The sequence below is a fragment of the Orcinus orca genome, chromosome 12 (genome assembly GCF_937001465.1).
Source record: "Orcinus orca chromosome 12, mOrcOrc1.1, whole genome shotgun sequence".
NCBI lineage: Eukaryota > Metazoa > Chordata > Mammalia > Artiodactyla > Delphinidae > Orcinus > Orcinus orca.
In genome coordinates this window covers 65536710-65680888 of record NC_064570.1, presented here as the reverse complement: position 1 = coordinate 65680888, position 144179 = coordinate 65536710, and the positions used below count along the sequence as shown (strand labels likewise).

The window sequence follows — 144179 nt, the reverse complement described above, 5'->3', positions numbered from 1 at the left end:
AGTGGAATCAAATGAAAAACAATTTCAGGTTGAATTATGAAAAAAGCAATGCTGAAGTCTGAATTCAGCAAAAGCTTGTTTTGAATGGTAAGATGATTTTGTAGACATTTTTGTGTCTATGGCCGGGAGGTTCCAGCCTCCAATCATGGCAATGGGGTTTCTAATATGTCCTTACTCTGAAACAGCACGAGAGATTCTCGGTGCTCTCTAGGCCATTTGAAGTTTCTTTCCTGACGTACCTCGGACAAGGTTCTTTCAGAGCACAGCTGCGGACTTTCCCAGCCCTCTAGCTTCAGCTTGATTTTGAAAGGTGGAGCTCCTTGAGCCCAGTCTTTGAGAACCAGGCATAGGATGTTTTGAGGTTATGCATGACATTCTGAATGCTTAGAACCCTTCAAGTGGAAAAGTCAGATCAGTCTCAAAGAACCAGCCATGTGATGATAGTCAACTTCTCCATGCAATTTCTCTCTGCCAAACCAACATTAAATCAGTGCTGGAAAAAAAAAAAAAAAAGCTTCATGTCTTTGCTGCTTTTTCAGTTTCTGTCTGAAGCCTTGGTTCTGTGTTAATCAAAGGCTCGTGGGAAACATAACCGTCTGGTGCTGGTACTCAGAGTGGAAGAGCTGCAATTGATTAGAACATGGAGGGCTCCTTGTAAATGCTATAAATTTCATTGTTGGGTTAGTGTAAAGTTACAAAAATAAAATACAGTAGCCCCCCCTTATCTGAGAGAAATAAGTTCCAAGACCCCCAGTGCATGCCTGAAACCTCGGATTGTACTCAACCCTATATATGTCATGGTTTTTTTTCTATACATACATACCTATGATACAATTTAATGTATAAAGTAAGGACAGTAAGAGATTAACAGCAATAACTAATAGTAAAATAGAACAACTATAACAATATACTAACTGTAATAAAAGTTATAAGGGTCACTTGAGCACAAGCATTGCAATACCATGACAGTTGATCTGACAACCCAGATGGTTACTAAATGACTAATGGGTGGGTAGAGAATACAGTGTGGGTATGGGCTGGACAGAGAGATGATGCACCACTGCCGGGCAGGGCAGAGGGGGACAGCATCACATTTCTTCAGGCTCCTCAGGATGGAGTGCAATTTACAACCGAAACTAACACAGCATGGTTAATCAACCATACTCCAGTATAAAAAGAAATTTAAAAAAAAAAGGAAATCTGAAAAAAACCTTATTGTTTATTTCTGGAATTTTCCATTTAATATTTCGGACCTCGGTTGACCCTGAGTAACTGAAACCACAGAAAGCAAAACTGTGGATAAAGGGAAACTGCTGTACCTAAGTCTGTATCCTCAAACATTCAGAGTTAGTATCCATCCTGTGGAGATGGAAAATTTGTGGAAGAAGAGGAGGGAATGCAATGAATGTTTAGCTGAAACAGATTAGACTCTGACTAAGCTGGTGTTTTTTTCCCCCACAGACCTCGTTTGGGTTAATCTTATATTTAATGCTTTTAATGTTAAATTATAGATAAACGGCCATTTGAAAACATTTATTGGATAGGATTTTCATACAAGATGGCAGAATGAAACAATTTGAACACATTCTTATTGCTCTTTATTAACATAACAAATTTGAGATGTTGGGTCAACTCCTTTGAAAGAGAGCATAGAAAAAAAGGGAAAGAGACAAAGGCCACGCTGGGTGAGGCAACATTAAAACAGAGAACTCCCTTCACCTGGTCAATTATTTCAGGGCAAGAGATAAGGCTCCTCATTAAGAACTAGCGTCATAAAAAGTACTTTGTGAAAGGAAATTACACAGAAAGAAGAAAGGGAAAGCAGGAAGCAAGGGCTATGGAAAACGTTTCTCCATTTTTCTAATTATTCACTTCATTTCCTGGAAAGGAATGGCTGCCCACTGGTGGGTTGGTCTAGTTTAATATTTACCTCAAAGTACAATTCTATTGCCTAAGCTTTATTAACAAAGACAAAATTACCGAGAAAAAAAGTGAATGACCATTAGAACGATGTGGACTTTCTGAAGACATTGTCTAATTTTTCTCATCACATTTTCTGAGTGATAGGTTAACTTGGATGGGTAATGCAAACAATGAGAACAAAGGGCCAGAGAGTCAGTTCAAGCAAGCCCCCTTTTAATTTTTTTTCTATTTTAGAAAATTGACTTTGAGGTTTATATAGGAAATAAATTACATCCTCTACACTTGACCTCAGATGGTGGAAAATCACCTTACTCCCACCTCCCTGAATCCTTGCACTTATTTTCATGTTTCTTCTTAAAACCGTTTCTACAGATCAGAGGAGTGCTGATTCTTGCCCACAGCTACCTCCTTGAAGATACTCGCCCCAATAGCGGGCTATATATTTATTCACTCTTTGAGCACTTGGGGGTGGGAAGGGGAAATTTCCATCTGACCTTTCAGTGCATTCCTTTTGTGAAAGTGACATTTTTAGTGTGAATTCTCTGATGTGGTTGCATTTGACTGAAGTTATTCTTATTTTTAGCCCATCTGGCAGTGAACCCAAATTTAATATCAGTGTGTGTGTGTGTGTGTGTGTGTGTGTGTGTGTGTGTGTGTGTGTGTGTTGGGCGGCTTGACAGGTTGAGCTCTTGCTGAGGTTTCAATCATGGTCACCATATCAGTGGCCAGATCTTAGTTCTCTGGGAGGTAAAAATGGAAATAGTATCTGGCTCTTAATATCTGGCAATAATATTTGTGAAGAAATGGTGACCTCAATCCTGGTAATTGCTATCTACAGTTGTTATTACTACTAATACAACTTCTAGACAATGTACTGGTTCCGGATTTAAGAAACTTGTGAACTTTAATTGCAGTCTCAAACAATACATTTAACCTTTCTGGAAATGTCTTTATGCAACAAATACAAGTCATTTTAAACTTTATTTTAAAATCTTTTACTGGCCATTGAACCTCAAGGGCAGGACAATTTAAGCATCATTAGCAAGAAAACAGCGGAACTAGGCAGGAGAATCTTATGATCTAACTCCTGGCTTTCCTTGTCTACTTCCTAAATGGAGATCACCATACTCCCTATCCTAGGACAGTGCACTGAATTCCTACCTACCTATGACATTATTCAACAGTGACAATGACATGCTGTGACAGACTCAGATCAGTTGACATGTGAATAAGACTCCCAAGTGTTACAAAGGATGGTCTCTCATCTTTGTTTTGCTTTTGTTCATAAAATCCAATGAACTGCCTCTGGGTTGAAAGATTGGGCTTATGGAGGAAGCAGCAGCTTATGGAAGAGCCGCTAAAAATGCTGACTTGGGATTTTGGAGGCAGATGCTCAGACTGGGCAGGGGCTGAGAAGTCAGGGTGACAGATACCATGTGGCTGACTTATTACCTTTGGAACTGGTGGAGGCTTTGTCCAGAAATGGGCAAGTTCAGTGCTGCTCAAGCCTTAGGGTTTTTATATATCCTGACCTTTACACCTCACATTAACCCTATGAGGTGGATACTATTATTACCCCCATTTTATAGATAAGTAGGTTGAGACTTAGGAAGTTAATTAAAATGCCCAAGGTCACCATCTGGCAATTAATAGGAAGCAAGATTACCACCACACTGTACCCGTCTAAATCCACTTCAGCCTATCTCCATCCATTGTTTCATCGTGGGTTTGTATAATTTGTAATGATTACTACTGGTCATGACACCTGGCCCGTCACACTGGCTCCCATGCAGCGTGGGTCTGGACGTAAACCGGACGCAAGCGGAGCTCTCTGGCCGTCCTCAGAGGAGCACGAGCATCTTGTTACCTGGCCCGTCCTGTCATTTATTCCCCATCTGCACATCTCTGCATGCACACGTGTCCAAGTGCCTGTATCTTCTTTATGACTCTAACCTTCCTTCCCTCAGGCTGCTGCGAGTCGCTGCTTTTTAGTAGGTGGGGTAATGAAGCCATCTGCCCAGCGGTGCCTCTGAGCAGCACCCTCTCACCACGTACATCTGTTCCTGCGAATCTGCAGCAACACCAACCTCTCTGAGAGCGCAGGCACCGAGGAAGACTTGTTTTAGGTCAGCACACATTCCCCGCATCCTCGTTTTCTGTGGCTTAACAAGGAGACACACTATTCCTGAGCATTTGGGGACATTTTTGAAGGGCAGTCCTATGGACAGGCCTCCTGGAGTGGATGAAAGATGACGACAGGTATGAATTTTCTGGATCAGATCAAGTGTCTATGTTACATGGCATTGTCCTGAGAGTTTCTGTTGTTCACGAATGTGACTAATACAGGAAACTGTGAAGACTGGTTAGCAGCGGGAAGGAGGCCCATGTTTCTGATTCTGTTGGACCCATGCTTCATTCACAAAGTTGAAAGAGCCGCTTTCTAAATTCAAAGGGAGGCAGCTGCCAGAGAGAAGTCAAATGGCAAATCTGAGACCCCACTCGGAGTTGGCAGAAGACAGCAGGATCAAACTTCTCTCCCGGTCCCAACTTAGGACAACTATGGCTATTGTATGGCTCTTAGGAATTGGCATGTGAAGGTATTTCATCAGCTGTGTCAAAACAGTGAGGATAAAAATAATCACTGCATACTGAGGCCCTGCCGTTTCTGAGATGCAGGCATCGTTTCTGGGAAGTGTAGGAGACATAATACCCATTGTCCTCCTAATTGGTCCCCAAGCGTCTTAATGGGGAAGGGGCTTAATGAGTTTTGGCTTCCTAGAAAATAGGAAATGAAACAAAATATCTATTGCTCTCAGTGTAACCACAGAATGATCCTCAGGACAGAAAACCCTGGGGTTATATGGGAAAGGGTACTCATGACTGATGAGAAGGAGATTCTCTCTACTAGTAGGAGACTTATTTCAATGTGGGAGTAACATACGGCATTATCAAAATACATGAGACACACCCAGGTTCACTCAGCAACTATTTATTGAGCCAGCACTATTCTGGGCACAAGGGATGTAGCTGTGAATGTGACAAAATACCAGCTCTGGTGGGTTGACGGTTCAGTAGGGGCATAAGATAACACACAAACAAATAAGAAACACATGGAATGGTAAGTGCTTTGCAGAGACTTAAATATTGGGTGGGGTGAGAGAGAGAGAGAGAGAGACAGGGGTTGTCCAGGGAAGGCCTCTTCGAGCAGATGACCTGGAAGCCCATTTCTGACTGTCAAGGAAGAACCAAGTAAAATGCAAAGTTGAGGGGAAGAGTGCTCCAGGTAGAGAAACAGCTTCCAGGCTCTAAGATGAGAATGAGCTTGGAATATTTCAAAGACAAAGACACCTGACCTGGCCGAGCAAGGTAAGTGAGAAAGAATGGTAGGGCGTGAAATCTGAGAGGCAGGCAGGGGCCAGGTCACGCAGGGCTGTGTGAGCCAGGGGAAGGATTTGAATTTTATTATAACTTTGCTGGGAAGCTATTGGAGGGGCAATAAACAGGAAGATGACATGGTCAGATATGTATAGTGTTTTGAAAACTGTTTATTTTGCTATGATTTCAAACTTACAGAAAAGTTGCAAAATTAGTAAGAGCTCCTATGAACTGTTACCCAGATTTACCAGTTGATTACATTTTTGGGCTTATTTATTTACCATTATCTCTCTCTGTACAGTTGCCCCTCTGTATCTGTGGGGGATTGGTTCCAGGAGCCCCTATGGATACCAAAATCTGTAGACGCTCAAGTCCCTTATAGAAAATGGTGTAGTATTTGCGTGTGACCTATGCACATCCTCCCATGTACTTTAAATCATCTCTAGATTACTTATAATACCTAACACAATGTAAATGCTGTGTAAATAGTTGTAAATACAATGTAAATGTTATATAAATAGTTGCCAGATCATGGTAACTTCAAATTTTCCTTTTGGGAATTTTCTGGAATTTTTTTTCTGAATATTTTCGATCTGCGGTTGGTTGAATCTGAGGGTGTGGAACTGGTGGATACAGCAGGCTAGCTGTATATTCTTATAAATATATGTGTGTTTCCCCAAACCACTTGAACATAAAGCAGAGATATCACACTCTTGTAACATTAAACACTTCGAAAATATATTTCCCGAACCACAAAAACATCCTCTTATGTAACTGCCGTACTCATCGAAAATTAGGACATTTAATACTTATACAGTATTATTATTCTAATCTGTAGTCCACATTGAAATTTCATTAATTGTCCTAATAATGTACCTTATAAGCTACTTCTTTTTCCAGGTCCTGTATTCAATCTAGGATCAAGTGTTGCAGGTACTTTGTCTTGTGTCTTTAGTTTCCTTCAATCTGGAACAGCCCTCAGGCTTTCTTTGTCTTTCTTGACCTTTGACGTTTTTAAAGAACACAGAACAAATATTTTGTATTGTACAGTGTCCCTCAATTTGGGCTTGTCTGATTTTTTTCTCATGATTAGATTCAAGTTGTGCATTTTTGGCAGGATATCCAGGAAACATTGTGATGTCCACCTCAGTGCATGATATCAAGAGGCACATGATGGGTTTGTCCCTATACTAGTGATGTTAGCTTTGATCACTTGGTTAAGGTGATGTTCCCCAGATCTCACCTCTATAAAGATACTATTTCTCCCTTTGTAATTAGTAACTGATTTGCAGGGAGTTTCTTTGAGACTCTGTGTAAATATCTTGTTGCTCATCAAACTTGACAAGTTTTAGTATCCATTGTTGAATTTCTGAATCCATCACATTTTATTATTTGGAATTCAGCTGTAGGGGAGGACTTTCCTTTCTCTCTCTCTCTCTCTCTCTCTCTCTGTGTGTGTGTATGTGTGTGTGTGTGTGTGTGTGTGTGTGTGTGTATTAAAAAAGAGAAAGTAGGGAAATAAGTGCAAAGCAAGGAGAACAGTTAGGAGGCTATTGCAGCATTCCTCGTAAGAAGTGTAAATGGCTTATCTCAAGATGTGTTAGCAGAGGGATGGGGAGAAATGGATAGATTCGGGCTCTGTTTTAGAGGTGAACTTGAGAGATTTTGCTAATGGTTTCCATGTGGGGGGTGATGCACAAAAAAATTATCAAGGGTGATTTCTAGATTTTTGTCATGAGCACGTGGTACCATTTAATGGTACCAGTTGGTGGCATCGCTATGGCGCTCCTTGAGATAGAGAAGACTGGCGGAGACACTTTGGGAAGGAAAATCAAGAATGTTCATTGGCCGCAAGTCTGAGGTGCTTGCCTAAAATCCACATGGCAATGCCTGATAGTCCAAATAGTTAGTGCAAGAGAGTGGGAGTGGCTGATATACAGGTGCTATATAAAGCCAAAACGCTGGACGAGACTCCTTAGAGGATGCATGAGGACGCGGAAGAGAAGGGGTCATTGCATAAACCCTAGGCCACTCTAACACTCAGAGGTCAGAAAAATGAAGCAAATTTGGCGAAAGAGCTGGACAAGAGGTAACCAGCAAATGGGCAGCGGAACCGGGAGAGTGTGTTCACAGTGAGGAGAAGAGAGTGGTCTACGAGGAGGGAGTGGTACACTCGGTGTGAGAGGAGGGGTAGATGAAGGCAGGGCATGCGTGTTGATTCCACAGCTTGATGCTCAATGGAGCAGGCACCAGGCAGAAGGAGCCAAGGGGAGAAACGGAGAAGAGGAGGTAGAGGCAGAGACAGTGAGCAACCTTCGTGAAATTTCTCCGTGAAGGACAGCAGAGAAATAGGGCAGTGGCTGTGTGAAAATGTGGGGTAGAGGAAGTTTTGTTTTGTGTTTTTCCTTTCTACTTTTTCATATGGGAAGCACAGGGTCGCACTCTGATAGAGGGAGTAAAATGGATGGTGCTGAAGAGAAGGAATAATTGGAGGAACAAAGTCCCTGAGACGGATGAGGAAAGATGGGAGCTGGTCTCTGGAGAGAAGGACACCTGACCCTTGGTGACCATGGGAAGGAAGCCCTGAGGACATAGGGTGTTCGTCTTGGTGGTGATGTGACAAGGGAGGCCCTTCTAGTTGCTTCTGTTTTCTGGAGGAAGTGTGAAGAGGCAAGGTCCTCAACTAAAACTTAGGTGGGTATGATGTGAAGAGAGAAGATGTGGAACAGTCACTTTGGTGAGTGGGAAAGCTCACAGATGTGGAGTGGGGTAGGGTTACCAGGCAGGGCTGAAGGCCAGTTGGAGATTTTGTGGCTGTGAATTGGAGGGAAACTAGTCAGGAACGTTGTATTGAAAAGAAAGTTCTATAAAATAATGATGTGAATATCTTGTAATAAGTCATAATGGGACATAATTTGCCAAAAGAAACCTGAATCACTATGCCGTACACCTGAAACTAATAAAATATGGTAAGTAAAGTGCACTTCAATTAAATAATAATGTGTGTACCACCCCATCGTTCTCAAAGCACCTCTCACACCCACTAACTTGTTTGGTCATCACATAATCCTGGGGAGTGAGGAGGTAGCATGAATACTTCGCCTTTAGAGATGTTCCAAACTGTAACTTAAAGGGAATGAATGTCCAGCATGGGTCACGTAAGCAAAGCATCTGACTACAAAACTCGTGTTCTTCTACCACACCAGCACCCATGGAAGTGACTCAGAACAAGTGCAGTCGCGGAAACAAGTAAAACTCAGACCCGTGACCATATCTGTTTTGAAAAGATTTTAAAGATGATGCTGTAGCAGAATATGGCTGACAGATTTGATGACGGTGATTCATGACAGAATAACCGTTAAAAGATTCTTACAGCATGACCCAAGAAAAAGAAGGTTGATAAGCATGGATGATAAATGGTGCTAACATAGCATGGTGGTTAAGAGGGTGGACTTTGGGATAAAGAATTACCTAGATTCAAAGCTTGGCTCTATGAGCTCCAGGCTTTGTGAGAGGACAAGTAATTTGACTTCCCCAAGTCAGTTTACTCATCTGTAAAATGGTCATGACAATAGTACCCTCCTTCATTGGGTTGTAGTAAGGATTAAATAAAATATTGATGTAAAGAGTGTAGTACAGTGTCTGGTATACAGTTAGGGCTCATTAAAGTTATACAATTTTTATTAGTAGTAAAAACTAAAACTGCAGTGTGAGGATGGGCTGCTGTTAATTGTATCAACAGGTATGAAAATGTGAAGCCCAGCAATTATTTCTCAGAAGTGGGTTGACAAAGGAATATACACAGTACTCTATGTACAAACGTAAGATGATTTAGCAATAACTGTCACCAAGTATATAGAATAGAAGTTTAATCGACAAGGCGATAGATTTGGCCCATAAAAAAAAAAAACTGCTGCTGGGTAAAAAAAAAAACAAAACCCCAAACAGAAAACAACCTTCGAGACCTTATGCATATTTATTTATACATATAAAGATCTCATTTAAAAATCTATTCAGGAAATATAAGCAAATATGTAACTCTGACAGAGAAACCATAGAAAATATGAAAAATAACAAATTCAAAGTAAACATGTTGTGTCAGCAATGTCAGTGAATCTGATCTTACCATATGGGCACTTTATATCGCATTACAGTAACATTCCAAAGACAAGGAGTTAGCTGGCTGTCTTCCCATCAGAAGGGCCCTAGTCTGTCCATATGTGAATATGTCAGGCTTAGCTGGTGAGCTCCATCCTATCTTATGGAGTTTCTATCATGGTCATTCGAGTTGCTAAAATAAGGTCATAAGGCGGCAGTTCTGTTATTTCTGATCCCTGTACAGGTTGAATGCTGGTTTATCCACACCAGGTGCTATGAAAAATTAAAGAGGAACCCTGTGTAACTGGCAATAGAGGACTGCATATAAATCCTGTGTTTTATGAAACCTGATAACTCTTCGTAATTGTGAGGAATTATTCTGTTGAGTTAAAATAGCAAAGCTGTGTCACACTGCCTGTAAGGTTATTTTACCCTTCCACTCTGACTCTTGAAGGCTTTAGCACCTAGGATTTGCTGAGTTTAGATCCCTGCTAAGGAAGGCTCTAGCATAGTTCTCCCTAAGCCCTGTGCCTCACAGCTACCTGTTCAGCTTTAAAATTTTGTGATGCCCTGAACTCATCCCGGGAATATGAAGCCAGAAGCTCCAGGGTTGGAGCCCAGGTATTGGGATGTTTCACTGTGATTATGCACACTAAAGGTTGAGAATTGCATCTAAAGCAAACCTCCCAGGTTTCATAAGCTACTATATAAATAAATGTGTGTGTATCCTACATTCCTAGATATATATTTATTTTCATTAAAATATTTAGGATTATTTAATGCCTACAGAGCTCATGCTTTTGAGAGTTTGAGAGTCAAAGTGACTGTCGATTTTTCTGCTAGGTCAGCAAGGTATTTCAGTAGCTTATCACAAAGCTCTTCATCAGCTAAGAGTGTTTTCAGCAGTAAGCAACAGAAAACCCATCTGAGTCACTTAAACAAATAGAAGGGTATTTTTCTTACAAGACTAAGAAGTCTGAAAGTAGGTAGCTCAGGGCTGGTGCAGCAGTTCAATGATGTCAACAAGAACCTAGGACCTTTTTCTTGTTCTCTCCTGACATCCCTACCATGTGGCTTATTACACCATGACTACAATATGGCTGCCTCTGCTCCAGGCATCACATCCACATTCAAGGCAGGAGGAAAGAAAGGAAGAGTATCACTTGCCATGTCTCTATCAGGGAAGAAGATCATTGTTCACATCTCTTGGACCAGAACTGTGTCTTATGGCAATCTTTTGCTGCCAGGGAGGTTGGAAAAGTGACTATTTAGCTTTTCTTGCCTGCAGGGTGAAGGGACAAGGAGGAAAGAAGGTTAAGAATGGCCAGTCAGCACATTTTGTATATCCATATGCCTAATCCATTAACTTCCCTGGCATCAGGGAAAGTGTCTTACTGCACCTCTCTGAATCATTCAGTTTTTTTTTTATTACCTTTAATGTCATCAATTTTATTAAAAATGGCAATAGCAGCAGCAACTATCATTTACTGACTACTTACTGTGTGCCAGGCATTGTGTTAGCTGATTCTTCTACCTTGCCTCTAATCCAACTACAATAATACGCCCTGCAAGGTGAAAATCACTGTCCCTATTTTACAGGTAAGTAAACAGCCTCTCTGAGGCTCAGAGAGGGTAAACGGTTTGCCCAAGGCTACATCCTAAGAAGTGAATGAGCTGGGATTTGAACTTCTGTCTTTATGGCTCCAAAGTGCATGCTCTTTCCCAGTGCAGGCAGGGCCTCTATACCTGGATCAAAAATAGTCTTGAGGGCTTCCCTGGTGGCGTAGTGGTTGGGGGTCCGCCTGCCGATGCAGGGTATACGGGTTCGTGACCCGGTCCCGGAGGATCCCACATGCCGCGGAGTGGCTGGGCCCGTGAGCCATGGCCGCTGAGCCTGTGCGTCCGGAGCCTGTGCTCCGCAACGGGAGAGGCCACAACAGTGAGAGGCCCGCGTACCGCTAGTCTTGAGTGATCCACACACATGAAGAAATATAGATTTTTCATAATCACTACAACATTCTTTTTATAAGCAGGCTCCGTCTCGTAACCACCTGCTGCCCCCTTACAACTCCTTTAAGTTATTCAAGAGAAGAAAGTCATCCTGATGTTGAAGACATCTCCCGAGTACTGTGGTCACACGCCGGGGCAGCCAGCTCCGCCTGGGACGTGGCCCCGGCCCCGCATGCGCACTCTCTCCCACCCCTGGAAGCGCAGCTCGACAGCTTCGTGTTGCCAATCTTTCCAAGAATTCAGCAAGGTCTCTGGGAAATACTGGGACGCGCAGTTTGAAAAGACAAAGAGGTATGGTCGTGTTACTTCTGGCATAGAAATAGATTTTACACTGGCAAGGTCAAGCCTTGATTCCTGGGGCGGACTCGACCCGGCGGCCGTGGTGCTCGGTGATGATGAGCTGGGCGCTCCGCACGGCCATTCTGCAACCCTTGGATCCCAGCCTCCGGGAGGCTGGCCCGGGCAGTGGACCCACCTTAGGCAGAGGGGCCTTTCTTATCCAAGTCTGATTTACAGGAGACGTGACAAGATGCAGCAGAGAAACTGACCTCCGGGCAACGCCTTAGATGGAACTTTCGGTAAAAAGAGGAGCCAGCTGGATTTGCGAGGCTTTCCTTCTGCTGCAGAAAACCCCCGGAGATATTTCCTTACTGGGTTAATAAAGCTAAGATTCTCAAGCTTTAGAGACCAGCCTGTGATCACAGTAGCATTCTCCAGAAACACTTTTGAGGTCCCTGTTCTGTGGTCTCTTGAACAGTCAGAGGTGGGGATGGATGGTGGTCCCTGAGGGATCTATTGCAAACCATGGAAGCCCAGGTAAGTATAATAGCAGCCTGTATTTGCAAGCTACTCAGTGCTTAACATTCTCTTGAGACTCAAAAGCAAATCGGAAAACATTTTCCTGATGCTGACTCTTGTAAATACTCCATTTTGCTTGTGATGCTGCATTTGCTGCCTACTCTGAAGAGGCAGGTGATCAAAGGTGACCCAGGGACAGTGGCTCTTCTGTCTCCCAAGGAGCTGCTGGTAGCCTCTGGCTCTTGGATTGATGCAAGCCAGATTTGGCACTGGCGTATTCTCCAGGCTTGGATGTCTTAGGCGCTGAGCCCCCATAAGGGGCCCCCAGGGGCTGAGAGCCCACATACACACTTTCTTCTTTTGGCCATGGCACACAGGACATTTCTGTGGTTCTGCCATCTCTCTACCTTACCTGTGGCATCTTCATCCACATATGAGGGCCTCAGTCTCTACTGCCTATAAGCACCGGCGGAGTGGGAGTGTGGTGGGCGAATCTCTGTACTCAAAAGTCAGCCAAGAGCTCTGCCATGACCCCACAGCCAGAGAGGAACTACACGCTGTGTTTAAATTTCACAAGAGTCCTACATTCCTTGGTTCTAATAACGGGGTCTGAGGCCTCTACATTCATAAATTTATAAGTACTAATTGTCTCCTTTTCAAAGGCTAACAGTTCAGATGAGGCTGGGAACATCCAAGGAGGGTCTTCTGAGCTAGTCCTCTAGGCTCAGAATTCTCTTAGAAAAGCCTTCTCATCTAATGTGCTGTAGCATGTGCTCATTGATTCTGTTTGCAGGCTCTCTCTCCCACTAGAATGTAAACTCCATGAAGGCAGGCCTCCGCTCTGCTCACTGAGGCAGCCTGAGCACCTAGGTCAGCGCCTGGCAAGTCCTATACCCAACAAATCATTGTTGCCTTGATGCATGGAAGCTGCAGGGTGGCCATATTCTGTTCTATGGTCTAGAGAAGCAGGAGAGTCAGGATGTACAGAGAAGAAGGAAGCAGACTTACAAAGAGGGGAGTGAGAGCTTTCTCTGTGGGTCCCAATCCCTTCTTGAGTCCAGACTTCCCTTTGGCCCTTGGGTTTCATGACTCCTTGGGATAAATGGCCTCCCTTCCCCCTTAAGCTGCAGTTGGTTCCCATGACTTGCAACAAAAGACCTTCACTAATTATGTGAGCAGACAAAACCCCTAGAGCTTGCATTCAAGTGGAGGGAGATGGGCAAGGAAAAGTAAGTGGAGTATGTGGTATGTCCCATAGTGATGAGGGCCAGGGAAAATCAAATCAGGGAAGAGGGAAGGAAAGCATCTAAAATCCTGAGTAGGGACCCCAACTTAAAATGCTCAGGGAAATCCCCACTGAGAATGTGATGTCTGAGCCGAAACCCAAAGCAGATGAGAATGCAAACCAGGACGGTATGTGGGGAAGAGCATTCCAGGCAGAAGGACCGGCAAGTGCAATGGCTCCGAGGCAAGTGTGAGAAAGACCGAGGAGGAGGTGAGTGCGGCAGGAGCCCAGTAAGGCAGGGAGGAAAGTAGGAGGACAGAGGGGCTGATGGGTGGGGACATTGTAAGAACTTTGGCCGTTAGCCAGAGTAAGGTAGAACGCAGGTTTTGAGCAGTTTTTCATTTTAAAAGAAGCCCACTGGGGGGCTTCCCTGGTGGCGCAGTGGTTGAGAGTCCGCCTGCCGATGCAGGGGACACGGGTTCGTGCCCCGGTCCGGGAAGATCCCACATGCCGGGGAGCGGCTGGGCTCGTGAGCCATGGCCGCTGAGCCTGCGCGTCCGGAGCCTGTGCTCCTCAATGAGAGAGGCCACAACAGTGAGAGGCCCGCGTACCGCAAAAAAAAAAAAAAAAAAAAGAAGCCCACTGGCTGTGGTAGGAGGTCAGTGTGGTGGCTGAGGCGGGCAGGATGGAAGCAGGAATCCCAGAAAGGAGCTCCTGCCATAACCCAAGAGAGGGAAGGCGCCGCTGAATGGGGCGTCAGTGGAGGAGGTGGTGAGAAGTGGCCCAGTTCTTCATCTAGAAGGCAGAGCTGTGCCTTCAGCCGGCGAGGCCCCCTTCCCTGGACCAGCAGGATGTCTCCTCTGGGCTCGGTGAGAGCAGCTGGGCTGTTGACTCACTGTATCCCGCCCAGTCCCCAGCCTGCCCTCCGTGCTCCCCAGCCTTGGTGCTACGGGGGGAGGCTGAGCCTGCTCCACTGGTGCCGGCAAGGCTGCACCCCTTTCCCACCTCGACGCTTCTCGTCGTGGGCTGCTTGCTGAAAGAGAAGCTTTTTCACGCTTGTGGCCGTGGTGTGGTGGAAACAGATCAGGAGCGGTCGACAGGGATCCGGTCCTGTTTTTGGCTGCGGCTCAGGCCTCAGTTTTCTCATCTGTGAAACGAGGGGTTCGATTTGCAGGATCGCAGGCTGTCGTTCTGTGGGTCTGAAGATGGAATGATTCTGTCACTGAACCCAGGTCAAAACCAAACGCTCCATCATAAGTCAGAAAATAAATAACAAATCCCTCGGGTGGTTTCAGGAGTGATGTAAAGTTAGCAAGAGTTCTCTCTGGGAAGCAAAGTTGTAGACTTTATTTTATTTTTCCTGGAACTATTCTACATTTTCCAACTCTTTCCAAATCTTCTAATATAATTTAATATATGCATGTGTACATAAATGTATATGCATTCATAAGTGTGGTCTTCATATTGCTTTTCCTATTTTGATTGCCCCTGCCTCCCCCCTTTCCTGTTCCCGTCACCGTCTTGTTACACCCCCCAAACCCAGAAACCCATTTCTCCAATGAACATCCGTATGACCTCAGTGGTCACACAGCAATCAATCATCCATTCATTCCCTTAAAAAACGACTCCAAGGCACAGCCTTCAAGACCCCACCTGCCGTGGGAATCACCTTGGCACTGACCTGTTTTTGATGGGCCAGAGAAAGGGGTGGGTGACCAAAAAAAGGACAGGGAGACAAGAGCATGGAGAGACTTTTGTTCCTTGGTTCCTGAATGAGTGTCCAGAACCTTAGGACTAATAGCATCATTTGTAGGCTGATCGGCCTGCCTTGAGAGCAGAATGGCTTTAGACTCTGCCACTACAGTTGAACTCGGGGTGACTTTCCACTGGGAGGACAGGTTGTCAGCATGTGGCTCTTGTAACAGGACTGGGGAGGCTGCATACGTGGACTGGTGGCGTGCCAGGTCCTGAGCTAAACTGCGCTATAACTTAATGCAGAAATTGCCATTAAGAGCTCCCCAGTTGGCCTTCCAGCCTAGAAAGCAAGACTGTGGCAGGCAAGCCTCCTCAGCCAGGAACAGGATGTGTGATAGGCACTCTCACCGCCCCGAGACAGAGCAGGATGTGACGGGTCATTTCCTGCCGAGGACAGTCACCTCGTGAGGCTCAGAGCACTAAGCTCTGGGCTACCCCGGGCCTTGGACTTGCCTAGAACACATAGTTTTACAGATACATATACTTACGTGACTGTATATTTTTTTCCTTCTTCCCTTTCACACCTCTGACTCGGACTTGGGTGGTGGTGAGAAGAAAGGCTTGTGTGAACCAGAATGTATGAACAATGCACGTGAGAGCTGCCTGGTTCCCAGAGGAAGAAAGGGCTCCAGAGAGGGTCCAGGCAGCTGGGACAGACACACGGAACATCATGGAATTCCACAGTCCAGGCCCAGAGGAAGTTGATAGAAACACAGATTATAGCCATGGAAGGGCCTGGAGGATACTCATATCCCGCCCCACTGTTTCAGCAGGCGGGAAAACTGGTGCCCAGAGATGGTAGAGAGGGAAAACCTTGCTCTTCAGCAGCTCAGCTACAGCAGATCAGACTCAAACTCATTTACCTACCTAAGTCTCAAAGTGACAGGCTTCGGAGAATACGGAGGAATTAGGAAGACATTTATTCTTGTTTCGTCAGAATAAAACAGAATGTTATTATTGACTCCTCCAAGGCAGACTCCAATTGTTAGGACTCCCTTTACCACTTCTGAGCCGAAAGGGAGCCGCCTCTTTTTCTTTCTGCGGGTGGGAAAAGGTTGGCGGTGTTTGCCTTCAGCCTATTTGTGATAAATCACCTGTGGATTTTATCCTTGAGGCTTTGGGAGAGGACTTAGAACCTTAACTTGTGGTTCTGAGTGTTTCATTCTTGGTGACTTTGTATTATTTTGGGAAACCCTAAGAGAGTGGATTGGCCTTAAATACAACCTCTTAAAACGGCTTGGAGGACTAGTTTGGGGACATCCAGGCCGCAGAGCTGGGACCTGCAGGAACACGTTTACAGCTGTGAGTCTCTATCCTCGAGGGTTATAAAACATGCCAGAGGATTTCCTCCTGTTTTATAAGCCCACTGGGTCAATAGGTCCTGTGTTAATAGTTGAAAAATATGTATATATACAGGGAAATCTCCTTAATTTGGGCTAATATCAAGGAAAACGACCTAAATTAGGAACGGAACTGATTGAAAGGAAAAGTTGAAATAGAAGGAACTAAAAACAGGGAAACGCCCACTGCTCTGTCCTCTGTGGTTTTTTCACATTGTGGTGTGTGCAGAAGTAGATGTTGTACGCATGAAACTTAATGTCATGTGTTACCTCAATAAAACATAAATTTAAAAAACTTTGTAAGCGTGGTATCTGCACAGTGCAATAAAGCAAAGGGCGATAAAATGAAAAAAAAAACCCACCCCAAGTATGTACATATATTAAAGTAAGGTAGGTACCAAAATTTTGTCAGTAATATATTCAACCCTAGTGCACTTCATATTTAGCAGAGGTTCAGCAAGGTCTCTGGTATCAATTGTTTGAAGTACAGGTGTTCTGAAATGCTGAAAAGCCAGTGTTCTTTTTTTATTTTATTTTATTTTTTGCGGTACGCGGGCCTCTCACTGTTGTGGCCTCTCCCGTTGCGGAGCACAGGCTCCGGACGCGCAGGCTCAGCGGCCAGGGCTCACGGGCCCAGCCGCTCCGCGGCATGTGGGATCCTCCCGGACCGGGGCACGAACGCGTGTCCCCTGCATCGGCAGGCGGACTCTCAACCACTGCGCCACCAGGGAAGCCCCCAGTGTTCTTAAATAGTGATAAAATACCTCTTCACTCTTGGTAATTAAAGAAGAAACTACCACTGTTACCATTATTATTGAGTGATTTTTATTCCTATAGGTGGACCTATGAAATAGAATATTGTAAATTCCAAATCCTTCTCACGGTGTTTGGGAATTTTCTTGAGAGACTATTCACATGATATCCAACGTCTGAGACACCCTTGTTTCTCACTCAGCAGCTGACATAGGAAATGTGTCTTTTTAAAATTAATTAATTAATTAATTAACTAATTTATTTATGGCCACGCTGGGTCTTCGTTGCTGCGTGAGGGCTTTCTCTAGCTGCGGCGAGCAGGGGCTACTCAGTTGCAGTGCTCTGGTGGCTTCTCTGGTTGCAGACCATGGGCTCTGGGCACGCAGGCTCAGTAGCTGTGGCTCACGGGCTCTAGAGCACAGGCTCAGGAGTTGTGGCACACGGGCTTAGTGGCTCCGTTGCATGAGGGATCTTCCCGGGCCAGGGCTTGAACCGCTGCACCACCAGGGAAGTCCCAATGTGTCTTTTTTTTTAAAAAGGGAAAAAAATTACAGATTCTCTTGGAAAATAAATAGTGGATGGAATAATAAAGGGAACCACACTTCTGAACTATCCCTTGGTCTTAGTCTTCACCTGGATGTAGGAATCCTTTGAAGGCGGTATGCTCCCATAAGTAGTCAGATTGAAAAATGGAAAATCTGGAAAACGTCTGATGCAAAAATAATGCCTCGATTGTTGCATCAGCAAAGGAAAGTCACGGGATTGCTCCCACCCGGTGTGATCCTCCCTCCTCCGCTTCTGAGTTCCCCTGTGACCCACGACATCTACCGACCAGGAGGGGAGCAGGGAGCTAGGGCTTCTCACCCTCCCTTATCTCAGCCAAATGTTCCTAAGAGGCATCATCTCCTCAGTGCTATCCCCATTATCACCTTTGTCTAAAACCGGTATGTTTTATTTGAATATTGTTTTAAAAATAACTGGCTCTAGAAGAGATATTGGCCTTTTTAGAAAACTGCTTCTGGCATGAACCAGATCATCTGTGAGCCTGAGCTCTTTGAGAAAGCAGCGTGTATCAGAAAGCCGGCGGTAAAAGCTATGGTTGCTAAGGGAACAATTGAATTGCTGACACGGAGACATATGATGGGACTGAAAACTCTTTTTTCTTCTCCTGCCACACGGAAAAGAAAGCAGATGAGTCAGAGGGACTGGTAGACGGTCTTTTCTGCCTGTTAAGAAAGCTAAACTGACAGAATTGCCTGTTAGCCTAAAGGGAGAGACTAGTGGTGGTTAAGGTTGAGAAAAGCTGAGAGCAGCTGGAAAGTTGGGGATAAGTTGGTGAACGCTGAGGCTGAAACTGTGACTCAAAGCGTGCTGAAAAGAAAAAAGCCACCTACTAATGAGACTCCCATTAGGCTGTAACAATGTGCGGAAGGCTTAATCATATGTAGATACATTTCTTTGAACACCGTCTCCTAAATACTTTGAAATGTTTTTTGATTGATTCATTCACTCCTGTACCATTCAATTGCCATTTTTGAGAGCCTGTTGTTTGTTTAAACACCTTTTATGGAGATAAAAATTATATACTTTAAAATTCAACCGTGGTAACTTTGTAGTTTAATGATTTTTTAGTAACTTTTTAGAGTTCTGAGTCATTCCTCCCATCCAGTTTTAGAACTTTTCCACATGGACAGAAAGTTCCCTTTTGTCTCTTCATAGGCAATCCTTCTCCCAGCCCCAGGCAACTACTGATCTGTTTTATATCTCTATAGATTTGCCTTTTCTAGAAATTTTATCTAAATGGAATTATGTGATCTGTTGTCTTTTGTGTCTGGCTTATTTCATTTCATGTGATGTTTTTGAGATTCATCCATGTTGTACCAGATATAAGTAGCTCGTTCTTTTTTTAAAATACTGAATAATGTTCCATTGTATAGCTATAACACATTTTGTTTATCCATTCACCAGTAGGTGGACATTTGGGTTGTTTCTAATTTAGGGCGATTATGAATAACGCTACCATGAACATTCATGTACAAGCCTTTGTGTGGACATCTGTTTTCATTTCTCTTGGGCACATACCTAGGAGCAGAATTACTAGATCATACGATAAGTATATGTTTAACTTCTTCAGAAACTGCCAGACTGTTTCCCAAGTGGCTTTACCATTTTATACTCTCATCAGCAGTACATCAGGGTTCCAGTTTCTCCACATCCTCTCTCTGTATTTGGTATTATAAGCCTTTTTGATTATAGCCATTCTAATGGGTGTGCTGTAGTATCTCACTGGAATTTTCAATTGCATTTCCCCAGTGACAGTGATGTTGAGTGTCTTTTCTTGTCCTAAATGTTTGCGTATTGGGAAAAAATATTTTAAATAATAGAATTTTGAGTGGAAAATACGAAAACCAAAAGACGATGAAGGAAGGCACATGTCCAGATAGTCTCCCTCAGAGTTTATAGGACAGTGTTTCTTGTTGCATCAGAATCACGCAGAGTATTTTTTAAAAATGCACGTGTCCCCATCCTGCAGAGTCTATACCTGAGTAGGGGTTCCAGAGCCTACATTTTTAACCATTCCCCACCCCCAACATTGGGGGATTCTTATGCACACTGGAGTCTGAGAGCCACCACCCTAAACCCAAGGCATATTTGCTCACCTGGTGACCATTACACTGACTGCAGGTTCAGGCATCAGTACTACCTGAGGTCCCTAAGAAACAGGTAGCCTTGGTAAAGACCTTGGCCCCAAGCATCATGAACTCAGTGTGTAAGCCTTCAGGAAAACCGCCTTTCTGACCCTAGATTTCTTGTGCTGGAAATGGAAAAATTGGAATTCATCACACACAATATATACGTAATCCTTGTGTGCTATTGCTAGGCAAGGAATTGCAAGGATCTGGTTTCCACCTCCTTTATAGGGACTGAAGAACACAAGAATGCATGTGGGTTAAGTGCACAGAGTTCAAATACGAAAACAGTCTCCACCAAAATCACGAATACACTGGCCATTTTTGACAAGGATAACTCTGTTTTAATGTCATTTCCAAAAGGAAGGCTTTATCATCATTTCAGCTGAAAACTCAGTAGATGGCTTCCATCCTTCCTCTCAGGAGTGTGAGTCTGGTGGTCCAGGATGGATGCAAGTGTCTTAATCAGTGTCACCAGTTCCTCAGATACTCACCTGTTAAGTTTGACTGAACAAAAAGGGCTTAAATACTGCCCTTGGACTCAGGGTTCGTTATCATTGCTAGGTCATGCTTTAATGCATAAATTTGTAAGCACGATTGCTATTACCCCCCAAATAAGAACAAAAATCCAAAAGGCCATGGCCAGGCTTTGGGAGGATATTTCCCTTGAAAAGGAAGGTTTAGGACTCAAAGGGATGCATTCTTTCTACACCATGAGGATGTTGTAAAGCAGAAAACGTTAATAAAACCGTCAGAAATGAGGTCAAAGAGCTTAACGTGGAGGTGGGGCTGACGGTCTGGAATCTTACCAAGAATCTGCTTTTCTTTCCATAAAGGAAAGGCTAAAAAGGGACTCTTCCCATCTGAACTTCAAACTAGTTTTAAATACATTCGGGAAAAGAATGTATACACACTGCAAACCTCCCACTCAGACACCCTCCCACTGGCTGGTAATTCTCTCTGAATGGTCTGTGGTGGCATCCTGGGCACCATGGCACTACTCTCCGTGGCTCTGGGGAAGTTGAGCGTACGCACGGATGACGTCAGGACGGGTCTTTGTGGGATCCTTTCCCTCCAAAAGGTGACTTAGAGGCACTGTGAAGAGGAATTGCTTTGTAGGAACCCAGAAATGCAAACATTTATGGAATTACTAGGCACAAATTACTTGGCACTGCAAATTGGAACAATTAGTAAACCTTTGTAAGGAAGGAATGTTGAGCGTGCAACAACTTGAGAATGGAATAAAAATGGACCTATTATTCTTTGACTCAATTAGGCGCACATGATGTATTCAATATGCTTTTGCCGAACCGTATATTTATCTGTGCTGTTTGAGGGCGAGGGTGGGGCTACTTCTAAGCGAGACCCATTCATACCAGCCCTGCCCCTCACCCACCATGGAATGGAAGCAACTAGTGGTTTCTGCAAACAGATGAGAACTATAGCCTGGCCACACAATATCTTGTACACAAGTAAAATGATGCCAACACTGAGTTATTTTTCATAATGGTCACAGATTTTTATACGAACTAGTGATAGAGAAAGGGACCATCTGAAATAAAGCCATTTAGCAATGTGACTTTCTTCCCTTCTAGCTAAGTCCACATTATGGACGTGCTCTTCCCTGTATTCGCCAACATGGTAAACTAGACCCGCCCGTTGGAAGTGAGCTTTAAAGTTGGCACACAATTAGAATTTCTGTTCTACGAAAATAAAAATATCAAGCGGCCTGTCAATAATTTTACATTCCCAAAGGGCCAGGAAATCCTTTTCTAGTTTGTCCATCCATATTTTTTAAAAAATCTAACCCGTATATGTATTACTAACAAACGACCACCCTCTGGGGAACGAGTAACCAGTGACTGAAAGCCACCATCAGAACTTGAAGGGACGGTAAAGATGATCTAGACCACACTCCTCCCCTACAGGTTGGGCAGACCCTCATCTTCTGACTCCTTGTTCAGGCCTGGCCCGAAATCACTGGTCTTGAGTATGTGCCAGAAATGGCATTGGAGGGCTGGAGTGGGCTGCCCAGCTGTCCTAGCCTCACAGCAATAGTTCAACAGGGACTTTTTTCTGGTATTACTTTCTTCCATCACCTCTTACTCTGTCTCTTTCTATGTCTGCATTTTTTTTTTTCCTTTGAGACTCATCTTTGCTGTAATGCAAATACTTGCTTTTATTCCAAAATAAATTTTTCTGATTCTTGGAATACACTAGTTGGCCGTGTCTTGGCATTATGTTTATAAAGTTGTTTCTGTTTCAATTTTGAATATCTTCCATGTTAGGGCTCTTTTTTGGGGAGGGGGGTAACTTTTAAATTTTGAAATAATTTCAGAATTTCTGAAAAGCTGCAAGAATAGTACAAAGGATTCCTATATACCTTTTACCCAGATTCTCCAATGGTTGACATTTTCCCACATTTGCCTGATCATTTTCTCTCTGCATAGATACATATTTATTAGTTTTTTGCCTGAACCATTTGAGCGTAAGTTGTAGCACGATGCCCCTTCACTCCTACATCATTCAGTGTGTATCTTACTATGAAAAGTATTGCACTTCAATGCTGAAAAAGGAAAAAGCAGATAAGCAAAAAGAAGAAAATTAAAATCCATCTGGAGTCTTGCTACCCAGAAATAAACATTTTGCTGTATATTCTTCCAGTTCTTTTCTATGCATATATTCAAACTTTTTACCCAAATGTGACATTAAACATACAATGTTAAGCCTGTTGGAGTCTACGTAGCACAGTGGGCGAGCTCTGGTTCTGGAGTCAGCCTGGGTTCAAATCCTGTGTGTACTACTCACTATCTGTATTCATTTCCTGTGGCTGCCATAACAAATTACCACAAACTGGGTGGCGTAAAACAACAGACATTTATTCTCTCATAGTTCAGGAGGTGAGAAGTCTGAAATCAAAGTGTTAGCAGGGCTGGTTCCTTCTGGAACTCTGAGGGAGAATCTGTTCCATGCCTCTCTCTGTGAGCTACGGGTGGCTGCCAGCAGCCCTTGACGTCCCCCGGCTTGTAGACACATTGCTCCAGTCTCTGCCCTCCCTCCTCTCTACCCTCCCATAGACTTCTGTCCTGTGTCTCTGTGGGTCTCAAATCGCTCTCTCTCTTCTCATGTAAGGATACCAGTCATAGGTGAATCCAGGGTGACTTTGTCTTTAGATCCTTAATTACCTTTGCAAAGATGCTATTTCTAAATAAGGGCACATTCTGAGGTTCCAGGTGGAAATGAATTTTGGGAGGATACTGTTTATCTCACTATATTGGCACTGTGTTCATGGATAAGGAATCTTACCTCTCTAAGTGTAAGTTCCTGGGGTTATTTTAAGGACTAAATGCGATAACACACGTAAAGCTAATATCCAGGACGTGGTAAGCATGCAACAATTGCTAATTATTGATTGTGACAAAAATACGCGTATAACATAATATATTCAATCAATAACCTATTGGCTATTTAGATTTTTTCCCATTTTTTTGTTATTATAGGTAAGCTCCTAATAAATATCCTTGTGACTTTATTTTTGAAAAATTTTTTACATATTCATGGTTATTTACTGAGCATAAATTAGGCGTGGTTCACAAAATTCTAAGACTTTTGAGGTCCCGAGTCATTTCTTGGGCTGCATGGTGTTATGATTGATCTCCACTGTCCATTTGGGGAAATCATCTTTGGTACAGCAGTCTGGGGACCTAGTTTTCCCCAAATTACCATTCCTGGAAATACACACTGAAGATCTGACAATGTGGGTGCCTGTTCACTAATGATTCTCCTCCTGATGGAAACACAGCAGGGCGTGGGAGGAGACGCACGGTGGAACGTGTGGCCCAGGGGCCACAGCTGGGCGGGGAAGGAGTGGTACCAAATCTGAAGCTCAGTCACCGGGTTCTGCAAAGCAGTTTTGAACACTCAGGTAGACAGTAAACCACAGCAACCGTGGCAGGAAAACAGCCCACCACAGATAAAAGCCTAAAGCTCCAGCTGACACTCTGGTGCTCACGTCTTACTAAGAAATTGCTGAGCAGTTCAAAGTCCTGGCTCAAAGCCCTCACTGCACGTCGAGGAACAAAGGGGCCTTCTTTCGGGGGCGACCCTCGGGCCCCAGGTGATTCCAGCCCCTCTCTCCACCTCCTCCTGGGCACAGAGGTGAGGCCGGAGGAGCAGGAAAAGGAAAGGCCCTACGCACTGTCCCTGCTGTAGCCAGAGTACTTTGGTTTCCAATGTGAACTGTTTTCTTTATGATGTCAGAACGCAGAGAGGGTCCCACAGATGCACCAGCGAACCAGGTGAGAAATAAAGTGGCTGAGGGCCATCCACTAAGGCCCTGGCATTTGACAGTCTCCCCCTGGAACAAACACACAAACCTTTAGTCAGCTTCTTTTGACCACAATTAGAACATATTGCCAGAGCAGGTGACCACAAATGGTATTTAAAACCAGCTTGACGGTTTTGGGGGGGAGCTAAGTCAGAGAAATGCTCCCCCATCACACACACACACACACACACACAAGCCCAGCCTTACCCTACCTCCCACGAGAAACTATTTTTCTTTTGATTGACATTCTTTTTTAACATAATGTTTGAAATAGTTCTCAGAAGCCATGAATTTGAAGCTGAGCGGGTCTACCTGAAAATCCTATATTGAGCTTTGCAGTGGGCTTGTGAAAACTTGTTTTTATTTTGATTGTTGTGGGAGTGCACCCCTGGAGTTTCGTTTTGACTTTTCGGGTTAAATGAGTTTCAAAATGAAACTCATCCGATTGTCAAATTTTCCCCCTCTTTTTAATTGAAAAACTGGAGGCTCTCTTATTCCAGAGGTTCTGATTATTAGTGTTTCTCCAGAATTCCTCTCCTTTCCCTGTAGCAAGCTGACTATTGCCCCTCGCCTGCGTGTTTAACACCTCTTTCCCCCCTTCTTGATGCCTTTAAAACAAAGAGCTGAGGCCAAGGGAACGCCCTTGGTTGACGTGTCAAAAGAGCTGAGCTCATATTCTTGCTTGTGGGTGGCGAAGCAAACTTGATCAGATCTGTGCTTGTTTCCCCATTGGAGAAATGGGATGCTGATAAGATCTTCTCTCTCTTTTTTAGGGTGCTGTAACCAAAAATCCAAGTTGAACTTCACTGTCAATTAAGGAACACTATCCCTCCTAAGTAAAAGCTGTTATCATAGGGAGGGATTTTATATCAAAATGTTTTTCATAAGCATTTGGAGCCTCAGGACCTGATGTTGGAAGCTGCAAAGTGAATTCCTACGCACCCCCCCCCCACCCAGAGGGGTACAGGTACTCTGACTGGCGAAGAGAAGAATGAATTATTAAGCCAACCTGTGAAGAGAGAATCGACATTCTATACTCTCTCTATTATCATAATTTATTGGGATTACTTTTTAAATGTCTGTTATACTTTATACAAAACAGTTAATAAGCTACAACTCTATTCAGCTTATATTCATGTCCTATTGCTGCTGTAACACATTACCATAAACTGAGTGGTTTTAAACACAACATAAGGCTTCCCTGGTGGCACAGTGGTTAAGAATCCACCTGCCAATGTAGGGGACACGGGTTCGAGCCCTGGTCCAGGAAGATCCCACATGCAGCAGAGCAACTAAGCCCGTGGGCCACCACTACTGAGCCCACGCTCCACAACTACTGAGCCCACGCTCCACAACTACTGAAGCCCACGCACCTAGAGCCCGTGCTCCGCAACAAGAGAAGCCACCGCAATAAGAAGCCCTCACACTGCAACGAAGAGTAGCCCCTCCTCACCACAACTAGAGAAAGCCTGTGCACAACAAAGACCCAACACAGCCAAAAATAAATAAATAAATAAACAAACACAACACAAACTTATTATCTTCCAGATCTGGAGGTCAGAAGTCTGAAAGCAGTTTTCCAGAGTAAAATCAAGTTGTCAGCAGGGCAGTGATCTTTCTCAAGGATCCAGGGGAGAATCTGTTTCCTGCCTTTTCCAGCTTCTTATGGCCGCCTGTATTCCTTGGCTTGTGGGCCTGCATCACTGTGACCTCTCATAAGAACCTCGGTGAGTACATTCGGCCCACCTGGATAATGCAGGATGATCTCCCCATCTAAGATCCTTAACTTCATGATGTCTGAAAAGTCCCTTTTGCCATGTCAGGTAACAACATACTCAAGGTTCCAGGGATTAGGATGTTGGCACTTTGGTGGGCCAGGATTCAGTCTGCCACAAGGTACAAAAGCAGGGACCCAACCTCCCAGCCCTCTGTTGATCCAGTACTTAGCACACACCCACATGGCAGCAGACACTTGATTACTACGTGTAGAATGAATGCAAGAGATTATGCCTGCTCTTGGCAGTTCTACTCATTAGATGCTTATTGAGCACCTACTATGAGCCAGACCTAAGGGCTGCAGAGCTGTCCGGGATCACAGACAGCTGAGGAGAAGACTGAAAGGGGCACAGGTGAGCCCTGGGTGTCCAGAGCCCGGGGATCAAGGGCACCGTAGCAAGTCCGTTTGTATCCTTGCAATTTCTTCCTTTAATTATTGGCTGCTGTCTTATCTAAGCATTCTTTGAATACATCCCCTTGGCAAACGTGATTAATTATATTCAGATTTATTTCTTTATTTCTAGTTTTCCCCCCCTGGGTCCTCTTCTGATGTGTTAAGGAGTTTCTACTGAGAATTATTAAAAGAATCAGTGATTAAGTTTCTGCAGAACCTCTCCATCCCCACCATGTGCCCCACCCAGCGAAAGCTCAGGTGGCTCAAAGGAGGTCCAACGTGCAGCTCAGAAACACAGAAGAGGTTACATGGGTTTTCCGAGCCAGCCTGAGAACCTCAGCACTGTAGCTCGTTGGTTTTATGTGTAAACGTATTTCAAATTTCAAGTAGAGCTAATATACATGTAACCTTTCAGAATGCAACCCGTTAGCAAGTTATAGCCTGTCAGCTCGTGCACCAGCGTCCAGAACCTGAATCCCCTGACTCAATTCAGGACAACTCAGGTGAGTTACAGAGCACCATGTAGTTTAAGGCCCTTCTACACAAGGTCTTCTTTGGGTTTGTGCAGGCCTTCCAAGGGAGCAACCCCGTCTCCTGTCTACCCTAGACGTGACTTTTGCATCTCTCCCTTTTCCCCTTTCTCTCCCTCTAGCAGTCTGAAACGAGCTAGGGGATGAGCAGCCAGCTTGGAGGAGGTCAGCAGGAGGCTGCAGATAGAGAACTCCAGAGGCTGCGGCAGCCGTGAAGGACAGAGGTGGGATATACCAGCTGCTAGTGGCAGCCACCTCTACACATAGGTCACTCCAAAGGTCAGGCCTGTCTGATATTTGCAAACCCACATTTCCTGCCACGCTCCCAAGTACATCAGGCGCCTGCAGAAATCTACACTCACCCGTTTCTGAAAGGTTGATGGGTCCTCCCAGAGTTGGAAGGGATGCCTCAGTGGTTCAAAAGGTATGAGCTAAATTGGGAACACATTTGGTTCAAGTTTAGTCTTGAAAGCTTCTCCTCTTCAACTTCTCACGTCCTATTAGCTGAGTGCACTCCTGAGCACGAACGGCTCTGTGCTGCTGTCCTTTTGAGGGTGGATGTTGGAAAAAAAATAGAGTGCTAATCCCACACAACTGCTTTCAATTCTGCCCACGTGGGTTTGGAGTAGGAGGGCTGTTCACTCCGAATCTTTCTACACAGCTTTCAAAACCTGCATTTTTCCATGCTAACATATCTCTGCTTGTCGGCATCTAATTGAGTTCACACACACACACACCCCTTGTGTTCATACACACTATTTTCTCAAAGGGAGGAATCAGCAAGTGTGAGCCGGGATGACCACTAGATGGCAGTATATGAAACACTCCTAAGGTGCTCAGGGGAGCAAAGTTTGAGGACCACCCAGAGCTGGGGTTCCCAGATATTAATCTGTAAAATTTTTTAATGAAGAATAAGAAAAGGGGAGCGCTCTGTAGGTTTGTCAAGTTTTTATTTTTCTGGGGAACATTATTAAGATATAAATCAACTTCCACTGCTTCCTAAGAGAGACATTTTAACCATAGAGAAATAGGAAGGGCAGAATCTCAAAATTAGGGATTGTCTTCTCAATGTAATAAATGTCGTTTTATGAAAAACTCACCACATTGTCCTTGTGTTCTCATTTTCATGCAGACCCGTGGAAGAGTCATCATGATCAAGCCTTTGGGAAATAAACCTAGAGGAAAATGTGCCATTCCAAAGTGAAATCAAGATCCTTGCATTATCCTACTTCCAAACTGATCCTAAGACTTAAGTAGGGTTTCCATCTGGAGGCACAAAGGAGAAGCAGGGATTGCCATTCGGTCAAGCTGGGTTTGATAGAAGGCACTAGGGAAGCACGTGTCTAGACAATTACATGGGATACCTGCCCCCATGTTGGCTGCATTGCTGTTGAACCACCTGCCTCATTGTCTGGACTACCTCTGTCTTTGCCTGTGTCAGGCCAGCCTCGCCTTCGGGATGGGCCCTGTGTAGCTGAACGTCGGCTGAGCCAGGCCTCTGGGGACTTCCCGCCTGTCCCAGCTGGGTGGGCATCTTTGCATCTTGTTCTACCTCGCCAAAGAATTTGCACTAGAACCCGGGGGCCCTGTGAGTCCCCTTCTGTGGCAGAGCTGGGGTGAGACACTATACACGGTTAAAGAATGTGCTCACCACTTACAGAGCGACACAAATGGTAGGCTTTCAATCAGAGAGACCCTCATGCAAATTCCATGGCTTGGGTAAATCACTTCCCCTCTCTAATCCTCAGTCTCTTCATCTGAAGGTCGAGATCATGATGACATATATCTCTGTTAGCCATTGTCAGAGTAAAGGAGGTCATCTGTAGTAAGTGTATAACACAGTGCTTTCTGTGTGCTCAATATGCATTAATATTAATAATATAATTAATTTGGGTTCAGGGTGCTCGTTTCTAGAGTTAGGCAGGCTGGGTCACACCCCAAAGATGCCCTTCTTTGCAATGAGACTGTTACACACTGCATTTTGGGAGAAATTAGCTCACCACCTCTGAGTCTCTGATTTCCTATTAACAGCACTTACTCTGTAACTGGTCGCAACTGAAAGTGACCGAGATGTTACATAGCCTGAGGATTTGGTTTTGAGGCACAGAGCAGGAGCCCTGGAATTTTCCTTCTAGGATCCCGGGCAGCCCTGCTTACTCAGAAGGATGGCAACTACTTAGTATTCAAATGGTGGGCAGCCCCGTTAAGCATCTCCGTCATTCACTAATTCTACTTAATTCAGTAGAAGGTCCCACAGCAGGTATGTCTATGCAGATAGAGCAGCCTCTGGTGAGGTTGGAGAGCACAGAGAAAACTCCAGATAATCAGACACACTGAAACTGATACCACGACACAGGAGACACAGGAGTTGTGGGATGACTCATCCCGGCCTGGTGTAGGAAACTCCGCTTGTCACCGCCCTGGATCGTCATTGGTAAGGGGACCCTGGAAGGCTGTGCTTGCACTGCCACCTAGTGGTTACAAAAAGCAAGACAGTCTGGGAAGGATTCTGGACCCACAGACAGACCCACCTGGGCAATGATCACCGAGAACCAACATCCTCCTCACAGAAATTTTATAAGTTGAACATTTTATTCACAGATTTACAACCCAATTTCCTAATTTAATTTGATTTAATTTTATCACCCCGACCAAAGCACTGAAACGCTGTGAGATTCAAGGTAGGGGCAAAAGCACCAGCCTGGGAGTCTAAAGGCTCATTTGAGTCACTAGCTCACTGTTCAGCATTGGGGAAGTGGCTTAAATCTTCCATTTTCTCTTAGAAAAATGGAATCTAACAATACCCAGGGTTTAGGCGGCTGTGAGGTCTGAGTGTGAAGCCCCTTTGTAAACCATATGGTGTTCTTCCCTTTCTAGCATCCTGCTTCTGCTTCCCTGGGATTCTGCCTCTCTGCACTCCAATGCCCACATCCCCATTTCAGTAAAACCGATCAGCCAACCCCTCTTCTCCCCCAGGAAGTGGAGGACCCCTCTCCCTTAGTAGTGCTGAAAATAGAAAGCACAGAAAAGCCAAAGAAAAACAAAAAATGGGAAAGATCCAGCCCCGGATGTGCTTATGGGACAGTTAACAATGAAAAGAGTCAAGGGAGACCCCTGCCATTCACAGCCTGCATTTACCAGGAGAAAACTTCATTCAGAGGACAACACACACCCTGAGGTGGGCTGACACCCGACAGGTCATGCTGTGTTTACACCGAGTGATGGCTCCCCAAGCAGATACAAGCAGAGGGTTCTGCTTGTTCCCCAGCCCCAGCCCTGGCCCTGGGCCTGGGCCTTCCTGCCTGACCTGGGTGGAGGCCTCCTCAGAACCACTTCCTGCCCTGCTCAGCCCTTCTCTGATCTCTGAAATTCTCCAGGGATCTGAGATTCTGCACACCTGAATGGGCTCCCCTAGCTCAGCCCCCTACCCCTCATCTTCTGAGTGTCCTGCATCCCCAGCTGACCTCTAGGGCAGAGGTCTCCAAACTTGATGATGAGGCGCCCTATCTGTAAAATCATTTTAAGCACACACCTCACTATGAATATTGATTTCAGTATAGATATGCACTACTGTATTAATACATCATGTATATTATAGGACTTTCACAAAGACAGATATTTTAAAAGGATGAGAAATTTAAATATAATGTATATATCATCACGCCTATGCCCTGGAGTGGGTGCAGCCCCACAGGCTTAGGTTTTTTAAAATATATTTTTAAAATATTCCCTATGAGCACAAAACACTTGAAAAGTTTAAAAAATTAGCTACAAGTATGTTTACAGACTCAACTCTCAGGAAAGATTTTGAAACATCACTTAAATACATATCCCAAAGTTTGAAATAGAAATAAGACATATGAGGTGGACCCTCTCCTGAAGCCCCGTCATGAACGCAGAGCTGGAGGAGACCTCTGCCAGGAGGGGAGTCAGGCATGAGGAGGAGCCATGATTCTCTTCGCAAATTACACCTTCCTCATCAGGCATCTCAGAAGACTGCGGCCATGCACAGTGAGAACCTTGGACACAAAGGCCAGTAGCTTTCTTGCTTTGTGTTACAGCATCTTGACTCTCCTGAGAGGACTCTTGTCATGATTTGCTGAAGTAAAGAGGAGCAGCTCTCCAGCAGCTACTAGACACAAGTGCTACTGGTTCATGTACATACATTGTGCCATTTACTCCCCAAAGCCATCCTGAGAGACAGGTGCGTGCCCCGCACTGCAGAGGGAAGCTGAGCTAGGAGACGTTAGGTCATGCCCTCAAGGCCCCAGAAGTAGAGTCTGCCTGCTTCTAAAGCCCCAGACTAATCGTACAAATTCACAATAGTTAACTTTTGATAGTAATAGTAATATAAAATAAGTTGACATTTATGGAGTGCTTAATCTTTATAAAGGCTTTACTGCTGCCATTTGTTCCTCACAAAAGCATTATGAGTTGATTGTATTATTTAAAAAGGAAACAAAAGCTTAGTGGATTTAAGTAATTTGCTCAGAGTTACCAGTTCTAGAAACTTGTGGAAATGTGATGTTTGACCTCAAAGTTGGAAACTGTAACCTCTATCTCCTTGTCCAAGTCAGTCCGGCTCTGCTGACTGGGAAGTGGGAAAGCAGGACCCAAACAGCAGCATTCGGGGTTCGCTGAAGGGTTTCTCCCACAGCTGAAGATTTCCTGGACCTGGAGGGGTTACATCAAGCAGGATTAGTTTGTCAGGTTGGCCGAAGGCCGGACAGAGCTGGGAATACGGGCTCAGAGCCTATGCGAACCTCTGTTTTCTTGCTGTGAAATGGAGGGGCTGGACAAAACACTCCCCAGGATCTCCTGACCTCTGACTTCTATGCTTCTATGATGGAATATGGACTTTTTTTTTTTTTTTTGCGGTATGCAGGTCTCTCACTGTTGTGGCCTCTCCCGCTGCAGAGCACAGGCTCCGGACGCGCAGGCTCAGCGGCCATGGCTCACGGGCCCAGCCGCTCCGCGGCATGTGGGATCTTCCCGGACCGGGGCACGAACCCGTGTCCCCTGCATCGCCAGGCGGACTCTCAACCACTGCGCCACCAGGGAAGCCCAAATATGGACATTTTTGTGTGGGGAAGGGAAAGGTTTGAGAACAAAGATATTCCCTCCATTTAACAGGGATCCACCCGGCCTCCAGCATGGAGGACGCCCACCTCCCCCCGACCCCAACTGTGTTCTCCAACTTCTAAGCACAGGCTGTTTGTTTTTTTAATTGAACTATCATGTAAAACATCAATCATTTAATTCCTGAATTTCAGGGAAATATCCTTTGTTTCTGGAGACTCCTTGGTTTCAGCATGTGGGGTTGTTCCCTTGAATCAGCTTCCTTAAGAATATCAAGTGGGCTTCCCTGGTGGCGCAGTGGTTGCGAGTCCGCCTGCCGAGGCAGGGAACACGGGTTCGTGCCCCGATCCGGGAATGATCCCACATGCCGCGGAGCGGCTGGGCCTGTGAGCCATGGCCGCTGAGCTTGCGCGTCCGGAGCCTGTGCTCCACAGCGGGAGAGGCCACAACAGTGACAGGCCCGCGTACCGCAAAAAAAAAAAAAAAAAAAGAGAATATCAAGCAATGCTCACCTGGCCTTGTCCTCTGTGCGGGTTTTCTCCTTGACTCAGCAGCAGTTAGTTAACCCAGAATTTTACCCCCCAATGCACCAATTTCCTGAGACACAAAATTTGGGAGATGTATTTAAGTGATAGTTTCAGAATTCCTCCTGAGAGTTAACAGTTTGTAAACACACTTTTAGCTAATTTTTTAAATTATTCTTTTATTTATTTTTTCGGCTACACCATGCGGCACGTGGGATCTTAGGTCCCCCCGACCAGGCATCGAACCCGACCCCCCTGCAGTGGAAGCACGGAGTCTTAACCACTGGACCGCCAGGAAGTTGCATTAGCTAATTTTAGAAACGTATCAAGTGTTTTGTGCTCATAGGGAATATTCACAAATATATATATATAAAAAATCTAAGCCTGTTTGTAAACTTCCCATAATAATTTGTTGCCTCTAACCAGTAGCACAGGGCCGTGAATTCTCACTCATCCCCTAGATAGTTCCTGCCTGAAGGTCAGGGGCCAGGTCTCATACATGTCTCATGTTTTGTATTTCTACAGCCTTGGTTCAGTGCTGTCCCTGTTTGTTGAATTGAATGGATTTTAGTAAAGGAGTTCACAGGTTTGTTTAGTCTATTTGTTGCTCGACAGCTCTAATAGAATGTCATTCCCCAGCAGAACTAAGACATGTTTCCGGGTAATGCGTTCCTCATAGCTGGGTAGAAGGGAGAGGAGCTCACCAGATCCTTACTGATAGGCAGCAGGAGGAAAGAACAAGAGTACTGGGAGCCTCTGTAAGCAAACCATTCTGAAGACTCATCCCTGCTCACTTGTTGATATTTTAGCAGATACACCACACCAGATGTATATAGTAGGAACTACCTACGTATGAACGTTGAACTGGGCTTCCTTGGCCCAAACTCAACTGGCAATACAGAAAAAGTCTTCTTACACCATCCTCCACCCTAAAAGCAAAGATTGGGGCTTCCCTGGTGGCGCAGTGGTTGAGAGTCTGCCTGCCGATGCAGGGAACACAGGTTCGTGGCCCGGTCCGGGAAGATCCCACATGCCGTGGAGTGGCTGGGCCCGTGAGCCATGGCCACTGAGCCTGGGCGTCCGGAGCCTGTGCTTCGCAACGGGAGAGGCCACAACAGTGAGAGGCCCGCGTACTGCCAAAAAAAAAAAAAAAAGCAAAGATTTATTTTGTGTCTAATCTCCGGGAGCTTGTAGTTTTCCATGCGGCTGGATATAAGGGTCATTACTAGGTCTACCTCCACTCCCCCATCTTTCCCACTATCTACTATCATATGAGCTAGAGATTCTCACCTTTAGATTTTGTTTTATATAGAGCTCTAGTGATGAAGGAGGCTGAAGAGGTCATTGACTTTCTTTGTCCAACACTGCAGCCACTAGCCACATGTGGCTATCTAAATTGAAACTAATTAAAGTTAAATAAGAAATTTTAAAAGATGGTTTCTCACTGGCACTAGCCATATTTCAAGGGCTTAATGGCCACTTGTGGCTAGTGGCTACCATATTTAAAGCACAGAAGTAGAACATTTCCATTATCACAGAATTTCTATCAGATAGTGCTGGTAGACAAAAGCACTGATTTTAAAAACAGAGGAGAGATTAAATGCTTCACTGAAGGGCCTTGGCAGAACTATGAATGAAACCCATTTTTCCATACTTGAAAGCTATTCTTCTCTTCACTACACTGGAGGAGGTGTCATTTAAACTACCCAGGGAAGGAGTTTCTCAGTGGCATGTTAATACACATCATCGCAAGTTAACAGATAGGACCATCTAGTCCTCCCTGGAAGAAGCCAGGTCAGGCAGTGCAGAGAGCCAGGAAGAATGAATCACAGGAGATGAGGGTCCATCATGACTCAGGGCATGGGTCAGGCAAAGCCAGAGGCAGGGCGTGTGTCATCACATCTGTATTTCCCCGCCTGGACCAGAGTTGGGACTCCATTGTGCCAAAGGAAACAAGAGGAGCCAGGGGTGGCATGAGTGGTTGGGTATTAAGCAAAAGGACAGTTAGGGAAGACTGGAGAACTCTAACCAAGATCTTCAATAAGAAGAGAGTGTCACTGTGCCAGCTTTTCACTCTGTCTTGTCTTGGCCCTCCAGATTTATGCTCTGCTTGCTGGGATGTACAACACCATTCCGGAGTTGTTAAACTTTGCCTTAGTTCATACCCTAGGAAACTTGGTAATGAATTTCAACCCATTGTGAAAACATAGACAAGGTATAGGTTAAAAGTTTAGTTTAGTTTTGTTTTCAGTAGCTGTAGAGCTGAGCCATAGAAGGAGTGCAGGATGGGAATTCAGAAGACCTGGGTCTGTTCTCCAGCACTCTTTGATCCTGGGTACCTCACTTAACCTCAGTACCTTCATCTGTGAAATGGGACAACAGTAAGGATTTCTTGTCAGGATTGTTGAGGAGATCTAGTGAGGTAATATTCAAGACAATTCTGTGCAAAGCAGAGGGCTCTGTACAACTGTGGATTAGTTATTATCTTTATTATTGTTCCCTCATTTGGCACCTCTTTCACGCAATTATGGCGCTCAATTCTAGGTGGCCACATTACCTTAGGTTTACCAGATGTATGTGTTTTTCCCCCAAGATGTATTGTGTTTAAACAATCGATGGATCTACCTAATATCCTTATTTGAAGATGAGGTAGTCAGCCTATGTGGTTTTGTGAGCCAGCAAAGAATAGTTTAATGGTTCAATCAGCTCCTTGAGGAGCTACACGGTGCTTGAGATATGCCAAATAAGCAGCATGCAACCTCTGTGGGGAGAAGAGAAGTCAGCCTACTTCGTGTGAAGACACAGCTTCCTGCAGAGCCAGATGTAGTTCGCATTTTCCTCTTGCTTTTTCCCAATAGCAGTGCTCAGGGGGGATAAACTTTACTTAACCTAATTAATTTTAATCACAGCTTTCAAATCTCATACTGTGAAAAGAATTACAAATTGGAATACATTAATAGAAGCCATAGTTTATGCTGTAAGCTAATCATGAAATGTGCATTTACATTTTCTGCATGAGTTTGCAATTACCATTAAAATAAAATTCCGTTATGTCCTTTTAAATTACCAAAATGTGAAGAACAGATTGAGTCAGGCCCATTTTTGTGCTAAATTACTAGAATAATGTCTAAATTTCCAAGAATTAGACAGCTTCCTCCATTTGAGTTGCAGCGAGGAATGATTTCCAGTCATCTGCTCCAAGCTATTTCCATTTTTAAATAATAATCTTTTAAACTAATGGTGCAGATGTCTCACCTGCTTTAACAAGCAGTCCTTTGAGTTTAGTACAGAAGAAAAAAATATATATATATATATTTATATGTGTGTGTGTATTTATAGCTGTATATATACACATATATATGTCTGTATACATACATACATATGTCTATATACATATTAGGTGTATTTAGATCTATACATAAGATCTATCTATAAGTTTGTTTTTAGGTTCCATGTAGACTTTTATGGATATATGTATGTTAGTAAATGCTATCTTGCTCCTCAAAGGATCGAGGCAGTTTAGAAGAAACAGAGAGGCTATTAGAACAATAATAACATTAATAAACAATTCATTCCCAAATTAGAATAGAATGGCAAGACATCGTCAGGGTAATATCACGGGTTCTCTGTGTGTAGGGCTCGGCAGTCTTTACCTCCTTCTACTCACTGCATCTACTTTGGTCCTGAGGCAGGTAGCACAGGTGCAGTCGTCTCCATTTCGAGGGCAAAGAGAAAGAGAGCGTGTCAATGAGGAGGACAGTGGGTCCTTCAGCTCCAGTCTGAGGCTCTTTCTATAGGAAGGCTCCTGGCATTTAGAAATACAATTTTTGAACTGTGATAGTCCAACGAGGAGGAAGCAGTGGGCATAAGCAGTGACCACGTGCAAACTGCATCCTGATATCTGAATATTAGTGACTACAAAACGTTGGGGGATGAATGGCCCTCCCTCATACAGCATGAAGCTTCAGCTGGTTTGTTTAGTTACCTGGCTGGACTCCTTTAGACTTTGGTTTGCTGGGAATATTTCATATCTAATTATGCCTGAGAATGTCCCTAGTATATCGCTGGCTGGCTCTGCAGCAATGCACAGAAACAGCGCCCCATAACAGCAATAATAATAATAACAGCAGCTCCCATTACTGATCACTATGCTCAGGACAATTTGTCGGATGACAGTCCTTCCCATTTAGTGGTCTGTCTTCCTTCTTCTCAGGTACATATTCCATTTCTGCCAAGATTTCTATCCAAGACGGCTTTAAGATGCCCACTAACCAGTTTGTCTACCTCTGCACATGCCAAGACCATGAGGGCCGTGTTGGACCCCTGGCTGGAGGCAGATCTGCTTCAGGACAAGGAGGGCTGGGCCTTTGTCCAAGGGTGGTCCAGCTCCAGATACCAGGTCTTCTTCAGATGCCGACTTCTCCTGACCTGCTTCCTCCTGGCCTGACACTCATGGCTGACATCACTTGCTTTTGGATTCAGACATCGAAAGACCCTAGCCTAGGGCCCCTTAGGCCCAGGCACAGCGCCTGGATCTCGTCCATTGTTAAAGCAGGCAGTGTGTGGTCCCTGGAAGACCTGGGCTTTCAGATCCTGCAGAGCTGGGTGTGAGCTGTGGCTCCACTGTGTGCCTGCTGGGGGGTCGGGTGATTCACTGAACTGCTCTGCACTTCAAGTGCTTCATCTGTGAGCAGGGATTTACGGCCTGCTTTGCAAGGGCTTTGGGTGAAGATGAATGTGACATCTGTGTAAAACATGAAGACAGTCCCTGGCACATGGTCAGTGTTCATTGCCCTGACACTGAGGCTCTGCCAGGGCCCTCGTCTGAGCTCCTGCTTCCTTTTCTTGTGGCCCTGGTGTCTCACTTAATTCCTGTCACAGGCGCACTCTGGGCCTATTTTCTGAGCAAGTGCCAGCCCCATCCCACCATTTCTGCCTCCTTCCTCCCCACTTCCGCACTTCAATTCTAGGTCTGTGGTCTCTCAGACCAGAGGGCCTGGACTCCTGCTGGATGGGGCCCTGTGCCCGGTTGCAGAGAGGATCTGAGCACGGTCCTCTGGAGGTCTCTGCGCCGAGCTGAGGGCAGTGAATCCCCTGTGGCAGGTCTAGATTGGTAGGCCATCGGGCAACAAGTGCATTTGATCTCGCTACTCAAAGTGTGCTCCGTGGGCCAGCAGCACTTGCATCACCTGGGAGCTGGATGGAAATGCAGAATCCAGGCCACTGAGTCAGAAACTGCATCTTGACAAGAACTCCAGTGATTCACGTGGACATCAGGGCTTGAGCAGCCCTGGATCGTGCCTCCGCGTCACCTCTACAGGAGAACTCGGGTCCTTTTTCCAGGGTCAGCACTGGTGTCTGCAGAGCCTCCAAAAGGTGTGTGTTCAAAACATGCATTAAAGTCAAATTTAATTTAATATTCCATGTAGGAGTGTCTTATTCTTCTTTCTAGGTTGTCTAAAGCAAATTTTTGAATCTCTTTCCTGGAGACCCACAGCAAATATAGGCTGTTGCCAGCTTGTTTAAGGTTAACTTGCCTGTCCCCCGCCATGCAGTAGAGTCTTCTGATGATACCTACTCCAGCCCTTTCCTATTCTGGAAACACAATCACACACACACAAACACAGGGATGCACACATACATGGATGCACACATATACACATGCATGGACATGCATCAGATACGTACGTGCACATACACCAGAGGCCATGCCATTTCCCACCGCCGGACCTGTGGTCTCTTCTGCCTGGGATGTCCTTCATGCCCTCTTTTGATTAAGTTTTAGTCACTTTAAGTTTCATTTAAAGTGTCAGCTCAGCCAGGGCCACCACTTTGCTCCCACAAGACCCTACAGAAGATGGCTGTGCGGTGGTGTTTCTACTGTCATCCCATGGCATTACAATGTTTTGTTTGTGGCTTGATGAGGTCCTGGAAACACTGAACCCAGCGAGGGCAAGGGCTGAGTTGTATTTATTCATCTTTGTATCTGCAACACTCAGCACAATGTCAGGCACGTTGCAGATGCCCCGAGAATGCTTATTGAATAAATGAAGTGGAAAAAAGCTGAGCTTGTTCTGGTGGCTTGGTGTTTTCTCCTTTGAAGTTTAATCAGAATGAAATAAAATTACTGCGGACTCCAAGCGTTTGGGGAAAGTTCTGTAAAACCTTGCAACCCAAGTGGAACAAACAGATCAAAGGGAAATTAGATGGCAATTTGTTTAAAAAAAATTTCTGCGGCGCCGTTTTAATTAGAGAACATTCTTCTCATTAAAATTAGGAACTCCCAGGGAAATACTTGGGATGTCCCTCCTCACGTATTTCACCAGCTATTACAGGACCCACTGAGCAGCTTTGTGAGGGAAAGCTCCGAGGATGCAGCAATAAGACACTCAGCGCTTACACAGCTCTCTACACTTTCCACAATTAAGCCTTTCACCCCCGCTTGCTCTGTGGAGGAGAAGGCCAGCGTTGTGGACTGGATTTGATGGCTGAAGAGGCTCTGAGCATAAATGACGTGCTCAAGGCCACACAACTGGACCATCACAAGCAGAGCCCAGACTTTTGCATTCTCTTCCCATGCCAAGCAGTTTTTTCCTCCAGCCTCAGAGTATAATCCCTTTTGACAAATAATGTACATCAAACCCAAAGGCTCTTCATAAGGAGACTGGATCAGTGTTTCTCAGAATTTGGGATGTCACAGATCAGTCAGATGATTGAAACTAAGTTTAGATTTGCCAACTTTTTACTTTGCTAATTAGGAATGCTAAGAAAATCTATGTTCAGAATTATGTTATAAAATATTGACATTTTTATTTTTATTTTATTTATTTATTCCTTTATTTTGGCTGTGTGGCTTGTGAGATCTTAGTTCCCTGATCAGGGATTGAACCTGGGCCACGGCAGTGAAAATGCCAAGTCCTAACCACTGGACCACCAGGGAATTCCCATATTGACATTTTTAAAAGAGGAATGATCTCTGAATAAAGCCCAGCTTTTAAAAATTGAATCCATTTAGCTTCATGAAAAACTCACCCCACTGTTGTTATTTTTCTCATTTCACAGCAGGCCAATGAAAACCAGCGATAGTTTGGAGTTGAGTTTGGGAGACACAGGCTCTGCCCAACTTTACTTGCTAGATCCACGTATTTTGTTGAAACCCCAAAGCCAAGCCTTTGTAGCAGAAAACAGTGAAAGGTCACCAGCTGGTATTCCACACCGAGGTCAGTCACCTGCTCCTTACACAAGCGTGGCGGAAGGCACAGCTCACTCATGACATGACTTTTCCGGAGTTAGTGTGTTATGTCCCTGCTTTATGCTCCTTAGAAAGAAGATGGAAGACTTGAAGCCTTGATGTGATTTTCCCTAGTAGTTGTCAGTAGGATTAGGCTAAGCAAGTTCCTGCCTGAAGACCTTATCCCGTGGTGTACCCTACTCTTATTTTTGCTTTGTCCGCACACGAAAAATAAAGAAGATAACTTAATGTTGAGATGTGAATTTGGGTGCTTATGTGCTAAGGGGAAATTTTAAAAAACAAACATAAACTCTATGAACATTATGAGGAAATCATGGAATAAAAAGTCTAAAAGTGATTACCATGATTGGTTGAAGGGGGGGAATTGTGAATAGATTTTTATGTTTTCCAAGTTTTGTTCCTATACTTATATTACTTTTAGAATTCAAAGTAATTTTGTCATTATAAAGAAATGAGAAAAATTGAAAAATTACATCTTTCCTGACTTTTAGGGATTGTCAATGAGATATTGTAAAAGCAGGTAGAAGACGAATCAGTGTGCTATGGCAGGTTGTATTTTCCAAAGAGGGCACAATGGCATCTCCCTTCCATCAACCAACTGAGTATATCGAACGATGCAATGTGACTTTTGGGGCTACCCTGTAAAAAGCCATGTACTCTGCTCTGCTCTCTTGGAATGCTGCCCTTGGAATTCAGCTGCCATGCTATGAGGAAGCTCAACGGAGCAGCCCAGGTGGAGAGCCCACATGTGGACGTTCTGGTCAACAGCCCAAGTGAGGATCCAACGGCAACTGCAGGACAGTCAAGTGAAGAAGCCTCCAGATGATTCTTGCTCCAGCCTTTGAGTCTTCCTGGAGGAGGCCTCAGACACCACGGAGAAGAGACAGCTGTCCCTTCTCTGCCCAAGTCAAATCCCTGATCCACAGAATCCTTAATTTGAAGCATAATTAAATGGTCGCTCTATACCATTGAGGTTTGGTGTTTGTTACATAAGGAATATGTGTGTAGCATAATTCTTCTAGCAAAAGTAAGCGATCAAGAGCAAAAACAAAATCCCTGTACATCTACATATACAAAACATCTGTGTATACAAAAGAACTCCTGTACATATATATATATATAAATATATATTTATCTGAAAGTTTTTATTGTGTTAAGACACATAAAATTTACCTCTTTAACATGTACAGTTTTATGGCATTAAGTATATTCACATTGCTGTACAACCATCACCACTATCTGTCTCTTGATCTTCTTCCTCTTCCCAGATTGAAACTCTGTACCCATTTAACACTAGCTTCCCACTCTCACCTCCCCTCAGCCCCAGGCAACCACCCTTCTACCCTCTTTCTCTGTGACTTTGACTACCCTAGGTACCTCATATAAGTGGAATCATACAGTATTATGGCTGCCTTAGATCACTTAGCATAATGTCTTATAGGTTCAACCATACTGTAGCATGGGTCAGAATTTTCTTCCTTTTCAAGGCTGAATAATATTCCATTGTATGTATATACCACATTTTGTTTATCCATTCACCCATCAATGGACATTTGGGTTGCTTCCTCTCCTTAGCTATTGTAAATAGTGTTGCTATGAACATGGGTATGCAAACAGCTGTTCAAGTCTCTGTTTCCAATTCTTTGGGGTATATACTCAGAAATGGAATTGTTGGATCATGTGGTAATTCTGTTTAATTTTTTGAGGAAGTATCACACTATTTTCCATAGTGGCTAAACCATCAGTGTATAAAGTTTCCAGTTTCTCTACATCTTCAACAATACTTTTCTATTTTTTTTCTTTTTCTTTTTTTAAAAATAGCTCTCCTAGTGGGTGTGAAGTGGCATCTCATTGTGATATCTTTGATTTGCATTTCCCTAATGGTTAGTGATGTTAAGCATCGTTTAATGTGCTTATTGGTCATTTGTATATCTTTTTTGGAGAAATAGCTATTTAAGTCCTTTGTCCAATTTTTAAATTAGGTTTTTTGTATATATTCTTTTAAATGTATGTATACACACACACACACACACACACACACACACATATATAAACAGGGAGGAGGCAGAGAAAAGCAGCCAATGGCGTGTTACCTCAGACGGTATGTGTTGGTGATAGAAGACCAGGAAAAGCGAGTCCTCTTTGCCTTTTATGTCAGGTACTGGAAGGTTTCACTTGTCACCAGCATGTGCCACTAATTGAATAAAGAAAAAAAATTAAAGAAACTACCAATAAAATGTCATTTTGCTTAAGTGTCTCAAAATATCTGACGAGGTTTTTTCAATAGCACAGCCAAGAAAAAAAAATTGTCTTGTGCTGACCCTCCAAGCTTATTTCATTGGTAAGATTTTAATGAGAAGAAAACTTCCCTTCATTGTTCTAGTCGCAGATGCTTGGCCTGCGTTTTCCCACCTCCCTCCACCCTCCTCCCTTCTGGAACAAGCTCAGACCAGGAGAGGAGCCTGTCTCTCTTTAAAGAGACTGTTTGTTTCCATGGTAACTTGCCTTCTTCATCTTCAGAGGTGTAAACTGGGAAATTCTATTAAAGGCTTTATCCAGGCAGTTGCTTTTGAAATGGTGTCTGATATTAGCTGTTTGCTTCATTCACCTTTGCTGCCCAGTAATCTTTTGAATTTGGTGATTCTAGCAAATGGAGGAAGTAAAATGAAACAATATGAAGCTGATTATAATCGGTCTGACTGGCCCCGCTGTGCACACTCGTCAGGTACTGTCATGGGCTGTCTTATGGAGCACCCTGGGAGTCTGTGATTTTTGTGGCCCAGGCCCACCTCTGCACTGGTCTCTGGCAGCGGAGACCAGCATGCAAGCAGATCTGCGTGGAGAGGCCGGTGAGGTCAGCTGGAGAAGAGAGAGAAACTAGCTCTGTTGTCAAAAATGACTTTGATTGTTAATGGATTTCAAGTCTTATCTCTGAGATTCTGCTATGTGCACGTGGAGTTCATTATACCCCTGCTGTGAAAGCAACTGTAGTTCAAACAGGTGCAAATAAAGCAAGTAACCAAATTACCCGAGGCTGATGATTTAAGATTTTCCAGAACTTATACTTGTAAAGCTTCATGTATTGACTGGGAATAGAAGGTGTTGGGGGTTTTATTGACCAGTGTGATTGACAGGCATGAAATCTATGTGGTTTTTAATCTCTGGATACTCAAATAAGTGACATTTAAATCAGTTTATAAACATAGAAAATACCTTGAAAGCTCTTTTCCTACTCAGGAAATTCAGCTATTTTATTCCTTTTGAAAGCAACTTCATTTGATTAGAGCAAAAAATAACATTCTATTGGTTTTCCTGTTTTTTGTTTTTTTAAAGCTAATTGCTGATTAATAGCTTACCTCCAACTTTTGAACACATTTGCTAGATAAAATATTAATATTTAAAAATATTTAGATTGGGATGATGAAAAAGTTTTGGAGATGGATAGTGGTGAGGTTGTATAATACTGTGAATGGACTTAATGCTACTGAACTGTACACTTAAAAATGGTTACAATGGTAAACTTTATGTATGTTTTACCACAATGAAAATAATATTTAAAATTTTCCAATTGGAAAATATGAAAGTTTCTGCAGTTGCTAAAGAAAAGCCCATTAAGCAAAACATAATTATATGGGAGTCTCAGGTTCCTAGCTTCCCCACACACACTTTTTTGAAGTATAATTTAAAAATTAGGGACTTCCCTGGTGGTGCAGTGATTGAGAGTCCGCCTGCCGATGCAGGTGACACGGGTTTGTGCCCCAGTCCGGGAAGATCCCACATGCCGTGGAGCGGCTGGGCCCGTGAGCCATGGCGGCTGAGCCTGCGTGTCTGGAGCCTGTGCTCCGTAACAGGAGAGGCCACAACAGTGAGAGGCCCGTGTACCGAAAAAAAAAAAAATTAAAATCATATAAAAGTTGTAAGGTATACAACTTGATGTTCTGCTATATGTATATATTGTGAAAAGATCATTACAATAAAGCCAGTTAACATATTCATCTCCTTGCACAGTTACTATTTTCTTTCTCTCCTTCACTATTTTTTTTTTTGTGGTGAGAACCCTTAAGATCTACCCTCTTAGTGAATTTCAAGTATGAAATACAATATTATTTTTAGTCACCATGCTATACATTACGTCCCCATAACTTAAACATCTTACACCTGAAAGTTTGTATCCTTTGACCAACATCTCCCCATTCCCCTCCCAGCCCACCCCAAGGCCCTGGCAACCACCATCCTACTCTCTGCTCCTATGAGTTTGACTATTTTAGATCCCATATATAAGAAAATATTTGTATTGTAGTATTTGTCTGTGTCTCACTTATTTTGCTTAGCATAATGTCCTTCGGGTTCATCCATGTTGTTGCAATTGGCAGAATTTCCTTCTTTATTCAAGGCTGAATAATATTCCATCTCTCTCTCACACACACACACACACACACACACACACACACACACACACACATTTATCCATTCATCTATGGGTGGACACTTAGGGTGATTCCATGTTTTGAGTCCTGTGAATAATGCTGCCATGAACATGGGTGTGCAAATATCTTTTTGAGATTCAGGCTGCTAGCTTTCTGTGAAGCTTTCCTTTATCTTTAAACTTAGATTCCTGAGAAAATCCCAAATTTCACTCTCTTTCATCATATTCAGTTTTGAGTCATTTTGAATGTTTTTCTTTTCCCACAAGAGATAATAAAAGTACTATGTTTGGTAGCCCTTATCTCTAGAGACACTGTTTTCTTCGTTCCCAATTCTTGCCCTGGAGGAATTTGCTGTCTCACAAGGGTCATCAAAGAACACAAACCATCCCAGAGTTGTAAGGGATCTCTGAGGTCAATGCGTCTGTGGTCCTACCAGGGCAGGCTTCCCTCTCCTGTGTCTTGGGCAGGTGGACATTCAATGTTGGCTTGATTACTTCCAGTGATGAGTGACTCTCGACCTCACAGGCTGCCCATTCCACCCTTGTCAGTCTCACTACACATTCAGTCAACAGTGTGTCCTCACCCTGTGGTGGGTACTGGGAATACCAAAGGGAACAACATGGATGTGGCCCTGCTCTCACAGAGCTTACATTAGAGCATTGTTCTGTCTTTTAGGCTGAAATCTTGTCCCCTTACCTTGGACCCATTTGTTCTGATTACGTCTGCAGCGTCCTAAAGAGTGCACGGCATCATTTAGTGAGTGATTGCCATCGGCAGCCTAGAGGAGGTGAGGATTTGTAGGCATGTGAAGTGTCTCAGATCTTAATGAAGTGAGTTAAGCCAGGGGCAGTCACAATACAATCTTACTCTTGCTGCTTCCTGGGAATGGACTGCAGGGGAACGGGAGCGGAGGAGGGATGCAGGAAGGATGCAACCACAGCAGCTCAAGTGAGGGATGACAGTGACTTGGACTAAGGCTCCCTGGGGCTGTCAATTTGGTCCACATCCCTCCAGGGACACACGGGCGCATCATGACCTGGTCACTTCCTGGTTCCTCAGGCTCGCCTCTCACCCTGCCTCTGCTCCAGCCATAAGGAAGGGCCCTCAGTACTTCTGAGTCCAAAAGGTACCACAATCTCTTCCGCTTCAGGCCTTTGAACATCTTACTCCTACTTCTGGACCATTTCTGTTATATTTGCCTGGCAACCATCAGCATTCAGCTAAGGCATCACTTCTTCCCAGATGCTGTCCAGTTCCCAGGTTACCCACAGGGCCCCCCTTTGGAGCTCCCTCTAGCACCCTGACCTCATACCATGATGGCTCACATCACAATAGGTGGTCCTTGCCCGTTGTACCACTTTTTTTCCCATTAACTTGTGATCCCCTTGAGGCAGGCACGCCTTTGTCCTGGTGTCCCCAGTGCCATGCCTGGGGGTGGATGCAGGAATGCTCTCAAGAGCCACGAGTCAGGACTCTAGGTGGCTCTCCTCGAGCTTTCCCTAGAGTTCTCAGTTAACATTTCTCTTTTTCCTGAAGACGTTCATTCCCACCCGCCCACAGATACTGTCCCTTGTCTTCACTTTTCAGAATCTCCATCCTTATCAAATACTAATCACATTTCAGTGCTCCAGACTTCTCGATGGTGAACAAGCCTCTCACCATTGCTTTTGTTCAGAAAGAGCACAAAATGGAAAATGTTGACATACTTTTCTAGGATAGTTTCCTTCTTCTTTTTTTTTTGCGGTACGCGGGCCTCTCACTGCTGTGGCCTCTCCCGTTGCGGAGTACAGGCTCCGGACGTGCAGGCTCAGCGGCCATGGCTCACGGGCCCAGCCGCTCCGCGGCATGTGGGATCTTCCCGGACCGGGGCACGAACCCGTGTCCCCTGCATCGGCAGGCGGACTCTCAACCACTGCGCCACCAGGGAAGCCCTCCTTCCTTTTTAAATAACATTTCTAGTTCTTTAATCAGAAATTATCAGTTTAGAACTGATTTTAATAACGACATCATAGTTCTAATGGGCATCTAATGCTCACATTGCAAGTGCTTGTCTAGTTTTTACTCTCTTGAGGATCTGATTTTTAAAATATATTCATTTCATTGTTACTCGGGACCTTATATCTTTTTTCAAAACATTGGCCTTTGTCTCCCTGAGTGATGTTCAGACTTCAGCATTATGTTAAGAGCCCAAGCCGCCTGCCACTGAACCCCACCTTGGCCACGCCCTAGCTGGGTCACCTCAGGCAAAAGATTCCACCTCTCCGGGCCTTCTGTCCTCCTCGGGTGTGAACTGGGGATAACAGTGCCTACCTCAGAAAGTTCGTGAACACTGAGCAGGTTACTACTGTAACACACTCAGGACAGTGGCTGGCATTTGCAGTGGCAACAAATACCTTCCGAAGAAGGGGAAAGAACAGGAGGAGCTGTGTGTGCTGGGGCAGCCGGGACCTCCCCTCCGCACAGGGCCACGGGCAGAATAAGGACAGGCCAGCCGACGTCCGACACAGGAAAACGGTGCTCCACATGGGGAGTGGGCTCTGGCAACACACCTGAGAGCGGAACTTATCTTTCTGAGCCACAGTAGCTTCAGGAACTCTGATCTGATTGTCCTGGTGCTTTCCCATTGATCGAACAGATAAAAATAGTTTCTTGAAGGCCTAGGCTGTTTTGAAAATATCATCACCCACTGAATAAAAAAAGAACATTCCCTGACATTATAGCTTTAACTTAATTTTCATAGCAGTTAAAAACTTAACTTAAAAGTTAATTAAAAACAATTGCTATGAAAAAGCTAAAATTTGGGACAGTCTGGGACAGTATCAGGAATACTTAGAAATGGAAAATACTTCTTGTGGATGATTTTTTCTTCAGCTAAGAAAAACTGACATGATTGAGCCATTGCTACTTTTTGCCTCTATTAACTTTCTAATTAACCTTTATTGGTATTTATATTGGTATTTTTATATACTTTATATACATTGGTATAATATATTATAAAGCGCATTTATGCCCTGCTTGCCTCAAAATGTAGAAGCAGTCCATAATCTCACTATAGTGGGTAATAGGATGAGGGACTAAATGTAGACTAGCAACCATATCAGGGATGCAGATGGCTCAGACACCACCATCTACTCGACACCTGTGATTCTACTCAGGGGGCAGGACATGGGGCTAGACACCTTGTTGGGGTTTGGGAGAGGAAAGGTCAGCAAATTCAGCTGAAGGTCAGGAAGGCAGTTCAGCCAGGCAGGTGGAGCCTGGTGTACAGAGAGCAGGGTGCCCAATAGAAGGTAAGGCAAGTAGCTGACCTTGGAAAGTTCCAGCAAGAGGTGACAGGGTGTCATGAGCTCCAGAACAGGGCATCTGGGAACAGACCACATTTGGATGTCAGATAAGCAGGAACCGGTCAGCCCAAGAAGCTTGGGTCAGCTGCTAACAGGGTCCAGATTCCACGGTGTGAGTTGGTGGGATTAGCGTCTGCAATGGCCAAGATCAAGGCAGGAATCCAGTGCTAAGGGGAAGCTGTCCTCCTACTAGGGCACAAGCTCAGAGCCCTATAAGCAGTAAGGGGGCCCTGATGTTGAGTCCCTGAATGGCCCACACTCCCCATCTGTGGACAGGACTGAGCCGAGCCACATGGAGGAGCATGGCTGAACGTGGTGGTACGAAAAGCTATGTAGGCATCGTTTAGGCAAGCTTTCAACTGCAAGCGGCTGAAAATTCGAGCTGCTGTGGCTTATTGCATGGGGACATTTATTGCTTCTGTCTGGAGAGTGTGCTCTCAGGGTTGGTGGGGCAACCCATCAAGGTCATTCCCATCCTCAGCTCCATCATCCTGACATGTGGGCTCTCTGTCACCACTGTCATATGACAGTGTCTATGTATTAGGTCCTCACACTGGGTCCTATGCAGGAAGGAGACATGGGAGCAAAAGGCTTCTTTCTTCCAAGCCTCTGCTGTCTGGAAAGAGAAGGCCTTTTCAGAAGCCTCTTAGCAGTCTTCCCTTCAACTGCCCATTGGCCTTATATAGGTCACTCAGCCACTCCAAGCAGTAACAAGAGCTTGAAATGCAAATCTTATGTTTCCCGCTTCTATAGAAGGAAGCAGGCAAGGGAGAAGCATGGTGGAGACAGTGGTTGCTGGAAATCTTTTTTACATAATTTTTTTTACATAAATCTTTTCCCCCCCTTTCCCCTTAATTTGAGCAGCACCCTAGAAAACCTTTCCCTCTTCCTTGTCAGAAGTACCTTAATTGCTTTGGCTCCTTTAGGAAAAAATGGTATGGATGTTCTCATAGGTTTACAGCTCACTCCTCTCTCTGAGACTGGCCAATCCTGGCTCTTCAGGGTCAGATGTTTTGTGTATGAGCCCCCAGAATGCGTGGCCCACGGTGAGGTGGGGTACCAACGTCTGGACAAGGGGCAGCCCGAGAGAATACTACCTTACACTCTCTGTCTTTGAAAACTGCCAAGCCTTCCTAGGCCAAGGAGAGTCAATTTCAGGCAGTTGAGTTCTTAGGCCTCCTCCCTCCCTTTATCCCAATCCACGTCCTTAGACAGAAAAAGCCCAAGGATATAATGAAAAAAGTACGTAACATAAGGCAGGAAGAATTTCCTTACACGCTAAGAGTGGGGACCCTTGAATGCTGAAAAGATTAGTTCTTCTAGCTTAAAATGGTCCAGAAAACAGTTGAGCAAGAGGGACATTTTAGGGTCCTTTGATCTGGAGGTACCCGGTCTTCTGGGGATGCAGAGATTATAGAACAGGGTGCACCCTGGGGAGAAATATATGGGTCACTGGGCGCTTTCAAACACATAATGGATCAAAAAGTTTACCTCGCTGTGTTCTTTCTTTCTGAAGGTGTTGGATGATATACTTCAGCAAAATGAGGGAGTAAATCATGAAACAGACAGACATGAAGTCCAGGAAACAGGGATCCAGCCCAAGAAAGCAGCGAAGGGGGTGCTCACAGGATGACAGCTCAGCACTGGCCTGGAAAGCACCACGCCTCTGTAGCAGCTGGAGGAGCTGAACTGCGCAGGGAGAATGCTGGCTCCACAGGGGAACCGGATCTGCAACTGTGTTAGAGAATATGAAAAATTATTGATGGGTGTGGGTGATACATCTGTTTGAAGCATTTATTTGAAAAGGTGATAAATCTATAGGCAAATGAAAAAAGTACTAGGAGAAACATGTTTTTTAGAGACAGGCAATATAAGTACAGTCATACTTTACTTGGCTCAGCAGTGAACACTAGTTACATAGTCATGATAATGTAATTTTGGCTGATTTAATCCAAAATTGTGATCTGCTGTGTTGGGATAAAAGAGTAGGGGAAACCGAGAGCTGTGTGTGTAACACAGCTAAATCCTCTGCAACCATAATACAAAGTCAGAATTTTGGTATGCAAATTTGATAAATCAAGAAATAGCAGTTATTATAACATTATTTACAAATATGGGACAAATATTTAGGATGGGTTGAGAGCAGGGGGTGGGGCAGCAGCTGTTCATTTTGTAGAAGATAAATTTGATTTAGGGCTATGTGCACGTTTTACCTTAAAAACTTAAAACTCATCTTTAAAAATGCATTTTAAAAGTCAGGCAAATTGTTGATTTACTTGCTGAGGTGTGTTCTGCTTCTTTGCTCTGAGAATTCCTGCCTCTGACCTATGGCCAGGCCGCTGTGGAGGTGCTCTCCAATCATGACCCTTAATGAGCCCACCCAGCAGGCAGAAGTAGAGGAGGTGTCAGCATTTCACGGTTGGTTTTGCCCTCTTGTTAAGCAGAGCTAAGTTCTGAGGAGTATTTTTTTTTAAGAGTGTTAATTAAGCTCAAATTGGGAGTGAAGGGGGAAGGGTTGGGAGAAGAGATGAAAACCCTGTTCCTGGTTACAGCATCCTTGTCATACATTACTGCTTACATAGCAGTGAGCCGCCCCACTCAGCTACCACGGGGGAAATTACCATATGTAAATACGATACTTGGATTACAAAAGGTCCTTGAATACTCCAAGTGATTAGTGTTCAACTTAATCTTTAGGGATTAGTATTTATGCCAAGTTAATAACTGAAAGGATATTCCGTAAATGACTCATTTAGTCATAGTGTACATTTATGGTTTTACACAAATAATCACTACAATTTATGGTGATTAAAGTATTAAGTTCAATTTCCACTTATGTTTGGAGGCAGCTTTTTCTGTCAGCGTCCCTCAGGTTTAATACAGCAAGACTTAAAATGGGTCACGTGTTGTATCTGGGAATGCTACCGTGCCATTTTACTGAGAGAGACTCTTCGCATTGTGCTGAGCTTGCAAACGCGTCTCTGGAGCAGAGCAGCGGCAATTTGCCCCCAATCCAGGGCTCTCCCTACAGTCCTAGGGGTCTTCCATGGGGAGCTTGACTTTCACTTTTGTTCCCAGAACGTTCACTGATTCCTAAATCCAGGTAACATTTTCTAAAGGACTATGAAGAATTTATGGTAACACTGGTGTTATTGTAAACCAGAGGATTTAGAATCTTTTCTGAAAGAAGGAATCCACAAATAAACATTCAATTCTATTTTCCCCAACATTTTGAATCATTCTTCTCTCATCAACACCTGAGGTATAATGTGACAGAAGATATGAATCAGCCCTAGCAGAGAATGGGGAAGGTAATATTAAATACTGAGATTACAGGCATTTAGAATTGGATTTAGGCCATTCCCGTGTTTACCAGTGATGAAACTTGGGGCCCAGCCTCCCAGTTCTCCCAACAGCAAGGTGGCGTCCAGCCAGGACCAGAGCCAGTCTGCCTCCCAGGTCTTTGCCAGCTCTCACACAGCCAGCTACAACCCTCCCGTTTTCAGGCTCCAAGGCAAAGCTCATTTGATGACTGCGGCGTCTTCCCTGCATCGAGGAGCGATTTGATGAATGCTGATGTAAGACAAAGCAGAAATGTACCTATTACCACTACATCTATAGCTGGCATGCCTACCTTGGAATTACGAATAATACAAACTGGAGACGGTTATGTCAGTAAATAGTCTGACCTTGTCCCAATTACTTCAGCTCTTTTCTTTTTCCTCCTTTTCTTTACACTAAAAAAAAAAAAAAAAATCACTTAAAATATAGATGGCTATTCACCAAGGAAAAGTTAAAGCAGCATATCCATGTGTTCTTGAAGTCAGTTTGTAGAGGACAGTCCTGTGGGATGAAATATCATGTTTTAATGGATAATAAAATGTCTCATTCCTAACAGCCAGCAGAATAAGAGCTCTTGGGACAAAGGTGGTACAGGAAATCTTTAAGTAACAAATATTTAAGTCCCATTTGGCTATTTTTAAGTGTAAAATAAGATCTTTTTTCCCCACAGAGCCAAAGCACTGTGTCTGGGGCACACGTGTCTGTCCCATGTTAGTGGATGTGCCTCATGCTCTTGCATGGAACCGTCTGCTGAGACCTGATCACATCGTCGACCAACCACCTCCACATGTGTCACTGTGACAGGCTCTTATTTAAGGGGAATGGCAGGTTGTTCGGATCCTAAACGAAGTTGCAAGGAACAATGCTTAAACATTTCAGGCAGCAAAAAAACTGGCTTGGGTCCTCCCTTGTTTGGGCAAGGAAGGAAATTAAATGCAGATTTCCTGTACTTTTTGATTTACAGACCTGCCCAAAGACGACCAGCATTCCCCACTTGCCCACGGTTTTGCTTTCTGTGGTTTTAGTTACCAGAAGTCAACCACAGTCCCAAATATTAAATAGGAAATTTCAGAAACGAGCAATTCCTAAGTTTTAAACTTCGAGCCATTCTGAGTAGTGTGATGAAATTTTGTGCTGTCCTGCCGGGGACTTGAGTCACCTATCCTTCCAGTGTACCCTCTGTGACGTTAGTCACTTAATAGCCATTTCCTTTGTAGGACTGACTGCTGCAGTGTCTCAGTACTTGTGCCCAAGTGACCCTTATTTTACTTAACGATGGCCCCAAAGTGCAAGAGTAGCGATGCTGGCAATTCGGATATGCCAAAGAAAAGCCATAAATTGCTTCCTCTAAGTGATTAGGGTGAAAGTTTCTGACTTAATAAGGAAAAAAAAAATCATACGCTAAGGTTGCTAAGATCTATGGTAGGAACAAATCTTCTATCTGTGAAATTATAAAGAAAGAAAAAGAAATTTGTGCTAGCATGATAAGTGCATAGTTAAGATGGAAAAATATTAAATTTATAAAATAAGGTATTTTGAGAGAGAGCCCACGTTCACTTAACTTTTATTACAGTATGTTGTTATAATTGTTCTATGTTATTATTATTGTTAATATCCTACTGTACATAATTTATAAGTTAAATTTTGTGACAGGTATGTATGTATAAGAAAAAAAGGGTTCAGTAGTATCTGCAGTTTCAGGCATCCACTGGGCGTCTTGGAACGCATCCCCTGCGGATAAGGGGGGACTGCTGCACATGATTTCTGTTGATTTTAAGAAAGTCACTTAAGTTAGTATCATGTAGTTTTAACTGTGATAGTTGGCATGGCTAATACTGGAAAAAAACAGACTCATCTGATGCCTTGTAAATGTGAGAATAAGCTGAAGTAGCTTCAAAACTGAGGTATCGCTCTAGTTTTTTCTCTGTTCTTTTGTCATGTATATTTACATGACATTAGATGTATATTTAGTTAAGTATCTTTGTAGGAAACTGATTAAAAGTCAGAAGGGTTCTAGAGTGTCTGACGAAGAAGTATCACCATTTTTCCTTCAACCACAGAAAAAGTTGCACACATTTTCAGGTTTCTTTAGTCTCTAATTTGAATTTAGTAAATGTATCAATCAATGACTAATATCGTCATTCCTGTAATAACTAAAGAAGAGGCAGGTATCCACAAAGAGACACAAGCAATAAGGCTGAAAGGTAATTTCATTTTGTGAATTACTTTTGCTTTTCAGAAGATAAATATTCAGCATTTGCTCAATAATTTCTGGTGCTTTCAAAGCAATTATCCTGCTGCCATATGGCATTTGTAAGATATCACTAACCATTAAATTACAGAATAAAGAATGCATTTCACTACCTGGAAATGTAAAAGTACCATGAAACTCAGATAAAGTTAAATAACCATTTGTTTCTCAGAACAGTTTCACTGAAACAACTGACATGACGGGCAGGTCATTTAAACAGTAGTTTTAAGTTTTAGTGGGACCTTGTGGCAGGGGCCTAAGATACACTGAGAGCAGTGATTAGTCACTGATGGAAAAGGAGTACAGGTCCTGGTGGTAAGCAGTACACACTCTGCCAATGCACTCTTACTTACTACTATGGGCACCACTATACCAGGTAGGACCACTGGTAGAAAACTGAATGAGATACCATGTCAAATACTTTTTAAAGAAGATTGTTTTCATTGGTATTTAAAATATTTTTCTGCGTATTGTTTTGTGGTATAATCAACCTAATCTTTCCTTTTTTTAGCAAGCAAAAAGCAGCTACAACCTAAAAAAAAAAAAGGAGAAAACTTTAAAAAAATTACATTTATGAAGCATATTTGCTGAAAACCACCAAGTACTTATTAATGTTGCCATGTCCATTCACATTTCTAACACCTGAAGCAATACATATACAAATATACTTACTTTAAAAAACAAATGCAAGGGATTTTGTGAGTGAAGTATTAAGGTTCTGTAAGAACATAAAAATAAAGTGATCTTAAATGTTTCAGAAGATGGTAACACTGCACAATCAAGCAGGTCATACTGGACATACCTACAGCCCTCTAAAACCTACATTTGCCCTCAAAAACTGATACTGAAAGGTTTTCAAGCATCACTAAAAATGGTCTAATTAAAAATTCCTGGGACTTCCCTAGCGGTCCCGTGGTTAAAACTTCACCTTCCAATGCAGGGGGTGTGGGTTCGATCCCCGCTCAGGGAGCTAAGACCCTTCATGCCTCGTGGCCAAGAAACCAAGAACATAAAACAGAATCAATATTATAACAAATTCAATGAAGACTTTAAAAATGGTCCACATCAAAAAATTCTTAAAAAAAAATCCTCTCAAAGGAGTTAACTCTTCGAGAGGAGAAAAAAGCTTAAAAAAAGTACATATTGTATCATTTATGTAAAATTCTAGAAAATGAGAACTATTTTATACAGTTAGGGAACAGACCAGTGTCTGGCGCTTGGAGTGAAGGGAGGGATAGACAGCAAGAGATGAGAGAACTTCTGGAGGTGATGGAGATGATCAGGATGTTGGCTGCTGCGTGGTTTTTTTTTTTACAAGTGTATATACAATATGTCTAACTCAATAAATTGCACGCTTTAGATGAATGCAGTTTACCGTATAAAAATTACACCCCAATTATTCTTTAATAAGACCCCCACACCCACAAAAGGGGCAAAAAACAAACCAAAAACAAACCAAAAACAAAAAAACCTGGGCTAAGTCTCACTTTCCTATAGAGTGGAGAACGAGTCTAAAGACCAAGCCTCACAGCCCCACGACCTGTATTTCCATTTGCAGCGCATCCTTCAGGTGTGTGGGTGCAGGGTGGGGCGGAAGACTGGAGATAATCCCACCCATCCAATAAGTGAGTGAAAGAGCTGAAGCACCTTGGGACTTAATGAGCATTTTAAGTTACAGCACAGCCAAGTGGCTTAAAACACAGACTTGGCTTTAAAAGACAAATATGGGTCTCAATGTTGGGTTTAAAAGTGGTCACAAAGTCCCTGTGCTTGCAAGTTTAAAGTTACCTCACGTTCCCCTTCCTTTGTTTGCCATTCCATTTTCCTTCATGTGGGCTGATAGTGGCTGCTGAGTCTCCAGGCATGTAATTCTGCTGAAACCAGATGATGATAGAAAAGCAGACTCAGGCACAAGTCTTAACCTTCAGAAGCCTATTTTCCCACCTGTGAAATGGGAACACCATTTAACTACCATGTGACTGAAATGGACATGTCACTTGGCATTAGCCACAGCAGCTTGGCTTATCACAGGTGCCCAATAAATATTTGTTGAGGAATGAGTGAATAAGCAGGTATATTTACTAAAGTGAAGGCAGAGTTTATAAGAATGTGTGTGTGCACAGATGTGTAGGTTAGAGGGCTAGTAGGTTGATAAAGAAATGAAATACTTAATGTAATTTAGATAGACTACAAGAAATCAGGTTTCTAATGAGCAGAAGTGTAGTGATGTACACCGTGTTATACTTCATACAAATCAGGATTCATTGAAACTGTGAAGAGAATCCATTTAACCAAAAATTAGAATTGGGGGAAATGATGTATTAACTGGCCAATCACCCAGCCTCTCAAAAATCATGATTATGTTACAACAGCATTGAGTATTAGGATTACTGACTTTTCAGTTTTTATTCGATTTTGTGTAACGTAAACATGCTGCTCGAGTAGAACACCTCACAGCTCACTTGCTGATATAAATCATTCACCATTTTTATGACCAAGTTTAGAGTAACAATCTGAATTTTATTACAAACAAAAATAAATCTAAAAAGCTTCCTTCAATTATACAGTATGCACAAGGATTTCTGCATCACATCATTTTACATAAAATGTTCTGAATGACAGAAGTAGAACTTCCTACCATTTGAAGAAAGGAGCTGACCACTGAAAACCACACACACTTACATAAAGAAACAAAAGTTTCACAGGGAAGGCCTGTGATCTGGCTACAGGCAGGAGCTGAAACTAGGAACATAAAAGAAACTTGCAGAAAAAAAAAAGACATTTGATGCTCTAAAATACTTCACCAAAAATAGTCAAACATTTGTAAACAGCTTCTAAACAGACCTCTTCAATATGCTATGTTGCTATAAGGTAAATATTCTTAACTGATTTTTATTTGACTCAAAAAAGCTATTTTTACTGCTGAGGAGTAGTTCCCTGTAAGTTAGATAAAAGCTTTGTTTTCCTTCCCTGGAGGTAAAAATAAAATGTACTTAGGGCTTATTCAAGGATTGTTTGTGAATTTTTCAGACTGGGGCCTCTTAGATACTTGTTTATCTGTTTGCTATTTCCACCCCAAAAAACGAGGGTTAGAATAAACGGTAAGACCGGAATTAATAACAAATTTGGCTGCTTGTTAACACCTCTGTTTGAAGGGCTGATGGGTGAGAACACTGATGAAACTGGCTGTGGATTTTAATCATCCCTGCTATGCTTTTCTCCCATCATCAAGGATAATAAGGACTTGAAAAATATGAGCTTGGCAAGTACTTAAAAACCAAGTAAGGCTGAATTACACTCAGTGTACAGGACCGCTACAGTACTGAAAATCCCCAGGAACATACTGTAAACAAACGAGCAAGCGTTCAACAGCCTTTTTTGCATTTGGCATCATGCCTTAAAACTACTATTTTCTTCCATTTACTTATTTGGGATATTTTAATGAAGTGATTGCATGTAGTAATAACAATAATAAACTTTCCCTTTAAGTGTGTAGTGTATAGCAAAAACACATTCGTGACTAGAAATAAAATCTGAAATCTAAAATGCTAAATCCTAATGGAAAAGTTCAGCCTTAGCATCCACGCTTGGCTACCTCATGCTCTGGGATAATTAGAAAAGTCTCTAAACACTGACTAGGTCCCTTTTGGTGGAGTGATAGATGTACAGACAAGCAGCAATACTATGGGAGAGTGAAGCTTTTCCTTAGAGTTATTTTCTGTGCCAATTTTATTTTACTATTAATACATTAAGCCTAATATCACTTTCAGCTAGGTAATTAAATTACTTGGGAATGAAAACCTCCTTTTATTTAAATGAAGTGATGGTCGATATTTATTTACCAAAAACTTCTTAATAATAGATTCTGAAGAAGCTAAAAATGACACAGTTTAGTACAAACTGTCCTTTACCTTTATTGCTTGTATACATAAGGAATACATTATAAAACTCAGTGGGAAGAAGAAAAAATAATGGAAGAAAAAGTTACCTGCTTTAGTATTTTTAAGAATAGTTTTGATAAATTCTTAGATCAGCTTGCTTATCTGAAATAGAGCAAAACTACAATACAATCACAATATAAGTCTAATAATCACAGCAATTATGCTTTCATTTTAAATTTTCTCTTCATAAAACATTAATGCTATAAAAATGAGGTCGATGACATCCCTACTTAAAAGACACCTTGTACTGGTATCAAAATGTAATTAATTTTAATACCAACTGAAAAAATAGAGCTTATATAGTTTATTATTTCAATGAAGTTTTATTATTACTTTTATTTTCAAACTTGGTAGCAAAGTTACTGTTAACAATATAAATTTTCTATTTATAAGTGAAATTCCTTTAAAAGTGTTGAAAGGCAGCAGGCATCCTAGGGTGGGCTTGCAAGGAAAATCAATCATTCCAGTAACGATAATAGGATACTTGATGAATTTAGATTTACTCCTTTAACTTCCTCATTAACTTGTCCTGATTTGCCAGGTTTTTTGCTCATTTGGTATTGTAAAAGAAATCTAGGCCCAAGCCTTTTGGCTGGAGCAATTATTTCCATTTTCCATGATTTCTCTTCAGTTTTTCAAATATACAGTAGAGCAATCCAATAATCATTGCAGGAAGGAATGATCATTTAAGCTGGATCATGTTCATTTACCTTTTAATTTCATTTGAGGGATATTAATATTAGAGTCATAAAAGCTTTACAGTTTCAGCACACATACACGCAATCACAGAATTAAAAATCTTTATACCTTTAAAAAAAAAGGGTTCCATTTTGTTCAATGTATCATAGACAAAGTTTAGTCTAATGAAATATGCTTTTATTAAATACAGCAGCCGCCACTTACCTTTAAATATTTCATGGATAAAGTTCAGTACTGATCCAAGGATGCTGGCATCAAAGCCCTCACTCTCAACTATCCCTAAAGGTTCTGTATTTCTATAATGTAAAACCAATTATTCTAGATTTATAATACCCTGTCTTTATCTTGGTATATACCATCTTTTGGAAAAAAATTATTGGTTTTTTGAGATGAGATACAAGAACAAAATCATTCTTGAGGTTCCACCTCGAAAAAAAGACGATGATTGCTCATAGCAGCTAGTTTGATACCCCTTTTGTTAGGCTAGCCTTCACACAACGAGCATGCATATACAGCCACGGTTTACTGCATCTGTTTTGAAGTTGAGAACTGCTGCTTATTCAAGTACAGATGCCCCCATGTTATATGAGGAGACAGTTGAATTGCATGTCCACCATGAGAAAAGGAAAATAAACGATGAAACAAATGCAGCAAATATAGGCAGCTGGCATTCAGTACACGCCAAAAAGCTAACACTCATGAATTGTCATTATAAGGGTTTTTCTTTCCTTTAAAAAAAAGTCTTTCTTTGCATATTTTAAAATTTAACGGTCCCAGAGAATCATGAAGTGCCTTGTCGTTTTTGCTGCTGACTCCTGATGACCTCTAGTTGTTTTTTGCACTGCTGATAGTAAGTAGAAAGGCTTTTGTTTTCATCTAAAAGCTTTTTATGTTCCTGTACCAGACGAGATGTATTTTGCTGGTCCTTTTCATCCTGGTCCAGTTCTGCAACTAGTTCTTGCCTAAAAACAAATACCACATATTACACAGGATGGAAATATTCATACCTTAACAGCTAATGATGGAAGCTCAATTAATTAGAACTTTTATTCTGGGTCTATCATTATGCATCTTAGGTACATTATTCAAATATAATTATGGGCTGGAATGGAAACTATCATCCGTTCTTCTGGCGTAACCATACAAATACCATAATCCTTTTAATAAGCAACTGTACTTAGATAAGTAGTGAAAACAGATAACATGGCATAATAAAAGTGGCAGAAAATTTCATTTGGTATCCCTTTTGTGTAAGAAGGAAGAGAAAAAGGCTGGGAAGGGCTTTATCTAGCTATCCTTGAAAATAACACTTGAAGTTTTAATCATTCACATTCTACTTTTTTTTTTTTTTTGCGGTACGCGGGCCTCTCACTGTTGTGGCCTCTCCCGTTGCGGAGCACAGGCTCCAGACGCACAGGTTCAGCGGCCGTGGCTCACGGGCCCAGCCGCTCCGTGGCATGTTGGATCTTCCCGGACCGGGGCACAAACCCATGTCCCCTGCATCAGCAGGCGGACTCTCAACCCCTGAGCCACCAGGGAAGCCTCACATTCTACTTTTATACTCACATAGTCGTATTCATATTCTGAAACCACAATCCTATTTAACTACAGTGCAAAGTGGGAGCTAACAAAACATCTGCAAGCTAATTAAAATAGGTGCTATCCAACCTAAATCTCCTTCCTATTTTAAAATAATGAGAAGAATACAAAATACCACTTTTGAACCACTTACTCTTGCAAATGTTTTCGGGAAAAACCGGAGTCTTTTATAGGCTGATAAATTTTTTTGGTTTTTTAAAATAAATAAATTTATTTATTTATTTATGGCTGCAATGGGTCTTTGTTGCTGCGTGCAGGCCTTCTCTAGTTGTGGCTAGTGGGGGCTGCTCTTTGTTGTGTGCGGGCTTCTCATTGCAGTGGCTTCTCTTGTCGTGGAGCACGGGCTCTAGGCATGTGGGCTTCAGTAGTTGTGGCATGTGGGCTCAGCAGTTGTGGCTCGTGGGCTCTAGAGCGCAGGCTCAGTAGTTATGGCACATGGGCTTAGTTGTTCTGTGGCATATGGGATCTTCCCAGACCAGGGCTCGAACCCGTGTCCCCTGCATTGGCATGCGGATTCTTTTTTTAAAATTTATTTATTTATTTATTTTTGGCTGCGTTGGGTCTTCGTTGTGGCGAACGGGGGCCACTCTTCATCACGGTGCGCGGGCCTCTCACTGCCGCGGCCTTCTCTTGTTGCGAAGCACAGGCTCCAGACGCGCAGGCTCCGTAGCTGTGGCACACGGGCTTAGCTGCTCCGCGGCATGTGGGATCTTGCCAGACCAGGGCTCGAACCCACGTCCCCTGCACTGGCAGGCAGACTCTCAAACACTGCACCACCAGGGAAGCCTGGCATGCGGATTCTTACCCACTGCGCCACCAGGGAAGCCCCCAGCCTGATACACTTCTTTAAGTGCCTTTTATTTGGGGGATAGTATGTATTAGCTCCTAAAGTGAGGCTGCTGGAAATAACTGAATAATTAATGAAAAGTCCTCAAACAAAAAGTTACTAGTAACATTTCTTATTTAAAGTATTTAAAAATCAATTAAAACTATCATATTTTTTACAGTGCCCACAATTCACCATTTGTTTTTCTCTAGCAGAGAACTCCTCTTTCAAATGATTAAAGTATGAAAAAATTATAGGTTAGGTATAAGAAATACATATTCAGACATAAGAAATCGTTTTTTTCTTATCATAAAGTGCCACAGAGTTCCATAATTAGTTCTACAGTTTGCAGACTGTAATATTTAATCTCGTATTTAGCCTTTAAAATATTAAGTTGAATTCATCTACATCACTCTATTAGTAAACTGTAAAAAAACTACCTACCACCATAAATCAGCTCCATAGGTTATTTCATGAAGGTCATGTTTAAGAAAACTGAAATACTGTTTTTTAAAGAATCTCAAATAGAGAAGTATGGAAATGGGACTGTATTTCTTTAAAAGGGGAGTAAAGCAGTCTCTTTATCTCCCAGAAAAATGTAAGTACAAAACTCCCTAGAAAAACACTCATAGATATGAAATAAAGCCCTCTAATAAGTAATTCTACTCTTCTAAACACACACCTGGCAAGAATATATCTACATATATGTTTCTAAGATAAAGCACAACTGAACATTAGTAAATCAAATTATTTTACCTTTGTCCAAAGAAACAATAAATCTTTATAAAAATAAATCTAAACAGCTTTTAACTTTAAAATCCTGAGAACATAAAACACATGGTTATGAACACTAGTTTATTTCCCTTAGTTATATTTTTCCTAATATAATAAGAAATAGTCAAAAGAGACGAGTTTTGCAGGGAAAATTAGCCGAAGGGCGCTTAAAACTTAAACATAGAGAAAATCTCCACATTAGAAATATGCTTAGTGATTAATTCTAAAAATTATTAAGTTTTCATGTCTTTAAACAATATTGCACCTTAACATGTTTTAAATTCAAAATACTAATGATTTATTCTTATTCATAAAAGATAACTTACTTTCTCTGTAATAACAATGCAATTTCTGTTTGGACTTTCATATATTCTTGTGCCATTTTACAATGCTGTTCAAACACTGCCATAGATTCTTTGGAGTTTGGGCATGGTGCTAGAGGCTGAAAAATCAGGAATGTTAAAACATAATTAAATCAAACTCAATATCTAGCTGAGAGTTAAGACAGAGACTGTGATATATTTTTATAGCACTAAAGCAATGATCTTTTAAAAATAAGTGTTAAACCAGGCCTAGAAAATCTCAGTGCCCTTTTGTCAGCGTTAACTCAGATCTTAAATTTACACTTGCCGCTTTAACACTTTCTCGTTGTTACAGAGAACCATGAGTCGAGTACTCTTGGCCTCTGGTTTTACATTTCAGGTTGCCAGACTTTATTATATTGAAAGATGTTTATAGCTCTCACACGCATGAGGAGACAATGAAGTACATTACTTGTATTTTCAGTCACCATGAACATGCCAAAGTACCACAAAATCTATTAAGCAGAAATGAGCTTATATGGCTTTTACATTTTAATGCACTAAAAATAAAGAGCAAAATGCTATTCTTGGCAGTCTTGAACAAAGGTACGAGTATTTTAAGATGATTGTTAGAACAGGAACAGTGATTTTGGCAATTTTAATTTTGATTGACTTAACTGAGAATCAGTTATTTCAGCTTGATTTTTAAAAGTTTAAGGAGGTCAACTAAAAGCATAAATAAATGAATATACAATAACAGATAGGAACACAACCATCAGCTTTAAAGATAAACTTCTCTAAAAGGAAAAAGTAAACTTTGCTGAGAAAGTAATCCTTTACCTGTAGTTGGTGATCCAGTGTAAGATAAGCCATTGGGATGGAATTATCTGATCCATTGGTATCTGGAATTAGAGCATGTATTTTATTTATTTTCTGTTACAAATAATTAGAAACAAAAAGCAAGAAAGCATGCATGAGATAATGGTATTGCTTTTCTTAGAGTAAAATAAAAGTTATTGCTACTGGTAATTTTTGAATTCTAAAAGTAAACAGAGGATATCCAATTACAGATAATTGGAATACAACCATACTCTCACACCTACAATTTAAGTTGGCTATAAGTTGAATAGAACACAATATATTAAAGCATGTAAGGCCTTGTTTAATTAAAAACAAAAGCAGTGATATGGGACCTTTATATTTTAAATTCAGTCGTAACTGACTCTACCTAATCAAATTCCACATTCTTTCCTTGATCATGCTAAGTTTACTCTAAGGCTGTGTCAACTCTGGCAACATCAGTGTTCCTTCACAGGGAAAGTGGGAAAGCAAGAGGCACTTTCTCTCCCAGTGGATCACCTTCAATTAGTATGGATTCTAACATGAGCTGCCCATCCCACTCCTCCCAATGAGAATCACTGCAGAAAATGAGAGATGTTATTGATGGGAGTATATTACACACATTGACAGTATGGAAACTGTGACTCAATATCATGCCAAAAATAGTTAAAAGGGTTAATTCAAACAACCAGTCAATTTTATCAGACTATTTGAACAGACAGGTTTTGTTTGTATTTCAAAAGAGGTAAAACTGCCATAACAACTTGCAAGAGAAGCATGGGATGGTTGCTTCCCAATATTAACATTTATGTACAACAGTTCCAGAAGCAGGAAGAATCACTGTGAAGTAATATGGACTTTTTTATTACAGAAGTAGCTGCTTTCCCATCGTTTATAATAGAGAATAAGTGAGCTAAACAAGTGAGCTGTTCAGCCCTTTTTCTATAAGCGACTCCTTGAAAGAGTGGTGCGGATGAAGGCAGGCAAGGTCAGGACGACAGCAAGGCACTGCCTCAAATGCAATAGGAAACCAAGGCAGTTTGACGGTTCAGTAGCCTCCTAATTTACTGCTGACTGATATTCTAGCTTCAGTTTTTTTTAAAAAGGCCATTAAGAATGTGCTTGCAAATAACTCCAAAAGCGAAGCTAAATCAGACCAAATGAGATAATGCATGTAAGGAATACCATGCAGTGCTAGCTAGCCTATGGTGAGCACTCAACACATGGTGCTGGTGGTGGTTATTATTATTGTTTTAAAATTATTGTTACTGATACTAAACGAAGAATTGGGAAATGAGAGCAATTTTAAATACTCAAGTTTATATTTCAGATTAAAAAATTACTGTTAATCAAATATTGGAGTGCACTAAAGAAGGAATAACAGAGGATTGCCTAAGAGAGCCTTTACCCTAAAATTATATATTAACATAAAGGTTTTTCTGAAATGGCTAAATAAGAAATACATTTGTTTCTCTGACGAAACCTCTCCCCACCCCCTTACAATAGTTTCAAATAATGCTCCCACCAAACACTGCTTTCCACAAAATTAAACTGATTAAAAGTGACTTCCTCCTGACCTTATTGGAAAAATTAAGTGTCTTGAAAGAGTTTTTCAACTTAGTATTTCCACTCCTATCGCTCTTTCTTAAATCTTTGATACTTGATATATCCTATTAAATCAGTCCCCTATATCCAATATGTATTTCAGAATTAAATATATCAGTGTTTCACAGTATTCTGGGGGTGAAAAAAAAAGTCCAAGGATTGTGCTACTCAAACAATTTTAAAGCCCTTTGAGAGTGGGAAACTTAAGGTCCTTTATTGAATTTCATCTGTTCTCTGAAACCAAGACGTGAGATTTTACTTTCTCACTTAAATTGAAATTTAGCTTTCAGTTTCTGGTTACAAGATAGCAAGGCTATGCCACAAAAGTTTGTTTTTTAGTTGTTGATCAAATCTAACCTCTTTTCTTAAATGTCCAGATTCACACTGATTCGGTTAAGTTAGGTGGAATCTCTTTTCTAGCCCCTTAAACACAATACTTATAACTATCTCATATTCTCTATGTGCTCCCTTCATGTGGAATGCTGTCTTCTCCTTTCTGCTTTATGACTAAAGAACAATAGTGACTAATCTCACTATTTTACAAAAAGTCACAGACTATGCCAGGATTATGCTTATTTATAACTATTAAAACATTCGGTGTAGTAGTTTGTTATACAGCATGATGAATTTATTTTTAATGTGTCAGTATTGTAACTGTAATCAGAATGCAAGCAATGGGGCATGTCTTATATTTCTATCTTTGCAAAGTACTAAGCACAGGACAAACTCTTGAGTGAATGTTCCCCCTGTGCACCGTTCCCCGCCCACGGTGGGACCCTCTACTGGGTCTAGGCATCTCTTTCACTAGCTGCTCTTGCGTATGTATATCTTTCTCTACCGCCAATACATTCTAAGTAGAAACCCAAGAGTACTTATGTGTTATGATTATTAAATCATTGTGCTCTTTTTCTCTGAAAAAGCACAAAAACCTCTGCCCTTTTAAATTAAAAAATCGAATTAATTATGTTGTTTTAACTTATGTATGCAGTTCTAATTTTTTTCTGGGTCAGTGGGGCTTCAAAGAAAAAGGTTTTACCTATCTCTTTCCTACAATTTATTCTGTTAGCTTGATTATCAGTATTTTTCTTAGAAACAGTGCAAAGCTGAACTTCATTAATTATAAACTTAAACCAGATTCTCAACTTCTAAAATTGTATTCAAAATATTTAAAAACGATAACCACACATTTGCAGTATATTTCAAGGCAAAGTCAAAATTCAGTTGATATTGCAACCTGGACCTATGTATGATATCTAGCTATTGCTATTTTGTGGTATTTTAGGTCCCAGAAAAGAAACAAAATGCAGCAGTTAAGTGAGAGGGACTTAGGAGAATTTTGATTTTTCCCTCATGAATTCACTATCTGCCACACGTTGATTGACGTGTCTAGATTAGTCCAGGCTGAAGTGAGGAGACCTGCCAAATGCTGTAATGTCTGGGCGAGCATGCCCTCACCGAAGGATGTAGGAACCAAAAAGAGCTGACACTACCTGAATGTTAATGGTCAAATCTGTCGAGAGCATTTCTCTGCCCACCTCTGAGGGGAAGTACGTCATGGTAAATTCTGCACACGTGCTGAGTAGTGGTGAATGTTCTGGATAATCCTAGGCTGCGCTGTGCTGAGGGTGAAACTTAGGAGTTTTTGCCGCCAATGAATTTAAACTTACTAAAACTAGTGAGTACACCCAAGGCTAAACATAGTTCTATCTTACATGACACGGAGAAAAGCCACCCAGTTAATTTTTTAAATTAAATTATGAACTTGACTAAACCATGACAAGTATCTGCAAATACCTGTAAGCAGAATTTTAGTTTGTAAAGACAGAAAGCTGACTTTTTAATTGCCACAATTAGTAACATAATTGATCTTATATAAAACCCCAAATTGCTTAATATTCCAAGATCTAAGAGATCGTCTTCCTTCTCTGACATAGTAACATATAAATAATTTTTATAGAAGTATATTGCTGTGTATTTATCAAGGTATCCGCTTAATGCTAAAGAAAAGTTAATTCTATTATGGCACATAATTTCCTGCTTACCCATAATGAAACTATTCCCTTACGACCTTCAGACAGGCAGGTTTTAATACTAATATTTTGATTTTGACCAGTTAGTTTTTCATGTTGGGGAGTTTTAATAACTCTTACCAGGCTTTTAAAAGTCTATTTAACAGAATATTTACGTAACTGAAATGAGGTCTCCCTCTCAGTTAAAAATGATTCAAAAGGCCAACGGTCAGAAATGTTTTTCTTACCAAGGTACATAATATCTTGTATTTTTAAAACAAGACTGAGATGAAGATGATTATTTTACCATTCTAATTTTAGTTATCAAAAGATGAGAATTTACTACTATTACTGAAAAGGATGGATTGTAATAGGACAATCAGACTGAAATATCAAGAATAGAATATCTTCCTATTTGAAAAAAGTCCCCAAACAAACCATCTTCAAAATACATGTTTAGTATCTGGGGGAAAAAAACACATGGGGCAAGGTAGTAGTCTCTGTCTTAGCACTCAAAAAGGCATTTTAAAACTTATTGCTAAATATCTGATCTTATTAACAGGGAAATCTAAACTACTGTATAATGCCTGCCTTTGTAAGCATTAGAGAAATGACATGATTAAATGAACATAAACATGATAAATTCAACTTCATAATTATAATGAGGATAAACTGGTCACCTGTAGAATCATCAGGGGTCCATGGATGACTGCGGGCTGGCTTTTCTGAGGTTGGTCCTGAGGTAGTGATCATTCTGACGCTAGGACTGGATGACCTACTGCTCACCTGCAAGAAGTGACAGGAGGAACAAAGTGTGATTTTGATATGAAAACAAAATAACAAGAGATAATTTCCATTCTAAGACACAGGAGAGACTTCCATTTCTATCAGAAGAGGTCCCAAAACACTTGCAAAAAACAAATAAATCCTCTAAGAATATTAGATAAATATACATATGTTAAAAAAATTTATATGCACTCACATAAAATATCTCTTAAAAAACTGATAAGCTTGCAAGGAAGTAAGGGAAAAGCTCTGAGACCAGAAATAAAGTCTAGCAAGTGCTTAAGCTGCTAGCCCTGGGAATTTCAATTGAACCCCAATGGCCTGTAGCTTTTGTTCTGACTGCCTGCTGCACTCAGAGAAACAGGCATAAAGTCTTACGTCTTTGTTGGATGTGAGTAGGACTGGCGAACCCCCTGCTTAAAGCCAAAACCCAAGAAAAGCTTCACTCTCAGTAAACTAGGGAAAAAACCCTACCCTACAAAAGCAATAGCAGGACTCCCCTTCTCCCTAACATATGCGCTTTAGAAATTCTTAGCGTCAGAGTCTATGGATGGTAAACTCAGTTTTTGTTCATCTGAGAATGTTACTTTGACCTCATTCTTCACATTTTTGTTGACTTAACAATTCTAGGGTGACAGTTGTTTTCCTCCAGCAGTTTGAAGGTACTCCACTTTCTTCTGTCTTCCTTGTTGCTTTTGAGGATCTAACTGGTATTCTTTTGTGGACAATCTTTTCTCTCTGGCTGCTTTTTTACTCTATTCTCTTTGTCTTTGTTTTGTAGAATTTGACTATAGTACGCCCTATGTTTCAACCCAGTAATGTAGGTTTTCTCTTTTTTTTTCTGCTTGGGATTTGTTGTGGTTGGGATTTGTTATATCTTCCATCAAGCTGGGAAAGTTTTTATTGATTCACAGTGGATACATTTTCTCCCCTCTACCCAGAGCTACTACCCAAGACAGACAAATTTACTTGCTACTGCTTTTGTTTTGTTTCGTTAAAGTTATTTATTTATTTATTTATGGCTGCATTGGGTCTTTGTTGCTGCACATGGGCTTTCTCTAGTTGCAGCGAGCGGGGGCTACTCTTTGTTGCGGTGTGTGGGCTTCTCATTGCTGTGGATCCTCTTGTCGTGGAGCACGGGCTCTAGGCACACGGGCTCAGTAGTTGTCGCTTGTGGGCTTTAGAGTGCAGGCTCAGTAATTGTGGTGCACAGGCTTAGTTGCTCCACGGCGTGTGTAATCTTCCCAGACCAGGGCTCAAACCCATGTCCCCTGCATTGGCAGGCGGATTCTTAACCATTGCGCCACCAGGGAAGCCCCATTTGTGATATTAAAACAAATTATCCTACTTGGACCTAGTATGAATTATCATATTCCTTCAACTTAAACCTTTCCTAAGAGAATTCTTTGCTACTTTATTTCTTTCGTTCTAAGAAACTCTTAGTACCTCATGTGCACACTCATTTGTTCTACTTCATATTTCTCATAAGCTATAAAACTAAGAAATAATGCTCATATTTTTAGGTCAAGTCTCAAAACTGGTCTTTCTTTAAAGCTGTAAGAAAGGCTACGAGTTAAATTTAAATCCATAAATTAACTAAATAAGTCTTTATATTTTAAGGAATGAGTATCTCAATGAATAATATAATACGTTAACATGTTTGTATTTAAAAAAAATAAAGAATATTTAAAAATAAGCCATGGCCTTCCCTGGTGACGCAGTGGCTGAGAGTCTGCCTGCTGATGCAGGGGACATGGGTTCATGCCCTGGTCCGGGAGGATCCCACATGCCGCGGAGCAGCTGGGCCCGTGAGCCATGGCCGCTGAGCCTGCGTGTCTGGAGCCTGTGCTCCGGCAACGGGAGAGGCCACAACAGTGAGAGGCCCACGTACCGCAAAAATAAATAAATAAATAAATAAAAATAAGCCATAACTTTATTTTTTGAATACCTGAAAAATACAAAGCATAAATAAGAACAGATAATATTTGATAATTTTTAAAAAATATGAAACTGCTGGCAACCTAGTAGGAAAGAAGTCTTATTTTTATATTAGCTATTTAAAAAAAAGTTACTGATAAAATTCTGATGGCCATAAATGCTCTGAAACTATTAAAACTCATTTAGGTTGCTCTTTCCTTCCAGACATTTACAATTACTTTTTCTTTTCTCAAAGAAACTGAAAAGTTTAAGAGATATAGAAATACTTGACTTACCACAAGGGTTGGCTATGAAAGTGGTTCTGAGAGTGCAGAAATGCCACACAGCAATTTAAGGCAGCAAAAGAATACTAAGCCAAATTTAAACTGCAGGGCAAATTACCATCAGTAGACATGAACCAGAATTGAACTTTGACCAAAACTTTATCTCTATATTTATAAAGAGGAATTGGAAGTTATTTACAAAGATAAAGCTTTGCTTTTTATGTCTCACTTGAAAGACTGGGAAAATATTTTCATAAGTCAAGAATCTATGGCCAGGGTTATTTACTATTTAGACTGACATTTGAAAGCTATTTAAAACCCTCAGAAATCATCTTAGTTGCTAAAATTATAGAACCACAAAACAGAGAGATCAAATATTGATTTATATGATATTTCTGTGAAGTACATCTGAACAACATAAATATTAAAAAGAAATGGGTATCAGTAGGTAATGTGGATTTACAAGGGTACTTCCTCATTATGATAATCAGATTAATTAAATCTATACATGACAGGGTATATTAAAAACATCCTTCCTAATCCAAAATTACGGGCTCAATCTAATTCTGGCTTCACCATAGTTCATTACAAGGGAAATTTTAGAATTTTATTTTTCTTATATGGTCTTTAAACTCTCCAATAGGAAGGTATCCTATGAGCCAGGAATTATTTAAGACTATTATGTAAGCTTCTGATTTAGAGCTTTAACAGAAAATTATTTACACTAAAGGAGGTACAGAATGAGGATGGACAAAAGAAGTAGTATGATAAATTATATTCCTTAAATAAATAACAACAATGTATGATAATACAGCTTTTGATATGTGATATAAGGCCTTTAAAGCAAATACTTTCCATGATCCCTGACAGAAGCTTCTCTTATGATACAGCAGGAATAGAACGCTAATGGATTTTACTTCTTTCCAAGTGCTAGTTTTGTTTTATTTCTCTATAGTAATACATTATAGTGAGAATAAGCTGTAAGACCCCTGGGAGGCACACTAAGGGGAACAGGCATATAAGCATGTACTAAGCATCTATTGTGTGTCTGGTACTTTCACATGTTATAAGAACCCTTGGGGGTGGATGTTATGGTCCCCACTGGCAGATAAGGTTGCTAAAGCTCAGGGAAATTAAGGACTTGCCCAAAGCCACATATCTGACCAGTAAAAGTAGATTCTAAAGTCCATATAGAAATCAGTACGTCTGGTTCTTTAAAGAATCATCATCACATCATCTTGCAGCTGAAATTTTCCTTGACTGCAGCACTCTCCAAGAGAAATCTTGAAAACAGATCCACATCGGATACAATTCCAGAACGGGTATGCAGGCATACATGAGAATGTATAATTTTAGGGAAACACAGAAAGGTTCACCCAGATGTATTATAAAAAATAAATCTGTGCAGTCATCTGTAGAAATTTATTATCGGACTTCCCTGGTGGCGCGGTGGTTAAGAATCCTCCTGCCAATGCAGGGGACATGGAGTCGATCCCTGGTCTGGGAAGATCCCACGTGCTGCAGAGCAACTAAGCCCGTGCACCACAACTACTGAGCCTGTACTCTAGAGCCCGCGAGCAACAACTACTGAAGCCTGCGTGCCACAACTACCGAGCCTGCACTATAGAGTCCACGAGCCAGAACTACTGAGCCCGCGCGCCTAGAGCCGGTGCTCTGCAACAAGAGAAGCCACCACAATGAGAAGCCCGTGCACCTCAACGAAGAGTAGTGCCCACTCACCGCAACTTTGAGAAAGCCCGCGCGCAGCAACGAAGACCCAATGCAGCCAAAAATAAATAAATAAGTAAATTTAAAAAAAAAAAGAAATTTATTATCAAGGTGGGTTAGCCTTGCTCAACAATATAATACAACAAAAAATGATCATCAATAAACAATATTTAAATGATTAATGATGATGTAGACCACCTGAAGCCAAAACACTTGAAACTGAAGAGGTCTAGGATTACTTTACCCTGCACTGCATTCAGTTTTATATGCAAGACAGAGGGACAGAGTATAGAGTTTGTGTGCTTTTGGAATCAGATCTGGATTCAAAACTTGGTTACAGCAATTACTGGCCAGTGTAAGGGAAGTAAAGACTTAGGTAAGTTTCTCTAACCCTCAGTTTATCCATCTGCAAAATGGGGCAAATAAAAAGTACCAAACTTATAGGGTTAAGATTTAAATAATATACATTAAAGGCACGAAATGGGTGCACAATAAATAAAAGGCAGCTGTTACTGTTAAAGTTCTCTAGATGATCTGGGCATAAGTCTGATCTGCCCAAATAAGCTCCTGGGAGACTGGGCCTTTTTGGTACTGTCAATGCACCCTGGCCAAAGACTACCACAAACACACCGGTCGTGGAGTTAGTTGGGTTTAGTATTTGCTGCAGTAAAGCAAAGTGCTCACCCTGGGGCACTCTGGGGTGTAAGAGGGTTTTAGAAAGAGCTTACTAGAGGATCTGGGCTTTTGTTGAATGATTCTGAGGAGGCTCCAAAGAAAGAGGCGTTCACTCTAGATTGGCTACTGTCAGCAAGCAGTGGCAATTCTACAGGGAGGGCAGTCTAGGGTCAGGGTAAAGCTGCATCTGGTAAAGAAGCATCGGTCACTCATATCCACTGGGAGAGGGCAATGTTTGTATTTTGTGGGTGGCACAGTGACCTTGTTTTTGTCTGTGCTTAGACAAAATGGTCTTGTTTTGTCTCATTTTATCATGGTCTCAGAGTCACTTTGTCTATTGGTGTTCTGAGACATTCTTTATGTCCAGCTTCTAACAACACCAAGGCTTTAGTATCAGATCAGTTCCTGGACATCAAGGGCAGCTTTTTTCTCAGCATCTTCTCAAATGGAGGCCAAATCCATTACATGTGCTTAATGAGCTTCCCGAATTAATTAAAAACATTAATCAATTAATTTAAAAGTGAGTTGTATGTTGTGTGGATGCAATCTTTTACATGAATACTTACACAACCACTTTTAATTAAGAAGCTTGCTACGTTCACTATTCCTCCTCTCAATAGAAATGGCAGTATAAAAACAACCAATTTAATTTTAGTTGACAGATGAAAAGTTTAAGTGATTTTATTAAGATCAGTCTCGAATCAAGAGTCATAGTAGAAACTCTCACCAGATCACTTTCCCCTATGAGATGTGACAGTAAACTTCATTAGTAAGCTCTCTCTTTTCCTCTGATGGTTGTACTGACTGGGCAAATGCTTTTATGTTCTTTATCAATTTCCATGGCCAAAACAAACAAAAAACCCTGCTATGCATCTGTTTAATCACTGCTTAGCCAGATTTTAAAAAGAACTATACCTTCAATTTTGAACATCCAGATTACGCATACTTTTCTTCTTCAAATAATGAATGTTATTTTCAGTAGTAATTAAAAAGATTTAATGCTCATTTATCATAACATTTTCAGGGGAAAATGTTTTCATAGTATATGTATATGTATATGTATATGTATATAGTATATGTCATTCTCACCCCAAACTGGATATTAGGCATTTTAAGTTTGTAATACTTAAGTAATTCTGAAAGAGCGGATCAATTTTAAAAACTGGCTAGACAATGGCTACATAGCACCTGTTTTAGAACAGGTTTTACCACCATATCAAACTCCCCCTCACTCTGAATCTCTTGGAGTAGTCCATGACAACTCATGCAGGTGACTGTCCCACAATCAAAGTCGGCCTCAGTTCCAGTGTTTTATAGATGAAAATGGTAATGATAGACGTCTCAAGTAATATGGAGTTTGTGAGGAAATAAGTTAAGGCTTGGTATGGTGAGGTCAGTCCTGAAATACAGCAATGCCTTTAATATAGAATACAGAGAAGAGCACTGGCACTGGCAGATGCTCCTGAACTGTCTTAGAGCAAGCCTCCCATTCCTAGTCAAAGGGAGAATACTTGGCTAGAGTTTCTCATAACTGGAATGTCAATGGCAATAGTAAATAGCATTAAAAAGACTGAGCTCATCAAGCCTCTAAGGAATCACAGCAAATACCAGATGTCAAGCTATCTGTTACTGAATGCCCTGGTTAATACTTTAAGTATTTGAGGGGGAGAAAGTGGGAAACTTCATTCAAAAGTTCTGGGATCTCATGAAAGCAGATATACTGAAAAAGCTGCTATTAAATAAATAAAACCAAGATTTAAGGTCACTTAATATCATAAAATATATAATAAATTAATATGTATTATGTATATATAGTATATGTACGTATGTGTGTATATATGTATTTGAGTATGTGTATGGGTATTGCGAGAAATAAAAATATTTCCAGATATAAATGAAGATCAAGGCTATCTATCATTTAAATATCTCAAGTGGTTTTGTTAGTTAAGTTAGCTGATGGCTAGAAAAGGTTTTTAAATATTTATTAATGACTACAAAGAATCTCTAAAATTTCAAGTATGTTATAAAAATGAAATAATGAAACACCTTTTAGATGAAAAGTACTAATACATTTTACCAGAAATTAAATCACATTATTTATAACATATAATCCTATAATTTTTCATGAATATGGACCATAATGTGGTATTTTTATTACTTCAGATGCATGCTATAGTCTTAAAATTTATTTCAGCGAAACTGAAAGCAACAACAAAACCTCATAATTAGTTTTCAATTCATTTTAAGAATGTGATATAAATTATATATGTTAAGTCTATTGACCTGAGTAACAGAAAAAGCAATGACTGCTACTTTTATATACTTGGTTGGTTAAAACTCTGCACTTGTCAGAAATGGCTTAAATTATAGCACTGTCTGGGTCATCTACAAAGAGGTAAGGGGCATTTAGAAGAATATCCAGAAATATAAAGATGAAGAATAAAAACCTGAACAACTGGGATAGAAGACTTTCTAGAGTTTATCCATCTGCTTAGTAAATACTGTCCTAAGGATGTTTCACAAAAATATAAATCTAGGGGATATGACAAATTAAAAGATGTTAAAAGTCCGCCAAGTATGTCAGTGCCTGTGATCCCAGAGGAGTGACATCTTTTGGGGAAATATTTATTCCCCTCATTAGTAAAAAGGAGATAATACTAATGATTCATTTTAGAGGACAATGTTAATGACAAATTGTTAAATTACAAAATTGAATACTTCCTTATTAAAGCATATATAAAAACCATATAACATACATAGAGCACTATTGAATTAATCAACATATTTTCACAAATTTTCCTTCAAGTTAAATCAATAATGGCATCTATACTGTTTTTCCCTTAAGTATTTAAGTTCTGGTGATAATGAATTTCTCTATCATAATTTTAGGTCAACTCATAAAACTAATTTTGCAGAGTATATATATATATATATATATATATATATATATATATATATATATATAATAGTTAATTCTTGATTTCTGCCCATTACTATTCTTCAAAGACAGAGAATTCAAATATTAAATCTTACCTGACCAGGTTCTGTTCCAGTAACAGTCAAGTCTTGGATGGATCTACGTCTTGGCTGCCCGTTCCCTTTTAAAAAATAAAAGAAGTAAAATACTGAAATCTACTTGAAGAGACAATAAGGGTTTAACTGCTACAGGAGAAAGTTGGAATCTGTTGCTCCTTGGATCTACACAAAATATTTGTGAGAAAAATAAGTGAGTTTATTGCCTAAAAAAAAAAAAAAAAAGAGTGAAAGAAAGATGTAAGGAGAGGAAGAGAAACAGCTATAGTATTTTAACTCAAAAGTTGCTGGCCTACAACAAAGTATGTCCTGATACAATAACCACTCCTACTACACGAAGAGCTGCTGAATTCTCTTCTACCATCTTCTGTCATGTGTTTAAACAGATGAATGCTTGGGGGCTGGGGCTGATGACGGCATCTATTTCAAGGGCCTTACGTTACAGTTTCTACAGCAAGACAGCTAGCAGGTTGTAAGCCATGAATGACTTTAACCAATAGCAGTACCTGGTTTAATTCAGGGCCTGAAAGGATGCTTAGGCTTGCATTTATTACACTGAGTCACACTTACCTAATCCCATTAGTCTTTGTCAGAATCTAGTAATTTATTATTTGTGAACAACAACTCTTAATTTCCTAGTGGAGATGAATGACTCTCATTCCATTCCCAAATACACAGCTTGTTGAAATGGGCTAGTGTGTTAATCCTGCTTCAGGAACTTCTATGCTAAAAATAATTTAATTAAAAATCAGTTTATGAAAGAACTCTACACATGTAAGTCTTCAGTAAAATGGAATGAATTAAACAACAGCTTCACTCAGCACTTTTACTTGGGAATAGGGCTGTTTATACAGTATCTTCTAAGATGAGAGATCAGCTATTCTAAAAGGAAACACCAAAATATTGTAAGTAACAGCTGACAAAAAAGTCAAAATTCTTTTGACTCTGAAAGCTGTATTATGTAATTTCTCAACTAGTGGGCAGCACTCAGATCTCGTACTCTAATAATTGTGGCCTGATTAGAAGACAGAATTCATTCTTAAAATTTTGTATTTCCATAACCTTCAGTACCTTATTTAAACCAATCAGCAATATATTTAGCATCTTAATCAAGATGACCCTATTATTTTTTACATAAACTAAAAGGACCTTACAACAGAAGAATAATGTTTAATGCAATAATGCATGTAGTGAACAGAATAACTCAAATTTACAGCCACCTTGAAAGTATAACTCTTTTCTATTTAAAGCTATGTTTTAGAATTCTTTGCATAATCTTAACTCAAATTTATTTCGAGTTTCATTTTATTCCAAGCTCCAACTTTTGATTAAATTTGACATAACAACAAACTGCACATTTACTGAATCAGGCACATTAAGATATTTCTGTGAAAACTTTTAATTATCCCTGTTTCCAGAGGACAAAATGGATCCCTACCACCATGACTAATAAGCAATTTCAGGCACATTTCATTCTACACAATCATTCTAAAATTAGCTTAGATGAGACAGGCTTGTAAAAGTGTCTGGAATTCTCTTTTCAGATTAGCAACATTTGTGAATCTGGGGAACCACCCAGCACAGTGTCTAAAAATCAGTACATCACCATTGCAATAACAACAAAAACAAGCTCCAATCTAGGTGAGGGAAGGCGGAAAGGGGAATAGAAGCTTTTAAGTAGGGTAAAGGAGAGCTGATAGTTAACAAATGCCTTAGAATGAGAAATCTTCAAGCTACATTATGAGTCAAAGCAAGCAATACTAGGTAATGCACTTTCATTAGCATAACCATGGCAGAAACCATCTGGCAAACAGTTCAGACAAAGCAAAAAAGGACTGCAATCAACAAATACTTGTTGCTCCAATATTAAGTTTTAAGTCATAATTTAGAAATATGAATGTAAAAAACATCAAGCTCCTATTATCGCAAATGAAAATTACTGGGTGTGTGCTCAGTAAATTTAGACTGATTTTGAATTTTTTGGTAACTAAACACTAATTCAGAAACTCACTAACTTTATACTTTTTCAGGGTTCTTTGATATGTGCATAACTATATTACACATGGCAGTATAAAGGAAAAAAGAAGTAGAAATGAGGGACAATATGATGTTAACAGATGCTTAATCAAGGAATATGAAACCTGTAAATGATGTCCTAAGTATTTTATTCTGTAACGAATTCTGGAACTTTCACGACTTCGGGTAGGGAACAAATGATCTTTTTAAGAATAACTTTACTAAGTAAGAGCAACAAAAGGAATATACTATATCCCTAAGCCCCTCCCCCACCCAACAGGGTGGCTGGAATGGCAGCTGATAGGTCGATCATTTCTACCACACTAAAACAAAATCCATCTCTTCAAAAGCTGCTCTTTTTAAGTACAACTGATTTCCTGAGCTGGTATTGGAAAGTCATCATTATAGAGTCCCTCCAGAGACTGCTGGATTGGGTCCCAGAGAGTAATTCTTGAGGTTTTTCTTTTTCTTTTTTTTTTTTTGCTGTACGCGGGCCTCTCACCGCTGCGGCCTCTCCCGCCGCGGAGCACAGGCTCCGGACGCGCAGGCCCAGCGGCCATGGCCCACGGGCCCAACCGCTCCGCGGCACGCGGGATCCTCCCGGACCGGGGCACGAACCCGCGTCCCCCGCATCGGCAGGCGGACCCTCAACCACTGCGCCACCAGGGAAGCCCCGAGGTTTTTCTTATCGGTTTCCTTACCTTAACTACTTACATTTTTCTATGTTCCAACTTCCTGAAGACTCTCTTCATGTAAAAATCAACACATTTTTCTGGAGACATCTCTTAAATAAAATATTGGAAATTCTGATATTCATAAGTTTTGAATATTAAAAATTATGGGACACTATCCTTATGTGTAAAATACACAAGATTTAAAAAATTCACACAGCACTGTACACTGCAGGATTATACTACTGCTTCATGGTAAACTGAATATGTAATTTAAAAATATATGTTAACTGGCACTGCAGAAATACAAAGGATCATGAGCGATTACTACAAGCAACTCTATGCCAATAAAATGGACAACCTGGAAGAAATGGACAAATTCTCAGAAAAGCACAACCTTCCGAGACTGAAACGGGAAGAAATAGAAAATATAAACAGACCAATCACAAGCACTGAAATTGAAACTGTGAGTAAAAATCTTCCAACAAACAAAAGCCCAAGACCAGATGGCTTCACAGGCGAATTCTATCAAACATTTAGAGAAGAGCTAACACCTATCCTTCTCAAACTCTTCCAAAATATAGCAGAGAGAGGAACACTCCCAAATTCATTGTGAGGCCACCATCACCCTGATACCAAAACCAGACAAAGATGTCACAAAAAAAACTACAGGCCAATATCGCCGATGAACATAGATGCAAAAATCCTCAACAAAATACTAGCAAACAGAATTCAACAGCACATTAAAATGATCATACGCCACGATCAAGTGGGATTTATCCCAGGAATGCAAGGATTCTTCAATATACGCAAATCAGTGTGACACACCATATTAACAAATTGAAGGATAAAAACCACATAACAGTCTCAATAGATGCAGAAAAACCTTTTGACAAAATTCAATACCCATTTATGATAAAATCTCTCCAGAAAATAAGCACAGAGGGAAACTACCTCAACATGATAAAGGTCATATATGACAAACCCACAGCCAACATCGTTCTCAATGGTGAAAAACTGAAACTGTTTCCACTAAGATCAGGAACAAGACAAGGTTACCCACTCTCACCACTATTATTCAATATAGTTTTGGAAGTTTTAGCCACAGCAATCAGAGAACAAAAAGAAATAAAAGAAGTAAAACTGTCACTGTCTGCAGATGACATGATACTATACATAGAGAATCTTAAAGATGCTACCAGAAAACTACCAGAGCTAATCAATGAATTTGGTAAAGTAGCAGGATACAAAAGTAATGCACAGAAATCTCCTGCATTCCTAAACACTAATGATGAAAAATCTGAAAAAGAAATTAAGGAAACACTCCCATTTACCACTGCAACAAAAAGAATAAAATACCTAGGAATAAACCTACCTAAGGAGACAAAAGACCTGTATGGAGAAAACTATAAGACACTGATGAAAGAAATTAAAGATGATACAAACAGATGGAGAGATATACCATGTTCTTAGATTGGGAGAATCAACATTGTGAAAATGACTATACTATCCAAAGCAATCTACAGATTCAATGCAATCCCTATCAAACTACCAATGGCATTTTTCACAGAACTAGAACAAAAAATTTCACAATTTGTATGGAAACACAAAAGACCCCGAACAGCCAAAGCAATGTTGAGAAAGAAAAATGGAGCTGGAGGAATCAGGCTCCCAGACTTCAGACTATACTACAAAGCCACAGTAATCAATACAGTATGGTACTGGCACAAAAACAGAAATACAGATCAATGGAACAGGATAGAAAGCCCAGAGATAAACCCACACACATATGGTCACCCTACCTTTGATAAAGGAGGCAAGAATACACAATGGAGAAAAGACAGTCTCTTCAATACGTGGTGCTGGGAAAGCTGGACAGCTACATGTAAAAGAATGAAATTAGAACACTCCCTAACACCATACACAAAAATAAACTCAAAATGGATTAAAGACCTAAATGTAAGCCAGACACTATAAAACTCTTAGAGGAAAACATAGGAGGTACACTCTTTGACATAAATCACAGCAAGATCCTTTTTGACCCAGCTCCTAGAGAAATGGAAATAAAAACAGAAATAAACAAATGGGACCTAATGAAACTTAAAAGCTTTTGCGCAGCAAAGGAGACCATAAATAAGACAGAAAGACAACCCTCAGAATGGGAGAAAATACTTGCAAACGAAGCAAGTGACAAAGGATTAATCTCCAAAATGTATAAGCAGCTCATGCAGCTCAATATCAAAAAAACAAACAACCCAATCCAAAAATGGGCAGAAGACCTAAACAGACATTTCTCCAAAGAAGGCATACAGACTGCCAATGAACACATGAAAGGATGCTCAACATCACTAATCATTAGAGAAATGCAAATCAAAACTACAATTAGGTGTCATCTCACACTGGTCAAAACGGCCATCATCCAAAAATCTAGAAACAATAAATGCTGGAGAGGGTGTGGAGAAAAGGGAACCCTCTTGCACTGTTGGTGGGAATGTAAATTGATACAGCCACCATGGAGAACAGTATAGAGGTTCCTTAAAAAACTAAAAATAGAACTACATATGACCCAAAAATCCCACTACTGGCAAATACCCTGAGAAAACCATAATTCAAAAAGAGTCATGTATCACAGTGTTCGTTGCAGCTCTATTTACATATCCAGGACATGGAAGCACCCTAAGTGTCCATCGACAGATGAATGGATAAAGAAGATGTGGCACATATATACAATGGAATATTACTCAGCCATAAAAAGAAACGAAATTGAGTTATTTGTAGTGAGGTGGATGGACCTAGAGTCTGTCATAAAGAGTGAAGTAAGTCAGAAAGAGAAAAACAAATACTGTATGCTAACACATATATATGAAATCTGAAAATAAAAAAAAGACTCTGAGGAACCTAGGGGCAGGACAGGAATAAAGAGGCGGACATAGAGAATGGACTTGTGGACACGGGGAGGGGGAAGGGTAAGCTGGGACAAAGTGAGTCACAAGAGGGAGGGGATATGAGGGTATAAGTATACGTATAGCTGATTCACTTTGTTATAAACCAGAAACTAACACAACATTGTGAAGCAATTATACTCCAATAAAGATGTTAAAAAATATACATATATATTAAAGTTGGCACAAGTTTCATATTCCTTTACTAGTTTTAACAATTCTGGCTGTTTTCTTTTTTTTTAAAAACATTTTTTTGATGTGGACCATTTTTAAAGTCTTTATTGAATTTGTTACAATACTGCTTCTGTTTTTTTTTTTTTTATGTTTTGGTTTTTTGGCTGCGAGGCATGTGGGATCTTAGCACCCTGACCAGAGATCGAACCTGCACCCCCTGCATTGGAAGGCCAAGTCTTAACCCCTGACTGCCAGGGAAGTACCTGGCGGTTTTTTAGAATAAAGCCTCCTTTAGGGTGGGGGTTATTTCCCCCCACTAAAGGAAAGCAATTATTATTGATGAGTTTTGCTTTCTAATAAACCTACTTTATTAGGTTAGAGTTCAATTATTTAAATAAAAAAAAGTGATCTTGGTAGACCACAATATGGTGCAAAGAGACTACCTAAATATTCACTGTTAGGTTAGATGCACTTCCCTATTTAATTAGTCACAAATATAGAATTCTGCTGAAGGTGCGGTGGCTACCCTTGGCAGAAGCAGGTATAGTATATCTCAGTAGAGCTCTCCTTGGGCCTCAGTGTCCCTAAATAAAGGTTTACAGCTGTTAATGACACTGTGTGCAAGGTAGGAACTTGAAGATCTAGAAAAGCTCAGTTCTTTCTATCTCATGGTCTCTTCATATTGGCGCTGCACTATTTAAAAAGGGGAAGAATTGCAGTAATAATTTACGTACATACAGTTATAGGAATGTTTACAAACAGTACCTACTGGCTCTTGAACCAAATATAGTATTAGAAGGTTATATTTCCGTCCTGATGGAAAAAGCAAAGCGGTGCCCAGGTGTCTCTGCACAGCATCTCGGCCTCCAGCTGCCCAGCATTCTGCAAGGTCCTCACCACTCCCCTCCACCCCTGGCCCCCCCACTTAAATTACCTAAGATATTTGAAACTTCTGAAGGAGGAAAACAACACATAGGTATTAGAAAGCTAACTACCCATTTACTTTCTGTTAAATATTATGTTTGGCCTTTTCCATATTCTACTTATTCTACTTAACTATATATTAACACTTACTTTTGGAAAATACCCAATATACAATAGAGCTAAATGTACCTGACTGAAATTAAAAGTGAATGAATAGTCATTAAAATTTTCTCAGTTAAGAGATCTAAATGCAGCTGAAATCATAAGGATTCGTAAAGTTTCTTTTCAGCTTCAAGAATATTATAAACAAGAAATATCAATTAAATTCAGGGACCTGGGCAAAAATATTTTATATATATTAACAAGATTGACTCAAAACATTTGCATATTCAATCTTCTTTATCAAATCCTTAAGAACAGTACATAAGAGAGTACGTAATGCTCTTTGGTCAAAGCATTCTAAAATCCAAGTAAAAAGAGCTGAATAAACAAAAATCCATGATCTTATTAAAGTCTTAAAGGACAAAAAAATAGAAACATTTAAAGCAATCCAATAATATGCCACCCATTCTCTTTTCTTCAAATAAAAGTAATACAAATTAAAATGTACTGGTTGAAAAGGAGAAAGGATTATGCTTTTAAAACTCCAAGTTTTAATGGAAAACATTTAAGAAAGCCTATTTCCTTTCCTGGAAGTCTTATAATGTTCAATAAACAAATGCATTAGAAAACTATAGATCAAATGGTTTAAATTCTGGGCAAGAGACTTCTACATTTACATTAACTTTGCTTAGGTAGCACACCATTATTGGGCAGGACCTTCTTCACAAATGAAGAGTTAGCAAAATGTCATACTCTATTGATAATTTGCTCTTAATTATGTGTCTTGCTTGGTAAAAAGAAGCCAGATCGATCTATAGCCACTCTCTGTGGGCAGGGGAAAGTGGAAAGAAGGGTTATCCATACCAAAGTTTGCCAATACCTCTTTAGAGCCATGGTCAAGGTAGAAGGGGTACAAAATATTGTGTAGTCTGATCCATAGGAAGTCCTGAGGTATTAAAGGTCCATTTCTGCACGACCTGAGAGACTGTTAAATTGATGAATATTGGTGTTAGCTGTAAGTTGCTTGTTCTTCCTCATTTGTTGGTGACAGAGTATATAATAGTGTTGAAAAGCAAGCAAAACACAAGATTTAAATTTGCTGACCCTACGACTAGGTTAGGCATTTTAGTCATTATAAAGATATATTAAAAAAATCTTCAGAGTAATAGTGTGTATTTAAAAACTTTTAAGACTTGGTAAGGTTTTAAAAAATGCAAGAAACAACAAACACTTCAGAAAAGATACATTTGTACACTGCCAATAAATACACATAAAAATTTATGTGATGCTTAAATGAGCACTCCTATTAAAAAGAGGCCGTTTATTCCAAGAGGTACATTAGACAGTATACTGCACTTGGCCAAAGGAAAATATTATTGAAACTACTTATCCAAAACAGATAAGATAAAAAGTACAGCTATATTTAAAAAAATGCTTACAAATGGGATCCAATGCTAATTAATGCCAGTTTGGATATATCAAGAAGTATCTGGTAATATAATCACAGGGCTTGTAGGGAAACCAACCTTGAGGAAAAAAATTCTAGAAGGTATTAAAAAATTGGGGGAATTAAATTTCATCCTCCTTTACAATTAAAATCGCCATGTAAGACATCTGAGATATTCCCAAAGCATGGGTTATATATTTATGTTTAATTTAAAAATATAACCTAAGAACAAATTAATGTTTAGCTTTTATGTCCAATTGTTTCAATTCCAGTGCTTGCATCCTTTTATTAAAGGAAGTGAAACTGATTAGGTTAATGTTTGAATATCTGGGAAAAAAACCAACAAGAATATTTAATAAAATGTATTACCGAATGATATTTCCATTTGAACAGCATTGTTACTCTGGCAATTAAGAGCAGAATTAAGCTTTTCTGACTCCGTAAGTATCCAATGTCATAAAAAAGCGTCTCCTGGCTGAAGAGCTCACTTAAATTTAATACAAACCCTAATGAAGTGCAAGGCAGAATTATTCTAACTTCTCTGACTCAAACAAAACAAGAGAACATGGATGTAATTTGGCATCAGAAGATCTAGGATGGGATCCTGGCTGTGTGACTCTGGGAAAACCATTCAACATCATCAGATCTAAGATTTTCATCTGTAAAATGGCTACAATTTTATCTGATAACCTAGTTATAAGACTTACGAAGGTAATTAAGATGATGTGCTTTAAACTACTTTATAGGCCACACAGCACATCTAACCAGGGTTTCTTAACCTTGGCACTGCTGACACCTCCGGCTGGATAATTCTTGGCTGTGGGAAGCTACCTGGGACATTGCAGAGCGTGTAGCAGCATCCCTGGCTTCTGTCCACCATATGCCAGTAGCATCTATTAGTTCTGACAATCAAAAATGTTTCCAGATGTTGCCAAATGTCCCCTGGGGAGCAAATGCACCCTGGAGGAGAACCACTGAGACTATTATTCTTTCTCCTCTTCTCTCTCCCTTGTTATCTTGTACACCATTGGCTATTTCACCCACTATGTGTGGGTGTATCTGTTCTTAATGCTTACCCATAAGACCGGATTAAGATTATTGTGCCATCTGCCTCAATTTTCCTGATTCCCTCAAACGTTTAAGATAATCACAGCTCAGCAGTATGTATGTTTAAATGTTGCCACTTCTTCAGTCAGAATATTATTCCCTTAAACTTGGGACCTTTCAGTGTAGAGGTAAAATGATCCTAAGTACTTTGCTAATTTTGAAAGCAGCTCATGACTCAATAAATAAAATTACTATGTGAAGAAAGGGTTAGCGGTATTCTCTGAATGGCAACAGTGAAAATGTTGTAAAGTAAACCACTTTGATAACTAGAATAAAAGTTAATTACTCTAGAAATAAAATGGTTAGGTATAGACAAAATGGCCCCTAAGCATTGTATAACTTATATTTTACACATATCTGTTATATACAAATTTTACATGTATCATAGTTCCTGGCTGCTGGAGCTCAATAATGGTTTGTTCATTTATATAATAGGCACATATTTACTAAACACTATGTGTGAGGCACTGAGCCAGATACTGCTGGTGCCATCAATAATTAATCACAAAGGCATGGTCTCTATCCTCATGTTTCAGTTTACTGGAGGAGAAAAGAACTAGACATTCAGATATAATCCAATACTATGCTAAAAGCACAATCCCAGGCAAAGAACAGTGTGCTGGAGCATTCACCTAACTACGCCCATGATTGTGTGGGGAAAACTATATTTCCCTGTCAAAATTTCAGGGGAAGAGGTGGAGGAAAACTTAAAGCAGCAGGGTAAATAAATGATGATTTTGATAACATATATTAACCAATACTGAAGGTCACATATGCCATTTAAGTTTCTATTGAAAATGGTGATTTAGATGCGTCTGTGAAATGATCACCATAAGCAATAAAAGCAATTTGCCAATATGAGACATGGAGGTACCGTGTGTGAGTTGGGTATAAAAACACGTAATTTGCAAGAAGATTCTCCTGATAATATACAGGAATCAGAACTGACCGTAATTCTTTGGCAGGATACCAAACAAAACAGCAAATCTCATTTAGTTTTACTTCATTTCTGTTTTCTAGGTTAAGGCAAAACGGTATTTAGCAACTCTTTTCTCAACTTCATATTTCACTTGTTCCCAACAGAAAGAGGCTGGGATAGAATGCCTAGAGGGAGCCCCAAAGTAGTAACGAAGGAAGGAAAGGAGCGAAGGACAACAAATATTTTTAAAGGATTTTTTCCTCTTTCTCCTGGGTGCAAAAAAGGTCTGGGTTCAGCTCTTCTGCTCACTTAAAAGATGAGAGGAACTTGGCAGAATTCTGGACTGGTATTCTCCCTTCCATGAAAACGTTCACTTTACCTTCTATTTTATCCTCAGTTTTGGAGATGTGAGGTTTCCTGCCAAGCCCACTTCAGTGTAGATAAACGTATACAGTTTTTAATCTGTCTCCCTAATGACTGCATGCAAGGTATCTATTTTCACGTTCTATCAAATTGGAGCAAGAAGCATTTTTTAAGTACCAGGGATCATTATTCCAGTTCCACAGCTATTAGACCGACTCAGGTGGTCTATGATACCTGATATGACGATCTCAGGGACATCCAGAATGTTGCCAAATGAAGCAGTTTTACGGTGGCCCCGTTTAGGCTTGGAAAAGGCTGCAAAAACACATATATACAGTATACATGCAAACAACTACAAATAGTAATAGAAAACGATGAACAAAAACAGAATACTTTTCAAATAGTTATGTTAATAACACTTCATGCAGAATGGCATGCAGAACTATCTAACTTTTCATCCATGCTTAGAAAAGGCGTGATTAAGGAGCAAACAACTACCAATACAAGATGTTTCACATATTGGCTTTAATTAGCAGGAAAAAAAAATAGGGCCAAGACAAACAAAGCTGCAGGGTAATGAGAAAGCTAGATTTCAAACATGTTCATAGAAATAATCTACCTAAGTGAAACCACTGAAGTACAATGGGGGGTTCTAGGATGAAACTGGGAAGGAAAAGAGGAGTTAAAAAGAGAAAAGCTGCCATATTTGTTTTAAATGAACAAACACAGGAATATATGTCCAATTAGGTGTTTCTTGAAGTGTGCTATAAAGTAAAATTCAGTGATTAAATGATAATTACTGAATCAAAGTATGAAATGTTTATGCTTTTATAATTGTAAATATTTAAACATACTTCTGGTAAACTGAATATTTATTGTAGTTTCCAAAGTTTAGGGTGTATTCCTGCTAAACTTGAAAAGTATTGAAAGGCTGGAAAATATGAACCTTTCAAAGTAAGACAGTTCACCAATGGATGTTCAACCATCTGTTTTACATTTAGGCAGAGAAAGGACAGGGTAATTCAAATGTGTGGTTATCTTTAATCTAGTGAAATAACACTTCTGTAAAGAATACTTATAAACCAGTACCTGACTAAAAAATTGACACGAGCAGATATAAAATTACTGTTATTACATTACAGAGCATTTCCTGTTTTAGGGTAGCAACCACTACTTGGCAGGTCTAACTTGAATGATATTCCTGAAATGAAAAAGGCTGCCGAAGTGTAAGCATGTGTTCCTGTGTACACTGTTCATTGGACACTACGCTACGACACCCCGACTCCACACAGAAACGCTTGTGACTCATGGAGGCCAGGAAAGCTTGACAGTGGCTGGTGACCTCCATTCAACTTGATCGTTTCTAAAGACCCATCTGTGTGGCAGAGACTCCTGGTCACCAGCGCAACAGAACCCCAACTTTACTCAGGACAGCAATGCTCCTAGATAAAAGACTGCAGATCCTTCCTTCCCATGGAGGCACAGGGCTCTTCCTTCCCATCTGACCCTATCACTATGGCCAATGACATCTATGTGGGAGTTGTTAGGAGGGACTTCTGGGAATGCTCCTTAAAAAATCCTGGGCATGAGCCCTTCCCCTAATTCTTGCTTCTTGATGCCAGGACTGTGGATGTGATGATTGGAACTGTAATAGCCATTATGGAGTACAAAGTAACCTTCAGGATGAAAGCCACACAATAGGGATTATGACACAGAGAGACAGAAGAAACCCAGTTACCTAATGATCATGGAGCCGACCTCCAGATTTGTTTGTGTGTGAAAAATAAAGCTTATATGTTAAAGACACTGTTATTTTGGATATTCTGTAATATCTAACTGATTCTAATGCTAACTAATAAAATAAGTGATTAGTTGAAGACAAGTATAGTTAGGATGGTCCTCTGGACAACTTCTTTCTGAAAAGAGCTTCACACAAAATGAAAATATTCTATTTAGAAAAAAACCATAAAGACCTAAAAAAAAGAGGACAAAAACAAAAAACCAAACAAATAAAACCCAAAAACCTGGTTAGCTAAGTTAATAAAATAGTAGGCTAATACACTTGGAAATATACTTGTATACACATATGTAGTTAAAAGACTAGAGGTAAATACACAAATTGTTTATCTCTGAGTGGGACAATTATGGAAGACTGGTATTTTTATTTGTTTATATTTCCACATTTTCCACAATAGAAATGTATTTGTAATCAGTTCCTCTCCACCCCTGGGGGAATCAGAAAGAAAACAATTTAACCCAGCATTACTAAATGAACCTGGTTAGAAAAGGTTAGAAGTTCACTCAGGTAACAAAACATGTAATTATTTTTGTGCTGACCAGTCTTTCTGACAAAATGGAATATAAATGCTAGCATTTTCAAGATCAAATAAAATTACCATGATCTTTTATTTTACAATTAAAAGAATTAATCCTAAACTTAGCTACTTTTGCCACTGAAAGTAGGAGCAGCAGCAGATAGTAAGGCCAAATTATATTTGGATCTGGAGTACATTTTCCTGCTAATTTCAAAACAAAGCATTTGCTATTACTTGAGTTCAGCGCAAAATTCTAGTAGAATCACTCAAAATCCTCCAAAACATCCTGGTTTTGGCAAAATTTCAATTTCTCACTTAGATTTTCAGCTCGTGTTTGAGCTGAATTACATTTGATAAAATCTGTAATTAGGAAGGTATATTTTATAATCCAAATAATTTTACAAATCATGCTTTCCTTATTTGGAATTTGAGACACTTTTTGCTAGAAGCATAGGAAGTATATTGTAAACTAACTTCCTACTTTAAAAAAAATTTAGGACATGCACAAAAAAAACCACTGACATTCCCACTACTGAAGCAATTGAAACTACCATTTTCACTCCTCTTTAGACTTTTATTTTCATTTTACCTGTGGTTGCAGCAATTCTGGCTTCTATTTCAGACATGTCAGCACTCATCCTCTTGCCTTCAGAGGTTGGAGGCAAGCTCTCCACACTGCTCCCACGAGAAGCTCCCAAGCTCAAACGTCCAGATTCGCTCTGTTAAAAATACAGGTCAATTTGAATCACTAAAGCTCTTTATATTTAAAAATCCTGGACAGCCTAGAAGGAGGAATATACCAACTGGGATTCTTAGGGGGTCTGTTCTGAAAGAAATAGAAAGTTTTCAGGGAGAGGGAGCTGTAAGGCTGAGGGAGAACAAGCTGCAGATACCGGCCTTTAGGATACGCTGGTCACTAGAGCTGGGAGTTACATGCCCCAAATATTGGTTAACCTAAATGCATCAGACAAGATGAATAAAATCACTCCTTAAAATGTTTTAAAACCAGTAATAGCAAAAATATAATAAATCTGGATAATATGAAATGAGAGATCTAGAACAATTCCTTTAACTGGGGAAGGAATATGCATTTTACATTTGTAACCATCAACCGTTCAAGTTAGGGATCACTGTAAGGCAGGAGTTGCACAGGTGGCAAAGGCAAAAATCATCAGAAGAGGAAATGATTTGACTGGTAGTGAATTCTAGGAGAAAATCATTACACATCTCTACTCTTAAGCTTGCCTGTCTGTTTCAGGAACAAGACTCAGGACTTATATAGAGGAAGAGGACAAACAATTAACTTGTTAGTATAATGCTCATGACTACTGGTTAGGTTACCAAAAGATTTTACTTTTTGTTACTTTAGTAACAAAACAAACCTGTTGTTTTGCCTGGTTTTTCAACAATTTTGATTCTAAGCGTTTAATAGTATCATTTGTGGCCGGAACTTGCTCCATATTAGTGTCGCTTTTATTACTGGTATTTGTAGAAGTGATGTCCATGAATGAGCCTAGGAAAGCAGAAACATTTATGACTACAGGTTGGGAATAATACAAAATGCTTCATTCAATAAGATGCAACTTAAATTCTTTTCTAAACTAGCAAGACATAAATAGAAATAAAATTGAAGACTTTTCAAGCTAATGAAGATACCCAAACAAACCCATTTTAAATGAAATTTAAGGATAGCACAAAAAGGGAACCAAAATGCCTAGTCTTCAAATAGTCAAGGATGACTTTAAGATTCTTAGCCTGAGCTAGTAGAATGGAGTGGCTATTAATCAAGATGGGGAAGACCACGGGAGGAATGACTTTGAAGTGAGCTCAGTTAGGAAATGGTAATTTTGAGTTCCTAGTAGATATCAAGCAAGTAGTTGGATATATGAGTGTGGAGTTCAGGTCTGGGATGGAGCAAAACATTGGCAAATACATGGTATACAAAGCCATGACACTGGATGAGATTACCAAGGAATGAATTTAGATAAGCAAAGAGCCGAATAACTGAGCCCTGAGCACTCTCACGTTTATAGGTTGGGAAGTTGAGGCATAAACAGCATAGGAAAACATGAGAACAAGTGACCAGAGATGTAAGATGAAACCCAGGCTGGTATGGTATCCTACAGATCAACTCAAAGTGCTGAAAGAAGTAGAGAGTAGTGAACTGTGTCAAAGGCTGCTGAGAATCAAAAAAGATGAGAACTGAAAAATCATTCATTTAGATTTTAGTAATGTGAAAATAACTGGTGATCTTGACAAGAGCAATTCTGGAGTAGTGGTATAATAAAAGACTGAATGGAGTGGGCACAAGAGAGAATGGAAAGAGAGAAGCTAGAGAAATACAAATACAGACTACAGCAGTCCCCCCCTTATCCTGGGGGGATACATTCCAAGATCCCCAGTTGATGCCTGCAAACTTGGATAGTACTGAACCCTCATATACTGTGTTTTCTCTTATACATATATAACTATGATAAAGTTTAATTTATAAATTAGGCACAGTAAGAGATTAACAACAGTAGCTAACAATAAAATAGAACAATTATAATATACCATAATAAAAGTTACACGAATGTGGTCTCTCAAATTGTACTACCTTATTGTACAAATTTAATACCTTTTCCATCTAACTAAGCACTATCCTGCACCGTGGCTGTAACTTCTGCAGTTTGAGGTGTAACAGCAAAACTAGCACAAATTTCTTTTTCCTTTGTCACAGTTTCACAGATAGACGTTCTTACTGCTGATCTTGGCAACCTCAGCATATGATTTTTTTTTTTCTTTCCTTATTAAAGTTGAGAACTTTCACCTTTTCACTTAGAGGAGGCACTTTATGGCTTCTCTTTGACATATCCGAATTGCCAGCATCACTACTCTTGTGCTTTGGGGCCATTATTAAATAAAATAAGGGTCCCTTGAACACAAGCACTGTGATACCTCGACAGTTGATCTGACAACCAAGAGAGCAGGATACACTGAACAAAGGGATGATTCATGTCCCAGGCGGGATGGAGCGAAATTTCATCATGCTACTCAAGATGGCTGCAACTTAAAACTTATGAATTATTTAGTTCTGGAATTTTCCATTTCTGGACCACAGCTGACCAGGGGTAACTGAAATCACAGAAAGTGAAACCGTGGACAAGAGGGGACTACTGTATATATGCTCTGGGAATGATCCCAGCAGAAAGGCTAAAACTGATGATGCAAGAGACAGGGAAGAATTGCTAGGAAGAGCAGATGGGATCTGCCGCACAAAGGAGACAGGCTTGCCTTTGGCTAGGAGCATGGATAGTTCAGCCACAGAACAGAAGAGAGTGCAGAGTAGAGGGGCAGATACAGGCAGTGGGGAGAGTGGGCTGGGGGAGCTTTTTTAAAAAACATTTATTTATTTATTTGGCTGTGTCGGGTCTTAGTTGTGGCATGTGCGATCTTTTGTTGCTGTGCTTGGGCTTATCTCTAGTTGTGGCACGCAGGCTCAGTAGCTGCGGCACGTGGGCTCTCTAGGTGTGGCTCTTGGGCTCTGGAGCGCGCAGGCTTAGTTGCCCCACGGCATGTGGGATCTTAGTTCCCCGAAAGAACCCGCATCCCCTGCATTGGAAGGTGGATTCTTAACCACTGGACCACCAGGGAAGTCCCTCTACTATCTTTTTTGATGACCACAAACTATGGAGCTGAGGAACTCCTGAACTAAAACACAGCTTCTTAAATAAGGTCTCTGTAGATTGTTCTACAAAGACCAAAAAGTAGGGTGTTCACGATAAAGGAAATACGTTGTTTTATATATATATGTATGTATGTGTGTATATATATACATATGACATGTATGTTTATATATATGATATATATTTATAATATATATATATTTACAATAATTTCTGATACTATTTGATCTAGCAGTATCTAAGAACTATTTTTCAAATAAAGAATGACATTCACAGCAATGTAATATCCAATCTTTTTATATATAACTGCGTAAGAATTTCAAGACTTGGAAACAGGTCTTCAGCAACTCTTTAATCTGGGTACCTGCATGAAGAATGGTGCACCTGGAAATTCAAATTGAAGTCAATCTGCAATTAAAATGCAAATGAGGACATCATTCATTGCTTCTTGATTATAACTTCATGGGAACAGAGACACAAAAATTTAGGTTATTACTGTTCTACTCTATCCATTTACCTGTACTGGTGGCAGAGTTGCTCTGTCCTTCATCTGAATACTGGCACGGGTATTGTAACGGCTCATCTGCTCCTGGAAAGTACTATATATATAAAAAGTAAACAACAATTTAAACTTTCTTTAATACAAATTAAATCTTGTGAAAACTAACTTAAAAGGTACATTTTAATTACTTCCTTTTTGAGATTTTAATGTAGCAAAAATTGCTGCTTTATTTTCACTAAGGGATACACTGAATTTGTAAATACCTAAGGTTTTGATTTTACAAAGACAATAATGTGCTACTCTTCTGAATTTCAACTATTATCAATGCCATGTATCTACCTACATATCTATTAGATAGATAGTCTAGATAGTCTTAAAGAAAACTGCCAATATTCCTCTAGAGGAACATATGAAATACAGTAGTATTATTCCTCATAATTAAATGAAACATATTTATGTTCTCACAGCAGTGATGTAAACCTGCAAATTGTTGAAATGACTTAGTCTGACAACTGAAACGGTATGCCATAATTTGTTAGAACCTATATTTTAAATATCAAGGATTATGGATGTCCCTCTATGAACTAGAGATAAAATACTGGATATATTTGTCGGGTGAAAATTAGAATTTCAGGAAAAAAAGGAAGGTTTTCTCCTCAAATTAGACAAAGTACATAAAAGCACAGTTAAAACGTGAACAATTTATGTAACCCAAAGTTTTAAGGTATCTGAGCTCTCTTCTTAGGAACGTATCTTCAGGTCCTAGGATTCTATATATAGCTAGTATCCAAATATGCAGTTAAGCTTTAATCAGATTAGTTCAAGCTGGTTTGCCTAAGTTATTTTCATTAGAATGAAAAAACTAAATTTTTGGCCATTTAGGAAATTACTTAATCTATATTTAAAGAGATTGAAAGATTCTTCTACTTAGCAAATTGTTCTGAAATTAGGCACTTTCATAAGTACATAAACTTTTTAAAGTCAAGGTACCACTCGATAGATTTGTTAGTGCACCAAAAACCAGAGGCCTAAAATTATTCAAATAATTCTAAGTGTTTGATTTATAGATTAGGAAATTCTAATAATCATTTAAAAGATCCTTCTAAATTCCAAAATTCTACAGAGCCTAGAAGAAAGTTTAACTTTTTAACAGCAAATGAAAAGCTGAAAATATGCAATGAAAAACCAAAAGGTAAAAATTACTTAGATAAACGTGTCTGGGAATGAAACCTCTCTACTGCACTACATAAATGACTGCTTGATAAAGATCTCTACTAAAGAAAATTTAAAACTTAGCAAGTATTAGAGCCATAAAATACCTACGTCCTGTAAAGGCTTTAGAGATCACCTAATTCAACTTCTCTCACATTACAGATAAGGCAACAGGCCCAGAAACAAACACATCTGTCCACTAAGTTGAGCAGAAGGAAAAAGCACGTCCAGAAACCTAGTCTTGCCATCTTTCAATTATAAAGAACTAGTTCTTTTTCTTTTTTTTTCCAAAAGAATGTTTCCTCCTCTGATTATATGAGTAAAGAACACCCATTCTAACATGGAAAATACAGATAAGTATGAAGCAAAAAAAGAACAATACTGTCCCTTTACTTTAAAACCCCATTAAAAGTCAGTATATATAAAATTCCCTTAAACCCAAAGCCCCTCAAAAGAAGGATTATACCCGCATCAAGTGAGTCATTATTTTCACAATTTCCTCCATTGAAGGGCGCTGAGAAGGATCTTTAGACCAACAACGAGTCATCAGGCTCTCAATGGGCTTAGGTAAATTTTTGATCAGTGGTGGTCGAGTACCTACAATTGAAAATTAGAGGAGGGGAGAAAAGAATGTATTTACTCAAAGAATGGTGTAAGTTGTTTTTAAATATGCATTTCTGAAGTGTTATTTATTTTATAGATCTTGTAATTTAAGATTTTTTTAGGACTAAAAGTACCTTTTTTTTTGTCTTTTGGATTAACATTATATTTTCATAAAACAGAAGCTACACCTTTTGAGAAGCCAAATTAAAATTTTATATACATTATGACTGAAAGTTAATAATATTTCATTTGCTATAAACACTCTTTTAACAAATAATAATGGCTTAATGTGTATTTTACTAAGAATAAAATGGTGGCTTGAGGTAATCTTATTTGAACTATATTTTCAGATTTATCGTAACAATTTCAAATGTGTTTGACAAATCATCTTCCATATGTCAAAAGTCATCAACTATGGTGTTATACTCACTGACCTCCAAATGGCTCTTTTGTGGGAGACAGGTCTTAGGGTTGCTGTGAATCAATCATTTCACAAGCTGAAAACTGCCAACTTTTGTGTAGTTAACAAGACTGTAATATCATTAGTAAGGTCCCTAACTTAAAGGAGGCCTCAAGTATAATGAAATCTTTGTAAATTTATCAATTAATAAGTTCTTTTATTCCTTACTTCATGGACATTCAATTATTTACTGACAACTGACAGAAAAAGAAAACAAACTGTCCTGTTCAATGCTCTAGCATTCTCTACAATGACAAGAAAGGTAGTACAATGAAAGGTAGCATAGGAAACTGGTAAACACATTTGAGATTACTCAGATTACTGCCTGACATGTCTATGAATGATCAAAATAGTGAGGCATATATTTATTTCTATCACATGTGGAACAGTGCTTTAAAAATGCCATTAATCAGAATAATTATTATCAAGTGATAGAAATTAAACAACAGAGAGTGATGTTAAAAGTTAGAAGGTTAAGCAATTTCCCTTCATGAAAAGTTTATTTCCCCAAAGCAGCTGGGAAGTAACTTGATTAATAAGGATATATTCTAATATCATGAGCGGTCAGAAACATTGTAACTACAGGTATAAAAGGAATAGGAGGGATGAAAGGACACTGTGTCCATAAATCAATATAACTTAAAAATATGGGCATTTGAGCCAGAAAGATCCAGATTTAAATCCCAGCAACACCACTTACTAATCTTGTGACCTCAGTCAAGTTATTTAACTGCTCTAGGTCTCAGTTCCCTAATGTGTAAAATTGTAAAGTGAGGCAATAATAGTACTCGCCTCATAAGAGTGAATGAGAAGATAAAAAGAAAGACTCTGTGAAGCACTTTGTGTTTTGCCTTTATGAATAGCTTAAGTAACAACACTTATTACAGTAAGTCCCCTACATATGAACCTTCAACTTGCGAAGTTTCAAACATATGAACATGCGTTCCATCGACGTCAGGTGTGAGTGAAATTGCAGCTTGCCCTCTGTCTCCTATTGCTGACGATCCCTCAGCTCTACCATCTCCCACCTCCTCTCCTTCCTCCAGTCAGTAACTCTTCTTGCCTGTTCACTTGATGCCAGCCTCCATATGCCAGCTGTTGTACTGTACTACTGTACTTTTCAAGATACTGTACTATAAGGTTTAGAATGTTTTCTCTACTTTTTGTGTTTTTTATGTATTATTTGTGTGAAAAGTGTTATAAACCTATTATAGTACAGTACTACATAGCTGACTGTGTTAGTTGGGTACCTAGGATAACTTTGTTGGACTTATGAACAAATTGGACTTAAGAACGTGCTCTCAGAATGTAACTCGTTCGTATGTAGGGGACTTACTGTATTATGCTTTGCTTTCTCTCCTCAATGAGACACTTGCTTCCTAAGGAGAAAAAGGCAATAGCTCCCTAATTATCTGAACCATGTGAGAGATTTTAATTTAATCTTTAAATTTTATTTTTTCCAAGAGAGTCCAGTCCAGTGCTTCTCTGTCCCCTCCAGAGAGCCAACCGAGGTAGTTGGCTCTGGCTGTCTACTGATGGCCTTTCCCTAATGAGCACAGCCAGCAAACCTTCTCAGCTTTGTGCAAAGCCAGGACTGCTCCCAGCCCTTGCCTGTTTTTAGAGTAGGGGGGAGGGCTGGAGACTGGTAATAAGAAATTGTATATTTTAATATTAGGGATAAATGGTCTTCTTTGGGGGAGAAACAATTTCCAAATAGGAATAAAATATATAAAATATATTGAAGAAAAAAATTTCACAAACCATTATGAACAGCCCACATGATACGGAAAGCTGGGCCACCAATTTCATCAAAGGGTTTCCGACGTGTTATCACTTCCCAGAGGATAATACCCCAGCTGAAGACATCACATTTTTCACTATAATTGCTACCTAGAAAAAAAAGGTAGTAAAGTTTCAAGACTTTTTCCCACATGACTAACAGAAGCAATTGCTTTCATAAACTTTAAGAATGAGCATCATGTACAAAAACAAGAGAATGCCCCATGTAGAGCTGAGAAATTACTCTTTCTGAAGACCTCAAGTCTTTGCAATAAATACATTTTTAAAATGAGTTAAGTATTAATAATGCACTAAAAAATCCACTTTAGAAAGCTGGTCATTTTTTACCTTCTCATCAAGAAACAGACCTTATCTTTTATTTATTTAGACTTATATTTTCTCTGGGGCAAAGTATAAAACATTTGTACACTCCTTTCTATAATTTCTTAATCTTAAATGTTCTTCTCCCATTCTCTTGATGCTACTATCAAAGCAGAAAAAATTTCTAATCTAGTGTTAAGATTTTCTTTTCAAAATATCTGGTGAGATAAAATTATTAATTTACAAACTTAAAAATAAGTTGTAAGCAGGAAAAACTATGAATACAAATTTACAGTAAGCAGATTATGCAGCAAAATATATATGATTACTAAGTTGGCTGGTGAATCAGCACAATTAAATAGCCAAACAAACCCCCCAAACCCACGAACAACCCACTATAACAGTGACCAATTATTACAGCAATAGCTATGCATGTACTTTACAAAGGCACTAGGCAGTGCACTGTAAGAGTTACAATGACTTTACAATCTGATTTGGGCTACAGGTGCTGACATCTTTCAGAAATGAAGAAATCTACATAGGCTAACAGTCTGAGCTTTGTTGCTCTAAACAATTAACAGCAACTTTTATTTCTAGGTTCTTTTGTATAAACAAATCTTTCGGCTCTTTCGGCTCTCCATACTACAGTAATAACTGTGTTATTTTAACTCAAAGAAAGGCACATGAAATAAATAATTTTAAAACAATGCCAATTATATGCATTCTGTATACAAACTTGAAAACAGGCGGCATTATTTAATTTTATATAATTTAACACTTGCTTGTCCACTAACTTTTTAACTGAATTTTGTGGCAAAATAGCTCCACTCAAGTGACCAGCTGCATAGCAAATTTTTTTCTCTTGGTGGCTAAAAACAAAGAACAAAAAATTTTAAATTCATCAAAAATAAGTCAAAATCAGAATCTGATTACTAAATGTTTCTGAATTTTATGGGCTTTCATACTTCCTAACATATGAATCACACATCTTCAGTTCAACTTTTCTCATTTAAAAGATAAGTTGATGTTTTTATATAGAAACCTCATATGCAATTTATGGACCACTCTTTTAGAACTTCAGTAAGACACAGAGACGTAAAACAAAGTAGGCATAAGCTTATCCTTTACTTAAGGTCCTTAGTATATTTACTTGTGGTCCTTGCATTCTTTCTAAGGCATGCTCATTTAAACTTTAAACTGCTAATTCTTAATCGCTAGGAAACCAACACAAAGCACAGTAGATCCTCATTATTCCCAGTATTGTTCTACAAAGTTGCTGCGAACCTTGAATTAGTGAACACTGAATCATCTGCTCCTCGGGGAATTACAGGGTTGGGCTCCTATACTGATCAGTTGACATTTTTGTCAACTGATCAATACATAACCTTGTTTTATGTGTGTTTCTGTTCAAAACACCTCATTTAATATAAATTGTTGATTCATTAATATTGAACTCATGGCCAACAGCACTGTAATTCATGCCTGAATGAAGATTAGCTAGCACATGTATTTTCTCTGTAAGACACATCACAGCCTTCTGATACTTAGGAACACTAGAAAGCACTTCAATATTACTCGTAGAGGCCATTTTAAATGGTGAAATCATCAACACAAAGCACAAAAAAAGGAAAAAAATGAGGCACTAAATACATCACAGAAGTGATATAATATAAGAACTGATACAACAGGGCAGAGCATTGCCTTGTTTGACCTCAGCTGGGAAGGTGTGTGTTGGGTGACTAAATTTTTCCCTGCTTTGTTCATGCCTGTGAATAACTATGAAAGAATTATGAGTACTGATTTTAGGATACAAGTAGGCAATTTTGCAGTTATGGAACCTGAGAATGAGGATCAACCGTACATATGCTTGAACTTCATAGAGGGTGCTAGACAACTTAAATCTTGCTGTGAGACTCAAGATCTAAGGCTATATTTATTTAATACCTCCTTAGACTTTAGTATATATCTTATAATTATACACTATGCAGAAATAAAAGCATGGAAACAGGGCAAAGCCATAAACACACTGGATTTACATGGAGTAATAAGGCAGATTATCAGTCACATCATGCTTTTGCCATTTTACCTTCAAAAACTTCAGGTGCCATCCAAGCAGCACTCCCCTTATTATTGGTCATGTGTGTCTGAATGTCACAGGCTGTACCAAAATCACAGATTTTTAAAACTGTCCCCCCTGCAACCAGCAGCAAGCTGTTTTAAAAAATAAAAGGTTATAAGACCAATATTTGATTCTACAATAAAAGAAGAGACATTTGTGGAAACAGAAAAGGTTAAGCAAAATGTCACCATTCAACTTCCATGAAATGTTACCCACTCACCTATAACAGCTTAATAATACAGAGGAATATCAGCAAAAATTGACCTTAACCTAGTTCTCTTAGGGAGACTGCTAGACCCAAATTTTGATGTCTCCATTTCTATCTCCATAATTTTTCGTGACTATGCTTCTCTGTGGGCCAAAATAAAACATGGGGTTTAAAAAGCATCTAGCAAGTGAACATTATGGTGTCCTGAAATGGGAGTGGATGTATATCAATACTTTCATAAATTGTTCACCCCCTATACTTAACCTTAACCAGTGTTTTTCAAGCTACAGGCAGAAACCTAGTCACAAAATTCTAGATCACAGATCTGGAAACCTACATCACAAAACCAATTCAGTAGACTATGACAGCATTTAAAAAATAAAATAGAAAATATCGAAGTGCATCACAACTACTAAGATTAAACATTGTTTCAGGGAAGTTCAGTTTCAGTTCTATATACATTAATATGTACACACGATAGATTGTCAAGTATTTCTTACTGTGGATGATGGTCCTGAAGTTTGCAAACCTGCTTTGCTCACCTGCTTTGCAGTGAGCAGAAATGAGTCTTTAGCCTAACATAGCAAGACTGGTTAGCTGTTCACTGACCCTATTTCCTTTCTTCTCTGGGTACATTTCTTAGCCTTCTGAGCAATTACGTATGGCTATATGACAATTATAGTCAATAGAATGTGATGTACTTCACCTCCAAGCCCGGCCCATATGAACTCTCACATATATAAACTCCTTTTCCTTTCCCCATATGTCACTGAAGGCACAGGATTCTGAACTACAAGACAGGAGGAATCTGGGATCCTGACCCACCATGTGCATCAGGAACATTCACTTTGGACTTTACGAGCAAAACCCACAAACTTTGTACTTTAAGCCATGAGACTTCAGGGCTTATATAACAGCATCACTGTAACCAATATGAGAAATGGTATTGAAATGGGTGTTGCTATAATAAAAATCTAATATATTTGGTGTTGGTTTAGCAGTAGGCAGCAAGAACACTGAAAGTGGAAGCTGGAAAGAGAGAGATCCATGTAATGACGTGGCAAAACATTTGGTAAAATTTGTCTCCTGTGATCATTTGTGGCTTTAAAGGACTGGAAAAGCTGACTTCTTCGACTCCAAACAGCAGGAAATAAGATTCACAAAGGCCCATTAAGACAGCATTGCAGCAAAGAACAAATTAAGAGAAAAGTACTTCCCATCTCAGCTTCATGACTTCAAGTTGCCTCCATTTAGTTGAGAAAAGGCACTGAGGCCGGGAATTCAATAAACCAGGCTCAAGATTTTGTCTAAGAAAGAACTGTGGTAGTATTAGTCACAGGAACATGGAACTGACTGGAACCTGGGGGATCAAAAGCCCGCGTCTGAGGAAATTATACTGCCAACGGAACCACAGGCCTGGAATAAAGATGCTTCTGACTGTCGTACAATGCCCTCGGACCCCAGATGTGCAGAAGCAGGAAGCAGGCTATGAAAGCTGGACAGCTTCTGAGGAGAGTATATGGCCCAACACCTACTCCTGACACTGCTACAGAGAATGGACAAGGAGAAGCCTACTAAAGGGTGAAGCTAGGAGTCACAAGCAATGGAAAAAGGAGTTCCTCTCCTAGGGCAGGATCAGAGTCTGATCAAAAGACAAACCTCTCACAACTCCAGGGCAGAGGGACCAGAAAATGCAGGACTTCATTGCTACAGACCAGTAGCTGCTGTATGTTTCTGTTGTTTCCTTTTCCCAATGGAGCCTTTTACTGATGGGCCTCTCTTCTACTGTTTTGTGTGTGTGTACGTGTGCTGGGAGGGGTGAGGTGGGGGGTGACAGATAACTTTTCTTTCTAATTCATTTGTTTCCAGACCGTGAGGAGCTGCATCCAGACCTGCTGGAGAGGACTACACAGCATCCTGAGATCCTGGACTGTGAGCCAGGTGGTGACTGCAAGATGTTTAACTGGCAAAGGGCAGTAAGTGGTTCTACTTGTGTGGTAAGAGTAGTAGAAACCACATGCAGATGTGGCTGGGACTGACCAGCTGCTCACCAAATCCATCCCTTCTTCCTCTGGAGAACAGAAGACATTTCCCAACCTCTCTTGCAGGTAGGTGTGGCTAAGATTGAGTTGTGGCCACTGGTATGTGGGTAGAAGGGACAGGGGTCACTCCATGGGTCTGGCTCCACAAAGCTCTCATACATCAGCTTCATTCTCTTTACCTGCTGGCTGAATGCAGAGGTCCCCAAAGTCCTGGAGGATGGCAGAAGTACAAGATGGAGGGAGCCTAACTAGGCCCTTGAATGACCATATGGAAGGTCATCTGTCAAACAGGAATATGTTTTGGATTTCACCTGAGTCAGAAATAAATTTCTGCTGTGATGAGCCTCATGTTGGCTATAGCAGCTAGTGTTAAAACACTACTATACTCAGCTATCAGAGTCTCTTAGGGAACTGGTACTCATAGTCTTAGGTTTTCCATATCCCAATGCAATTTGGTACTCCTTTAAGAACTGAAATACATAAAGCAATCTGAAAGTGTAAAAAGAACCATGAACATAAAAGATAATTTTTATTAGCTCATTATTATTAAAAATTAATTATACATTTAAAAATGTATACATTTTGTATACAAAAATGTGTACATCATTACCTAAAAGGCTTATAGGCATGTGGGTTATTCTGCAAACCAGAAGAAACAATTCTTTATTTTGAATCCCTTCCAACCATCTTCTCTTAAATGCAAAAGAGGTACTACTGTTTTATATAGCCAACGTTTATTTTAATGTATGTTTACTGATTTTATTTCACTATTCCTTCTTGAATCTTATGCTCACCTTATGTAATCATTTTCTTTCTTCCCCAAACACCTTTAATGAAGGTCTACTTACAATAAATTCACTCAGGTTTTGTTTCACAATATCTTAAATGTAATTTAGGGCAGGTACACAATTCTGAGTAGAGAGCTATTTTTTCTCAGCTCTGTGAAGTTATGATTCCAGTCCTCTAGCTTCCATTGTTGGTGTTGAAAAGTATACTTCAGTCTAACTGTTAGTCCTTTGCAGGTAATCGCTTCGCTGATTGAAAAATCTCCCCTCTGTTTTTGCTGTTCTGTAGCCTCATTATGGTGTGTCGTAGGGGAGATTTCATTTATCCTGCTTAGAATTCATATCTTTTATTTGGAAAATTCCTGGCTAACCCCTCTTGAATTAGTCTCTCTCCATCCTATTTTCTTTTATTGGAATTCTAATTCTATGCTGTTAGTCCTCCCTTTCCTTCTCTCCATGTTCCTTAACCTATCATTTTTTCATTTATTTGTCTGTGTTGCTTTCTGGGTAACTGCAGATATATCTTACAGCTCACTGAATCTCTTGTCCCCTATTTCGTATCTGCCATTTAAAAATTTTAATTATTTCTAAATGTTTTATTTAGTTCTTTTGGTCATGTTGATAGTTTTCATTCCTTGCACATTTTAATTCCTTCATTTCTGTAAATAATTTGAGCATATATATTTTATCCTCCATATTTGATAATTCCAAATATCTGGAGTCTTACTATTTGACGGCTTTATTCCATTTTGTGTTTTTTATGCTGACTTTTACTCATGGTAACGTGCATCCTTATGGGTGTGGTAATTTTTACTGTGGCTTCATATTTGATCTTAATCTGGAAAAATCCTAAAGACCTGAATTGAAAGTATATGACTTTAAAATAGTTTCAGTCACCCTGAATGCCCTGAGACACCACCAATTCCAAAGCACTTTTAACCTGTCCTGTTGGGATTTTTTTGATTGGGCAAGTAGAGCAGATTCAAACTCACAACAGCATGAGGGGAGACTCTCAGTTAAAAAAATAAAAGCTTGTCTAGTCAGAAAACGGATTTTTTTTTCCTAGTCAACTTTTCTTTTAGTTCTTCCGTCCAAGATACTGTACTTAGGCAGAGGTCTCAGTTCTGCTCCCTCACCTGGTGCACAACAAAGGGTCTGCATCCCGTTAAACAGAAGCCGTTAAAATTTGGGCCTCTACATTCTTGATACTGGCAGAGGCTCACAGGAGAGCCCTTGGCTTCCCACTCAGGGTTCAGTTCTCTCCATCTTTTGGCTTAATGATTCCCTTATTTTCTTCTAAGATCACCTATGCATGTAAAATGATGTTTGTTGTAATATGTAGCATCTCTGGGTGCTTGCTGTAGGATGTTTTTTCAGTTTATCTGGTTTGCCATATTGCTGGAGTGTCAAAATTCTTATCATGTGAGTATAAGAGTCCAAGCTATCCCTGTGAGCACAAACAGGATGTTAGATTTTAAATGCATACATATCATGGCTTAAATTTCATGTGCTTCTCAAAATAAGGTATGTAATTCTGCCAATATATTAGTGTATGCTGGGATAAGTGGCAGGGAGCCAACAGAGCCCCGGGTTAAAGCCAGCACATCTCCCTGGACCAACATTTTTACTCAACTGTAAGTATCTTTAACATCCTAACAGTGACTTCAAAACAAATTGCATTAACACAGGAAGTCAAATGCAAAATTCTTACGCAACTTTCCTTAAGAAGGCTTTTTAAGCTTTGTCCCTACTCTCAGACTTACTCAGGTTATATACATCATAACTTTGTTCTGGGGGGTGGGGGGGTATGGAGGAAAGCTGAGAAGCACCAATTTAGGAATTTAGGGCCTTACAGGGCCTGACAAAAATGTCAACTGATTCGGCAGCATGGTATTTTCTAAAAACAGCTCTATAAATTAAATCTTCCCAGTCTAAGACTGCCCATCAGGCCAAGAAGAGTTTCTATTTTAATAACTCACTTTACTTAAGAGGTAGTAAGTAATATTATTTATCCATTAAAAATAAAGAGGTAAATATCTGTATATAGTAATATGAAAAAAAAGTCCCAGTAAGTGAAAAAAGCAACATTATGTATAGTGTAATCTATGCATGCTTAAAAAACAAAACAGTGCTTATCTCTGAGGATTGGAAATGGGAGGCAGAAAAGACTTACTTTACATTTTTAAAAATAACAACATATACATAATTAAAGAAAGTAAAGTAAAAATGAACAATATAGAAGAAAGAAAACAACTATCCTTTTTTTTTTTTTTGCGGTACACGGGCCTCTCACTGCTGTGGCCTCTCCCATTGCGGAGCACAGGCTCCGGACGCGCAGGCCCAGCGGCCATGGCTCACGGGCCCAGCCTCTCCGCGGCATGCGGGATCCTCCCGGACCGGGGCATGAACTTGTGTCCCCTGCATCAGCAGGCGGACTCCCAACCACTGCGCCACCAGGGAAGCCCTATCCTTATTTTTAATGTCCTTATTTTGAAGATGTTTCTAAAAATGTTCAATCCCAAAACCATTTTTATGTTTAGAGTATGTGTGTGTGGTAAGAATATAACCCTATCTTGATTAAAATGACCCAATAAAAGATTTCCAGAAAATTTTCTGAACTTAAGATTCCAACTCTTCTAGGTGCTATATTACACAAATATAATCACCAAGTAGCATACTCTTATTCAGGTTTTCCTTTGATGACAAACAGAAATAAAGATGGGTAATATAATTTGCATCATCACATTGTAGCAATATTCAACATCGGGTTGGGGATTCATTATAATTACAGTTAATAAATTCTTTGTATATCATTTTGTTACAAAATTCTAACTGGAGAGATTACTTAGAAAGTTAGTTTTCTTTTAGCCCAACATGACTAAGATAAGCCAGATAAACTACTATTCACATCTCCATAATGCTACAAATACTTCTATGACAATTTAAGTGGAAAGAATGTTAAATGCAAATTACATGCACTTCAACAAACAAAAAATTTTTCCTTGTTTCATTGTTGTTAAGTTCTTACTACTTTTAACCCAAGATAAGAATTCTGTAACTGACTTCCTTGTTTCATCCTGGTACATTCAAAATATCATAATAATTTTTCTGAATGACTTTTATATTATTATTGCTACAGTTAGTACTCCTTTATTCATAAGACTTTGGATGAACTTGCAAAAGATAAATAAAACAGGGGCACTAGTGCAAGTTGATACTGTATAAAACACCTAACCACATCATCAGGACCCTTCTTTATATGCCATTCTGAGGAACTCATCCTGACCACAGAATCAAAAGGTTTTCCAGTGACAATAAGATACAGTACATGTATTTGTATATACAATTATATATGAAAGCAGTCATTCCAAAGAATTTTCTTTTCCCCAGTACATTCTGAAAAATCAATTCTAATTCTAAAGCCCAATTTGTATGCTGGGTGCCCCACAGGAAATGTGCAACACTACAGGATGAGTCCAACCATGAGGATGCCCAAGAGAAATTAATGACCTAGACAGACCAGACCTCTTCTAAATATGTTAATGGTATTTATTAGCAAAAGGAGAGTCCCCATCTGTAGATGATTTTGGTAGGACATATCTGGTCTGTCTAAATACGTCAGTTAAATAAACCTAACATTTACGGATTTATGGGGTATGGTTCGATGGAGAATGGAGGTAGCTGTTTAAGCTGTGTAATTATGGAATATAAAAGATGTTAAAAAACAACTTTTTTGTGAGATATTTTAAAGTATATTGTTTAATAACTCTTCAGTTATTCCAAAGCCAAAAAGGCCCTAATGCAGACGGGTGACTTTTGGGAGTTGCATCTAATGGTTTCTGGCTCGTCCAGGAAAAGAATGCTTTGTCTGTGCCTGATTACTTGCTTGTATCCTTTAAATCAGCCAATTTGTTGCTGGATAAGAGCTATGATTTTCATGAGTTTGCTTTGATAATTCAACTCTTTTAAATGGGGTGGGGAGGTGGGTATGGAGGACACAGTCTCCAAAACTAGGAAAAAAAAAAGTGCTTTCTTCTTTACTACCCAAGACAGGTAGCTGCAACAACAGCCTTAGCAGTCAAGTTAAAAAAATAAAAGTATCATAAATCTAGGGCTTAAACATTATTTGACCAGGGACCTGGGGAAAGGGAAATCAGTTTAAGCTTGGAGGTGGAAATAAGGTACACTAGCGAGAACAGTGATTCCAAGAGTTGAAACCTATGTAGAGTGTATCAGATTAGATAGGAGAGTGAGAAGTTATACCCAGAAGGGATGCTTTAATGCTTTAAACCAGCATCAAGAGAATGGAATACTTGAGACTGATTTCCTAGGGGATACCTCTTATCTGAGGACTGATGTGGTGGCCAGGGGTAGAGGGGAAAGAGCATATGGGGACTTTTTACTTTCTCACAGGTGGACAGAGAAGAAAAAAATTAGAGAGAAATGGGGACAAAAATATGTATGTTTTCTTTAATTGTGTACCCACAGAAACAAAAAATCCACAAAATTTTAGCCTTTAAAAATATTTATGTAGGGAATTTTGAAGTTCTTTCAAAGTCCCAGAATCCTCAATAAGGAGAAATCCAGAATATTTTCAATTTCTACTCAGATGTGCCAGCAATGCCCTTTGCCTTCCTCTGAAAAGGCAAATAATAACCACTCTGTATATTTTTGTGTAATGTCGACATTGCGCTTATTAGGGATAGAGTGGGGAACAAGACAGACTTGTCTCTGCTCACATGGAACTAACTATTTAGGGAAAACAATACATACCGTGGGCACAAAATAGGACTTACAGACTAATAGATTCTAGAATTACGCTAATCTAAGGTAGAAGTTATTAAAAATAAAAATTCAACTAAAATAAAAATGCCACTAAAGACAACATTCTAAAATGCAAGCTTAGATAAATGACTAAATGATGAAGGTGAGTTAAAAGTAAACAATCTTAAAAAAATAAAAAACAAACATTCTTGAGCAAGCCAAAGGGGATGAGAGAAGAAAAACTGATGTGCAACGACCAGCTTAAATTAGGGAGTGGGTAGGGGATGGCAAGAGAGAGAGACACCACATTATTAGAACTTACTTTGGTGGTTTCAGGTCCCTGTGAATTAGAGCTTTGGGTTGCATGCTATGAAGATAAGCCACTCCTTGGGAACATTGTAAACACCAACTCATTGCATGGGCAGCAGTGTAATATGGCAATGGTTCAGCACCATGCAGCACTGCAAAAGAAAGGCACAAACTAAAAAGAACTTTATTGCATATAACAAAAGACACAAGGTGAATGCAAGCACTATCAGAACACATGACTGGGTATTTTCCTACACATGCTCCCATCGGTCCTGCTTTTCATTCTTTTCCAAATAAAAAGATGGAAATAGTTAATGATTTAAAATGGATAACTATCACATAAGTACCTAACATTTAATAGGATTCCATTAACTGTTATACATACATTCAAGTAAAATTAATATACATTACCAGGTTTTTTCATATTGACAGATGCAGTCTTTCACACAATACTATAAATTATAAGCAATGTGATGACATACTACTATAAGAGAGATACAGAGAAATACTATGGAAGGAAACAAAATGTGCATCAAGATGTTTACAATTATCCTTTCTATAATGGCTAAAAACTAGAAATAGTTCAACCAAATAAAACACGCGAGTATCAGATAGCCATTAACAATGATGATCACATGAGCAGTAAATATAAGTAAAAGTTTATATAAAATAATGTTAATTTAAAAAATAAAATGCTACAATTTATTTTATATAAATGGTGTGACAAGAGACTATTTATATATATGTTTGGTGTTTCTTACAGTGAAAGGGTTAGCTCTGTTCTATAAAGGTAACTAAACGATACAGTTTCCTTTCATTGTTATCAAAATGACATATATACACTAACATGTATAAAATAGATAACTAATAAAAACCTGCTGTATTTAAAAAAAATGTTCTGTGAAGTGAATTTTCACAATTTTATTTTTGGGGAAAAAAGCAAAATAAAGCAGAATAAGGATGTGCGGTTAAAGAGTTCTAGAAGAGGAGACTGAAAGCTAAGAGAGGGCAAAAAGAAAAAATTAAAAGTATGAAGATATTTTAAAATCTATTTAAAAAGCAAGTTTGACTTTACTTAAATGCTTTTAACATTATGCAGAGTACCATCAATTTAAAAGATTGATATCCTTAGACCTCTAAATTTCACATACTAATGTTGTAGCATCTTGTCTTTTCATTTTTAATCTTTAGCAGATTTCTTTTTTTAATTACCTCCTTTGGGGACTCTGAGGATAAACTGTGAAGAACATTAAGTAACTTACAATTTATATTAAAAGCTTTTCAATTATTTCACTCTACTAGATAAAGACAGGTCTAATGACACTCACCATTATACAAGGAGCCCCCTTCAGCATATTCCATCACAAGACACACCTAAAGGAAACATATGCCGGAATAATTAACCACAGAGCTATACCATCTTGCGGAACTTGAGAGATAACTTAGTTCAACCTTTGATTTTATAAATGCATTAAAAATCATTCTTTTGTCCCCTACTATGTGAATAGTGCTAGAGGAAATAAAAGGTATCTATGATCTAAGACCTTGTCTTCTAGGGGACCACTGTCTAAGAGTGGAGATGTATATAAAAACATAATCACAAGATCTGTGGTGACTTTTTCCAGTGCAAATGAACAGGTGCTGTCATAGGATATTGTAAGCCTCCTAAGAAGATGAGGTTACTGGATAAGACCACCTAAGACAACTATTCCCTTATATTGTGTTGCTAACAGATTAGAAACACATATAATTTTTTTTGAAATAATATGACATCAAAATAGCTTCATAAACTACACAGCTGCACGTATCTGCCACATCATTTCTTATAGACAGAGTATAATGAAAAAGTGACAAACTTACTGGATTCAAGCAGGCTCCATATAGCTTTACAATGTTAGGATGGTTCACACGGGATAACTGCCGAAGCTGTAACAAATTAAGGTTTCTTTTAAAAAGTGCTAACTTTTAACGAAGTGATCTCACAGTATCATTCAAATCTTAACATTGTACAAAACATTAGCGTAATCAATCAGCAATCACTGTTTCTGCCGAAGCTGTAACAAATTAAGGTTTCTTTTAAAAAGTGCTAACTTTTAACCAAGTGATCTCACAGTATCATTCAAATTTTAACATTGTACAAAACATTAGCGTAATCAATCAGCAATTACTGTTTCCTACGTAGCAGGCACTGTGGTCCTAAGTGCCTGCCCAGAATGGCACAGAATCCCTGCCCAGAGCTCTCACAGTTTAGTTAGGGGAGAGACATGTACACAAATAATTAAAGCAATGTGCCAAGTGCTATAACAGGAGTTATGTACAAGGCATAAGTACAAATTAGAAGAAGAAATTATCTTTGCCAAGAAATGTTAGGATGCCATCCCCGAGATGGCACTGAGCTGAGTTATCCAAACCAGAAGAAGCCATATCATCATCATCATCATCTTCAAAGGTGATGGTTGAATGAATAGCCGACCTACTGTACGCTGGGCACTGGTGGGCACTTTATAGATATTGTATAATCCTCACAACTTTGCAAGGTAGGTATTATTATTTTCATTTTAAAGATGAGGTACCTTTAAGATAAGGCTCAGAGAAGGTTAAATGAGCTGCTAAATACCCTAGAAACAGTACAGCCAGGGTTTGAACTTTGGTCTGACTTAAAATCTGCATTCTCTTCCTTCCATCTTCCATCTCTTGAGTTAACTCCCTCTTCTCCATTCCCACTACCACTGCCTTAGCAATTCCAACCTGAACCACTGTAGTAATTACTACAGCCTTCTCCTAACTGGTCTCCTTACTTCCAGTTTTATCCAATCCAATCCAATGATTCATATGGAGGTCAGTGAGGGGTTTGGCTGTACTCATCTCCCTTTCTCTACATCTCAAATTTCTATTAACATATCCCCCCAAACTGCGCCTTGCTCTCTCTTCTCTCCCTTTTCTGCTTCTCCCCCTTTCTTCTTCCTTTCCTTCTCTACTACCTACATTATACTGCTGGCTCATATGAAGTCCACTAAGGTAAACCTTTTTACTACATGCTACTTAGAAAGCTGTATTTTTCTACAGCCAACATTTGTAGATTTTCAGTCCTAACAGACTTAATATCACTATTTATTATATTTCATCTCGTTAAGATTCACTACTGAGCTTCAGATAGCAGATTATTCAAGCATTTATTCCTGTTCCCTCCTCAAATACCACTAAGAAGGTAAAGGTACTTTTTTCAAGGCATAAACTCAGAAGGATGAAGAGAATGTGAAATGAGAAAACAGTACATATTTTTGGAAGTTGGACAGCAAATGACTAGCAATAACTAACACAGCAGACCTAAAAGAAATGAGAAAAAGTGAGAAGCAACCAGATTTATCTCACAAACCTTCCAAAAGGTGGAGGAGTGGTGGTAGTACCAGGTATCTATTCATACAAGCTAATAAAAGAGCAGAGAGATTGCTTAAAAGTTAGACCAAAGATTCCCTCCAGCCCTGACTTCAAACAGCTTAGTGACTGCCTCTTTACTGTCTCAAAGATTAGAGGTTGATTCTTTACAGAAGGTGTAATACCTTCCTAAATATAGAGATATATATTTAATATAGAGATAAATACAGAGATAGAAATATAATAATACCTTCTTTAGAGAAGGTGTGAGTCTCTGGATTGGGGGATACCATATAAAACTAAGGGATGAGCTCAAAGTAGTTGCCTCTGGGAAGCAGAAAACTTGATGCGAGGAGGTACGGGGATTAACGTTTTTTTTTAGTAAGAATACATGGAGAACCATTTGACAATTTATCAACAAATTACATGTATATATAACTTTGATGAGAAACTTTTTTTCTCCAAGCTATTATGATCTTTTTGACTCTGGATTGCTAGCCTTTAACACATATTTTTACCTAGTTTTAGGAAACTACCAATACAACAGTATACGATCAATGACCTCATATAAACCATAAACAAAAATTGTGAATAAGGCAAGATAAAGCCAGACTCCTGGAACATACTACTATAGATCATCTTTCTTCATGATGACATCAAACCATTCATCAGCATTTCTCAACTCATTCAACTAATTACAAAAATCCACTTCATCATCTCACAACTAAGTTCTCATTTCTTCATGTTATACATTAAAAAGTATCATGAAGTATATTTTGCAATTATAATTAAATAAAATCACAGATATAAATTCAGAAGGTTTATAAGGTAAAGACCACTCATCTATTGGCCAATGAAGTTAAAAAGTGATAAAACCATTGATTTATTGAAATACTGTGATCTAATATATAAAACAGCATAAAAGAATGAAGCTGGTAATACAATAATCTCATGATTATCAAATTCTCCTCCATCATCAAATATGTAAGAGAAGAGAGTTGTAAATTTTCATGTTAAATGAGAGAAACCAATTTGAAATTGTTTTTCCTTAAAATAATCTCATTCGAATTTCTAAAAATGTTCAGTCAAAAATGAATGCATAAAATTTCCCTTCTTAATTTTAGATAATGGGAGAGATTACCATTTCTTTTCTATTTTAAAATTTAAATTATATGCCTTGAAATAGACCTGAATTACATGGAAGAGATTGTATTTTAATTCAGGGACGAATTCATTTATGTAGCTAATTCTCTTTTCCCCTAATTTTAATCAGAATTAAGAGTGTGAATGAAAAAATATTCCTATGGCATTCCCTTTGGTTCAACCAAACTGCTGATGTTCAAGTATACAGAGAAATGACAACCGAGAAACATTTTTTTTTCATAATATTAAATTCACAGAGTATCTTAGGTGAAGAACTACACAACAGAAATGACACTTCAACTTACCTCTACAATAAAAGCTTTCCTCTCAGATTCACTTTCTATTTGTTTAATAGCAACATCTTTTGCTCTCCACTTAGCTTTGCATACTACTCCAAAAGCTCCTCTTCCAACGACCTTTAAAAAAAAAACTCACGAGAATCAGAAACAAACAACAGCCTAATGCATAACAATGAAGCCAATCTGAAAGATTTATTAAAGAAGATTTTTAGAAATCATCACCATCTGGATTTGCCACTGAGTAGGTATGAATTTTCATTAGAGTGAGGAGATAATGAAATGTACTGTCTCTATCTTTGAAAGTTTATGGTCTAGACATCTCTTCATTCTCAAAACTGAAAACAAACAAAAAAGACTCTTAGAGGGCTTCCCTGGTGGCGCAGTCATTGAGAGTCCGCCTGCTGATGCAGGGGACACGGGTTCGTACCCCGGTCTGGGAAGACCCCACATGCCGCGGAGCAGCTGGGCCCCGTGAGCCATGGCCGCTGAGCCTGCGCGTCCGGAGCCCGTGCTCCGCAGTGGGAGAGGCCACAACAGTGAAAGGCCCGCGTACCGCAAAAAAAAAAAAAAAAAAAAAGACCCTTAGTGACAGAAAACAAATTAAAACAGGCAAGATGAATGAGAGGATAGAGAGAAGATGGCTTGGAAAAAAATAAATAAAAAGCAGAAACATATAATCAATGTTTTAAGCTCTCATATTTATGAAATTAAAAAGTAGCTTTTAAATAATTCAGTGGGGGTAGGGAGTAGATGGGAAAGATTAAAAATAGAGATGATAAAAAACTGGCCACTGTGAAGGACAGTAAAAACATAGTATCATATTATACAATGGAATATTATTTGTCAAGAAAATGGAATGAACTACTGATACATGCTACAACATGGATGAGCCTTAAAAACACTACGCTCGAGTGCCAGACACAAGAGATCACATATTGTATGATTCCAGTTATAGAAAATGTCCAGAAAAGGCAAATCTTTAGAGGTAGAAAGTAGATCAGTGGTTGTTTGGGGCTAAGAGTGGAAACTGGGATTAACTGTAAATGGGTAGGAGGAATCCTACACCAAGGTGATGAAAATGTTTGAAAACTGATTTCTGGTGATGTTTGTACAACTTAGCAAATTTGTACAAATTATTGTACACTTCAAATGGGTAAATTTTATGATATGTAAAATATATCTCATTAAAGTTTTTTTTTAAAGTTAAAAATTGACAATATGTTGTATTATTGTTGAAGCTGATGGGTAGCTTATGAATTCATTCCTCTCTCAGGCTATTCGACTTCTATTAACGTTTGAAATTTGCCAAAATATTAAAACAACAACAAAAGAATAGCTTTAGATACTTGTTAGAACAAAATCATTCTACATTATCACTGTAAATGACCTTAGTTAGGTGCCATCTACTCCATTTCAACTTCCAACAGACCTAAGTACTTCCTTAAGCAAAAAATCTAATTCCCTGTACAGCTCTCATTTATGATGTACTTTCTATATAGCAGGCACTAAGCTAAGTGCTTTACATACATTACATCATTTACACAACCTTAGGTGACAGGTACTAGAGGTATCTTCATTTTACAGATGAAGCATCTAGGTTTAAAGAAATCAACTAACTTGCCCAGGGCTATGTAGCTAGTAAAGAGCAAGTGCAGTCTGATGCCAGAAGTCTAACACCAGAATGTTAGAGATCCTGATTTGTACACATATATCTGTATTATATTTCGGAAAGGAGCAGTTATATCTTCTCTTGGAGGAGGAGTCTTCACTTTAGGCAAACTTACATGTACAGGGACTCCTTGTCGAGTAAGAAAGGGGTGCTTATAACTACCAGGACAGTAGTTGTAAACTGAGATGGATGGCCATTCTAGCCATACCTCAAATTCCAATTCAAACATTACACAAAGCAGTATGGACATTTCTCATGTTGCTTAATGTATAAAACCACCCAAATGGTTAACATTTATTGAATGCCTATCATGTGCCAGGTACTACTAGTCTATGTGCTTTCATGCATTAACACATTTAATCCTCCTCCATTAAGGTAAGTAGTAAACTGAGTCAGACGGTTGCAAGTTGCCCAAGATCACAGGGTCAGAGAAGCCAGGATTTGAAGCCTAGAGTATGTAATGACCAATTCACTCTATATTCAGCCTCTGGATGTCATTAACTTAAAGGAAACTGGGCTGTCTTTCCTTTAGTGACTTTCCCTTTTTCCATTCCTAGCCCTGAGTGCTCAGGGACCTCCTGCTTAGGCTCTAGCCCTCCTCCACACCTCTCATGAGGGAAAGGAACCAACGTCAGTTATTTGGACTTGTCATTCAGTTACTTTAACGTGAATGGTTATTGGTTAAACCTGGTACTATCAGAATAACAGAAAAAGTACACCTAGGATCTGGAACCTAACAGACTTGAGTTTAAATGTAGGTTCTGTCTGCCTATTAGCTACCAATACTGGGCAAGTTAATGTCTTTGAGCTTCTGCTTTCTCAACAGTAAAAGGGAGATGCTTACATTTTCCTCAGCGAATATCTATAGTGTTCATAAGTCAAAACCAGGCATTTTCTTCAATATTACAAAAGAATAATAAGTGCTTGGAGTAGGGTATGAATCAGTTTCAGGAGCTATATTCCTCATTTCTCTCACAATTAACCACTATGAATAGCAAACAGGTCCTAAAATGAATTTCAACTTTATGACAATGTCGGCTAAGAAAGCATGGATGGAGACCAGCCAACTTATTGATATTACTATGAAATAATGATTGTGGAGTAATTTAATATATTCTTCAATTATATATTTACAAATACATCAAAGCAACTGGTACTCGGTAGGTCTCCTCTTGTTTCATTTTCCTATTCTCAGAAATGTCCCTGCAGGGATTCCAAACATTGCATTTGTGGATCATATATCTGTTGTAAAAACTGTGTAAGGTGTGCATGACTAATTGTGATGCACAAATGCCACCTAGTGCTGAGATGATGGCTGACTCTGAGTTTGCAACGTAAAACTATGGCAACAAAATGTGGGCAAGCAAGGACATGATAAGCTTCCTCCCTTTTGTTTAAGAAAGCAATTTTTTAAACTGTCTGAAATACAAACAGGCATATTCATGTAAGATGAGAGCCCATGTACTTAAGAAGCCTCCACTCACATTAGGGCCATATTATATTTCACATGTATGGTGAAACAACAGATCTAAAATGATAATAAAGTAAGTCCAAGATGCCCAAGGCTGTACACATAAACTGAAACACATGATAGAAAAAATAACTGCTGTGAATTCAAAGGTTAGAGGCACAGAGTCATTGCTTCACAAATTATATTTCTGTGTATCTAATGATTCTGATCACCAGTTCCAATGTGTGGAGGGGGGTTTCCCCACACTCCCAAGCAATTCTCAGATACCAGCTGGACATCCTACCATTCAGCTCAATTCTGACATTATCCACCTGGAGAGAGCATCAGATCCCACAGGTTAAGGGCTCAGTTCTACCAGAGTGCAACCCCTCCCCCTTGAGAGGCCAGTCACAAGCCAGGTTATCTATCACCTGTGCTTCTCATCAACCAGCTATAGACTGGAGGTACCAATGACCCCCTCCCTTGGGTTTGATTAATTTGCTCAAGTGGCTCACAGAACTCGAACACTTTACTTACTAGATTACCAGTTTACTACACAAGGATATAACTCAGGAACAGCCGGGCAAGGTAAGCGGAAAGGGCACGGAGCTTCCATACCCTCTCTCTGTGCCCCACTTTCCCCCAATCCTCACGTGTTCACCAACCTGGAAGCTCTCTGAACCCTGTCCTTCTGGGTTTATATGGAGCTTTATCACAGGGCCATGAATGATTCAACCTCCAGCCCTTCTCCTCTCCCCAGAGGTCAGAGCGGTGGGACTGAAAATCCCAACCCTCTAATCACATTGTTGGTTCTCCTGGCAACCAGCCCCATCCTTAGGTGTGGTCCAAAATTAACCTTGAGACATCTTTATCTCTCTCTTCACTTACGAAAATCAGAGAGTTTGGGGAGCTGTGAGCCAGGAACTGTAGACAAAGACCAAATATATATATGAGAAATATATTTTGATCATTTGAACGACCAAGTACCTATTTCTTATAAATCACCATATCACAGAATCAAAATGTGACTTCTCATTTTTTCAAATGGCATAAATATTAGGAGTGAAAGAAAAAAAATATATAAAGAATTGATTCCTGCCTTTGTGGGATGAAAATGAGGTAGAGAAGAAATTCAAGACAAAACAACAGCATTGAAATTTTTAAAAAAAACACTTCCCGGCTGAAGAGAGCCAAAAGTGAGAGTCCATGATGGCGGCTTTCAGGACAGACTTAGGGTTTCAAGGGCAGGAAAGACTTATTCCCACGCCCCCTCCCTCCCAACTTCTCACTGAGATCCCCAGGAGGAAGCAGCCTCACAGGATATGCTTTGCCAACATGGGAAGCTGCAAATGAGTAAGTGTGGCAAGGGAGACAGTCAGAGGGAGGCCCTACCCAGGTTCTCTCAGCCCCGACAGTACAGGGAAATGATACAGAAAAACTCTTGCCAAGAGAAAAACAAGGTAACTGAAGAGTTTTCTGACTGCAGGAAGGAGGCTGTTGGATGGTAGACAGCTCAAATACAGGGAGCTAAATGTAGAGCTCAGCTGAATTTCAGAGGATCAATGAAAGCCAAAGGGGAAGGCCTAGTCAGCAAGCAGGGAAAAATGGGTAAGATCTCCTGCTTTCGAGGGGTGAAGTGAGGCTAATGCCAAGAGAATGATGAACTTCACTTCTTTACTTCTTAAACCAATATTTCTTGAATGTCTACTATATCCATCTGGGATACAAGAGATACAGCTGTAAATAAGACAAAGGCCCTGATCTACGAGGAATGTACTTTCAATTTAAGGGGGGCCGGGAGAGGAAAGAAAAGACAGTCAATAGACAAAAAAATGAATAAGAAAAATATCAGCTTGTAAAATAAATGCTGTGTAGAAAACCAAAAATTGAATAATGTGACAAAGAGACTGGTGAAACTTATGGCTGGAGAGTGTGAAATGCCATCTGAGGAGGTTACTAACTTGATATTTGAATGACACGTGGAACCGAGCAAAGAAGAAGAAACAACTAATGTAAAGGCCCTAAAGGGGGAAAAAAAACCCTCATTTCCTATTCAACAATATTTGAACCCCATCTAGAGACTAGGCGTTATCCTACGCATTCCAGACAAAGAAGGGAACAAACCAAACCAAAATCCTCGCTCTAACTACTTATATTCTCGTGGAGGGAGACACATAAAGAGGAAGCGAGATTTATTTTTTTAAAAAAAGATATATTTTAGAAACTAATAAGTGCACTAAGAAAAAAAGCAGCATAATTGTGTGTGTGTGTGTGTGTACACGTGTGTGCACTACCCCCACCCCAGTTTTAAACAGGATAGTCCTGCAAGGCCTCACTGAGAAAGGTGATACTTTAGTGGTGACCTAGAGGAATACTTGGAGTGTTTGGTGTGAGCGGAGCATAGTGGGAAAAGGGAAGAGTGATGCAGGATAAAGGTGGAGATAGCATTGACATATACACACTACCAAATGTAAAATAGATAGCTAGTGGGAAGCAGCCGCATAGCACAGGGAGATCAGCTCGGTGCTTTGTGACCACCTAGAGGGGTGGGATAGGGAGGGTGGGAGGGAGACGCAAGAAGGAGGGGATATGGGGACATATGTATACATATAGCTGATTCACTTTGTTATACAGCAGAAACTAACACACCATTGTAAAGCAATTATACTCCAATAAAGATGTTAAAAAAATAAAAAAAGATAAAGCTGGAGATAGAGGCAGACTCTGGATCCTGAACAGCTCTTGGCACCATGAAAAGGAGTGTGGATTTCAGTCTAAGTAATGGGAAGCAATTAGAGGAATTTAAGGAGGAATGTGACATGATTTTGCATTAAAAAAAAAAAATCATTCTGGCTCTAGTGTGAAGAATGGATTGTAGGGAAGCTAGCATATATACAAAGAGAGACCAGGTAGAGGCTGTAAAAGCAGCCCAAGCAAGAGAGAAGAGCTTTGAGGACAAGGTTGATGGTAGTGCAGAAAAATGGGCAGATCTGGGATAGGTTTTAGAGGTAAAGTCAATGATGATCTCCATGCAGGCAGGACAGGTGGACAGGAAAAGAGATGAATCAAGGATAACGTCTAGACTCAGCACCAGTTTAATGAAGGATAAGAAAGACTGGAGCAAGCAGATTTTCTTTCTTTTTTTTTTAATGGCACAGAGTTCTGATTTAGTCATATAAAGCTTAAGATGCCTATTAGATCCGAGCAGAGATATCAAGAAAGAAAGTGGAAACATGAGTCAGGGAGAAGTCAGGCAGGAGATGAAAACTTGGGAGAGTCATCAGCATTTAGTTGGTACTTCTAGTCAATCAACTGGATGCTGTGACCAAAAAATAACATGTAAATACTGGGGTCCCAGAACTGAACTTTGAAGCACTTCAACATTTAGAACACAGAGGAGAAGGAACCAGCAAACATTGAGATGCAGCAGTCAATAAGGTAGCAGGCAAACCCGGAAAGTGCCACAAGAAGCCAAAAAAGAAGAGTTTCAAGAAGAAAGCAGACATAAACACAGCAAAAGCATTAAGCCAATGGCTCTCTAAGTGTGGTCTCTGGGCTGGAAGCATCTTCATTGCCTGGAAATTTGAGAAGATGTTATTCTCAGGTTCCCACCCAGAATTACTGAGTCTGAGGGTCTGGCCCAGCAATCTGTGTTTGAACAAATCCTTCAGGTGATTGTGATATTTGAGAATTACTGTATTAGGTTATATTAAAACCATAATTGTGAGACAGGACACTTCACTGGAAACCATGACATAGACCAGAGAGCCCTCCCTTGCTGAAGTTTTCCATAAATAATATGGACATGACATCTTGGGCAGGAAGAAAGGAAAAGGAGAATTCTTGTGAGCAACCTAATGTTTTTCCTGACACATGGTAGATCAGGAGAAAAGAGTGGCACAGATGGCAAACTGCGACACAATGGCAACTGAGGTAAACAATGAAAAAACTAATATTCAAACTACAAAACACTGAAAGGAAGTCACTTTTTACTTACTACCAAATTTCTAATTCAAGTTCACAATCAAATATGCTTTTTGGATTGCATTCATATCTTAGTAAGGTTCTCTGACATATTATCATTAACAATTAGTTTGAACTGACAGCTTTCCCCAAAGATCAGTTTTCACCAAGAGTGTAAAAAATGGTGCACATCCAAATTACAAGTATCCCCTCCAAAACACATATCCATCCAAAATGGTGAACCTAGAAATAAATATTTCAGATATTTTTCACAATCCCTCAGATGTAAAAATAGAAGAACAGAGGAACGCAAAGAGAACTTTGGTTTTAAAAGGGAAATCAATTTAGAAATATTTCTTTCTGAATTTATGAATGTTTTCTAAATTAAAATATTCTCAGATTAATTCTCTTATTATATGTAGCTCTCCCCCTATGGTTTAGCCCTCATGGTTTTGGGTCCACAACTTTAGTCTCATGTAATAAGGCAGATTTAAATTTAATTTCTTAATAAAAAGTACAGAAGAATAAGAGAGATGATTATAGAATATTTCCATGCAATTAGTATTAAAAGGCACAAAAACCAAAATCAGAAGTTGGTGTATGTGTTTAAAGAAAGCAACTCCTTTAAAAACTAATTTCTCTAAGACGGAAGACTACTCCATTCCTTTATTCAAGTTAGGTTTTTAAAAACAAAAAAACCACCTAAACTAAAACTACATGGAAAAGCATGTATGCCACTGTGCTCTTAATTTACTATGAAATAATTCTTAATTGTGCCCAATTCATGTTATTTTTAGTTCAGTGACTGTAGCTGTCAGTTTGCTTTGGCTCTGTTCTGTGGTCTATGTGAATGGACCCTGGCTGTGCTGCCACTACTCTGGCTAGAAATTTGGAACATGACAGAACAAGCATAGATCTTAACATTTCTCAGTTAGAACCTGGAGCCTCCAACTATTTCAGAACTTCAATATCTATTAATAAACTGTGGCAGAGTAGAACTGCCATCTGCTGACAAGACAGACTTGATAACATAAAAGTAAAACTTTGATTATTCAAACTTTCTTTTGACTTTTTCATGCAGTCTTTTAAAAGCAGCCATAAGACATCCGACCTGTTTAATAGGCCCTTCTTTCAAATAATATGCCCATGTCATCTTTTAAGCTACGCATGCACAATATAAAAGTTATCGCTGTGGTTACCTCTTCACTGAGATAACAATTACAGATTTCTACTGAATACAATAATTACTAAGCTTCACGTGGAAGAGCTTATTAATAATTTTGGATGTTCATAATATTAATACTGACTAACAAATCTATAGAATCAGTTTATTCAGGCCACTGTAAGTTAGGTTTTTCTCTGTTATCAGTTGCCCATATACTTATAACGTAAAATTACAAAATGTACATCACTACCAAAGTTCTTCCTGTATTTCCCTTTAAAACAAAATCTTTGCATGTCTCCATGATGAAACTTAAGAAGATATAAATGCTACAATGATTATATGTGTCTTGCACATATGCTATTCTTGACATCAACACTGTGGGTCTCCCCTTTAAAAAGCAACCATACTAAATACGGTCTTTTTAGCATTTTAGTAAAGGCCCACCAATACATGGCTTACTCTCAGCACCTCACCCTTTGCAGCATCTTTTACCCCTGGCTAAACCAAAGTATTTGCTAGGTATAATGGATTGTAATGGAATCAACATTTGCAAAGAGAATCAGATTTCATTTTTAGTGTAAATGCTACTTTAGCCGAATCACTAACTTATCTTAACCTCTGGTTATATCACATAAAAGAACCAGACCATATAAGAGAATCAGATGGACACTAAAATTCTCATGATTATGCTGTGGTAACTTCATTTACTCACTCAGCAACTATTTATAGAAAACCTTTAGATGCTAGGCATTGGAGTTACAAGTGGGAATAAGACAGGTTAAACTTTGCTGGGGGGATACATAATTTTGGTTACTGGTAAGTGCCATGAAGGATAACAAAAATGACAAAGATCTAGGTTGCTCAGGGAAGGCTTCTCTAAGGAAGTAGCATTTGAAGTCGGACTTGAATGGTGAGAAGGAGTCTGCCATTTGAAGTTCTGGGGGGAAGAGCATTAGAGGCAGAGGAACAACGGCAAAGAAAATTCATCTTAGTATCTTTCCCAATCTCTGATGCTTACTTTATTCAAAACGTAGTTTCAAAATCTTTCCTACTCAATGGAGTCTTCTGTGATAAACTCTACGTTCAAATTATGGGTTAAATGCTCAATTTACATTATATTCATAGTTTTAAATTTGTGGTCCTAAAAATCTAGCCTCACAGTAAGTCAAAGTTTTTAAGGAGAGAATCCTAGGATCCTTCTATTCATCTTCCATAATCTTAGCAGTATTATCCACAGAAGACACTGTTCATTAAATGCTCAAGACCAACTATTATAAAGGAAATCAGTATTTTGTTTCCCCATTCTTACAATAAGGTTTGGTTACAGAGTACTTCAGAAAGAACCAAAGTGACCCTGTAAATCCAAATGGAAAGAGCAAATGACTCAGGAGTGAGAAATCGCAAATTCATTTCCTGGCTCTACCATTTAATTAGACATGAGGCTTCTGGCAAATCAAATTCTATGACCATTTGTCAATATCTGTAAAATGGGGGTATCATTTGCCCTATTTAACCAGGATTAGTTAGTCACAAACTACAGTCCACAAGAGGTCATGATCACTGTTCTTAAAGCTTACTGTGGAAACACAGCATAAATACTGCAAACAATAATGTGTTTTCATTTTAGAACTGGAAGAGACCTTACATGATCTTGTTCAATCTCTTATTTTACATGAGAAATCAGAGGCCCAGAAAAATAAGGTGACTGAAAAAAAGTTACTGAAACACATTATGGCAAAATCCGTATGGCATTGACATTTTCTAAATACCCAGCCTACTGGGTACACTTTTTTACCACAACACACTGCCTTCACCACTTCTTGCAAGCTAGTCCACAATGTGCATACCTCACAGTTTATTCCAACAGTCTCTACACTCAGATCCACAACGACAAAAGCTAAATGACTTTAAAAAAAGTACCTACATAGGTTTCTGTTGCTGAGACCTGACATAATTTGATATCAGAACTGAATTTAGGAAGTTCCACGCTGATATTACTGAGTCATGATATTAGAGATATTAGAAATGTAAGGCGTAAAATCAGCTGATGCCTTAAAAATATGCACCTACGAAATGAATGCATATTTGGCTTATGGTTGGAGTATTTTTCTTACATAGTTTCCAACTGAATCGATATAATGCTGATTCAATTACACTTATTTGAGAAACAGAATATGATTTTCTTTATTTATACACAATATACCGGTACCACATAAAATACTGAAAGCAACATAAAATACTTTTTGTTTTTAGTCACCTTTCTCTGTTCTCTTATTCAAGATTTTAAGCCAGAAGTAGAATCTAAGTTAAGAAATAGTTACCGAGTGCTGTGCACCCTAGATTATGTAACACTGTTTTAATGTGAAAATAAAGAATATAATGAAAATTATGTAACAGTTTTAACATTAGAAAAGTCTAAATTCAATCTTTAACATGAAATTAAACTGCGTAATAAAAAAGTGAGAAGAATAAAATTAGATGACTGCCTGACATTAGAAAACTTCAGCTACAAACAAAAATTTACTCCTCAGGAATGTCCTAAAAATACCAAAGAAAAGTTGAAACATTATCTAAACTGAAGGAAGGGTCTTTGGAAACAGAACCTCAATCAGAAGTTAAGTGGCTTCGGAGGAAGAGCAGTAAAATGATAAATGACACCTTAGTAACCAAGAATGTAAAATGCTTTAGAAAGTAGTGTGGGAAAACTAAGGTGGTAAAAACCAAATGATGTAAGTCTGTGAAAGCATTTGGAAGACCATGAAGTATAAGTTATTATTATATGACAATCTGTAGTCTACAAGCATAACAGTTCACCACAGAGCAGACGTAAATGCTTATTTAAAAACTGTAATTCTTTTATACTGACTCACCAAATTTTCATTCTTAAAAAAGAAAGAATGTTAGCCATGAAAGCTGGATCAACTATCCAATTCTTAAAAAGGAATTTATCATAGCCTCAACAGAACACACACACACACACACACACACACAAATTCCCCCCTCTTTCCAAACTATGGGTCCTTCTTTTAGCCATGTGACCTTAAAGCAGGTCACTGTTCCTCTCTGTAACTCAGTTTCCTAGTAATGTGTGTCAAGCAGTGTTGGGTGTTTTGCATGTATTACCTAATAAAATCTGTTATACAAATAAAATGAAATAGAAATTATTATCCCTATTTTACAGTTAAGGAAATGAAAGCTTAACAAGGTTAGTCAGGAGACTTGCTCCAAATCATACAGCTAGTAAGTGGCATAGCTGATATACTGAACCTTCATCTAACTCCTTCCAAAGGCTTTGCTCTTCCCACTTACACTATCTTGTAAAATAAGGTTGTTTTCAGTGACCTTTAAGGTTATTTTATTCAAGTAAAAATATGATTAAATAGTCCATTATTCTTCCAAAACATGCATAGAAAAAAATTATTTGTTGAAGGATAATTATCTCACTACTTTTAGCTTGCCACCACCTAAAAATAATTTTGAATTTTTAAAGTAGAGGTAATTGACAGTCTGTAATATAGGACATACAGGGTTCTTTTTGGTGTACGTAATGTAAGATGCTTAGTACATTTTAAAAATGATAAATGGTAAATAACAGATACAATTTTCAACCAAAGTTTTAACACTTTCTAAAGTGTATCTTTACATATATACAGATTTTACTTTTCTAAATTTTGTGGACTTTACAACCAATCTCTGTGAATTTGGAAAGAAGCAGTTATTAAAGGCACATTATTACCTTGCTCTAAAATAATCTATTGCAGAATAAAGAATGGATTCGGGTTTTCTAACAGCGATTTTTGGTCTGATATATTCTGGTTGTCACCGAAATCATTAGTTATCTTTTCAGAATATGCTACTTGAAACATCTTTTCATCGTATAGCAGTCTACAGTACTAAAGGTGAAATCAATCTAAAGTAGTCTAATTGAAGGCAGAACACTTACTATTACGACTACTGCTCTATGGAATCGGCTAAGCTGAGAACCATTCCGTACTCGGGGAAAAACTGTGTTAGACCTGGGGATGTATTAATTTATCAAGCATCCATAGAACACTCACTGGGCGCCAGACGCTGAGCTGGAAGTCGAACATAATAAAATCCTTAGCCCTTAACAACACTATGCCTTAGAGAACCAAAACTCCAAAACGGCCATGGTCTTTGATGAATTTTACTACTGAACAGATTCGAGAACTGGTGGACCACACGACCGCACCAGTTCATCCTTCTCTGTTTGAGATAACCCAAATCCAGGCACCGGAATATCAAATTCAAACTCAAGAGTGCCAAAGTGAGGAAAAAAGAGAGCTACACCGGAGCAGGTGAACGCGGAGAGTCCCCTTTACACCCGGTCTCCGTGGAGTGTGGGGACACCCGGGTGGACCCCACGAAACAGAGGGGTCGAGGAGGCGCCTTAAGAGTCGGGACCAGGAAGAGACCTGGACCGGCCGGGGCCGGCGCCTCCGTGCCGGGCCTCGCTCACCTCTTCCACCTCGATCTCCTTGTAGTCGATCTCTTCAAAATTGAGGACTTGGGAGGGGGCTTCGATCATCTCACCGGCGGAAGACGAGGAGGACGAAGAAGCGGCGGAGGCTGTAGACATGATCCCTTGCGGAACCCGGGGGGCCAGGGATGGTTGCGGCCCGGACAGTCCGGGGGAGACCCGCGCCCACCGGCCTCCGGACCGACCTTCAACCTGGAGCCACGGTCCGTGGTGGGGACAGGGGCTGCGGCCACAGCCGAGTCCCGGCTCAGGCTCCGCTGCGTTTTCCTCCGCCGGGCCCCGCCCACAAAACTTCCGGTTCCGGCCTAAAATCGGAAACCAGAGGTGGGCGGTGAGCTCAAGGGAGGGGAGGAGAGAGTTTGGTGACAGAGACAGAGAAAGGAAGGACGGGTTGGGGGTGGAGTGGGGGAGGGTGAGAGGCTAGATTGGACCCGTTGGACAAATTTCGCGAGATCTTTGTTAAAGGGCCTCAGCAACCGGAAGATACCGCGAGAACTGGCGCGTGACGTAATTAAAACGCGCGAACGGAAATGGCGCAGAGCACGATGGAGTATCAGTATGGTTGGCCCTCTAGGAACCGGCGGGAAAGATAAAACCTTCGGTTTGTACTCTGCTTCGTGAACTATGTTGTGACCCCGCTCCCTTTTCCCTCAGAGACCTGCAGACGGACGGTAGTGTTGGCTTGAGTTTTTGTTACGAAGCTTACTTTTCAGTTTCACCCCTAAGCTAAACTGAACTATTTCTTAAAAAGCCTTGGAAAATGTGTTTCCCTCAATGTGTTTGGAAGGAAGCGGTTGCTACTGTTACTTTGAGCCAGTCCCTGATGCTATGAGAAATTCTAAAGAAAATAATACACAGCGAGCCAGCGCGTGTAACCTGATTAACACTATGTAGCCTCACGAACAGAAGTTAATATTAGGTAAGGTAGATACTTATAATTTGGCATAATTTGTCGTTCATCTGAATTTATGGGGTGTGTTATGGTACGTGTTGGAGTGCAGAGCACTGTGCTGGATGCTTTACATTTATAGTTTAATCATTAACAGTAGCCTGGCAAGTTAAATATTTTTGTTGCCATTTTCAGGACATGAGAAAATAGGCTCAGAGTAAAACAATTACGATTCTCACAGGCTAGTAGAACCTAAGTCCGAATATCTATAAGGCGGAAAGTAATGCCGGTGTTGTATCAATACTATCAACACAATTTTTAGTTTTAAACTAGCTGTTAAACTTTAGTCAGTTTGACCTGAAGCCTAACTGGGAAAATTGGAGTTAGAGATGAAGGTTTAAGGACCAAGGATGAAACCCTGGGAATGTCAAATTCTAAGTCTCAGTATGAGACCAAAAAGGAACAGGCAAAAAAGTGGGGGAGTGGTGATCGGAATATCACTGTAGGAGAGCTTTTCAGTTAAGGAATAGCCAGCCAAATAAATGCTGTACAGAAGTAAGTTTAACTCATTTGGGATTGCAAATAGGTCATTGAATTTGGCAATTAAGAAGTATGAACTCCTGGAAAACATTCTGTCATTTTTTGTAGTTTTAGTAACACTCAATGGTAGTTTGGTGAACGGGTAAGAGAATGAAAGAAAGAATAATTTCTTCTCACAGCACAATCTCTGGATGATCTTACCCAGGGTCTTGACCACTTTTATGATGATAACTCCTAATTTCTCCCACTGTTAAAATTTTTCCTGAATTCCGGACCTATTGGACATCTCTTTTTAGATGTAACGTAAGCACCCAAACTTCAAGATTCCAAAAGCGAATTCAGAAGTTATTACCCACCACAGATACATTCTTCCGTGTGCATTTTGTGTCTCCATGAAGGATCCTATCATCTACTCAGTTGTCCAAGTGAGAAATCAGAGCTTTATTTCTACATGTGAAGTGATGCTTAGTGCACTAGTAACCAAATAGAAGCATATTAAATCAGTGGGATAACCATTTTTACCTGTCATTTTTTTACTCAAATTCCCAAACTAGGATGGTCACCTCTTAACCTTGTCCTTTCACTCTGCAGGTCATATCTAATTTCTCTTTTTAACACATTGAGCTTAATACAATGGATGCTACCAAGTGGGAATTCAAGAAATATTTGTTATATGTTCTAGCTGAATGAATAGGTTTTGCCAGTCCTCACTTTCCCTGGAGTGCAAGATCTGTTTTCTATACCTTCAGTTTAGGACTAGAATCCTGCTGATAAGGGACTAATCACTACAGCCATGATGCTGTTACGCTTGATTTTTTCCCCCCAAATTTTGTTAAGAAAAACATCAAACATACAGAAAAGTTGAAAGAATTTTACAGTAAACACCTATATACTTACCACCAAGATGCTATCATTAACATTTTATTATACCTGTTTTATCATGTATCTGTCTATCCATCCACTCATACATCTTCTTATTTTGGTGGATGCATTTCAAAGTGAATTTCCTACATGATCTTGAACATCTACCCCAATACTGTACTTCTCCTTCTGTGTTTTATGCACCGATTTGGACTTCTGATATTGATAGTAATCGAAAATCAATTCTTGTCCTAGTTGCTTGCAGATTTTCTCCCTCCCTCCCTCCCTCCCTCCCTATCTGGCACCTCTTCACTAGCTTCTGATAATAAAGTCCCAGCTCTCAGCCCTGCTTATGTCTCTGGCTCTAGTCATCCCCAAGGTCCAATCTTCCCCTCCCATTCTGTGCTTTGACTTCATGAGCCGATAAATTACCGTTTTTCATTTAAGCTGATTCAACCTATATTTTTGTCACTTGCAATCAAAGAATCCTAAGCAATGTAGTTTGAATCCAGAGAAATGAGGGAGGAGAATTTGTCTCAGTTTACCTCAATTTTGACTTTGTATTCCTTTTAACTTCTTTAACTTTCATGAGTTACAGATGGAAGCTTGAACCTCACAATTTCATGTCAACTTCAGTCACTAGTCGATTGCATCTCCACAAATTTCCAGAGATACACATCAAGCTATTTAACTGGTCTCCTTGAATTCCCTCCCAGTTTGAGGACTCTCCACCACCCATCCTCATGTCAGTGTCCTAATAACTACTCTCTAACCTTCAACTCTGTCTTCAGTTTTAACCCTTTTATAGTACCCAGGGGATGAGGGCAAAGAGTTTTGAAATCCATTTCTCACCATCTCTTTGTGTGTTGTAAGTGGGATTCTCATCTTACTTTGCTCATTTGGGATATGAAGGTATCTGACACCTAATTTCATGGAGGCTTAGCAGAAGCAGACTAAAATAGTTTCACTTTAATATTCTGTTGCACTGCCATGTGTCAATATAATACCTCAGAGAAAGAGTTCCATATTTTATCTGTTAATAGGACTTTTGTGATGAGTAACAGGAAACTCAAGGTAACATTGCTTAAACAATAAAGAGGATTTATTGGCTTAGTTAAGTGGGAAGCTAAGAGCTAGAACAGGCTTCAGGTGTCATTTGTTTCATAAACAATGATAACATCAATAATTTAGTTTCCATTATTGTCTTCTGCTTTTTGTGGTATTTGCCATTGCTCTAGAACAGAGTTTGTCAACTTTTTTTTTCCCATTATTGATCCCCTAAGGAGCCTTTTAAGACTTTTTTTCACAGCCCCCCAGCATTTTAATACCACATATATATTGTGTATATGTTTATGTACAATATGCATATTTATGCTTTATACCTAAAGAGAGTAAGTTTTTTTTCTCTCCCCAGTTTTCACCCCCTGGGAAATGATATCACCCCCATTAAGAATGCATGCTCTAGCAGTTTCATTTTTCATATGAGGTCACGTTGTCCAGTACAGTGACAGAGAGCATCTCTTTTGGTAGCCGTTTCAGAAGAGCAGGGAACTTTAAGCCCTTGGCAACTGTACCCTTGAGTGAAGAATGGGGACAGGCGTTTAAGATTGTGAATGTCTTGTTTATCCTAGATCCAGGACTCAAAGAGTCATGAGCTTTGAGAAGGAGGAGCTGCTAACCAGAAGAAAAATCTAGAGACTTTTAAGAGGGGCAAAGCAGGGAATGGTTGCTGGGAATGCAACCAACAAATGTTCATTATTCATGTCTATTCAGGTTGAGCTCTATTCTTAGAAAGTGTGTCTTTACTGCCTGTTCCAGAACCAAGCTAGCCCATCCCAGTCAAATATTATTCTTTCCAGGAAGTTCAGAAATAGTTTTCTGCTTCATTATATTCAAAACTGCAGTACGCAGAAGATAGCCAACCCCTTAGCAATTCGGTGAGTGGCTGAATGGAGAGTGGCTCCCCAAATTCCTGCATTTCTTTGATATTTGGGTTTATTCTGTATTTTCTACTCCGCACATCTTCATTCTAGGTCTTTCACAGTCCATGGGGCTGTTGGGAGGGTTTTTGTTCCAGGTGCCTGCAGTGTGGCTGGTCAGAGAGGGCTTGGAAAGGTGGGGTAGAGGTGCAGCTCCAAGGCATTATCTGACATGACACATAGCTGACATTTCTGTTTGCAGCTGATGTTCTTTTTTGTTCCTGTCCAACTGTGCTAGCTGCAAGGCAACTGATTTGATGGTGCCCGTGTGTCCTGCAGATAAAATTTCCATCATTGTTTTTGAAATACTTGATATGAAAAAGTTCAGCTGGTTTCAAAATCCATTCATGTTATTGGAAGGAATTTGAACGCTATATTTGCTATTTAAATAACAGGAAGAGCTGTTAGAGTTTTAAAATATGATTTCAACTTGTAAATTTTAAAATGTTGTAAAAATATTTAAACACTTTTTTCATTTCCTTTTATGAACATAAGTTCTCTTAGATAATGCCTATCAGGAATTTGAAGAGTTCATCTTTAAAAAGTCTTGATAAGGATTGATAGTAGGCATTTCAATTATAAAAGCTTATATTAAAAAGTTATATTTATGAAGGAAAACTTATAAAAATTCTCTTAAAATTTTGAAAAATATATTTGATATTTATAAAATTCCAATGTTTAACATTATAATGCTTTATATTTATTTTTCAAAATTACAGTGTGAGAAAAGCAATGGTTTTTTTTTAAGTTAAGCCCAAATAGATTCTTTAAAATCTTTTCCAGTTTATTCCAGAGTATCTTACAATATTATCATTTTCAACCTGTGCCATTACATGAAAAAGTTTGAGGAGGCTATTGTGGTAGTAACAGAAGTAATAGTGGTTTGAACAATGTAGACAGCGGCCATAGGGGTTATGGATAAATGGATATGAGAGATACTGAGCAAACAGAATTGGTGGTATGTGGGGGAAGGAGACAAAGGAAAGGGCAGTGTAAGGGGTGATTTCCAGATTTCTTACTTGTGCAACTCAGATGGGAAGGGTGCTATTTTCAGAAGCAGGGAAGACTGGAACAAGGTTGGGGGAGAAGAGAGTAAAGAGCAGTTTAAGACACTGAGCTCGAGATGCCTGTGAGAGTTCCAAGTGTAATTATCAAGTAGGCAGCTAGTCTTAGGGAAAAAGACAGTGCTAGAGAAATAGATACTGGCCTGCTGATGATAATTTAGGTCATGGAAATGAATGAGATCACCTAGGGAAGATGTGTAAAGTGAGAAAGAATAGGAATTAAAACAGAGCCTGAAGGGATAAAATGTTTAAGGCATGGGTGGAGGCAGAGGAACTGCCAAAAAAATTTGTGGAAAACTAAAAATTATGATGTTGTGGAAATCAAGATAAAAGGGTGTTTCAGCATTGCATACTGTCAAGCTAAACATGAGAAAAACTCAGGAATGTCTATTGGATTTGGGTCTTGCCTCCTGAAGGTTAGCCAAGGCGTATCTCTTTGTGGGAAGGATCTATGAATGGGCTCAGATGGGTAGGTTGGGTTGTCCACATGTGAGGGTGTAAGGTTCCTTGCAGTATACAATTGAGTCCAGAATAGGAGGGGGCGGGGTAGGTTAGGAGCTCATACCACCACATTCTTGTGAAGGTACGTAGGAGGATGGAATTTGTTGCCTTTACCAGTTATCTTGAGTTAGAAGTTATAAATATTTTGACATATGGTATATATGAGCCTCTATTTGTATTCTTGCCCTGGACTCCACAAATGTTAGAAGAAGGCCTGTTTTTATATATGTTCCGTTTCTATTCCTGTGTGCTAGTGGTCTACATGTAGATGTTTCCAACTTGCATTTGCAATTTCTCAGATTTCCCATAGATGTCTCTTATCACTTAGGTCTCAGCTCAATCACCTGCACTCAGCTCCCCACCCCTTTACTTTTTATCCATTACTCAGTTTTATTTTATTTCTATTCCTTTACCTACCTGACATTATCTTATTTACTTATTTGTTGCCTTGTTTATTTTCTGTCCTCCCACCCCCTCCCCACTCCTACCCATTGGATGTTAAGTTCCACTGAGACAGGGATCGATAGTAAGCATTGTGTTCACCACTGTCTCCTCAGGCTTTAGAACAGCACCTGAAACGTAGACACTTAATAATCTTCTAAAACCTAAATGAGTATCTGCATTCCTAAGTAAATGCTGTTTAGTCGTTTCAGGAAAGGAATAGGTTAACCTAATATTTCCTGTAATACCACTGAGGGAAGATTTAATAAATAGCTAAATTGATATAAAAGCAGCACACCAAATTATTCATCATGGAGATTTCTTAAGTATTTAAGAATTTTGAAGGTGCTTTTGTTCTCTTGGTCAATTTAAATCTCTCTTCAATCTTAAAATTACCAATGTTTAAGGTAATTCTCTTTCTGTATTTTGCAAGGGTAAACTTTAGTTCTTCTTTCCCAACACTCACTACTGTTTAATCCATTTGAATTGTTTGTTTATTAAAATTTAATAATAAGGTGTTATTGGGGCACTAATGATTGCTTTCAGTAGTAACTGATATTTCAACTAAAACAGATGTAAAATCAAGATAGACATTTTTATTTTCTGAATTTCTGAGGCAAGCTTAAACATCCTGATGTACCTCAGCATCAGCTTTTTAAAAATTTATTTATTTATTTATTTATTATTTTTGGCTGTGTTGGGTCTTCGTTTCTGTGCGAGGGCTCTCTCCAGTTGCGGAGAGCGGGAGCCACTCTTCATCACGGCGCATGGGCCTCTCACTGTCGCGGCCTCTCTTGTTGTGGAGCACAGGCTCCAGACGCGCAGGCTCAGTAATTGTGGCTCACGGGCCCAGTTGCTCTGCGGCACGTGGGATCCTCCCAGACCAGAGCTCGAACCCGTGTCCCCTGCATTGGCAGGCAGATTCTCAACCACTGCACTACCAGGGAAGCCCCTCAGCATCAGTTTTTAAAAGTAGAAACTTAATCAGATAAGAACATACTTCAATAATCTTCATAGAAATAGTGCTCTTCACTACAAAAGTACATTCATTAAATGTTTTATTTCACAGGCTAATATGTCAAATCAGTGTTCCTAGATGGTCTTTTTCAGAAGAAATTCCAGAAGCAATTTGGCTTCATTTATGGGAATAAATAAGGGTGTTTCATTTCACACAGCCTCAGGGAATCACAAATTAAAACTTTCCACTAAAGTGGATGCCATCTACTATTCATTATTTCAACAAACAAACCACTCCACTCTGCTGAAGTTGCTATCAGGGTAAGGAATATATAGCGCTTGAAACCTGCAAGGCTGAGAGGGCCTAGTTTGCATTCTTATTCATAAGCAGCCCCTTTCACATTTTCCTGAGTTCCCCAGTACCCTACAGAGCTCCTTTCAGGGGTGCAAAGCTCCATTAAGTAAATAGAGCCTCCGTATTTAGAAGCCATTTCTGGGAATTCAGAGTGTTCTGAGGGGGAAACTGGTACTATCAAGATTAAAGTATTAATGAAAAGTTCTGTTTGCCATCTGTTCTGGATGCTAATTAATCTTCTAAAAATTGTTAATTCAATTATGTAATGCACTTAAACTTTAACACATGGTACAGGAAAAGTAACAGGGTATTTCAGTTATGCCCAGAGGCATTCAGAAAGGTAAGGGAAGTAGTCTAAACAGAATATCATACCCCAAAGGTGTTTTAGTTTGATCTTCAGTATTTAGTGCTCAGATATTTGAAGAAATATTAGAAGTATTAGAAGACATTCAGGAAGTGGAATTTTGACAACTGTTCTTTAATGGAATCTACCTGAAGTGCAGAAATTTTTGCATGGATTATTAAACCCATGCTGGTAGTGTTAGCTTGAATTGTTAAATAAAGAAGTAATCTGGTAAGTCTTTAATATTTGAAGTCTGACTAGCCGTACTGTCAGTATTGAGTTAAATGAGTTATGCTGTATTCCTATCAATATTAAAATACTTTGTTTCTGTTGTTAATAGGGATGTGAATCATATCGATGTTGTTAAATATAAAAAGTCATTCCATCTCTAAATCTTAATGTATTCTAAATGGTGTGTGAAACTATATAGTACAGTGCCTAGAAAATATGTGGTGTTCAAAAATGTTAATATGAATGAAATATTGTATAAAGGCATAGAAAAAGATGACATGTTGTGACAATAAAAGTTAGTCACAGCCTCCAGATCAGTCAATGAGTTTACTTCTGGAGATTCTGATCCAGTAGGTCTAAGATGTGGCTGAGGCAGCCCGAGTTTCTATTTCACAGCCCAGTAGGAGTTGAGAGCCGTTAAGGTCACATACAGGCAGCAGCATATATTTTAATAAATAATTTTAATAATTCATTTTGAACTAAAAATTATTGATAACATTTTAATCTTGGGCCTATTTCCCTGTTGTTTAAAAGAAGAAAGTTAATGGTAGTGATTCTGTTCTGATTTCTAGTACATTTCTTTTAACTAAAGTTGAAGACTGTTTCCAGTTAGGGTCCATGGGACAAAAATTCACCTTGGTGAGGATACCTTGATCTTGACTATTACGTAATCTCTGGTTTTGCAAATTCAGTGACTCGGTTTTAGTGATTCACTCAAGGGATGATTAGGCTTTTGATTCCTCCTAGCCAAAACCACTAGTGACCATATGAACTAAAAAGCCAGTAATGTATGCTAGTCCTTCCGAGGAAGGGGCTGGAGAAAGGGAGTCTAGTCAAGCGGGGGACAATTACAGTAGATTAACAAAAGGAGGCTTGAGAGGGGTGATGTATTTAAAGAAACTGGTCTTGTTGTGATGAACTCACTAGTGTCCTATAATATCATTTTATCAACCTGAGCACTATTTAAAAAGACAACAACTAGCTTTGTAACGATAGGAAGGCATCTTTTTTTTTTTTTTTTTTTTGCGGTACGCGGGCCTCTCACTGTTGTGGCCTCTCCCGTGGCGGAGCACAGGCTCCGGACGCGCAGGCTCAGCGGCCATGGCTCACGGGCCCAGCCGCTCCGCGGCACGGGGGACCCTCCCGGCCCGGGGCACGAACCCGCGCCCCCTGCATCGGCAGGCGGACTCCCAACCACTGCGCCACCAGAGAAGCCCAAGGCATCTTATTTTAATGGGTCCTCGAGGGTCTTTGTAGAATCACCAAAGCCTATTTGCCTGAAAGCATAGAGTTAGATTACTAATTCTAGGCTTCTATTGTGCTCTTGAGCTAGATTCTATATTACTCATTGTAGCTGCTGGACAATACAGTTCTAGGCTTTTGTTGAGCTATCAGATAATTAGATTTCTTTGGGGCATAATGGGGCCCCTTAAGACAAATGATTAATTGTAATCTTATTTGTCTGAAGAATATGGGCCTTCCCTGGAAGAAGAAGTCTTTTCTATTCATTTATTTAATGAGATAATTATACTTTAGGATTGCATCACAATGATTTTCCTAATAGTATTCTCTTTCTTTTCTTATCTGATCATTTACTACTGATTTAAGGCCAATTATGCTTAAATTTGGGGCTGGTGTGGTGAGATTCTTTGGTTTCAGAGAGAAGAAATTGAAGTTGAAATTTAAGGAGAGTGAAATATTTTAAAGAGTGAAAGGTCAGTTAATCCTCAGGAATGAATCCTCAAGGATGTTTAGGAATGTGGTCATACTATAATGAATGCATCGAATGTAATATTGTTATACTGTACGTCATTAAATAGAAATTGGTAATTTTGGGAGGATGAAAAACAGCAAATATTGTCATTCAGTTTATGTTAGAGTTTTAAATCTCTAAATTTCTTTAACTTTTCTAGTGAATACTACCAGTTACCTCGATAAATGGCAATTGCTTAAGGTTAGTATGTCATTATCCTGATCCAAACTGGATGCAATTCACTGCCTGAAGGGCAATTTTATTCCGAGATCAAATTAAGCAATTCTTGATCAATAAGTGAGAGTAAGTTTTACACCTCCTCATATATGCATACAATTCAAAAATTTATTAATCAATATAAACCATCTTCATTAAAAGACAAACAATAGCATATTTGAATTGACATATGGTGGTTATTAAACTAACAAAAATAGAGTCATCTTTGGTTTCAATTTCATATAATATTGCTTACCTTAACTTTCCTGCTCAGAATTGATTTCTACCTTTTTCTAAAGGACTCATATCAACTTTAATAAATGTCAGATTGATCCCCTTGGGAAAACAAAGAATGTGTTATTTCCTGTGTCTCTAGCTTAATTTATTTAAAAAAGATATCATCAGAATTGATAATTCACCTCCAGTTGAAGCATGTTGAACTGGCATGCAAATGATTTCTGAAAGCAACAAAATTTAGCTGTAGGACCATAATAAGATGTGAAATCTGGATTAAAAATTTAGCCTTTAAATGCCATTAGATCTTGAGAATGAATGTGGGTGATTTAGGATATGTGGAGAACAAGAAGTTAAATGACTTTATTTCTTTCAAGATGCTTTTTTACTTTAGATTTTTTATTGACTGTATAATTGTGTTCATATTAGGCAAAATCGTTAAGGTTTAATCTGTTCTTTTATTCTTGATACTTTATGGCTAAAACAGAGTATGTGACTATCTCTTATGGAAGAAAAAGTTCTGCATAAAAGCTCTCCCCTCTTAGCTAGGTTGTCAAAAAGGAAATTTAGAAAATAAATTAATATTCAAAGCTCAGTGTAACTGGGCTCTTATGGCTGTGTGTGGTATTCTGGTGTATCTGTTTCTGAATAGTTGAGTCCTAAATCGTTTATTCACTCCCTCATCAACAACAGTGATTTATTGAGCGTAGACAGTAGTGGCCGCTATATAGTGACCGCTATACTATAGTGCCTTTAAAGGCTATTTAGCCTAGTGCTAAGAAGTTACAGTTATATTTTACTTTCATATCCTCTCTGTATTCTAGGGCCTCTTCTGCTTACATACCAATTGCTGTTACTTGCCTGGTGTAGCAGACGCTGTGAGTGCCCCAACTTATCCCCTCAGATTCTATTACTACTTCCATACAAGCCAGCTTGACTTCCAGGGGCCAGCAACTACATCTCTGTTGGGGCGCTAGCCTTGGGTTGCCAAAATCCATTTTGTCCACATGCTTGGGTAGGCTGAAAGTGAATGGGAATTAATGTCCCTCAGCTGAAGGCCCTTAACCCAGTGGACCTGTGGTGTAAACGTATAAATTCCCAGGCTCTTCACCCCTTTGCTGGAATAATTCTAGAGCTTCTCTGTAGTATCCACTGGGGTAGTTGGCTTAATAATACACTGTGTATTGACTTCCTTTCATTTTCTATGTCATCTTCCCATTTCCCTGTTAGGGTCACTGTTCTAAATAAGCTATGTTGCATTCAATCCCTGTTTCAGGATTTGCTTCTAGGGGAAACCCAACGAAGAACTTGTTATTCTAACAATCCAGGTAGAATCTTGGTTGTGGCAGTGCAAGTCTACAAAATACAAATAATGAGTAGGATTTTTGTATCTTTTTCAGGCCTGAAAACTGTATACCCCAACATATGACTGGCAGAATCTTTCTGGGTATATATGATTGTAGATTCACATTCACATAAATACATATTGGATTAACTGGTTTCATTTTGAGATCACAAAATGATCCACCAAACTGTTCACTTTAAATAATGGAAATAACTGGATAGAGTGATTATGTATGTCATTCTTCAACTGAACAAAATTTATTGAATATCTACTATGTGCCAGGCACTATTCCAGGCTTTAGAGATATAGCAGTGAATAAGACTAATGATTACTTAGTCTTACCTGTCTGCCCTCATGAAAGCTTGAAGTTGAGCTTATTTTATTGTTTCCAGCTATATTTAGATGCTGTTACTGCAAATGTGTGCTGTTCTTGCAAATCTTTTTTTTTTTTTTTTTTTTAGTTTTGGCTGCGTTGGGTCTTAGTTGCGGCACTCAGGATCTTTTGTTGCGGCACGCGGGCTTCTCTCTAGTTGTGGCACATGGGCTCCAGAGTGCGTGGGCTCTGTAGTTGTGTGCGAGCTCAGTAGTTGTAGTGCGCGGGCTCAATAGTTGCAGTGCACGGGCTTAGTTGCCCCGCGGCATGTGGGATCTTAGTTCCCCGACCAAGTACTGAACCTGCGTCCCCTGCATTGGAAGGTGGATTCTTAACCACTGGACCACCAGGGAGGTCCCTGTTCTTGCAAATCTTAATAGTTGTTAATAGAAGGTTATTGGTTTTACACAGTGTGTTTAACTTTTTCTCCTAGTTCTTGCATTGCAAGACTCAGAGTTGTAATACGTTTCTTCTGTCATACTTTTCTATATTGATTGCTGCTTACTGATTTTGCATATCTCATTGGTCTACTTAATTAGTTCTTTTTTTTCCCTCTTCAGTTTCATTCATTCTCTTTCAAGAATTCTCTTTCAAGAATGACTTTTCATTAGTGTAGAATTTTGTTTGTTTCAAGGTATATTTTATTATTACACTAATCTCATTAAGGTTAACATTTTTCAATATTCTCATATTTGGTTCAGCCATATTTTACTTAAGATTTTTAAAGTCTTTTATTAAGTATAAAAATGCTCAAAACTGAATACATTTTTGATTAAGTCAATAAGTGGTCCAAAACAAATAATTCTTAATACTATACTGAATAGTATATTATCAGTTTGAAATAAGCTTTCCACATTGTGGCAGTTTTCAACGTAATTTAAAAATATATTAAGTTAAAACTTTCTTAGACATGCATAAAATTCTTGTAAATGGTTACTGCCTTCCCGTTACATGTCAGGGTAAACATATATAAATTAAAAGATATGTTTTTTTCATGTGCATGCATTGCTTGGAGTGTTCATCTGAAACTTGCACTCAGCCAAAACTTGAGGAAACATTACAGAAAGCTTATGTGCTTTGTCTGTTATTTGAAGGTTTGTACTCATATAAATATGTGCGTTCCTTTAAAAAAACACCAAATTCTAGTCATTCTCTGCCTTTAATTTTCTCTGCATGTAGAAGTGATTCTTAACGCTCTGTAGTTGCATTGCCTTTTAATTGTCTCCCTAACATTCTTCTGGCATTAGCATCTTGGTTTTCCTTTGAAGAGTGACCACTCTCTGTACTTGGGTTTCAGGTGAGGTTGACTACTCCTCCATTCAGTGGTAGGCACATCATCTAGGCATGGCCATGAAGAGTTGTATATCCCTTTGGCCACAGTGATTGGTTCAGGAATGGATGTGTAAACCAAGTCAGGTCAATCAGAGCCAATAGACTTTGGCTAGAACCATGGGAAAGAGGCATTCTCCTTCTGCTGGATTGCTAGACTCATAGTCTGTATACCTGAAGCTACTAGTAGCTATCTTTGTGACCATTAAGGAAGAGCTTGTTTGAGAACAAAGCCTGTAAAGGGAATTGGAGTGTGGATGGAGAGAGACAGAATCCTAAGGACAATCCAGAGCATCTGGGTTCAGTGATGCCTGGAGATCTACCCTTGAACTGTTACTTACATGAACCATTGTGTTCCAACTGTTCCACTCTCCTGCCACTCCTTCACAGTTTGCTTTTTTTTCTCACTTGCAACTGTAAGTTTCCTAATACTTGCTATATAGACTATATGAAACCATTTTTCTCCCTCCCTCAACAAGACTTTTGTAATCAAAACACCAAATAAATTGACTTCTATTTTAAAAACCTTTTGACTCTTGGGGTATGTGCTAGAAAGTTAAGCTTTTCTTTGCTATGAAGCAGTAAGAAGTGCCTGTGATGATGAAACTATGGTTGCTTAAAGGAGAGCAGAGCCATTGAAATAAAATCTGCAATCATATAGAAGTCCTGTTGTTCTTAGAGACACACTGTTGATTCAACAAATGTTTACCAAGTTTCTGCTATTTTAGGCATAGGAATAGAGCAGTGAGCAATACAGATAAAAATCCCTGACTTCTTGGAGCTGACATTCTTGTCTTATCCCAGAAGACTTGGTACCCAGAGTTGGAGCCATATCTGGGGCACGTGGCACTCAGGAAGACTTCATTTGAATCTCTGCCTTGAACCCAGGGTTTCCCATTGTACTTCAATAAAATCCAAAGGCCTTGACACATTTATCAGGAGTGCACGGATCTGGTTCATGCTCACTTGTCTGAAACCTTATCTAAGAGCTTATACCTCCTTACTTATGCTGCTCCAGTTTAAACAGGCTTTCTTCCCTTTCCTCTAAGATTACTCTGTCTCAGAAACTTTCACATCTTCTCCTCTCCGTCTTGACTATCTCTGCTCCCTGATACTTCATGTGGTCACAACTTAAATGACATTTCCTCAGACAGACATTTTCTCCCCACTTAGTTTAAAGTAGATCTCCTTAATATTCTATCAAAGAACCCTATTTTTCATAGTATTTGTAATAAATTCTAATAGATATATGTATAGGTATTTGTTTTTTAGTGTTTATTTACTAACTCTCCCACCACTGTAAGCTCTGTGAGGTCAGAGACTATATTTGTTTTGTTCACCACTGGATTACTCAGTACCTGGCATAGTGCCTAGCACATCATAGGGACTTAAATATATTTGTTGCATAACTATGTGGCTTGACCCAGGCTCTTGAGATGTAGCTTCTACTGTCTTAACCCTTTTTTGAGCCTCATGCCTTCCAAGTCAGGGACCCTTTGTGCCCTCTCCTTTAGCTATCTATTCTAAGGGTCATTCTGGTATAGTAGTCATCATCTATTTATGTGATAGCCTGGGCCTCAGGCACCAAACTGGAAGAGTGATCACAGAAGCCAAAGCAGAAACTCCACCCTTATAATTATAACTTCCCAGAGTTGAAATTGAAAGGGGCTGGGTAATCCCAGAAGCCCATTGGTCATCACAGGGGCACCAATCCCAAGCCTGACTGTGGGCAGAAGAGGCTCAGGCAGCAACCTGGAAGCCAGTGATGAGACTGGGAATATGGGCAAGTGTGTCAGCTTCTAAGCTTATGTTTTGTAGTATGATGTGTGTATGAGTTGGCAGCGGTGGTGGGAGGTTGTATACTGGACAACTGTATCTGTTTTCATACTGACTGCCTAACATATGGAATATCTGGATAAGCAGGAAGAGGTTAGAGAATCACTGTAACCTGGGGTGCTGCGGGATGCTTGGGGAGTCAGAGGCAGGGAAAATATGAGCTGACATACTGATCTCGCCTATTCCTATCCCGTTCTGGTTCTTTGTTGGTTTTAAATGTGGCATAGACGCTTACTGTCTTAGCCTTCTCTGGTCCCTTTTAGACTTCAAACCTTCTTAGATGCAAGGAATTAATTTTTCTGCCCACCATTTTATTGTGAAAAATCTCAAACATACAGCACACTTGAAATAATTTTATTGTGAACACCTATGTATTTACCACCTAGATTGTATCAACATTTTTTTATTGTTTTATCACATCTCTGTCCATGCATTTAGTCTTTTATCCACCCATTAGTACATCTCAATTTTTGATGTATTTATTGATGAAAGTATATTGCAGACATGGGTACAGTTTCTCATAAATACTTCAGCACTCATTAACAAGAGTTCAGTATTTTTTACATTTTTTTCCTCTTGAGGTAAATTTTACATATGACAAATGCACAGATCTTTAGTGTACATTTGTTGAGTTTTGACAAATGAATACATCTATATAATCTAAACCCTATTGAGATACAAAACATTACCATCATCCCTGTAAGTTCCCTCATGCCCTTTCCCAGTCAATTCCTGCCCCAACCCCTAGAGGCCAGGGCTGTTCTGTTTTGTTTTTTAAAATCATAGTTTCAAGATGTTGATTTGTACCAGTTAGTATCATTAATGAGCCCTCAAATAATCTTTCTTCAGTTGTTACCTGTTCTTCTCATGATTCAAATAGGAAAGAACTCTGCTTCCAAAATTTGAAATCAACCAAAACTGGAAAAAAAAAAAAAAAAAGAACCTGGCACAGCACCAGCTTTGTAATGACTTTAGTTAGGCCTAGTGTTATGCCATCTAATCCATGTTTCCTCAGGGTGCAGGAGGCACAGAATGAAAATAGGGTCAGAGGTCACAAGGTCACACTAACAGAAACAATACAGTATTTCTCTGGTTATCACCTCCCCTCCATTCTCCCCGGTCCATTCTGAGGTCATTCTGGCCTTTTAAATTCTTACCAGTGCTTTCAGGAAGTCTCCAAACATGTCTCACATAGGTTTCCTAACACGACCCAAATCATCCCTCTGTGTTGACACTAGCTTGTTACACTTACTTGTGTCAAACTGGTACTCCTAAAGTCTCTGCTAACCTAAAGATAAATTATTTTCCAGGAGCACCCTTGGGCTCTTTCATAAAGAGAACATTGGTGGCCAAATCTCACTTGTCCTGTAGATATACTTAGACATGTCTAAATTTTCTGTGGATTCATGGCTCAGCTTCATCTTGGTATCTGTTGCTACTACCACAAATGACATCCTTCAAAACTAAACCATTGGTAAGGGCCGTACCTTTTTTCTAGCCTTTACTCCTCCAATACAATGGGAAACACTTTATTTTTTATGTTGGCCTTTAGATTTCATACATTCCTTTTCATGTATTAAAGTACAGACTTCCATACCTTAAACATTGACACACCCACACTACCTTCTGTACACTGAATTTGGACTCTTCTAAACCATCTTATCAGCAATGATTTTGAATAATGCAGGGTTGGCACTAACTGTCAGCCAAAAATTTAGCTTCACCTATTTTCTTGGCCTAATCCAAGCAGCAGTATTTATTTAATATTTGAATATCCTATTATATTTTATCCTTATTTGAAAAATGAATTCACAATAGAAAAATGAAAGGGCTGGTAAGAAACAAAGGCCTAAGTATCTTAATAACACATTTGGGACAAAGATTAAAATTATTAAATGAGCTGAAAGCAGTGATTTGTCAATCTCAGAGGTTCATTAGACCTAAGTGGCTAGTGTATATGTTGAGGTATATTTTTTAAAAAAGAAAGGACATTGGGATGCTTTAGAAAGATACCATCAAAGATTAGGTCAAAAAGGTAAATATAATGAGAGATTTTATAACATTTTGTAGCTCTTTGAGAAGAAAACTCTGTTAAAGTAGTTTATTATATTGTAATTTTCCTGCTACTATTTATCACAATTTATAAATGATAAACATACTATGTGATTATTTATCCAGTGTAGATTTATCCCAGTACACTATAATCTCCCTGAGGTTTTTTTATTTTTTTCTTTCTTTTAACCACATTTCCATAAGAACCTAGCAAAATGACTAATACTTAGATGGGTTCAATAATTGTGTTGAATGAATTAGTGAATTTGTGTAAATATGCCTATAGAAAACTACTCTGGTTTTGGACTGAAAGATAGGCACATTTTAAATATTGATAGACACAATCAAATTGCTCTCCAAAAAGCATAGATTCCATTCTTGAGGCATTGGGAAAATCTGAAAAGGATATAGGTTTGTTTTCTTGTGAAGAAATTAATTGGCTAAAAAAAAAAAAAAAGAAAGCCCCGTTCTATTGTGTTTAAAATGTTGGGGTAGAGAATTATATTGTATTGAGAAATTGTGTTTTAAAATTTTGAAATTGTGGCTTCTTATAGGTTGGTACTGTTGTTACTCTGGGGTAACAGAGATGTTGGCCAGGTGGAGAGTAGGAAATATATTTTAGAAGGAAGAGCAACTGCAAATATACAATATAAAAGCAAAAATCCAAATATTCAACAATAGAGATGAGATTAGATAACTTGTATACATCCATACTTTGGATAATGAGTGCTGTAGGTACTGACATAGAAAGATATTATATTATTGAGGGACAAAACACAGGTGATATGATCCTGTTTTCTTGAAACAAACACTCAGTGTGGGTGTGTGTTTGCCCACACAAGCTTGTATGTGTGTCCACAGAGAAAAAGTGTCTGGGAGGGTACAAACCAAAATGTTAACTGTGTTATTCCTGGGAAGTGAGTGGTCTGGGGTTGAGATATAGAGATTTTTAATTTAATATATCGATACCTCAGTTTTATTATTATTTTTTTTTAACAACCTGTATACATTTTGTAATGAACTATTTTCTAAAGAAAAAAGAGAATGCGGTATGTGGAAGCATGGTGGGCTGCTCTTAAAGTGCATTTGTTAACAAACGTGCAGGAAGCATCGGAACATTTCTTATGGCAATTCTTTACTAGACTTATACAAAATAGGTAAGATTAGATTAGTGGTTTTCTAATATTTCTAGAGACATGGAGTCTGTTGTTTAAGCTCAATCATAGGCAGAATTCCTGTATGTGAAAACGATGAAAGCAGAGTCAGTTGGTAGAAGCTGGGAGTGAGGGGCTTCTCTCGGTGTTCCCCTCCCCTTATAATCTTTTGACAGCCCCTAGGGCTCTGCTGAACACAGTTTAAAATACACTGGTCTCTTCCCGGGATGCTTTTGATTTAGTCCTTCCTGAAGGTCAGAGGGATATACCAGCTCTGTGATTCTAAAGCACAGAGAATAAAGAATGCCTACAGGTAACCCCGGAATTCTCTCTTGCTTTACAGAAAACACGTTTTGAGCAGGAAACATTTGTGTCATGTAAGATATTTCCAGATGTACAATAGAAGAGAAACATTTTTTATTTTGCATTTCTTGGCTTTGGAGTCTTATAATCTTACTTAAATTCCAGGCCCTATGATCTATGCCCTTTGTATATTCTGAAGGTGACTAGAACAGTTTTGTTAAACCAACAAATATGGGTTCTATAAATGTCTGGCTGCTCTGCCAATCTTAAATGTAATGAGACAAATAACTTAAAATAATAAAACATTACTTTGTATTTATCTAAGAATGTGGCTTTTCCGGGTCCAAGCAAGTGAACAAAGAACTACATTTTAAAAACCCATGAATAGTATTTAATAGTGACATTTAAACCAATTTTTTAAAGAATTATTCTTCTTTTAGGATGTGCACATAATTTTATATTTACTATTTTGTGCCGAACATTTGATTTCTGGAGTTATTTGTAGTACTAGAAGCACAATTTCTTAATATCATACATATATTATGTATAACTTGTTAATAAAACTTAAAAGTTATTTTCATATAAACATGCTAGTGTGTTTAAAATAATAGAGAAAGCATATTATCACATTTTATTCACATAGACCCAAGTTTTTGTTAATGGCTTTATTTATTTTTATTTAAAATCTGTGTGAGTGTCTATATAGTAGAGGGAAATAAAACAACCATAATAGAGAAGATGAAAAAAAAAAATCTCACGTCCCCACAAGGTGGTACTGTGGTTCTTTTACTCTTTCAAAAATCTAAGCATAGAATTGATATTTCTCTACTTGTTTTCCTTCCCCCAACATTTTACGAGTGATCTTCAATTAGATTTTAATAAAAATGAGAAATAATTTCAAAGGAAACTTGATACTTTTCGGTTTGAGGTAACTGGCAAGTAATCAAAAATTCTCTATTTAGCTTTAGCTTTTTTCTTTTTAAAAAATTCTTATACAAATTTTGGTTATAGTTATGGTATTTTATTTATACTCTTTATACTATATATACTATGATAGTGTAGAGTGGTTTTTTGTTATAAAGAAATAATGTATTTTCAGGCATCTTTAAAATGTTTCAATAAATGAGCATAAATGCAGCTCATTTTTAGGCAATTCAAGTTTTAGGCAATTCAGTTTCCTCTCTCTTCTAACCACTCAATAAGTAAGAACTTGATTTAAATCGTGGTTTTATAGGTAAAAATTAGAGAACATGCTTTAAAAAAAACACTTGAGTGTATCTTGTGCTCTTTTTACGCTGTATCTTTCAGCGTATTTGAAGATTAAAAAATATGTTTACATGTAAGTATGGAACATCATGTATGAATTTGCTTGTCTTTTAGTAAAAATTCAAGACGAGTAATTCAAGACTGGGTTCCCGTTTCAGCTTCCAGGTTCCGTTCGCGGGTCGTTTGGGGACGGTTGCTGAGCCCTTGAATAGATTTCTGGGCCCGTCGTCGAGGACACAGTGACAAAGAAGCCACCGCGGCCCCTGCCCTCAGGGCAGCGGTGGTCTCAGGAGTCCCGCAGAGGAGAAATTTAATGGTTGGAAGTAGGGCGAGGGGACTTGTTTCTTGAGACCGTGTTTACACAGTAAGCCGAGTCCTTCCTTGACTGCCCGATTATTTGGGGTGGCCCCGGGAGGGGGCCGATGGAGATTATGGGCATTTGTCTTGGGGAGCCCAGGGTGTAGGAAGTGGAAACAAATCTTTGATGAATTTGTTGACTACAATAATGAGTCTGCGAGGAAAGGGAGAAAAGAAAGAGGATTCTTCGAGAAATTGGGGAGACAAAACCAAGGGAAAACACACGATGAAAAATGATAGTAAAAGCCAGAAAAA

The 144179-nt window shown here is 39.5% G+C and overlaps 1 protein-coding gene and 1 long non-coding RNA gene across 4 annotated transcripts; both read right to left on the bottom strand.

The window, feature by feature from the left end:
• Positions 1-31372: 31372 nt before the first annotated feature.
• Positions 31373-42177, bottom strand: LOC117199388 (uncharacterized). Of its 2 annotated transcripts, XR_007470606.1 has the most exons (4): positions 41943-42177; positions 36251-40779; positions 32586-32670; positions 31373-31668 (listed from the first exon to the last, which is right to left on the bottom strand). It is a non-coding gene; the product is annotated as an uncharacterized LOC117199388 (long non-coding RNA). The 2 variants fall into 2 exon arrangements; XR_004480619.2 differs by lacking the exon at positions 41943-42177 and having other exon boundaries at positions 36251-41929.
• Positions 42178-55600: 13423 nt separating this feature from the next.
• On the bottom strand, positions 55601-123938 carry MAP3K7 (mitogen-activated protein kinase kinase kinase 7). 2 transcript variants are annotated; one of them, XM_004264808.3, is made up of 17 exons: positions 123525-123938; positions 110804-110914; positions 107841-107906; positions 107309-107354; positions 105994-106132; positions 97840-97964; positions 95415-95543; positions 93057-93187; positions 91394-91475; positions 88594-88724; positions 87801-87930; positions 85131-85211; positions 74232-74296; positions 66489-66594; positions 62195-62256; positions 61379-61494; positions 55601-58815 (listed from the first exon to the last, which is right to left on the bottom strand). In XM_004264808.3, the coding sequence occupies exons 1-17, from the start codon at positions 123642-123644 to the stop codon at positions 58635-58637; spliced, it is 1821 nt and encodes a 606-aa protein (XP_004264856.1). In that variant the 5' UTR covers positions 123645-123938; the 3' UTR covers positions 55601-58634. The 2 variants fall into 2 exon arrangements, with proteins under 2 accessions (XP_004264856.1, XP_004264857.1); XM_004264809.4 differs by lacking the exon at positions 85131-85211.
• Between the last annotated feature and the right edge of the window lie 20241 nt (positions 123939-144179).

Excerpts from the sequence above, each read along its gene's own strand:
- MAP3K7 (XM_004264808.3), bottom strand. The coding sequence starts at position 123,644 with ATGTCTACAGCCTCCGCCGCTTCTTCGTCCTCCTCGTCTTCCGCCGGT. Across the intron at positions 107,907-110,803 it reads GGAAAGCTTTTATTGTAGAG|CTTCGGCAGTTATCCCGTGT; the intron begins GTAAGTTGAAGT and ends AATTTGTTACAG. Across the intron at positions 107,355-107,840 it reads ATGGAGCCTGCTTGAATCCA|GTGTGTCTTGTGATGGAATA; the intron begins GTAAGTTTGTCA and ends TGTTTCCTTTAG.